Source organism: Peromyscus maniculatus, chromosome 8, assembly GCF_049852395.1.
Source record: "Peromyscus maniculatus bairdii isolate BWxNUB_F1_BW_parent chromosome 8, HU_Pman_BW_mat_3.1, whole genome shotgun sequence".
Taxonomy (NCBI): Eukaryota; Metazoa; Chordata; class Mammalia; order Rodentia; family Cricetidae; genus Peromyscus; species Peromyscus maniculatus.
The window spans coordinates 51801626-51945804 of NC_134859.1; the positions used below are offsets into that span (position 1 = coordinate 51801626).

Sequence of the window (144179 nt, forward strand, 5' to 3'; positions counted from 1 at the left end):
ACAAGGAGTTGTATTTGACCAGGAATTGTCAGTTGATTTAAAAAAAATGTCAGTTAGTTTTGGCTTGAAACTTCATACTGGCTGTTAGTCTCAGGAGAGAAATTAGAAATGTGATGTTTTCTAAGAGGAGGCAGGAGAAAGAGAGAGATGTCGTAAGCCTAACACAGTAAGGGCCAATCTGGGATGCTGAAACCAGTGAAAACTCAGGGAAGTGCAGACTAATGTGACCACCAGGGAGTCTTATTAAAATCCAGGTACCTGGTTTTCTCAAGTAATCCTTTGGAGTTATTTTTGCTTGGATAACAGTGACAACTTGTGCAGAGTTTAAAAACTGACAGAAGGGACTTGGTTTTGCCCGGGAACAAGATAGTCTGTTGTTATTTACAGCTTTCCTTGTGCTAATATTTTATTAATATCCATCATGTTTATTTTTTCCTTTACTTACCTAATAGTTGCCAGTTAACTAGGAGTTTATATGTATTAAATATTCAACCTGAATTTAGATTTTCTTCTTACATACAAACAATAATTTTTATACTCAGTTTATTTTACACATAGTTTGTGATAGATAGAGGAAAATAGCTAAAAAAATTTTTTTGAGACAGAATCTATTACTTAGCTCTGGCTGTCCTGGAACTATGTAGACCAGGCTGATGTCAAAGAGTTTTGCCTGCCTCTGCCTCCCAAGTGCTGGGGTTAAAGGTGTGTGCCACCACACTCAGCAATATTTGGGTTTTTAAAAATAGATTCATTAACACAATAAGGTTAGAAAAACTATTTTCCATTTCTTTGTTTCACCACAATGTCAAACAAACAAACACATGGGACAGGGTAGGAAAAGGAAATGGGGTAAAAAACAAACAAACAAACAAAAACCGAAAAGCACAGAAACAAAGATTCTGAACACTCTTGTAGCCTGACAAGTGCAGTTGGATGGGTATCCATCCCTCCACATCTCTCGACTGTGGTTTACAATAGGGAAGGATGAACCAAAACTTAACGTCAGGAAAATTAAACGGCCCACACAGGGCTGTTAGGTACCCTTGTCTTCGCTTAGCTCCCCGGCACAGTCCACAGGAGGAAGAGGAGAGTGAGTAAGCAAAGCCTGTTAAAGTGAAACCCACGGGCCGGGGTGGTCATTCATGTCCATTTCTTCCCCTAGGTGCACCCATAGCCCGCAGCCATGAGTTCCGACGCCGAGATGGCCGTTTTCGGGGAGGCTGCTCCTTACCTCCGAAAGTCTGAAAAGGAGCGGATCGAGGCTCAGAACAAGCCTTTTGATGCCAAGTCGTCCGTGTTCGTGGTGGACCCTAAGGAGTCCTATGTGAAAGCCACGGTGCAGAGCAGGGAAGGGGGGAAGGTGACGGCCAAGACCGAAGGTGGAGCTGTGAGTCAAACCGAGAGGGTGACAGGTGGGGAAGCACAGACGATCTTTTTCTGCTTCTTAGTTGGTATTAACTGGATCCTTCCATTCTTAACAGACTGTCACAGTCAAGGAAGATCAAGTCTTCTCCATGAACCCTCCCAAGTACGACAAGATCGAGGACATGGCCATGATGACCCACCTGCACGAGCCCGCAGTGCTGTACAACCTCAAAGAGCGTTACGCAGCCTGGATGATCTACGTGAGTGCCCCCTGTCGTACGTCATCAAATCCGTGTACTTTCTGCTGTTGAAATGCCTCATTATGTCAGCACTGTAAACTATGGTGTCTTCGAAGATGCATGTGCAGAGAGAGCTCTCTGGTTAACTGCGTTAGCTGGCTATCCAGAGCATTGGTGCCGCATGGGCCAGCCCATGGGGAAAGAGCCAATGAATGAAACCTTCTGAGGACCAGCAGTTTCTTAGTTCCTCTCCCCTTGCTCACCCAGCATTATTTCTTAGCTGGAGTAATGACGTGATTGCTAATTGAGCAACTTTGTCTTTGCCCACAGACTTACTCGGGCCTCTTCTGTGTCACCGTCAACCCCTACAAGTGGCTGCCGGTGTACAACCCTGAGGTGGTGGCGGCCTACCGAGGCAAAAAGCGACAGGAGGCCCCGCCCCACATCTTCTCCATCTCTGACAACGCCTACCAGTTCATGCTGACGGGTGAGTGTCTCCATAATCACAGCCTCAACAAGTTCTAGAAAACACTTGAAGAGTCATAGCAGAGGCAACATATGGCCAGCACCTTGGGAATGAAATGTTTTGCATACATGTGATAATCGCAATGATAAAAGTAGAAAATTTGATTTAGACTATGATGCATCAATTCCAAAAGCATAGGGAAATTTGCTCATTTATCTATGCTAGAAATCTAAATTTGTTGATGCTAATTCCATTTCAAAGTTAATCAAAGCTAGGTATCAACTCTGCGTCTTAATTACACCTACTGTATCATCTCATTAAAAAAGTAAGCTTTGAAATTTCACAAGCGCTAGAGGAAATGCAGCCTGAACATTTACAACATGACAGGATTTTGAACTGTGAACCAGGTGAATGAAGGGGACATGAAACTGTGAAGCCACCTACTTCTTGACTGATTCTCATTGGTAAAAGAGCAAACTTGTGCATTCCATAATCCATAATCCTTCACATGAGTGATAACACCAGCGGGACACAAGTGTGATAATTAGCACACCTTTTACACTTAGTTCTTAAGACTTGTGAAAAGAAGAGCACAGATTTGGTAGTGTCTGAGCTTTTGTTTATTTGCCGTTGTCTGTGCTTTCTTCACAGATCGTGAGAACCAGTCCATCCTGATTACGTATGTAGATACCGTATCTTTCTTTCTGCTGAATTTTGATTGCTAGGCCAGTGCCTCCTGACTTACATTCTGATTTCTCATTTGGTCCTCATAGCGGAGAATCCGGGGCCGGGAAGACTGTGAACACGAAACGTGTCATCCAGTACTTTGCCACAATTGCAGTCACTGGGGACAAGAAAAAGGAGGAGGCGCCTTCTGGCAAAATGCAGGTGGGCATGACCGTCTGAGGGAGGATGGGGCTTTTTCAAGTGTGACAAAACCATAGCAACCAGACGCCCACAATGCTGGAGTTTAGAAAATAGACCTCGGAAGGGCTTTGTGAGGAGGAGATGAACAAGGTGATATGTTAGCAAGTTCTAGGCCTGAGTTCCCACAGCCATTTTTCAGAAGCGAACAGTGGGGCCCCCGAGAGGCACTGAAATCAAGCCATGTCACAGGCATGTCCCACTCGCCCATTTCGGGTTCCCTTCCTCTTTCTAAGGCCTTGCCTAGCTACAGGATGTGACCAAGGGAAAGAGAAGGACAGATAGGAAATTGTTTTAGTATGTACAACTCAGATAATCCAAGCTTTATCTTACTTTTCCATTTGTCTTAAGGGGACCCTTGAAGATCAAATCATCAGCGCCAACCCCCTGCTGGAGGCCTTTGGCAACGCCAAGACCGTGAGGAACGACAACTCCTCTCGCTTTGTGAGTCCCTTTGTCACCCTGCTCATGTGAGAACGACCTCCACACTTCCAAATACACTGTATTAATATATTTTCCACTTATTTGGTCCATGGTTAATGAAATGGTTTCCAGCTTTTAATCAACCCTCCTTTGCCTTTTTAAGGGTAAATTCATCCGGATCCATTTCGGCGCCACAGGCAAACTGGCTTCTGCAGATATTGAAACCTGTGAGTTAATAAACACTGGTGACTGAGCATCTTTTCTTTGGGGGCACACATATTGGAAAACCCTTGCTCTTATTTCTGTTGTGTGAATTTCAAAGCTTAATCTTCTACCTTTGGCCTTTTCATTAAAAAATGTGCTTAATATGCCTTTCCAGATCTGCTAGAGAAGTCTCGAGTCACCTTCCAGCTCAAGGCTGAAAGAAGTTACCACATCTTCTATCAAATCATGTCCAACAAGAAACCAGAACTTATTGGTAAGGAGCATCTTGACTTGTTTCCACCAAGCAAGACAACATCCTGCCTACTCTGTCCCTCTGAAATGTGGTGATGACCAAAGTAACTCTGTCTGCTCTTTCCTCCGTGTCCAGAGATGCTTCTGATCACCACCAACCCATACGACTTCACTTATGTCAGTCAAGGTGAAATCACAGTGCCCAGCATCGATGACCAGGAAGAGCTGATGGCCACAGATGTAAGTAATAGGGAAGAGGCGTGAGCTAACAAGGCCCCTTTCAGCACACAACACTCCCCTCGCTTCAGAGGAGAATGGACTGGCACAGGGAATGGATCAGACAATGCTATCTCTCAGGCTTTCTTACACCTGGGGGAAAAATCACAGAATATTGAAATGCCGTCCTACACATGTGTTTACATTTCAAATATCTGCAATAAATGGCAGGTACCTGGCATCCCTCACTGAGCTGGATCTTTTTTACTCATTATGGTGTTGGTCACTTTTCCCTCAATACTTGCACCCCTATATGATTTCTTTTTTACTTTATGTCAGCCCCTGTATCCAGGAATCTTAGAAAAACTATGATACTTTCCCACTTTCTGTAACAGAACATGAAATTTTCAAGTTCTTTATAGTTAGATATAAAGGAAAACTTTGTTTTGAATAAATGTCTACAGTAATGGGATAGCCCTGTCCTTATGAATCATTAGGAAAAAATGAATTGTCTACCTCCAAAATCAATCTTTTGGATATTCCATGAACTTTCATTCTTATTTCTGAAGCTATGGACTCTTCCCTTCTCCACCTCTTTCCTTTAAAGATGATCATATTTTGAGCTTGTTTTTTTACACATAAATTTGATATATAAATACATAAATTTGAATTTCTGCATAATCTTTAATTATTCTTAACTTTAATATTTTCAACACTGATAACTCAATCCCACCAAGAGAGAGTTGAAGGGTGCTTTAAAAATGTTAATAACCAAAAAAATGTTAATAACCTATGTGTGTGCCCTTGTATTATAGATATAGATTCTATTCACTGTAACATATTGTTATGCTCATATTCCAAAAACAACATGGAATTGAGACACATCCCATTGTCTAGTCTGGAAGGTTTTAAAAAAATGTAGCAACCTCATTCGAGGACCTTATTAATAATGTAGTTCCAGGACTGGGTAGCCCCATTGAGCTAGGACCAGAAGAAAGGAGGAAGTCTTAGGAGAGACACACTTTCGTGTGTCTACACTGATGCTTGGTCTCTTCCATAAGCCATGTCAATGTTTACCATGGGTAACTAAGAAAGTAACCAAAAATCCAATGAGGGGGTCAGAAAGCATTTCAACAAAATAGGAAATTTATCTTCATAAATGTCTCTTCCCTGAATGACTAGTGAATGGTCAGTAAAGTTCATGCCCAGGCACCCCAAGGCCAGCCAAGCTGTGACCTGATATCAGAGAAACAGTGGGAGCCATTGCTGCTCTTATAAGTCTTCCCACTGGACTGTCCATGTCATCTGAGTTGGGAGGGTAATCTGGAGCTGTGCATTAAATTAGGACAACATAGGAAGAGAAGAAATGATCTGGGAGACTAGAGACAAGAAAGTGTATGGATGACTCACATGCTGTCCTTAGTGCCCATACTCCTGAAATGATGTTTCTATGTGGACCAGAGGGGAAGAACCCAACTCCTAAGCCATCAAGACATTAGTCAGATATATGACAGAGTGTGGTTGAGAAGCAGGGAGCCAGACCCCTACCGTCCGGAGTAAGCTGGCCACTGTGATAATTGTTACTAATTCAATTCTTTCAACAGACTGCTGTGGACATCCTGGGATTCAGTGCAGATGAAAAGGTGGCTATTTACAAGCTCACAGGCGCTGTGATGCATTATGGGAATATGAAATTCAAGCAAAAGCAAAGGGAAGAGCAAGCTGAGCCAGATGGCACGGAAGGTAAGACCCCTGTTGTCACCTTCCACCTGAGGAAACTGTTGACATGAGCCTTTGCAGAGGTGGGGACCTATTTGTATTGTCTTTCTAATGAAAGACAGAAGCTTCAGGGAGAGGAGATAACACGTTGATACACTGATATTTTACATAATTGAGCAAATTTATAGGAGCTTTATTATTTTTGCCCATTTCACTGTTCTGTTTTTCTCATGGTGTGTGTGTGTGTGTGTGTGTGTGTGTGTGTGTGTGTGTGTGTGTGTGTGTATGTGTGTGTGTGTGTTATGGTGCTGGGACTGAACCCAGGGCCTTGTCCTGCACGACATCTTCACCTGTCTTCATTCTTCATTCACATTTTATAAGAAAATACTTGCTTCTTGATAAAAGCACATTTTATTCTGGTGAATAATTTAGAATTCTCTTTCTACCACTGGGTTAGGGTTTCTCAAATTATCATCTGTGGTGTAAGTTTCCTGTATTTTAAGTATCACACAGAGCATGGGCTCCACCAAGCTCCAACTTATCATTCTAAGAACAAGTGTGAAGAGTGGCAGTGCTTTTCAAACATAAACAAGTCGAGAGAACTCACAACAGTTGTACTTGTTTGTGTAAAACCATTGCCACCAGCAGCATCATTTGCAATGAAGTTGTGTAAGTCACTGCTGGTTCTTGCTTCTTTCTCGAAGTTGCTGACAAGGCGGCCTATCTGACAAGTCTGAACTCTGCTGACCTGCTCAAAGCCCTCTGCTACCCCAGGGTCAAGGTCGGCAATGAGTATGTCACCAAAGGCCAGACAGTGCAGCAGGTAAGTGTGACTTCAGCCCCCTGATTCACTTGAAGACTCAAAAGGTCATCACTGTATCCAACTCAAACAACTAAACCAACACTTTCCCTGAAGGTGTACAACTCCGTCGGCGCCCTGGCCAAGGCCATATATGAGAAGATGTTCCTGTGGATGGTCACCCGCATCAACCAGCAGCTGGACACCAAGCAGCCCAGGCAATACTTCATCGGTGTCTTGGATATCGCTGGCTTTGAGATTTTTGATGTGAGTAATGAACTGATTAGCAAACGCACATTGGCAGTCACTTGACTGATCTTGTTGGAGCCCTGGAAATACTCTTCCCAAAATACAAAATGCTAGTTTTCAGGACTAGAGTCTCAAAGGTTGGCCATGAAAGCTTGTTCAAAACTGATCTTGGATTCAAGCACATGAGAATAGAAATGCATGCTTAGGTCACCCTCAATTGCTTTTCAAAGAACTCCTATTTAACAGCATTTTGCCCAATATGTAAGATTTCATGTAGTTCCTTGGAAAACATTTGAGGATTTAACTCCTGATTTAGAATTATAACACCCTTTAATAGATGATCTGAAGATCTAAATCTTCAATATAATAACCCAAAATATCTCAAAATTTGAAGAAAATATATTAACTATGTTATAGATACAAATACCGAATTTATGACCAATTTCCTATGTTTATTTCTTCCCATAGTTCAACACCTTGGAGCAGCTGTGTATCAACTTCACCAATGAGAAACTGCAACAGTTTTTCAACCACCACATGTTTGTGCTGGAGCAGGAGGAGTACAAGAAGGAAGGCATTGATTGGGAGTTCATTGACTTTGGGATGGACCTGGCTGCCTGCATTGAGCTCATTGAGAAGGTGTGTGTGACTTTTCAAACTTTAAAACAGGAACAACTTGTCCCTCTTCCTATGTTTACTTACAACCCCAGTTCTCAAAGAGTAATCAGTGATATGTCATGACATGCCTGTGTGCTCTGATTAGTTCTCAGGTATATCATAGATAATCTGTTACTAAGGAATAAAGAAGTAGTTGCTAGAAAATAGCTATAACACATACACATACAAAACACACAGAGTCACATCTCTCTCTCTCTCTCTTATTCTCTCTCTCTTATTCTCTCTCTCTCTCTCTCTCTCTCTCTCTCTCTCTCTCTCTCTCTCTCTCTCTTCCCTCTCTGTTTTTTCAATACAGGGTTTTTCTGTGTACTCCTGGCTGTCCTAGAACTCAGTCTGTAGACCAGGCTGGTATCTAACTCACAAAGATCTGCCTACCTCTGCCTTCTGAATGCTGGGATTAAAGGCATGCGCCATCACTGCCCAGCTGATTCACATTTTCAACTCTTATAATTTTATGCTTTCTCAGTTTTTTAAAGACATATGGTATCACAATGTAACCCTTGCTGGCTTTGGAACTCACTATGTAAAATTAGGCCAACCTTGAATTGACAGAGATTCTCCTCCTCGGTCTGTCTTCTGAGTGCTAGGATTAAAGGCATGTAGCATGGGCTTCTTTCTTCCTCATTTTTATTCCTATGTGATTTCATTGGAATGGAAGAAAGAGATGAAAGTACAGCTAGTCCTTTGAATAATCAATTAATCCTGGCGTGGCTATGATAGTACATTGCATATGCATCCTCTCTTGTGTACTGTATAACAAGGCAGTGCAAAGTATGATGCTCAAGATTGGACAGTTAATTGTTGAATTCATCAGTTTATTCCTTCTCATGATTACTACCAAGTAAATACCTAAGCTTCTATTTGACCTTACCCTGGGAATGAGCTCTGAATTCCCCCTTAGTAATTAAGGGAATTAGTAATTAAGGAAATCAATCTAATTATGTTAGAGCAACAGATGTATCATATTTAGATAGAAATCATTAAGCAATTTAAACATTCAAAACTGTTGGGATCTTGTGACTGGAGAGATGGCTCAGTGGTTAAGAGTGCTTGTTGCTTTATCATGAAGTCTGGAGTTTTGATCCCAGCACCTACATCAAGTGGCTCACAAACACCTGTAACCCTACCACCAAGGGATCCTACATCCTTTTCTGGCCTCCACAGGCCTCCAAACATATACAAGCATGTGCATATTCTCTCTCTCTCTCTCTCTCTCTCTCTCTCTCTCTCTCTCTCTCTCTCTCTGTCTCCTCTCTTTCTCTCACACACACTTGGATCTTGTCATGGTACCAAGAAAGAACCTAGAGCCAGGTGGTGGTGGTGGTGGTGCACGCCTTTAATCCCAGCACTCGGTAGGCAGAGGCAGGCAGATCTCTGTGAGTTTGAGGCCAGCTTGGGCTACAGAGTGAGTTCCAGGAAAGGTGCAAAGCTACACAGAGTAACTCCGTCTCAAAAAAAAAAAAAAAAAAAAAAAAAAAAAAAAAAGAACAAGAAGAAGAAGAAAAGAAAAAAAAAAAAGAAAGAACCTATGTGAAATCTCCTGAAGCAATGATAAAGTAGAAATAAAATGCAATTGCCAGCTGGGAAAATTTGAAATACTCAGATCAAAATTCACAAAAATATGAAAAAAAGAACAGAATATGTTATTTTGGTGATGTAATAGTTACACTGTTTATCAAAACTATATAGTCCCTAGAAAAAGTATTTATTTCCTTCACTAATATTTCAACTTCTGGATTATCAAAATGACTTTTGAGCATGAATTTGTGAATTTGTATAATCACCAAGCTGAATTTGCTTTCAATCTTTCATATCAAATTTGTCTCAGAAAAGTCAAACTGCTTCATGAGCAAAACCAATGGATTACCAGTGCTTAACTCCATAGAGATGGGGATGGGGAAGCCGGGCTGAAAGTACAAAGAGTTTCATGAGACAACAGGAGATGCGCTTTCCTCTTGATGAAGTTTCATTTTTGGTCATAGGAATATAGTCTCTCCTTTTCACATCTTTTCCATGTCTAGAGTTGTGGTGAAGGATGTTACACTGTGAGAAAGAAGTATTCAGAGCATATATGAGTATATATAGTCATAGGGTAAAAATTGAGCTTTGAGGTGGTAATTTTAGAATTTAATTTTACTCACTGAACACAACATTTGCCAGATGGTACAGATGAACTTTTAAACTAAGTCTTTCAGCAACATATACCCTATGGAGTCTTCAGATGATGACTGCTGTATTCTGTCAGAAGAGGGGAGTACTAATGTAGGCTCTCATCTGTTTAATGCATACTTCCAAGTTCTTCTTTCGGAATGCCTTCTTTTCAGGTTTGCACTAATCACACAAACTACGGGGGCACAGTTTTCTAAAGGACTCATCACTATCTTCTCCCTTTTTTAATACTTAGCCAATGGGCATCTTCTCCATCCTGGAAGAGGAGTGCATGTTCCCCAAGGCAACAGACACCTCCTTCAAGAACAAGCTCTATGAACAGCATCTTGGAAAGTCCAACAACTTCCAGAAGCCCAAGCCCGCCAAAGGCAAGGCCGAGGCCCATTTCTCGCTGGTGCATTATGCAGGCACTGTAGACTACAACATTATTGGCTGGCTGGACAAGAACAAGGATCCCCTGAATGAGACCGTGGTGGGGCTGTACCAGAAATCTGGCTTGAAGACTCTGGCATTCCTCTTTTCTGGGGGACAGGCTGCTGAAGCAGGTAATTTTAATGGTATCAATTTGTTCTAAGAATCACACCATAGAAATATACCATCTGTCAGAGACAATAAAGATCAGTGGTTCTCACCCTGTGGGTTAAAACCCCTTGGCGAGGGGGTGGGGGGTATGGGGGGCTTAAATGAACATTTCACATGGGTCACTTAAGACCATCACAGAATACATATATTTACACTACAATGTACAAAAGTAGAAAATATTCAGCTATGAAGTAGCAACGAAAATTATTTTATGGTTGGGAGTCAACAAAACACAAGGAACTGTATTAAAGGGTCAAAGTATTAAGAAATTGAAAAGTACCGATGTAAGTGTTGCAAAATCTACTGTGAGAGTTCAGGATAATGTGAATGAAATGAAAGAAAATGTATTAACAACTGTGGTACACAAGCATCAGGAATCGTTCAGTCCATAGCCTTGTTTATCAATGGAAAAGTAAATTTAGAAGGTTCAGTGATATGCTGATGATTGTACCAGCCACTTTTCCACATCAATAATACTGCTTCCATCAAGGGTCTCAGAGATAAGAAAACCCTTCACTAGGGCCACAGCACTAGGGTAACTGAATGAGATTGTATTTCCTTCCTAAGTATCTGAAGTCCAGATGTACAAGTAACAACATGGGGACATAGGGAAATAGATATTCCAAGTCCTTGCTGATGAGCCAAGCTCAACTACCTAGAAGCAAGCATGCAACTCCGCCTGTTCTAGGGGATGTGTGCACTGGCAGGACCTTACTCCTCTGTCTTCTGGGTGGAATCTGCAGGAAGCAGACACTGCTGATCTGGATGGAGTCAGGGAGTCCTATCACCCACCCATATCTTCCAGCTTCTGCACACTTCTTTGCTCTTCCCTGGGCATCTATAACCATGGAGGGACTACTGTATCTTCATCTAGAATTGAGATAGATGAGCTATGGAAGGAAGAAAGGGAAGGAGTGCCACGGGCTCTTGAGGAAACGAGGCCATCCTGATGCTGGTGCACACAAGAAGACTCAAAGGCTGCAGCTAGTCATCCCCTCTCCCTTTTTCCTTTCTGTTTTTCAGAGGGTGGCGGTGGTGGAAAGAAAGGTGGCAAGAAGAAGGGTTCATCTTTCCAGACGGTGTCAGCTCTCTTCAGGGTACAGTATATATAATCCTACACTTAGAAGACAATTAAACTGTCCTTAACGAGAGGTTTTAAAGGATGCTTATGGTAAATGTGAAAAAAGTAGTATTGTATTTTTTTAAATCTGAAAAATGCTTCAGGAAATTTTAACAAAAAGAAGGCACACCACATCTCCTTTACAGCAAAGCCTATTATTATAAATGAGGCATTTCCCCAAGCTTCACATACAAGAGATCTGGTAGAAGAGAGATTTTTACATAAAATCAAGCCCTCTTTAAAAATCACCCACTGTGTTCAATGACATCAATTCCATATGATCAAAGTCTCAAGACAAAACTTTTCTGATGGGCACGGTTTGAGAAAAACAAACTGAAATGGACTACTTTTGTATGATCAGGAATGTTCTAGAAACCCACTTTTCAGACCTAGGATTTCTCTTGGTCATCATGGTTTGAGACAGCTCATTAGAATGTGAGAGAGGAAAGCTACAGCTACAAGTTATTCTAAATCTCTCCATACGGTTTTATAGGAGAATTTAAATAAGCTGATGACCAACTTGAAGAGCACCCACCCCCACTTTGTCCGCTGCCTCATTCCCAATGAGACTAAGACTCCTGGTAAGACACTTCTCATGTACAGAGCAACCTCAATGTGGCTTCTCTTTAGATGGCTGTAAGATGTGTTCCCCTTTCCAGGTGCCATGGAGCACGAACTGGTCCTGCACCAGCTGAGGTGTAACGGGGTGCTGGAGGGCATCCGCATCTGCCGGAAGGGCTTCCCCAGCAGGATCCTCTATGCAGACTTCAAGCAGAGGTTTGTCTCACATCTTCCAATGTTTTATGTAGAGCAGTGTTAAATTTTAATTGCCATTGTTTGATTGATCCATTTTTTTCAATAGTAGCTATTACTGTTCTTACTTTTATATCTCGATGAAAAAAAATCATGTTTTAAATATGCTTTTCATTTCGACAGATACAAAGTTCTGAATGCAAGTGCTATCCCAGAAGGTCAATTCATTGACAGCAAGAAGGCCTCTGAGAAGCTCCTGGGCTCTATTGACATCGACCACACCCAGTACAAATTTGGTCACACTAAGGTACCGCCAAGTCTAAATCGCTGACATGAATTTAGCACTTTTAGAGTTTCTGCTTGAGTGGAAATAACACATCTCACTGTCCTCTGCCAAGGTTTTCTTTAAAGCTGGCCTGTTGGGAACTCTAGAGGAGATGCGAGATGACAAGTTGGCTCAGCTCATCACCCGCACTCAAGCCATGTGCAGAGGGTATTTGATGAGGGTGGAGTTCAAGAAGATGATGGAGAGGAGGTGAGGAGCAAAGCGTGTTTGCCTTTTCCACCACCATCATCACTGAACTCAGTGCAATTGTGATGGCCACTTTACACATTTTCGCCCATTTGTATCTATTTCTCTCCTTCCGCAGAGAGTCCATCTTCTGCATCCAGTACAACGTGCGCGCCTTCATGAATGTGAAACACTGGCCCTGGATGAAGCTGTATTTCAAGATCAAGCCTCTCCTGAAGAGTGCAGAGACAGAGAAGGAGATGGCCAACATGAAGGAAGATTTTGAGAAGGCCAAGGAGGATCTGGCTAAGTCAGAGGCAAAAAGGAAAGAGCTAGAAGAAAAGATGGTAGCTCTGATGCAAGAAAAAAATGACCTGCAGCTCCAGGTTCAAGCTGTGAGTGCCATGCATTGCACAGAGCTCTTTCATATTACCTAATCAGGATGTGACTGGAATTCCAGGCTTCAGAGTGAACAATTTATATGCAGGAATCTGCTGTGGTTTCCTGCCTTTCAAAAACACTAAGATTCAGACCCAAAGAAACAACAGCTGCAAAGCCACACCCATGATGCTTATATTCATGTGTGCATCCTACCCATATATCCATGATGCTCATGTTTGTATGTGCATCCTACGCACACACACACATCCATGATGCTTAAGTTCATATGTGTGTCCTACACACACACACACACACACACACACACACAATATGCTTATGTTCATACGTGTATCCTACACACACATTCATGATGCTTATGTTCATATGTGCTTTATACACAGGCTGGTCACTAGTAAATAAAGTCATGAAAATATCTCTAGGCATTTTCCTTTCTGTATGGAGCACCCTCTTATATTAGAATATTCTCTTTCATAAATATTGTTAAAATTTAACTAGAAAGTACATTGTTTTTATCAGATCAGAAAAAAGGCTAATTTAAGCCTTTAATTGAATGTGGTGAAAAAACTGAACCCAAGAATTAGTAAATTGCTTTTCCAAAAGGACTGAGGGCTAGTAGATCATATATTTTTGCAACAAAGCTATCTTTTCCTGATTTTATCTTCCACACATGGATATTTAGAGGGAATGATACTCTACTTGATCAAAGGATTAAGATACTTGCATTTTGTCCATTTAATTCTTTAAAAGTTGGTAATTTAATGGCCTATCCATTGACCAAGTGGTGGTCATCCATTCCCAACTTTTAACACATGAGTGTGTATTTGCAGATAGAGCCCATACAAATGAAAATGCACTATTCCTCCCCTTAGGAAGCAGATGGCTTGGCCGATGCTGAGGAAAGGTGTGACCAGCTGATCAAAACCAAAATCCAGCTTGAAGCCAAAATCAAAGAGCTGACTGAGAGAGCTGAGGATGAAGAGGAAATCAATGCTGAACTGACAGCCAAGAAGAGGAAGCTGGAGGATGAGTGCTCAGAGCTGAAGAAAGACATCGACGACCTTGAGCTGACACTGGCCAAGGTTGAGAAGGAGAAGCACGCCACAGAGAACAAGGTACAATTACTATTCACTTTAGAGCATTTACAAGTGTTCATTTAGTGCTGAACCTTAAATCTTAAAAATTACTGAACATGAAAGGAAAAAGTCACAACCACGGCATCTGTTTGCTTTCACCTTAATTTCCCATTGTATTCAGCCACATGGCCTACCTTGGTTTCTGACTGCTGTCAGGATGATGTTGTCCTAAGACGTTGTATTATCATGCATTTTTGTCAAGATGGCACATTTTCCTCAGCCTTCCTACCATCTGTTCAAATCTAAAGGTGAAAAACCTCACAGAGGAGATGGCAGGCCTGGACGAAAATATCGCCAAGCTGACCAAGGAGAAGAAGGCCCTCCAAGAGGCCCACCAGCAGACCCTGGATGACCTGCAGGCAGAGGAGGACAAAGTCAACACCCTGACCAAAGCCAAAACCAAGCTTGAACAGCAAGTAGATGATGTGAGTATGAAAAATATCTTCTTCCTTAGAAGGAATGAAATAAACAATGGTGAAATGAGGCCATCAGTGTTGTCCATGAGCCTCGAAAGTCAGGCTTTGAGTCTTCATGCTGTTTGTTCTCTATAAGTTTTTCTTCTTTTTGAGTTTCTGGCTAACAACATATGGTTCAACACTTGAGAACCTAAACAAAATCCATTATAATTTAGCTTGAAGGATCACTGGAACAGGAAAAGAAACTTCGGATGGACTTAGAAAGAGCCAAGAGGAAACTGGAGGGGGACCTCAAATTGGCCCAAGAATCCACAATGGACATAGAAAATGACAAACAGCAACTTGATGAGAAACTCAAAAAGTAAGTGTGATGGGATTCAGCTCTGGCTTCTCACTGTGTGAGCACAGATAAAGCACAATGTGTCCCAATTATTACCTCATGACACGGGGTAAAATAAACAATGACAACTTTGATTTTTTTTTATTTAATTCGAATGGCACATTGTGGATTGTAAAACATGTACTGCTCTCTTTTTTAAGGCTGTCAGTATGAAAAAGTTCACTTATACATAGATGGGGCTGTGGGAAGAATTGACCATACGCTAATGTGTTGCTGTTAAACTAGGAAAGAGTTTGAAATGAGCAATCTGCAGAGCAAGATTGAGGATGAGCAGGCCCTTGGCATGCAGCTGCAGAAGAAAATCAAGGAGCTGCAAGTAAGTAAATGGCTTCCATCAGTCTAACTCATCAGGAAAAAAAAGGACTGACCCAAGAAGCTGAGTCTGTACTTCCACCACCCCCAGGCCCGAATTGAGGAGCTGGAGGAGGAAATCGAGGCAGAGAGGGCCTCCAGAGCCAAAGCAGAGAAGCAGCGCTCTGACCTCTCCCGGGAACTGGAGGAGATCAGTGAGAGGCTGGAAGAAGCCGGTGGGGCCACTTCAGCCCAGATCGAGATGAACAAGAAGAGAGAGGCTGAGTTCCAGAAGATGCGCAGGGACCTGGAGGAGGCCACCCTGCAGCATGAAGCCACAGCAGCTGCTCTTCGGAAGAAGCACGCGGACAGTGTGGCTGAACTTGGGGAGCAGATTGACAACCTTCAGCGTGTCAAGCAGAAGCTGGAGAAGGAGAAGAGCGAGCTGAAGATGGAGATCGATGACCTCGCCAGTAACATGGAGACTGTCTCCAAAGCCAAGGTCTTTCCTAACTTCTTATCTTTATCTGAAATACTTGAAAGTGACTATATAATGTATGTGACTCTAGCTAGTCACACTGCATGCCATCTGAGATTTTTTGATTGACATCACTGTATTGAAGAGAATCCCTCAAGTTTACACATCTTATTTTTTAAAATCATCTTAAACTTCGTTGCTATGGCCACCACAGTAGTAATGCAATGACAGGGTAGAGTCCCCTCTCCATGATGTGGGCCATAAATGATGCTCATGTTTCCCCACAGAGAAGAATTCCACATTCATTCAATCAGTCACCTATGCGCCTCTACTGCTTCCCAAGCACCGTGCGAGGCTTTGACAGCAGCACAAATACTACTCTGTGCCTGTCATACATAGTTACAGATCTTTAAATCTCAGCCTTCTGAGTAGAAATGTGTCATCTTATCTTATTTTCTACTTCCCACCCCAGGGAAACCTTGAGAAGATGTGCCGCACCCTGGAGGATCAGCTGAGTGAAGTGAAGACGAAGGAAGAGGAACAGCAGCGCCTGATCAATGAGCTGTCGACCCAGAAGGCACGCTTGCACACAGAGTCAGGTCAGTCCGTGAGCATCACTACCTTCAGAACAGCAAAGCATGGAAGGTCGGGATCATCTGTGAAGCATGGGTCACACCTTGTCCAGCATGTGCACATTTATGATTTCTTACTTCTTCACCTTTAGAGTATAAGATCGTTACAAAGCAATGACTCTAAGCTATCCCTGAGGGCAGGGGGGAATTAATATCTTGGGTTTAGAAGAGTTTTGTTACCTCAATCCTAAAATACCAAAAGAAAGCAGTGCGCTAACACTCTGGGGACACCGTTTGCATTATATGAAATAGGAGGGTCCAATGCTATTCCACTTCACTCTTTGCCAAGACAAAAGAATCCAATCATTCATGTTTTCTCTCTCAGGTGAGTATTCCCGACAGCTGGATGAGAAAGATGCTATGGTGTCTCAGCTCTCCCGAGGCAAACAAGCATTTACACAACAAATTGAGGAACTAAAGAGGCAGCTAGAAGAGGAGTCAAAGGTGAGAATCCTCAGCTGATACTTTCATTCACGAAACTGGGCAACCTGACACACTACTGAACTTCACAAAGAGACTATCAGTGATCAGAATGCAAATTCACACCATATAATTTTGGGTTATTTAGGCTAAGAATGCACTGGCTCACGCCCTGCAGTCAGCTCGCCATGACTGTGACCTGCTGCGGGAACAGTATGAGGAGGAGCAGGAAGCTAAGGCCGAGCTGCAGAGGGCCATGTCCAAAGCCAACAGTGAGGTGGCCCAGTGGAGGACAAAATATGAGACGGACGCCATCCAGCGTACAGAGGAGCTGGAGGAGGCCAAGTATGGGTTTCAATGAATTAAACAGAAAGAAACCAAAAAGAAGGGAAACTAGGAAAGAATATTCATGCCACGATGAATCATCAAATAATTTCACAACTTCCATATCTATACAGTTAAGAGGACCATCTGCACAATGTCTAGGATCCCATTCAATTGTAACATTATTGAGGAAATGTATCCTCTATTGAGTTGTCTGGGTTAACTCAGCTTCAGAGTCCTCCCCTTTCCTCCTTCTCTCTGGTTTTGTAGATATGTTTGATAACATTTGAAATGAAGAAGAACTCACCAGGGAAATCAGAACTCAGAAAGAGATAAAATGGGCTCTAAGAAGTAATTCTGGGAAAACCTGTGGGCATACAGAAATAAAAGATCTCAGGGGAAAATAGACTTTCCTTGTCAGCAGCTAGGCAGAGTTCATTGTGGTAATTGGTTCTTCTCTTGGTCACTCACACTGACCAACTCCTCAGGAAGAAGCTGGCTCAGCGTCTGCAGGATGCAGAGGAACATGTAGAAGCTGTGAATTCCAAATGTGCTTCTCTTGAAAAGACGAAGCAGCGGCTCCAGAATGAAGTGGAGGACCTCATGATTGACGTGGAGAGGTCTAACGCTGCCTGCGCGGCACTTGATAAGAAGCAAAGGAACTTTGATAAGGTAGTCCACGTGATCCGTGAAGTGTCCCTCTTGGGAGAAAGAGGTATTATACCCGGGTGCAGAGTTTAACTAGTGATGTCCTTCCAGGTTCTAGCAGAATGGAAACAGAAATATGAGGAAACTCAAGCTGAGCTTGAAGCCTCCCAGAAGGAGTCCCGTTCTCTCAGCACCGAGCTGTTCAAGGTCAAGAACGCCTACGAGGAGTCTCTGGATCAACTCGAGACTCTGAAGAGAGAAAACAAGAATCTGCAGCGTGAGTCCCGACCTTCTCGATCCTACTCAGCACTGGCTGGACCCTCCCATGTTGCCACCGTTCCAACCACTTCCTCTAATCTCTTCTTCCACAGAGGAGATTTCTGACCTGACTGAACAGATCGCAGAGGGAGGGAAGCATATCCATGAACTGGAGAAAATAAAGAAACAAATTGATCAGGAAAAGAGTGAATTACAGGCATCCCTAGAGGAAGCAGAGGTACATATGTTTTTTGGGCAGCTGTCTATTATAAACAAACTGAAAAGAGAATGGCAACTGAGATCTACCATTTTGTAAGCTTTAAGGGGGCAATGCACGCCATCAAGGGAAAACCTGACATGAATGTCTCGCAAATGCAGAATCAATGATCTAAGTTGAGATATGTGAAAGTTTGGGGAGGAGGGCTAAATGCCTCCTTGAGAAATCGCCATAGTGAGGTCACTAAAATGTCGCTTCTATTAAGGCATCTCTTGAACATGAAGAGGGCAAAATTCTACGCATCCAGCTTGAGTTGAATCAGGTGAAATCTGAGATTGACCGCAAAATTGCTGAAAAAGATGAAGAAATAGATCAGCTGAAGAGAAACCACCTCAGAGTCGTGGAGTCCATGCAGAGCACACTGGACGCGGAGATCAGGAGCAGGAATGATGCCCTGAGGATTAAGAAGAAGATGGAGGGAGACCTCAATGAGATGGAAATCCAGTTGAACCACGCCAACCGCCAGGCTGCGGAGGCGATCAGGAACCTCCGGAACACACAAGGAATGCTGAAGGTACCTTGGGGTGAACACATGCTCTGTCAGCAGGCCATGTGTTACTGTAGAGCTCAAGTGTTAAAATTTTAGGAAAATTACGGGCCATAAATCGTCAAAGGAATGTGGTAGCAAGATTTTTTTTTTAAATGTATCCTGAAAGGGAGCTAAGTTTCATCTGAAAGGTCCAAGAGAGAATTTGCTTTGTCATCTCAGACAAAATGAGTGGTAAATAAGTGAAGACAGAGTGATGAAAGAGTTCAGCCTTCCAAGTGCGAAGACTGTAGGCTTGACCTACCAAATCCAGATCCTGGATTTCCCTTCCTAAATATGTAAAATAATATAATCAGGTTAGCTGATTTTTAAGGATTCTTGACACAGAGTTTCATAGATTTACCCACAATTGTTTTTATGATTTGGGATCTGAAATAAAACATTATGTGCTTTTACATTGCACCAGGGTTCCAAGACTATGTCCTTACTGGCACTTGTAGATGCTCCTGTTTAATCAGACTCTGAGTTCGTAAGACCCAGGTGTGAGCCTGATGGTAAATCTGAATCCACATTCACTGTGATACAAGTAAGAGTTTCTCTGATTTCTGTGCAGGACACTCAACTGCACCTGGATGATGCTCTCCGAGGCCAGGATGACCTTAAAGAGCAGCTGGCCATGGTGGAGCGCAGAGCGAACTTGATGCAGGCTGAGATCGAGGAGCTGCGGGCATCCCTGGAACAGACAGAGAGGAGCAGGAGAGTGGCAGAGCAAGAGCTGCTGGATGCCAGTGAGCGCGTGCAGCTCCTGCACACCCAGGTGAGGTTCAGGACCAGGCTTATCAAAGGCACTCCCTGAAGCTAAGGGCAGCCTGAGGGGATGTTCACAAGATGCACACTTGTTTATTAAGTTTATTAAGGTACACAATATTTTAGGGAACACAATACCACCACATTTCCTCTCTTTTTGTCTAAAATTAAAGAAAGCTTATAACTAATACAAGAAAGACTATCCAATAAGTATATACAATATATACAGCCAAAAATTACATTAATGATGTCTAGTCCATTAACATTTGACAGATTCAGATTAAAAACTCCATTATATATATTAACAATGTCCAGTCCAGTAATATTGGCAGGGAAACCTTCCCAGGGCTTGGGGAAATGCACAGAAGGGTCTAAGTATGTACCGAGACATGGACAGTTTACAAGTCCACTTATGGGCTGGTGCAGTTGTGGACGAGAAATGATCTGGAGTTTAAAACTTATATAAAGAAGCACAGAAGACTACCTATGAGGAGATATGTATACAACACTGGTGGCCATCTTGTCTTTTGAAACTCTACACAGCAAATAAATACGCAAAAAAAAGTAAAAATAACAAGTCATCATGATATTTATTATCATGTGTGAACCTAAAATTAACCTCGCGGAATACATAAAGAGCTCTTGGGTTCAAATCCACGGAGCCATCATCAGTGCACTTGTGTTCTGCACTGCATTTGTGGAGTAAATGGTGGAATGTCCTCGCAATGATCATATGAAACACTCACTGCCTCAGAAAGACAGTCACAAAACAGTAAAAGAATAAGGCAAATTAAGGTGAGGGATCTCCTAGCTTTTTTCTGTAAAAAAAAGTATTCAAGAAACATTCAAAAGCATAAGCAAAAGTGTTATTAATGGTTGTATCTGGTTACTGAGCATGTATTATATTTTTGTCTTATGCTAATTTGCATGCCCTCCACTTATTTTTTTCTGGAGCTGAGGACTGAACCCAGGGCCTTGCGCTTGCTAGGCAAGTGCTCTACCACTGAGCTAAATCCCCAGTCCTCTACTTTTTAAATAATAAACCTATGTAACATAATATTTTGTACATTGTAATATATAAAATCAGCAATTATGGAAATGTTCAAATCAATATTGTAATTTTAAAATCAAATTTATTAATATATAACACTTTTCTTACTAATTATGAATATCTAGAATTGATTGACTATTTCAAATATTGTTAACTTTCTAAAAACATGGGGATTCATTCTTGGTCAATTGTTTGTACTAATAAAGATGCTATTTATGAACTTATAACACAGAGGCAACCAATAAGGATGAACAGCTAAAACTAATGAGCTATTTTTCATCAGCTGTGTGGTACACAGCATTCTAAAGCGGGATGGTTTTACTTTGTGTTTACAAGCATCCACGGATAACAAGTAAATACCTTTGGCACTAGAGATTAAATTTTACATCGAATCATTTATGTTTTATGACCAAGGATATAGGTAGAAAAAGCCACAAGCTTGGAAATAATTTCTGATTTTATTTTTATTCTGAACATTTTTAATTATCAACAATTTGGGACTTAATGGACTAGTTATAAATGTAATTAAATGTAGTTTTCTTATTTTTTTTAATTTGCAACAGAACACCAGCCTCATCAACACCAAGAAGAAGCTGGAGACAGACATTTCCCAGATCCAGGGAGAGATGGAGGACATCGTCCAAGAAGCCCGCAATGCAGAAGAGAAGGCCAAGAAAGCCATCACTGATGTGAGCAGAGGGCAAGATGCAGATGGCAAATCTGAATCCTGCTGGGCCTTGCCAGCCCTTAACCAACTCTGTCTTATCACTCACCAGGCTGCCATGATGGCAGAGGAGCTGAAGAAGGAGCAGGACACCAGCGCTCACCTGGAGCGGATGAAGAAGAACATGGAGCAGACAGTGAAGGACCTGCAACACCGTCTAGACGAGGCCGAGCAGCTGGCGCTGAAGGGCGGCAAGAAGCAGATCCAGAAACTGGAGGCCAGGGTGGGTGTCCCCATGTTCCTTCAGCTCCTGGCCTGCGTGTGTGAATAGTCACAGGCAAACTGTTAACTGCGCTTTTCTCTTCCAGGTGAGGGAGCTCGAAAATGAGGTTGAAAATGAACAGAAGCGCAACATTGAAGCAGTCAAGGGTCTTCGCAAGCACGAGAGGAGAGTTAAGGAACTCACTTACCAGGTGACTGGCCTGCCCTTCCCCACCAGGCCTCCAACCTTTGAGAAAATAGAGTAGGGTAGTGCCAGCTAACGATGCCCTCTGCTTGCTGCGTCTTTCAGACCGAGGAGGACCGCAAGAATGTGCTCAGGCTGCAGGACTTGGTGGACAAACTGCAGACTAAAGTGAAAGCCTACAAGAGACAAGCTGAGGAGGCCGTGAGTATCTTCTCAGAAAAAGGATGCTCCAGGACCATGTCCGGTTCTGTGAAGCACTGAAGTCCCTCACATCCAAGGGGCTTTTTTCTAAGGCAATGATCAAACCAGGAGCCCAGACTTAGGTGGGAAAATGAGTATTTACTTGGAAAACTAAAATTTTGCTACAAATTATTGGAGCTTTAGACATTCTAGCTGATTTCTCAGAGACACTGCATCAAATAACGTTTCAAATGAGTTAATACAGAAATGCTTCTCCGCTGCACTACACTTATTATCTAGAACATTCCAAATTCTCAGCAAATGGACTATGCAAATGAGGGTCTGAATTATTCTAAGCCTTACTTAACATTATGATTAAATACAGTTCTGAACTTCAAAAAAATTAAACTTTCTCATTCTGAAAGTTCTGAACTCTTCCTTGGGGCTCTCTGTCCGCAATATCACTACTGTGTCTTCTCTTTAAAGTTTGTTTTGCAGAAACAAGATTAACTCCGATCCCTGCTTCTTTGGCCTTGGGTAGTCACTATAGCATCCTCAGTTTGCAGGGAAAAGAGTCAAGTGAAAGAGACTGAAGGAGGGGGTGTACAAGAACACTCATTCATGTAGTCAGATCCGTGGCATGGTCTGCCCCCAAATAAGAATGCCACCAATTGACAGGACCCTTTACTTTCTCATTCATGAAGCAAATCCTGTAGCTTCTTTTAGCAACAAAGGCAATTAGCAAGCAGGAAATGTCAAATCTTGTTCTCTCCAATGCGTTCCCGTTCACAGGAGGAACAATCCAATGTCAACCTGGCCAAGTTCCGCAAGATCCAGCATGAGCTGGAGGAAGCCGAGGAGCGGGCTGACATCGCCGAGTCCCAGGTCAACAAGCTGCGGGTGAAGAGCCGGGAGGTTCACACCAAAGTCATAAGTGAAGAATAATTCGTTCTTCTGTTGAAAGGTGACAGAAGAAATCACAAAATGTGACGTTCTTTGTCACTATCCTGTATATCAACTAAATAAAATCTGCAGATAATTTTGCAAACTAAAAGCTCATTTGTCTTTTAATTAGAAGATTCATGATGCTTTGGGGACCAATTCATTTCTTAAACATTGGTTGAATGTTGCTAGAGTTTTCCTGCCTTGCCCACAGTCAGGACAAATCTCTATCACCCGCCAGTCCCACAGCCGCTCAGACCCAACCAAGTAAACACAGAGACTTATATTGCATACAAACTGTATGGCCGTGGCAGGCTTCTTGCTAACTGTTCTTATATCTTAAATTAACCCATTTCTATAAATCTATACCTTGCCACGTGGCTGGTGGCTTAACGGAGTCTTTACATGCTGCTTGTCCTGGCGGTGGCTACAGTGTCTCTCCCTCCTTCTTCCTGTTTCCCCAATTCTCCTCTCTCTTTGTCCCGCCTATACTTCCTGCCTGGTCACTGGCCATCAGTGTTTTATTTATATAGAGTGTTATCCACAGCACTTCCCCTTTTCTTCTTTTTTTAAAAAGGAAGGTTTTAACTTTAAGATAGTAAAATTACATATAACAAAACAATTATCAAGCAAGAATTACAGTTGCAATATTAAAGAAATGTCCTATCTTATATTTGTGAGTTTAAGGTTTTATATCTAACTTATCTTTTATCATAACTGAGAAAATTACAGCCATCTAGTTTTCAACCACATCAAAAACCTGAGAAGGAACATAATGGTATCTGAGAAATGGTAGATGGATGCTAGCAATTTTCGGGAATCTTGCAAGAGTAGACCAAGACAGCTGGCAGCCTGGACAGTCACCTAATGTTTTTTAGCATTGTTGGTGTATTCAAATTGGCTACAGGCCTAGAGTATCTGACAGACCATTTTCAGAAGCAGGATTTCTGAAAGACCATCTTACCCTGTCTTGGCAGAGTACAGTGGTCACTTTCCTTGTGTCCCGCTTGTCCAGGAAGGACAGCATTGCATTCATACTGTCAGCTGTCAAGGCAAGGGCAGTTCTTTGCCCAGTAGGCCATTTTGTGCCAAAAAGACAAACTTACAAATGGAAATGTCTTAGAAGCCCAACATTCTTTCGGGATCAAATTGGTGCAGCCAGGAGCAATTGTGTCTCATGTCAACAGAATTCTAAGTTATTTAAATGCCATATTCTCTAGGTCTATGAAGTGTTTGAAGATTACCTATCTGAAATATATCTATGTATACCTAGAAGACTTAACTAACATGGCTACAAATATGATTATCATAAATGACTAATTATTAATCTATTTTTAATTATCCATTACAATTTTAAATGAGTTACATAAACAGAATGCCTCAAACAAGAATAGAAATATATATAGTATAACAAAATTAACTTCAAGTTTATATCAATAAACTAAAATTTATACCAATATAAAACATTTTAAACATAAACTAAAATCTATACCAATGTAAAACATTTTAAACAAGTTGTTCTTTAAAAGTAGGTTGATTAATCTATCCTTTTATCTTATCATCTCTATATCCTCCTATATATCTATATCATATCCCCTTTTCTTTTTTAGAAAGAGATCACATTTATAATCAACCTGTTTTAAATAAAAATAATGGTTTTTCTCTGTCCCACACCAGAGGGCTCTTCTGATTTGGGACACAAGAATCTCTTAACCATTTTTTTTTAAAGCAATATGTCTGGGCTTAGAGGGGGAGTGAGCCAATTCCACCTTTAAAGCCAGCTTGGTATATTTGGGAATTTGGGCGTAGCATCTCTTACTACTTCCTGCTGGAGGGGGGCGCTGTATCTTATGGGGACACAAAGAAAATTTTAGGCCTATGGGGTAGTCCTTGGGGCTGCATTGTGGGAGCCAGTTGCCTTGAAACCGTTTTGGATGTTGGATCATCTTGGCCATGGTGTCATCGGAGATCTTTCAGGGGGTCTTGGCTGGTCAAACCTGATGTATCTTAATCTGGAACAAATCCATAGCCCCTGGCTTTCTGTGGAAACAAAAGCAGAACCTCTTTTCCAAAGTAACATATCCTTATATCCAAATTTTCAATTCAAGGTACCTTTAAAATTTACATTTTGGCATAAGTGAACAGCTTTTATAATCAAACGTTTTTCTTTAGTTAGGAATATCAAAGACAACTTAATCCAGATTTTATGTGTGATAGCCATCTTTAGGTGGCTTATTACATTTACTGTTTTTTTTTAAACACTTTATTTTTAGATACTATTTGTTTATATAACAGTATATTTTTTTTTCTTTTAAGCCTACATACATTTTTACATGCATTATAAACTATTTCATCTGAATCAGTCTTATTGGGAACTTATTGATTTAAACTGTAGCCTTTTAAGCCTGAAGCAGCACTGTGGCTGCTGGCTCCGCCCACTTTAGCTTCCTAACATGGCAGTGGTACGTTTTCCGCCAGCTCTGGGAGCCATCAATTCTCAGAAATAGTGGATCTATGCTTCTTATCAAAGCAGCGTGTAGCCAAGAAACCTCTTTTTTTTTTTTTTTTAAATACTAGTAAAGACTAAATCTACCACACAGCATAATGTGCCGCTGGCAGACGCCTCATTTCCACCATACTGCTGTTCAAATGCACACACCAGGAACCCGCCAGTGTTCAAACCTGCATTTTGTGGCGTCTAGCTGCCCGTATGAGACAAGAAGCAGGAACCTGGTTTTGGCTCTGTTTAGAATCGGTTATTAAATATTGTCAGGTTTAAGATGGAAACTCGAACCGTTGGACGCCATTTGTTGCTAGAGTTTTCCTGCCTTGCCCACAGTCAGGACAAATCTTTGTTACCTGCCAGTCCCACAGCCGCTCAGACCCAACCAAGTAAACACAGAGACTTATATTGCATACAAACTGTATGGCCGTGGCAGGCTTCTTGCTAACTGTTCTTATATCTTAAATTAACCCATTTTTATAAATCTATACCTTGCCACGTGGCTGGTGGCTTAACGGAGTCTTTACATGCTGCTTGTCCTGGCGGTGGCTACAGTGTCTCTCCCTCCTTCTTCCTGTTTCCCCAATTCTCCTCTCTCTTTGTCCCGCCTATACTTCCTGCCTGGTCACTGGCCATCAGTGTTTTATTTATATAGAGTGATATCCACAGCAGTTGAGTACCTACAATGTGCAGGGACATCACTAGCACTCAACTAGCTTTACATGAGTACATGTCTGGTACTAAAATGGTCACCAAGGAAATGTTATCCCTGTCTTTAAGGAACTCAGTTGAGGGGGTGGGGGACAAAGACCTCAGACAGATGTGGAAGGGTGCACATACTCTGACCGAAGACTAAAGATAATGCATGGCAAGGATATAAAGTGATACCTAAGGGTCCAGAGAGACTTCTCAAAGGAGACTGTGAACTCCTTCCTCAGAGACGAGCAGCCAGTTAACAGGTAATAGGGAAAAAGAGATGGCCACAGTGAGAGAAAGCAAGTATGAGATTCCACAGTCATTTTACCACAGACATCATGAGCAAAAGGCAGCAGATGAAACCAGACACAAGAAGGGAGAACCTGACAGTGAAGGGTATATATGGTCCCTCACATAGTACTGAAGGACTAGGGCATGCATCAGTCTGCTCTGATTTCACAAGGAAGACAGTTAGCCAACTCTGGTAAGGGTGCAGGGGGAGGAATGAGTAGGCTACGAAAGATGGGAGCCTGTGAAGGCTGTTCAGGAGGCATGGTCCTGACTCAAAGCAGTGGTGGTGGGATGAACAAGAAAGCAGAGTGAATGCAGGGTTCTCATGCTGGTGCAGATGAAGTAGGGAAGCATGGAAGAGGTCATCAGTGTCGTGATGTTCAAGAAAGCAGACGGAATGCAGGATTCTCATGCTGGCACCGATGAAGTACGGAAGCATGGAAGAGGTCATCAATGTCATGACGTTCAAAACATCAGGTTACTTTTTGGTTATCCATTTTCTTTCATTTCAGGAGAAATCCTTTTCCTTGGAACCCCTTCCCCTTCCAAGAAGAACGGCTAGAACACTTAGAAGAATTCTTGTGGCCTTTCTACAGAACTTGACTTTCCTTAGTAGTTTATACATTTTAAGGAGGAAGGAGAAAGGGAATTTATTTTATAATGTCAAAAAAAGAACATTTTATCATAGCTGTTGTTTGAGTGATTTTTTTCATTAATTCTTTCTTGTAACTTCAAATTTTGATTTTATTGGGTGGATGTTGAAAAAAGGAGGCAGTAAAGGTCAATTTCTCTTTTTCCTAGTGGCAGATATCCCTTTCTAATGAGGAGGCCACTTTGAGAAACTGTCTTCCCTTGCCTGAGAAAACTAATTAGTAATGAGGAGCTTGCTTCAGCAGCAGAGAATTTTAAAAGGCAAGAAAATAATTATGAGGAATATCTCACCTCAGCTGTGATGAAGACTAATGAAGTATCCTGCATAGAGGAGGCATTTATTATCAAATTTTAATTAAGCTCTATAGAGTTAACCTATTGACCCCCACAGCACTAGGCAACTAGGCCATATTATTCTGTCTCCCAACTACGTGATTGCTTAAGTAGAGTTAAGAGTGGGTTCTGTTATATGTAGGTCAATTTTTCTGCCTCATCTTAAAAGCAGGAAGATTAGAGATCACAGTTATTCTGGTTAACATTCTTCCTCATTTTCTTCACGGATTAGGTGGGTTTCAGCCTCCATTCTGTATCTACTAGAATAAAGCCACACCTTATCATCTCAGACCGTTCACACAATACTCTTCTCCTTTTCGTTCATTGCTCTGGGGCATTATGCGCTATCTACACCTTCCTGAACCAAGACAGGGTGCAGGCAAAGAGCAGGCTGCATTGAAATTTCAATGTATACAAATGTTCTCATTACAACTGACACTTCATCTGAAGTAGCTGGCTAACCAACTAAGAAGATCCTGGGGCTGGATAGATGCTCAGAGCATGCACACTGCTCATGCAGAGGACCTGAGTTCAGTTCCCTGCTCACAATGGCCTGCAACTCCAGGAGAATCTGGTGCCTCTGCCTTGACTTCCATACTTCTTATCTCCTTGATTTGCTTTATTTCTGTCGTGCTACAAGATCAATTGCTCATCTGTCTCCTGCTAAAATATAAGCTCTACAATGACAGACAAAGCATTTGGCTTATTGTTGAGTATGTGGTAAGCCAGGCGTTGTCTGGCCCATAATAAATGTTTAAGAAATGCTTACAGAAGGAATGAAATAGTTTAGTAAAAATTTTCTCTGTCTAGTGTGCAGTGCTAAATTATACATGTACCGACTACAAATGAACCTAAAAGCAGTGGATATTTTAACTCTCTCCCATACTTTTAGTAAGGAAGACTTTCCCTTCTGAGGAGATGGAATCGTTTGTTTCTTTACCTTTTTTCCCAATAAGTACAACTAACACCCCCAGACACTTCACTTCACACTATCATAGGATACTCTGCCAGACAGAGTGAAGATGGAGTATGAAAGTCCTTAGGCTCTCGGACTGGCACACTGGTGAGGTCTATGACTTTTTGGCATTTTATCAGACACCTGGACTTGGTGTCAAGGGAGCAGACAACCAATGGGTACTGAAAAAAGAAGGTAAAGGAAGAAAAGGGGGGAATAAAGCTCAACAGAAGCCATTTTCTCTAGGTAGAGAACAAAGAAATGGGCAGCCTAGCAAAGCAAAAACCTTTTTAGCCAAGAACTGTTCTACACAAACCAAACGAAACAAAAGCACGCTTCCACCCATTCCCAGCAAAAGTTCAATGCAAAGCCTGTATTTCACCTGTTTTGGGATTAGAACAAGGTACTTTTATACCAGTGTAGTGCTGTCAAAGGAGGCCAATGGGGAAGATGGGATTCATCCCGGCTAGTTAGCAACAGGTCACATGACCTCACTAGCAACAGCACTGTCACTCTTCCTGCCCACCACCTGAGAGCAACAAGCTCCTGACCTCCTGTTGGAGTACTATTATGACTATTGTTTTAGCCTCTCCCCAGCAGTATGAAAACTACCCATGTCCAAAGGAAGCGGGTGGACCCTCTGTGTCAACAGAAGGGAATGAGGACTGGTACCTCCACCCTGGGAGCAGCCAGTGGCATGGCCCTCCTTCTTTCATAACAGAAATGTTGCAAAGATCTAGCGTAAGGTTGAAATAAGATCCAGGGTCCAAGAGCATGATGGAAAAGTCCTCAGTTTCAACAGGAGTCAACCACCGTACCAGGAAAATCTCACACTGAAGAGAGAAAAGGTAACTCACGCTTGCAAAATAAAGACTGCCTAAGGGCTAAGGGAGCCGACTCATGGAGAAAAGGGCACTTGCTGAGGAAGTTCAAATCCCCGGCACCCGTGTAAAAAGTATGCCTGTGTATGCCTGTCACCTCAGCGCTGTGTGGGTCGGAGCTCACAGAGGCTTCCTGGCCCCCAGTCTACTCCAGATTCAGTGAGATACTCTGTTTCTAAAGAATAAGGCAGAAATTGACAAAGCAGGCATAGTCCTCTGACCTCCATAAGTGTGAATATCCCCACCTCACATTTTCCCTCCTATATCCACATCAAAAGACTATATGGATACTTACTTCCTCTTCTTACCTAATTAAAAAAATGTAATAGAATATGCATGTAATGTATTATTAGGCCTGCAATAATAAATGGATATCATAAACACATGCAACATAAATAAACGTAATGCACTCGGCAATACAGCACAAAAGAGGCTTATGGGAGCAAAACTGTGTTGAGCCAGGAAATGAATGCAGAGAGTAAAATAATAATTCTAACAATGCATTTTTGAGTTTGTAACATTAAGAGATATATTACGTATAAAATAAAATGACAAACTAGAGGAAAGGGAATAGAGCAGTATGAGTAAATACTCTTAAATATCATTATAAGAACTGAACTAATAAAAACCTAAAGCCGGTCAGTTAAGGCACATATGATGAACCATAGAGCAATCGTTAACATATAACTCAAAGAATAAAAAAAGTCATTAAATAAGTTAAAGTATTATATTACAAACTATAGATGTAGCTCGGTGATAGAGTACTTTCCTCCATGGGCAGAATCCTTGTTTAATCCACAACATCATTCGAAAATTATATTAGAAAACAGTGCAAGAGAAAGCAAAAAACAGTGCAAGAGAAAGCAAAAGAAAAGAGAAGAACAAAGTGTCATGAAGCACTCGAGAAAAAAGCATCTAAATAACACATTAAATGTGGATGAATTAAACAATCAATTAAAAGATAGAGGTTGTCTGACTGGATTTAAAAATCATGATCCAAACAAAGGTTCTTTGTATTTGCCAAAATACAAGCAATTGAACATAAAAGAATGGGGAAATATACATATTATAAACAATGGCCACACGATAAATGAAAAATAGCTCTGTGTATAGATGACAAAATAGCCCTTAAAAATTATCTACTATAAGAAATAAAGATGGAAATAAAAAAGAAAGAAAGATGGACATTTTGTAATAACATGATAAATTTGTCACTGCACATCAAGGCACATACTGACAGAAATAAACACTAAAAAATAAACGCAACAAAATACAGAGCTTGGAAATATGTCTGATACTAATATAGTCAAATGAAAATGACATTTTACTAAATTTCTAATTCAACTCACTCTAGAAGGAAAAAAATACTTAATCAATTATATATGTATGTGGGAAAATAAATATAATTGACTATTTCAAGACAAATAGTAGGTTTCATAAAAATCTTAAAAAGACAAACCTCCTATAAGAATCACAAATACACATCTCTGTGATGACAGGCAAAAGCTCCAAAATAACACACTGTACACAAATATGAAATATAAAAATATGACTAATTAAAGCTATCACTGGGCTGGAGCTCAGTGTTGGAGCGCTTTCCCAGTGTGTGCTCATCCAGGCACTGTTGGGAGAACAAAAATGGCAGGCTACAGGCTGGGAGAAAATATATGCTGTACATGCATTCAACCAATGACTGGCAGAGAAAGAACCCATAGAAAACAACTAAAAGAACACAATCCAACAAAACTGAGCAAAAGAGACAATTCATGAAGAAGATATTGTAAGGTCTAATAACTAAATTATAAGACATTCAGTATCATCAGTCCAGGGAAACAAAATCCCAAGTAGATTCCATCAGGAACCTGTAGGAATGACTAATTTACAAAGACTAACCCTGGCAGATGCTGGACTGGCTTCTGAGCTTCTACACCCCACAGACATTGCTTGTTAGGAGAGTGGAAAACTTCATTTTCAAAAAAGAAAGTTTGCTTATTTCTTACAAATGCACTCCTAGCTCTTCTATCTATAGATTCCACTTTTTTTTATTTAAGCAACAGAAATGAAAGATAACTTCACAGAAAGGTAATAGAAATATTCATCAGCAAGGGGATGTATGAACAAGCTCATCATGGTGGTACATGCACATGGTCCCAGCTACTGGGGAGATTAAGATCACTTAAGTCCACAGTTCCTGTGTCCTTAATTCAGGTCTATCACAGGCAACACAGTCAGACTGTCTCACAACTAAAACAAAACAAGCCAACAACAAATTTAAAGTGAGACAGAAGAGGTGACAAGATATTGTATACCCTCACAGTGGAATACTACTCACCACCACCAACAAAAAAAACCAATTATACATTCAAGAACACAGATATATCTAAGTAACACCTGTGCCAAAGAGGCATTTGAAAAGCCAGTTGTTTCCTTTAGTTGAAGACAAGATAATTTCCCATTTCTACCTCAGAACACGTACAGATGTCTGAAGTGGTTGTAAGCCCTCTACTTTTACTCACTGGATGGAGAAAAACAGAGGAACTCTTGGGGCAGAGGGAATCTTAGGAATTGCAAGCTGATGTCTGGTAGTGCCTCTCAAAGCCTCAGGATCATTAGAGACAGTAACTTGACGCTTACCCTGGGCTTAATTGTAAGTGGATACTAGCAAGAATAGCAGGGACAGGGATGTGCGCCAGACCTTGGAAGAGTTTCTAACTTAAAATAAAAGAGCTGCCACACAGGACCCATGTAGAAGTTATTTGTGTATTGGCGATGGGCTAGGAAGACAACAACAATTATTCGGTAACAAAACACATCTCGGCATGTTGTTTTCTTGTGGAGACCCATTAGAACTCCTTCATGGTTTAGGACTATTTACAAGGCTTTTAGCTTTCAGTATTGTAGCTCAGAGAATCAGTGGAAAATGTGTTGTGACGGTCCAAATCTCAGATTAAAATGAGTGTCAAGTTCCAACCACTGACCACATCATCAGCGCCATCACTTAACAGGTGGTCACCTAATTAAACTTACAAAGTCACTGAAGAGATATTTGTCTCCCAAAGTTTGTTGTTTAGAAGAAACGCTAAGTGTACTGCCTTAATCACAATGTCCTTTCATGGGAGAGAATGAGAAATAAAATTATGTAACTTTTAGATTTCAAAGATGCAATTGCCCTGGAAGTCTTATTCCACCTTTATTTCCAGCAGATGAGAACTTCCACCCCTTCACATGCCACCATTTGCTACTTTTGGTTTGTTTTTTTTTCTTTTGTTTTGTCAACCTGATTGGTAAAACACACTCATGCTCTAGCATTCAATTTTTCATGACTTGAGGTTGAGTATGTTTTAATTTCCCAGTCATTAGCTTCTCCTGTTCAGAAAGCCATCATTTCTACCCTATACCTCTGCTCCCTATTTACATGGGTCTCCCTTTCTTCTTGACTTGTTTCCGAATGTGAGTGCACACACATTCTGTTAGGTAAACATCACCAATAGTTTCCCCCAGGATGCCATTTATCTTTCAATTGGTTGATGGCCTTTTTTTTACTCAGTGAAAAGTTTTAGTTTTTGAGAGTGTCAGTTTCATAGAAGCTACTTTTGCCCTATTAAAGACCTTGCTGAGCTGAGTATATAGCACAGTGTCTACAGCTTGCCTATCATGTGAAAAGATGTAGTTGCATCCTTAGCCCTGAAGGAAAGGCTGTCTCTCCTCTCAAGACATAAGCTACATCTCCTCATCTGCTCTGACCATTTTTCTCTTTGTTTTCAGGTCTAAGAGTTAAAACCCTTTGTAACTGACTTTTAGAAATAGTAACAAGCAAGGAAGAAACTATTTTCCTTTAAATGGTAAATCTCAACCTTGCTTACTAAATTGTCCCTCTTTTCCACCAGTGACACAAATGGCCACTTTTGTCACGTACTAACTTATCATACATACAAGAAACCAAGTTCTAATTATCAACCTGCCTTCATGGTAACTTCATACTGTTTAAAACCCACATTTAAAAAGAAATCTGTTTTGCCACAGCAAAATCTTATTCTTGGAAACTTGTTTTCTTATTGGGAAGTTCACCATTGCAATTTTCCATTCAGAAAAATCTCTACTTTTTGTCTATTACTTCCAGGTCTGTTCTCTTTCCATGGGAAGTATTTCCTTTGACCCAAGGAAATGTCTTTTATCTTCAAGCAGAACCAATTCAAGTGTTTTCTGAAAATCTAGAACTATTTTTGTTTCTCTAGCAGAGAGGTCAATCAAGTCTACAACCTAAATATTGCACCTCTCTCTTCTTGCCCCCCAGAATCTGATGGCTTAGCTTGGGTCCTCAGCTCATTTCCTAAAATAGCACAGCTGCTTAAGTGGGTCCTCCATCTCTGTTTCAGTCCTCTGATCCGTCCTCCGTGCTGCTAGCATGGCTGTGCTTAAAACAAATCTTAAGTCAGTTCTTTATTTAAAACACGGCACCAATAACCCATCGCCCACAGGACACAGCCCCTCCTTTACATGATTCTAAACACACTACTTAGTAAGTACACTCAACACTGCCAAGTACTATTTAAAGTACTTTGTATGTGTGACTAAATAAATTAATAATGAAATGGGGTAGAAAAACAAAACAAATCCTTCTTTAAAAGATAAACAGGCTCAGGTTTAGAGACGTTAGGCAACCTGAATAACATCATAGAAAATGATACCTGTTCAGTTACATTGATTTTTAACCAACCACTGGACATAGCATAAAAGGCACACAAGCCAACTTGATTTCCAAAACTTACCTACTACTGGGATCTCACAATAGATTTTCCAAGTCACAGCTTGGTTATTTCATCTATTTATTTTTGAGATAGGGTCTCACTGTGTAGCCCTGGGTGACTTGGAACTCTCCATGTAGATCAGGCTTGCCTCAAACTCATGGATATCCACCTGGCTCTGCCTCCCAAGTGCTGGGATTAGAGGGGAGTGTCACCATACCCAGCAGTTTTTATTTTTGTCATCACATATTAATTATGCAAAGTTAGACATTTTGTTATGATCCAACCATACTGGCTGGTTGGAGTCTTAAAAGTTAGATTCAAGATAAAGTAACTCGGAAAGGTTGAAAATACAGGTAAAAAGAAAAAAAACAGTTTGTATATGTGCTATCCAAGTGTGAAGGCAAAGAAAGCACTATTGACACCAGAGGAAATAGAAATCAAGGCAAAACAAGTACAAAGCAAATACAGTCCATACTTGAGTTGTAAACGACTCAATCTACCAGGCAGAGATAATAAGCAGAAATTTCTACAAGGTTAACATATCTTTGAACTAAACAAACCAATCTAATATCTGACAATAACATGGAGGATTTTAAACTGGTGCCCACTAGAAAATAACAGACCAGCTACCCCCAAATTAAGACATGTATACTTTCAGTAACACAAGTAACAATTTAAAAAGTAAATTTGGGGACTTGAGAGGTGGTTCAGCTGTTAAGCATACTTGTTGCTCTTCCCTAGGACAAGAGTTCAGATCTCCAGAAATCATGTCAGGCAGCTGGCTCTCATCCGCCTGCAACTGCCTCTTTGGGGGACACCAACGCCCTCTACTGAACGCCACAGGCACCCTCACATACTTGTGCAGACTCTCACACACATAGAATAAATCTTTTCAAAAGGTAAATATAAAACTTCATAGCACTAATAAGGGAAACTAAATGCTCTCTACATATCTACACATATAATTTCACTGGGAATGATGCTGACCCTATGAAAGGATGTGAGAATTAGTTCTTGAAAGAATAAAAATAATCTCAGATATTATAATAATTGGTCTTATCCCCTATTCCCAAAGCTCAACTAACTGGAAAATTTTATTAGTTAGCATTTAATTTCTCTCTATGAGGATAATTTAAATTTAAATGAATATAATTAAATCTTAACCCTTAGTATTTCATTTATTTTTGTAGACAGAAATTAAACTTAATTAAAGCTAATTAGATTTTAATTATTTTTTGTTAATTTAATTAGGTTATTTCCTCCTCAGTGGATAATAATGAAAAAAATTAAAGCACCATCTAAAGTTCTCACAAAATATTATTCATATGCCTGCATTGTGGGAGGAGAATATGTGTGTTGTTTATTTACCTACAACACTTCTTGAAAGACTCAAGATCTGATACCCATCCTGTACTTCTGAGGACTGAGTACCGGGAAAGCTCAAGGCTAGTGTCCACTGTGTATTCTGTACTTCTGGAATTTTAAAATATATACATATATTCACACAGATCATGAGGACCATGTAGTTGGCTCAGTGGTTAAAGTACTGTGAACTTACTTTCTTTTATTCTCAGCACCCACAGAGTGGCTCAGAACCACATGAAATGCCAGTTCCAGGGGACCGGGCACACACATGGTGCACAGACATACATGCAGGCAAATCAGATGCATAAAATAAAATAAACAAACCTAGAAAATTAAAGAAGCATATCATTTCTATCTTGAAACAAGAAAACACAATCCAACACTTCAGCAGTTACCAAGACACATCAGCTGATGGAGGAGGACCATTTCAACCACTAGAGATCACAAGTGAAATAGACTAAGCTGTCAGCCCAGAAGCAGAAATTAACTCGAAAGAGGATGCAGTTACAAGTGAAAAAACTTTAAGTATAAAAAAACTGGAAGAAAGACCTTTATGACTTTACATTACACAAATTTGGAAGAGCTAACTCCAGAAATATGGCACATAAAAGTAAATATTGAGAAGTTGAGCTTCTTTGAAAAACTGTCATTATTAACTTGGAAACTGAAAGATTTGCAGATAGGAAAGAAATAGTCATTAATCATCTGTCTGGCAAATGACTCATAGATAAAGCACATCTAAAGGACTAACAATTGATATAATAAGAACATGACAGGCTAAATATTTAGAGATTGCAAATGCGTATATATGTATAATAGGTAAATGGGAGCATGATAAAAACATTCAAACCAGGGTCCATTCAGAAAATGCAGATCTGAACCACAGTGAGAGAGCACTTTACATCCACTAGGTTGGACACAATCAAAGGAAGCAAAACAGAAGAAGTGACAGGAAATGAAATCGGAACCCTTGTTCACTGCTGATCCCCTGGAACTGACATGTCAGGTGGTTCTGAGCCACCACCTGAGGGCTAAGTATTGAACAGGGTCCTCCACTAGAGCAGTCAGTACTTTAACCACTGAGCCAACTCCCTAGTCCTAATGATCTGGGAGTTGTCGATAACCCTTGACAAAGCTACAGCCACTGCGGGAAGAGAAATGGAAGCAAATGTCCACCCAGCAGTTTGTAGTGTATTCACAGTGGTGGGAAGAGTCCACACAGGGCGAGGTGTGGCTCTTCTATACAGCGGCCTACTATCCAGCAACAAAGAGAGATGTTCTGTGAGTACATGGAAGAGCATGGACAGAAGAGCCAGACACAAACAGCTCCACTGCAGAATCCCATTTATGTGAAATTTCCAGAAAAGGCCAAACAGTACTGACAAAGAGTTGATTAAGGGTTGAAGATCTCAAATTAGCATTGGGAACTTCTAAAGGACAGTGCTTTAAGACTGTTGCCGGAGAGGGGTACAATTGTGTTGAGTCTACCAAATTCTGTGTATTCTTACAACAGATCATTTTCAATGCATGCAAAAATTCACTAAGGACATTAAGGAGGTGGATCTCAACTAATTCTAAACATCACACAAATGGCAGTCGCTATTTGTAACATAAAAATAAAAGCAAACAAATTAAATAAAACTGAAGTTCTAGCAAAAAATACCCTAATAACTAAAAATGTATTCATAGTTGAATGAATAATAATCGTATTTATCATATAATACTGTAGAGCAATAAAAGCAAAATATAGTTACGTTTAAATTTATGGGAAAATCTTACAATAATTATTTGAGGCAAAATAATAAAGAGAAGCTGGAGAGATGGCTCAGCAGCTAAGAGCACTTCATGCCTTTCCAGAGGACCTGGGTTCAGTTCCTAGAACTCACACTGGCAGGCTCACCACTGCCTGTAACTCTGGCTCCAGGAAATCAACACCTTCTAGTCTCCACAGGCATTTCACTTCCATGGTGCACATTCATACAGACACACACTGATACATATAAATAAAAACACCTTTTTAAAAAGGTATAAAGACAGTAGTATTCCTATGCTACATTTTATGTGAATAAAATCATTAAATATGAGAACTTGGTGTCTAACTCTGTTCACTTATTGTAGGACCTTTGAGGTTCATCTACATTCCAGCACCTACTGTTACTCCATCCCTTTCTACAAAGCTAACATCCCATCAAACACACACACCAGAACTTGCTTATGTACCTGCTAGGTGATGGGCATTTGATCAATTCTGCTGTGGGCCATGATAGTGTTTTTATGGTCTTCAGTCACAAACTTTTGTATGAACTTGTATTCAAGGGCAGAAGAGATGGCTCAGAAGTACTTCTCTTAAGGAGTAACTAAGTTTGGTTCCCCAAAACAATATTGGGCAACTCATAACTGTCTGTAATTTCCAGGTCCAGGACAGCCAACATCTTCTTCTGGCTCCCTTGGGTACCCTGTACTCACATGCTCATATAGATACAGACACAGATACAGACACATATACACGTATTATTTAAAATAAAATAAATATTTAAAAACATTTGTCTAATTTTCTTGGATGAATACCTAGAAGTAGAATTATTAATTTATTTTGTTATTAAAATTATTATCAAACTAAATATAAAATATACAACAAATATTACACTAGATAAGATCAAAGATGCTATAAATAAAATATATATTTATCAAGATACATTATTTCACATGAAAATTTACAACTATTATTATGTCGATCAAAAATAAAACTTGTAAAATAAAATATTTTATGAAAATGAAGGAAGAGCAGTATATGTCACAAGTTTGAAGAATAGACAATATAATAATACCATATTACTACAACAATATATTTTAATAATACTCAACATTTTTCTTAATGTCACAATAAGAGAAAGGGCAAAATAACATAAATTAAGAGAGGAAGAAAACACAAAATTGTGGTGATTTGTACAGGATGCACCAATATTCCAAAAGAATAATTTTTTAAAAATGTTATAACTGATTAAAGAGCAAAGCCAGACTTGTACTCATAATCCCAGCACTCAGGAGGTGGAGGCAGGAGGATTCAAGACCAGCCTTGGCTACAATCAAGTCTGAGGATAGCTTGGTCCACACGCGATCCTGTCATAAAACCAACCAATCAAACAAAGAAGCCATAAGGGGATTCAGCAAGGGGTATAAAAGATACAGAAGCATGACAGAAGGAATTAATGGACTTTCTGGAACAGTCCAGCTCAGGAACATCAAGGTTAAGCTCTCTGAAATTCTCTCGATCCTTCTTTCAGTACTATCTCCACACATTCACCCGTGCTCTATGCAGGGATCGGGAGGACAGGAAAGGAAAAGGTGCCACGTGGAGTACGCCCTCTTTTTATATAAAGCCATTGCGGAAGCCCCACACAGCAACTTCTGTTGGCATCTTATTACCCCAAACAGTGTCACCTGCCTCCCTGTGTGCAAAGGATTCTGAAACACATACTTTAGTTGGGCAAACTGCTCCCATAAATGAAACTCTAGTTCCAAATGTGCAAACATGTCTGACACACGTTAGTTAGTAATCAACAAGCAAAAAGTATACTAGGAAAAATAGACCTAGTCAACAATAACAACAACAACAAAAATATCAAAAATATCTAAGACCTGGAAAAGAACTAGAGGAGAGATGTAGAATTTTTTGAGAGAAGAGTTCACTACTTTAGCAATTCTTGCCCAATGAACTTACTAAATCAACTTAATCCAAATCAAAATCCAACAGGATTTTTTCACATCTGAAAAATTGATTCTAAAGCTCATATATAGACTTTAAAAGCCACCAAAATGCCACTGAAATAAGTAAAGAAGAAGAAAAAATTGTCCCAATAGACGTCAAAATATGTGCTATTTGCATGGGAATATGGGGGAAAGTATGGAATCCCTCATACTTGTGAGTACACACACACACACACACACACACACACACACACACACACACACACTACAAAATTGAGATTTTTCTTAATATCATTAGTTTGAAAATATAAAATAATGTATGTATGATCCTGAGTCCCAGAGTTTTAGAAATTCTTTTACAATACACACAGAAGAGCAAAGACATAAAGGAAATATTTTTCTGACTTTGCCTAAAAATTTAGGACTTCTGGAAGACCTAAATACTAGAAGTTAGAGATGTTCCAGCAGAGTTAAGACCATTATTAGACCACAAGAAATTGTCCATGTCTTGAAAAAGCAAACTGTATCTCAAGCATATGAAATCCCACCCTGATTTTACAGTAAGTAACATCAAAATAATCTAGTAATAAGGGGGTGGATGATGCTACAAATGAAATAGGGTGGACCATGAACTACCAATCAGAAATACCACGGGTTCGTTAGACTAACATACTTCTGTATATTATTTCCATATTGTTTATGTACTAATGAGAGAAATGAACCAAGATCAGAAAAAAAAGCAAGCTGGCAACTATATAGGCTGTGATGTTAACTAAAGTTCATTTTAAACATTTATAGTACCCATTTTTCTATGAGCCTATTTTCTTACACCAATTTTACTAATTTATTTTTTCCCAGAAATCCATAAGAAAATATACCCCCAAAAGTCTGGGCTATTACAAACCAAACTAGAATTGAGAGAAGGGAATTATCAAAAGGGAAATTTTGCCTAGTCTATAAGATGCTGATTTTCACGTCATTAAGATACAACGAGGCTACAGAATTGCACACACATAGCAAAGCTCTTGGAACCTAAGCTCTGCCACATCCTGTCCTTCATGGTGGTTAGGTGAAGATGTGCATGCATAAATATGACAAAGAAAGTGAACTCTGTTGTGAAGCTTAAAAAATCGTAATTATCACCTATAAAGGGTAAGCTAGACCATATGTAAATTATATCTTAATACAGAAGACTTCAAAAGGAAAGACTTTAATTTTAAAAGCATAGCCACAAAATAATTTCTTTTAAAAATAAGGATGTGAATTATATGAATAGCATGAAAATCAGCTACACTAATGTTAAGGCAGGTCGTAGAAAATAATTGTATATAAAATATGGCCCCACTTACATTCCCCCATCTTATCTCTGCAGACGGGAGTCTAGCTGCATTTTCTCTTTTCTTTCCTATATTTTTCCCTACGATGAAGGCATTAACTTCTAATAATAGTTCCTCTGCATGCTGGCTGGGTGGGCATTGGCCCAATGGTGGAGACTCAGCATAAAGGCTCTTCTTGATTTGGCTCTGCTGCCCAAGTCAGACTCCAAGGATGAGCCCTGGCGATGACCCAAGGGAATGCTGTGTGGGGGCTCCTGTGGGAACAAATAAGGAAAGTGCGTTGCTGGGCATCTGATCGTTTGGCAGCACCGGACGGGCGTGCATGACAGTTTGCCAAATTGAATATAACTCTTAAGAACGAACTTATGAGATGTCCCACCAGGCACTGTCAAAGATTCCCCTCCCAGCACACTAGAAAGCATTCTCAGAGGGCAGAATGGTCCTTGTCAAATTATTTATAGGAGATTGGTTCACATACTCTGAATGATATGAATACTTCTAATTATATCCGAACATGCCAAATGTCGCTACAAACTACGCCGAGGGTTCCTGTTGCCAAATGCCTTGTCCTGACAAAGGGGAGGTAGCTGCAGCATCAGCACTTTAGTTCCTATATAAGCAGGGCTGCCCCTCAAGCCCTATCTCCGCCAAGAGCCCAGAGGTAAGTGATGGGAGACTTGGGACACTAAGGACCCTGGGGGCAAACAGCAAGGACCTGTGGCTTGGGACACTAAGGACCCTGGGGGCAAACAGCAAGGACCCTGTGGCTGTTTGAGCATGAACCAGTTCCTCTTAGGCTTGAAGTTTCAGGGCAGGGGAACTTTTCATTCTGTACTCTAGGCCAGGATTGCTGAGCGTCACTGACAGGAAACTTCATGTCTTACAGTGTGGGACAGTTGTGACCCTGCATTTTCATCCAAAACCCTAGAGGTAAGACTTGGATTTCTTCTTTTATTGATGACAAAGGGGATTTAACCTAAGGGAACTGTGAATAGTTCTTAATTATCCACCATTTCCATGTTTTTAGAGCAGAAAGCATTTGGGGATGACTGGTTATACGTGTTGGAAATCATCTTTCCACAAGGCCTTATTCTCAGAGACAACTTAGCCTCACTGAAGCCCAAAATAAAGGGACATTTGGGACAGGATGAGTTTTGACAGTGAGTTAGCTGCTATAACTGTCCAGTGGCAATAAACTACTGTGTGCCAAGGCCTCTACTGCAAAGCGTTGGACGGACACACTCCAGAGAGTCTTACTTGACACTGGAAACATAAACATCTTGTTAAAACCATATTTGAGTTACTTTGTAAGGATTCACTTAGTTTTAGTGAGAAACAAAAACACTGTCCTTCTTTTGTAAAGCTGCAGGTATTCCAGCCTTGGAGTGCTAAATACCATGCATAATTTAGGAGCCGTTCTGCTGTGCCCTAAGGAAGTTAGTACCTGAGAGTAAAGCAAAAAGTCTGCCAGTGTAACATGCCTCCACAGCAGAGGCTCACTGATCCATCCTAAGTCAATAACCTTTGCGCGTGTGACAAACTCTTAATGCTTTTCTTTCCCTGAGCGGAAAGAAAAGAACCCTACGGAATTTTTGTGGGAAGAAAAGCCTCCATATGGAAGCACTCATTGCTCTGTGGTTAAATCAGCTAAACTGAAAGCTGAAATCTCTCACATCAAAAGAGATTTAGGGGACAGGACAGTGCTAAGTCTCATGCTCCCAAGCCAAAGGACGAAAATCCAGAACAAGAACTGGTTAGGAACTTCTAACAGTCCACCAAGAGATGTAACACCAAATGCCAAGGGAATGAAAACTCATTTGGTTTTGAGCAACAGTGATCATCTAAAAAAAATCAGAAAGTGTCTCTGGTAGCTTTGAAAATACCCACTTCCATGTGCACAAAGCAACATTTCCTTCCTAACTAGGTGGCTGTCCTAGCTTGTGGCAGATGCAGACATTCTGCAGGAGACAAGGGGATTAAGTAATGACAGTTGCTGTAAAACAATCCCTCAACAGCTTTAATGACTGAGATCGCTCTAGTTCAGAAGGGGAGAGCGGGGTGAAAAGGTTTTCATGGCAATTGAAGATGTAGGTACCTACTCCTGGGAGTCAAGATTCTGGAAAGGACACTTGCCAAGTTCTAAAACTGAGTCCTCGAATTACATTTTTTACTCCTAACTAGCCCTCCACACAGTGTTAGAACGCGAGCCAAGATGCCAGATTGAAGGGAGGGTCTCAGCCTGAGCTGAAGACCACACTTCAAATCCTCATCCACACGTCTGACTTCTGCCTTCTATTTCTCTCTCTCCCCCTGTTCCCCAAGGCAGATACCTCAGCTAAATAAGTAGCAGCCATGAGTACGGGTTCGGATGCGGAGATGGCTATTTTTGGAGAAGCTGCTCCTTACCTTCGAAAATCGGAGAAGGAGCGGATTGAGGCCCAAAACAAGCCTTTTGATGCCAAGACGTCTGTCTTTGTGGCGGAGCCCAAGGAATCCTACGTGAAAAGCGTCATACAGAGCAAGGATGGAGGCAAAGTGACCGTGAAGACAGAGAGTGGGGCAGTAAGTGAGAATGCTCTGGGCTCATTTCCCCGGCTCAATCCAGAGTCCAGCTCTCCCTTGCTAGGGCTGCCTGAGCCCACAGCCACTGTAAGAGTCTCCTCCCGGTGTGTGGTCCTAAGATCTGGGAGCTAAAGGAATTCAGACTCCAGCATCTCCCCCTTCCCAAGTTCCCTCAGGATCCAGCCCATTACGGCCTCCACCATCTCCCTTCAGTCCCCTACTTCCAGGTCTAAATCTCTAAGCCTGAAAAATAAAATAAAATAACCACCCCCTTCTGTCACAAAAATTCCTGGGTTACTTATTTAGTTCATAAAATATTGGCGTAGTTAAAGAAGTTTCTTGTGATGGGTGGGATGTGAAAAAATTAAAAGTGCTTGGCCTAGCAAAATGAGTATAAAAGGAAAGGAAAAAAAAATCTTGTTTAAAACATGAGTAGTGTTGCAATAACCAGGGGTCTCTGGACCTCTCTTCTGTATGCTGATTTCATTTCCTCTGGCTATACAACCAGGGAAGTAATGGTAGCTGGATCACGGAGGGATAGGTGGATTCCATCAACCCATGCTTCATGAGTGTATGAAGAGCAATCATGCTAAACCTTCTGAATTTATACAATTTAAATATGCTCACAAAAGTACAAATCCCTACATTATAACAGGAAACAGTCTTTCTTGGCATCAGACCTGAAAAACAAATATGCTCATGCCTTTAAAAGGCATTGAATAATTATATAATGGAAAGCGTGTTCAATCGTAGCAGACTTAACCCTATCTCTGACTGGCCTGCTTCCTTGCCAGACTCTCACTGTCAAGGAGGATCAAGTCTTCCCAATGAACCCACCCAAATATGACAAGATCGAGGATATGGCCATGATGACCCACCTCCATGAGCCCGGAGTGCTGTACAACCTCAAAGAGCGTTATGCAGCCTGGATGATCTACGTGAGAGCCCTTTTTAGACCATTTATTTCTCTTAAAAAACAAAGCAAGAGGCACTATATTGAATTTTCTGATTTCTTCACCAGACTTACTCAGGCCTCTTCTGTGTCACCGTCAACCCCTACAAGTGGCTGCCGGTGTACAACCCTGAGGTGGTGGCGGCCTACCGAGGCAAGAAGCGCCAGGAGGCCCCGCCCCACATCTTCTCCATCTCTGACAACGCCTACCAGTTCATGCTGACGGGTGAGTGAAGCATCTGTTTATAGGAATGTGCACACACACAATTGGGATGGACAAACGGAGCTCACCCCAGTCTTATTATAAGACACCCCTGCCTCATGGGACTTGCCATTTCCAAAGAACAACTACAGCCGTGACCTTTACTCTTTCCGGCAGTCATCTCCACTTTAGGATGTGAACAGTGACACTCTGGAATTCACTGGCCTGCCCAAGCCAACAGGGTGAGCACATGCAAGCTCAGATGAAGCAAGGAGCAGGTCTCTGAAGACAAATTAGTTGTTTCCCATATTGTCTTCTGATTTAGATACAAAAGTTCAAATAGATCTTTTTTTTTTTTTTTTTTTTTTTTTTTTTGGTTTTTCGAGACAGGGTTTCTCTGCGTAGCTTTGCGCCTTTCCTGGAGCTCACTTGGTAGCCCAGGCTGGCCTCGAACTCACAGAGATCCGCCTGGCTCTGCCTCCCGAGTGCTGGGATTAAAGGCGCGCGCCACCACCGCCCGGCCAAATAGATCTTAAAACAAACAAACAAACAACAACAACAAAAACCATTTACCTCCTCACCAGTCCAAGGAATGAGTTCTCAGCCATATCTAGAGAACTCTGAATTCTTCTGTGGATGTTGCCAGCCTTGGGGACTGGGCATGAGTAAATTGGAGGTGCAGTGTGGATAAAGAGAGACCCATAAAATTTCTCCCACAGACGGTGAAACATTCTCCTATCAAAGTCTGTTAGTCCACCTTATCAAAGCATGCTCATGAGAGGTCCCAGTAGAGCACTAAAAGCTTTTATCTCCACACACCAAATGTTCTCCCTCTGAACATAGTCTTAATTCCCCAATTCCCTGTTCTGTGGAGTTTGGGTTGCGGGGGGACTTTTTTTTTCCCTCCCATTTGTTTTGCTGCACTTGTTCGTAAGTTGTCTTTTAAAATGGGGAAGAGGGGAAAGGGACGCAGCAGGGACCCCCTATGACAAATTGGCCTGGACTTTCACAAGGATTCTGTGCCCAAAGGCAATATTCTGGTTGTCTGCAGAAAGTAGCCACCTCCCCCTGCCCCGGGAGGCTGGCTCCACTCAGAGGCTTCAATACTCAGCAGCTGTGATGTACGCCACCACTCCTAAATGACTCTCCAGGCTTTGCGACTACCCTAAATCTAAAGTCACCTAGGCTCCCAAACATGTGTTTCATACAAAGATGTACAGAACCATGGCATTGGCCTGCTTAGTGTTATTTGAACATCACCCGGAAGACCAGGAGACGGTTTCCTTGTCTGTTCTCCTACAAGAAGCAATATGGCTGTCCATGATTTTATTCATATTAGGAAAAAATCTTATTAATATTATTTCATACATATTCCCTTGAACAGAAGCCTGAGATTTTTTTTAAGTCAAAGTTTGTATAAACATCTAAATAACATCTAGACTTGTATTGATTTTCTCTGGATATACTTTTAAACTTAGAATTCTCAAAAATTGACACTCTAGCAATACAAGATTGCAGAGGTAATAAACTAGGAAATTGGTATGAATATATTATTAATATATAGACAAACATCTATAATATTAAGAGGAAAATCAAAAATAAATAGAAACAAACATGTACCACTTCAGACCATCTCTTATTTGGCATCCATCACCAGCAGTCAGATGAGTGACAGCAAAAGCCGGACAGAGAGCAAGGAGTTGAAAGATACACAAACTGGAAGCCCAAAGACCTGATTATCTGCAGCCTTGTCTAAGTCTGTAATTCATGTTTAAAAGGCCATTTCCTCCTCTCTGTGTCTCAGCTTCCCTCTCCGATAAACAGACTTCATCTGAGCAACATCTCAGGTCTCTAATGACCTAACAATCCTGTGATTCACAACAATCCTATTCCTCACAACAAAAAAACCTCCTGATGCCTGAGGGTTTCTTCAGAATAATCCAGTAAAATTAAAAGAGCATAGAGATGACATGAAACTGGCCGAGTATTTAGGACTATTTCTCTATAAGACGGGCATCCGGGGTCTCATTAGTATAGTCTCTATTCTTATGTGTACTTAAATTTTCTAATAACACAACTTATAATAATAATAATAATAATAATAATAATAATAATAATAATAATAAAACATGCCCCCCTCACATCTGAATGGCTATGATGAAAAAAGAAACGAAAATAGAAAGTATTAGAAAGTATGTGGAGAAATGAGGAGACCGTACCCTGTGGTGGGAATGGAAAATGGCACAATTGCTACAGAAGAGAGTAAAAGAGGTTCTCAAGCAACTGGAATAGAATTAGGATCTGATCCATGGTCCCTGCTTCTGGGAAGAGAGCCAAAAGAACTGAAGCAGGCGATCGAAGAGCTCTTTGTAGGCCATGATTGCAGCAGCATCATTTACAACAGCGAACATAGGCGAGGTACCCACACACCCACTAGCAGATGGGTCGTTAAGCCAAGGGTGGTATAGTCATACAATGGAATATTACTCTTCCTTTAAAAAGAGTCAATTCTGACAGTGCCACAACACAGACGAACTTGAGGACACATTAAGGGGAAAAAATCACAAACACTGTGTGATTCGGCTCGTGGGAGGGCTTGATAGTAGTAGTCAAATTCATCAACAGAGAGCTGACGAGTGGTTGCCAGGCCCTGAGCAATGGGATAAACAAAGGAACCATTGTGGACTGGATACAGAGGGTAGGCTTTACAAGATGAAAAGAGTCTGGAAGTGGAAGGTATTGATGGATGCACATGAGGGAACGTAATACCACAGAACTATACACTTAAAATGGTGTGAATCTAACCAGGGAGACAGCTCCATGAGTAAAGTGCTTGCCACATAGAGGAACAGAATATGGATGCCTAGCACCCAAGCAAATGCAGCCTGGGCCCGGGCCTGCTTGTAATCACAGTGCTGGGGAGCCATGGGTGAAAATTCCCTCAAACAAGCTGGCTAGCTAGACTAGCTGTATCTGTGAGCTTTAAGTTTAACTGAGAGACCTTGCCTCAATAAAGTGCAGAGCCATGGAGGAAGACTCCCTGCACCAGTCTCGGGACTCTGTGTGTACACACACACACACACACACACACACACACACACACACACACACAGGTTTACATGCACTTATATAATAAAGTGAGAAAAAGGAAGTAGATGATTCCTTCCCTCTCATTTTCACAGATTTTACTCTACTAAACCCAAAGCTGAAATCACGGGTGCCATCTTTGAAGAGGCCAAGTCTGAGTTCACCTGACTCCATTGCTTTCTGTTGAATATACATTGCGTTGTTTTGTTTTAACTGGTGGTCTTTATTCCTTTCACAGATCGCGAGAATCAGTCCATCCTGATCACGTATGTGACTTTTTTCTTCTTCCTGGTAGGCAGTGACTGTCTTAACCGTTGCCCCGATGTGCCATGGTTCTGATCTCCTTTCCCTTGTGTTTGGCAGCGGAGAATCCGGGGCTGGGAAGACCGTGAACACCAAGCGTGTCATCCAGTACTTTGCGACAATCGCAGTCACTGGGGACAAGAAGAAGGAGGAGTCTGGCAAAATGCAGGTGGGCCTGGTAGCCAGAACAAGGATTCAGACTCAGTTAGAGTGCCTAGGAGTCTGGATCCCCAGATGTGAGGATTCCTCTTTCCCATGCAGGGGACTCTGGAAGATCAAATCATCAGTGCCAACCCCCTGCTAGAGGCCTTTGGCAACGCCAAGACAGTGAGGAACGACAACTCCTCTCGATTTGTGAGTCTCTTGGTCACAAAGGGACCCTTTCTGCCCTTACATGCTAGGGTCATTGTATCTGAATATTTCAGGTTCTTATCTCTGTGTGCTTGAGGGTTTAATACTAAACACATCATTATCTTTTCCAGGGCAAATTCATTAGAATCCACTTTGGTACCACAGGGAAGCTGGCATCAGCTGATATTGAAACATGTGAGTAACTAAACTGTGGGAAAATCTAAATTTGGAAGCAAGCCAATTTGGTTGCAGGGACGTTCTGCAACATGTTCTGTGTAAGGAGCCTGCAGAGAAGCAGTCTACCACCAGAGCTGTCTATGAGCTAATGCCAGACTCACCCATAGTTCACTATCTGTACCCCAAATCTCAATCTAAGGCTGATGATCCCCTCTCACATGTCAGAGGACTTCCAAACCTCAGAAGCAAGTCTAATCTTCACCCCATGCTTATCTAGGGGTTAGCTCTGATTTGGTAAAGGTATCCATCCTTCCAAGGTAGATTTTTACCACAGATCATGTGAGCTGATCCAAGGGCACTAGAAATCAGCTAACACACAGAGGTCATGGATTCCACATTTGAAACTTGTCCCAGGGAAGGATACTTCAGTGGCTGCACCTACATGGAAAGACACATGGCAGCTACCATGTGCATTTTGGTTCTAATATGTAACCACAGGATGAGAATCCTGACGACACTTCAGTGGAATCAAATGTAGTGTCCCCAGTTTTGGCCAAAGACACAAACATTTACAATATGTCAATAGAGTGGACAGTTTTTCTAGTTCAATATCTTTCTTTCCAGATCTTCTGGAGAAGTCCCGGGTCACTTTCCAGCTAAAAGCTGAAAGAAGCTACCACATTTTCTATCAGATCACTTCCAATAAGAAGCCAGAACTAATTGGTAAAAAAGAACTTAAATTTGTGGGTGGAAGTTAAATTTTATATTAACAATATCTCATGTTAAAACAAGAATTCTGTGTACCCAGAAATGCTCCTGATCACTACCAACCCATATGACTACGCCTTTGTCAGTCAGGGGGAGATCACAGTGCCCAGCATTGATGACCAAGAAGAGCTAATGGCCACAGATGTAAGTCATAAGATTTACACACACTTTTTCAAAAGCCCATTATGTGTGGGAATGGCAGCAGCAAACCCCACACAGGTGTGGTCACCTTGGTGTAGTTATAAATTCTCATAAATAGCATCTTCTACCCTAACCTCTGCCCTTTCATCTTTCCTGGTAGAGTGCCATTGACATCTTGGGCTTCTCACCTGAAGAGAAAGTGTCCATCTATAAGCTCACAGGGGCCGTGATGCATTATGGGAACATGAAGTTCAAGCAGAAGCAGCGAGAGGAGCAGGCTGAGCCGGATGGCACCGAAGGTACCCAAAGACCCTCTAGCTCAGTTTAAAAAGCAGAATCTTCTAACTGAAACACTTTCCACCCTAAACTCACATCTTCTTGTGTCTGCACTTCTGAAGACGAAAGCCTAGTTGTATACACATATCCCTTCCTCACCACCCTCATTTCTCATATCTCCATCACTTCATCATCACTACCAGTTCAAATAAGCTAGAACAAACCCCAAAGCCACATAAAAGCTCAACTGAGGGCCAGAGAGCTATAGAGATGTAGACAGAATGAGGTGGAATAATATTCCTACTTTGTCTTGGCAAAGGTTACATGATAAGGTTACATATTGTTTTAGCATTAGCTAGGAAAGCCTAGGACCTAGCACTAGAGGATCTTTGCATAGGGTGAGAGGTGAAGGGTATTCCTAGGCACATCTGTATGTGTGCATGTGCTGTCTCTATATAAACCTCTCAAAGGCAGTGAGCAAGTAAGATACAAAAAGAACTGACAAAGAAAAATCACGTGCTCTGCATATGAAAAAGCATTCAGTACATAGGAACCACTACCCAGTTATTCCCCTTCCCCAAACCCTTCCCCAACAACCTAGTCTGACAATCTTCTCCCTCTCCCTTTCTCCCTCAATCTTCTCCAGATGTTATCTTGAGACTGACATATAGCATTACACATACTTTTAGAAAGGATCACCCAGTTTAATTAACCCCTACTTTTTCAGATAAACAAGTAAGACCTTTGATCCAGTCAGGTTAAATCCAGGGAGGTGAAAGTTGCATAAGAGTCCCCATATTCAGCCTTTTACCCTCCCTGACAATGAGTGCTATGGTGAATTTATCTTACTCTTCTGGCAACACCTGAAGTCTTAAAGGGGGAGCAGGGCTATGTCTCAAACCTTGAACAGAATGTCACAATAAACACTGTTTACATTTTTATGGTTAATGAAGGTGTTCTCAAATCCTACTTGCAACAAGTCACTAAAAGCCGGGATAAATGATAAACCATTCTGTGGCAAACAGGTGCCTCAGTATACATACAAAGAATCTTATTTGACTTTCTCTGAAATTATTTAAAGTTTTTTTTAACCTTTTTGTTACCAATAACAGAGTAATTAGATAGGAGAAAGACAAAGTGATGAGGACAAATATTAAATGCTAATCATTTTTTGATTTGTGTCACCACAGTGGCTGACAAGGCTGCCTATCTCCAGTGTCTGAACTCTGCTGACCTGCTCAAAGCCTTGTGCTACCCCAGGGTCAAGGTCGGCAATGAGTACGTCACCAAAGGCCAGACTGTGCAACAAGTAAGTGCATGTCCTCCATGAATCACACACACACACACACACACACACACACACACACACACACACACACACACCAAGTCCTCCATGACATGGCTTAATAACACTAACAAATATTACTATATCTGCAAAGGTGTACAATGCGGTGGGCGCCCTGGCCAAAGCTGTCTATGAGAAGATGTTCCTGTGGATGGTCACCCGCATCAACCAGCAGTTGGACACCAAGCAGCCCCGGCAGTACTTCATCGGGGTCTTGGACATCGCTGGCTTTGAGATCTTTGATGTGAGTTATCTTCCCATTAATAAAAAGTGAGGGACATAATTTTGAACTTCAATGTACTAAGTGACAATCATTTATATTGTGCATATTATTTGCTCCAACATTGTACCTAGTACAAGAGTTAGCCCCCAAATATCTAAGAGATGATAGAAAATAGTAACAATAATGGCTTAATTTATTGAACAGTCAGTATATTTTTGATACTATTCTAGAGACCTCAAAATGTTGACTTGTTTAACTTTCAATACAGAGAAGTTAATGTTACCATTATTATTACAACAGAAATTAGATATGGAAGGAAAATCAGACGTCTGCTAAAGATTCCATGGGCATGTAACACAAAGCCAAGAGAGGATCTATCGGCAGCAATTGGTTGGTGCCTCTGCAAGGCATCTTGCATCGATACCTGGGCATGGCAGGGAGAAAGTCCAGAGGTAGAAGCCCAGCCATAGGTGCTGGCCTCCTGTCTTCCAGGTTTACCTTATAAACTTCCAGGCTTTGGCTTTATCCTGGGTAAAGTAAGAGAGTATGTGATCGCAAAGACTCTCAGATCTCCAACTTCTATACTGCACCAGATCTCTACTTTCATAGATCAGACAAGGGGTTATTTGTTGTCAACATAGGAGAAATTGAACTGTCTATTTCATTTAGACAACTGAATGTCTTAACATAGCCTTCCCTTAATAACATGATGACCAAAGGTAAGAGTGCGAACTCTCTTAGAATTAGAGACTAGAGGCTTCCACCTCTATTAGTGAGCTTTTCTAATAACCCACTTCCCCCTTCTCTCTCACATCAGAGTCATAAAGCTGTAAAAGTCAAACAGGGTCATGGCTATATCTTGATATACATTCTTTTCTTTGCATTCTCACAGGTGAAAAGAAAGTGAATTCCATTAGAACTGTATTGTGATAGGTAGGTAGGTAGGTAGGTAGATGATAGATAGATAGATAGATAGATAGATAGATAGATAGATAGATAGATAGATAGATAGGAAAATAAAACGTGGAAGATGGATTTTCCAGGCATGGTGGTACACACCTGTAATCCCAGCACTCAGGAGACAGAAACAGACAGGGAGGTCTCTGTGAATTCCAGGCCAGCTTGGTTTATATAGTGAGTTGAAGGACAGCCAGAGTTACTTGGTGAGACTCTGTCTCAAAAAAAAAAAAAGGAAGGAGAAAGAGATTCAGGGAGGGAGGGAGGGAGGAAAGGAGAGAAGAATGGAAGGAAGGGGAAGGAAGGATGGAAGAATGGAAGGAAGGAAGGAAGGAAGGAAGGAAGGAAGGAAGGAAGGAAGGAAGGAAGGAAGGAAGGAAGGAAGGAAGGAAGGAAGGAAAAATTATGTAATTGATACCCGAGTACCTAAAGACTGCCCAGAACTCATGAGAAAAGCATGTATTCCTGGATAATGAACAAACAGCAATCAGCTTAAATACCTAAGTTTAATCTCATCACTCTATTCAGATTATTTCCCATAAAGAATATTTCCACTAACAGAATTTGCTCCTATAAATACCCACTTAACCTGGGAAATCTCTACTGCTCTGTGTAGTTCAACAGCCTGGAGCAGCTGTGCATCAACTTCACCAACGAGAAACTGCAACAGTTTTTCAACCACCACATGTTCGTGCTGGAGCAGGAGGAGTACAAGAAGGAAGGCATCGAGTGGACGTTCATTGACTTCGGGATGGACCTGGCTGCCTGCATCGAGCTCATCGAGAAGGTTTGTATGAATTTCATGGAAGGGTCTGTCTATGAGGATGACTCTTCAGATGTCTTAAAAAATTCTACAGAGTATTATTGTCCTTCCCGTTGCTTGAGATCTGAACAAATTGGAAGAGCACTATTTAGAAATCACTTCCTCTTTACAGCTTTTACATGAGACGGGTCTGGAAGGGGTTAGCTTCATTTAGTTCCTCCCCATTGTATTCTAATACCGATTCCTATCCAGTTTAGAGGCAGTTGTGAGCACTCCATCATGACAGTCAGCTTCGCTAGAACCACTCTCGCCAGCTCTAATCTGCCTCCATTATAGTCCAGGATGTCATCAATAGAAATAAACACTTTTCTAAATGAAAACTGATGCGCAGACGATACAGCCAGTATACCAGAAATCAAGAAGGCAAATTGCTTGTACTACTTAAGAATCTATATTTAAGGAGATTAAACATCTAAAATATCTTAAGTAATATTTAGGTTATTTATATTATTTTTTTCTTCCTGTGCATGGAGTCAAATATTATTCTCAGCCAAGAGTGTGTGTGTGTGTGTGTGTATGTACTCAAACATGTGCAGGTACATCTTCTGTGCACATGTGAATACCAGAGAAGGACGCTAGGTGTCTTACTCTATCACATTTTGCCATATTCTCTTGAGACGGGGCCTCCACTAGGTTGGTGACCTCTTACCTGCCCCACACAATGGGGTTACAGGTAGGCATGTAACCATGCCTAGCCTTTATGTGGGTTCTTGCACAGCAAGCATTCTTACCCACTGAGTTATTTTCCCAGTTCCAGTACATTTTTTGGAGGAAAATAAAACTTTGACAACAAATTTATTCGTTGAACAGTGTTGGGGAGGGGAAGTATGGCAATAAAAAATATTTTCAAAATTACCTGCAAATTCCTTGGGATTCGTGTCCAGCTATTCTTTTAACTGACCCTAATGTTACAGATTGAATAATGGATGAGATGGTAGGAAAGTCCTTCTAGGGATAACAAAGGGACTTTTGAGCACAGAGCCTGACTTCTGTGTTTATATTTAATTGGGGGTGCTCATAATTCAAACGACAGCCATCGGGTCTACATTCACCGAAGAAAGTGAAGTTAACATAGGTCTCCTTTTCTGAATTCAGCCACTGGGCATCTTCTCCATCCTGGAAGAGGAGTGCATGTTCCCCAAGGCGACAGACACCTCCTTCAAGAACAAGCTGTATGACCAACACCTGGGAAAGTCCAACAACTTCCAGAAGCCCAAGCCTGCCAAAGGCAAGGCTGAGGCCCACTTCTCACTGGTGCATTACGCGGGGACCGTGGACTACAACATCGCCGGCTGGCTGGACAAGAACAAGGACCCCCTGAACGACACCGTGGTGGGGCTGTACCAGAAGTCCGCAATGAAAACTCTGGCCAGCCTCTTTTCCACATATGCCAGTGCTGAAGCAGGTACTTTCTATGTCCTTCGTCTAAATCAAACTATCCCCTCCAAATGTTCCTGCACCACTCCGTCCTCTGGGAGTCGACTCTACTGATGGGTTTTTTCCTTTTATCTCAGATGGCGGTGCGAAGAAAGGAGCAAAGAAGAAGGGCTCCTCTTTCCAGACCGTGTCGGCCCTCTTCAGGGTAAAGTATAGATTTAAACTGCAAAAATACATTCAGATTCTAGGCATTTAGAATAGGATTTAGAATAAATCAGGAGGGAATGGAATGGCGACAGGAATCACTTTAGATATTGACTCTCATCAGGATGGATCTAAATCAATACTTGGGTAAGATGCTTTCTTCTTTATTTCTTATTATGATTACCTGAAGCATCCAGGATTGTCAACATGTCCTTAGAAGCTTCTTGGGCACCACACACAGAGAGAGAGAGAGAGAGAGAGAGAGAGAGAGAGAGAGAGAGAGAGAGAGAGAGAGAGAGAGAGAGAGAGAGAGAGAGTAAATATCCATAATAAGGATGCTTTTTAAAGAAGCACTTCTGATCCTCAATGTTCTCCCTGTGACAGCTGTATTCTTATCTCACTAATAGTATTCTTTAAGAATGTTCTTGAGTTTCCCTTTGTTTTCTTTGGGACAGGATCTTCCTATGTAGGCTAAACTGACCTTGAACTTGTGAAATTAGTACCTCAGGCTCTTGAGTGCTGGATTCCAGGCATGTGCTACCTTGCCAGGATTTAAGTTTTCTTTGAGAATGAAAATGAGATGCATTCTTTAGAACATTCTCCCACCAAAACATGTTTCCCCCTGAGATGGATTTGACATTTTTAGAAAAGATGAAAGCCACCTAAAACTGAGCCTAGTGATCTGAATGGACAGTTAGCTACAAAAGAATAATACTTCTATTTACAAAATAGTGTAGCTTTTCCATTATATACTTGCACATTTCCATAATGCAAGTATAATTCTTCCATGGCAAGGCTGTTCTTGAGGGATGCATGTAAGATGTCTACTCTGAGGACTGTTTGTGAGGATTTTTATGCCTCATTGCTTTCAAAACTAAAAATGCAGGTGTGATCTATGACCTTTGACCTACCCCAGAAATTTGTTCTTACTCTTTTCCCATCTTAATATAATCTGCATCAGCCAACAAAACAGACGGTTGCTTTGTAAACTTGTCTGTAAAGGTATTTTCAGGCTTAGATAGTCATGTTATTTGTTTTGATTTCCTAGTGGCTGAGATGTAAAAAAAGCATATGTAAGAGATATTTGCATGTGTGTTCTCTATGGCTGAGTGAAACATTCTCCGTCATAATCAATTACTTCATTTGTTTAGAATAACTCCCCCATATACTTGAGATGGAAAATGTTTTCAGGCACCCAAGATCCACCCACACAAAATTATATTGTCTCACACTTTTACACTCTTTAAAAAACAAAACAAGAAATTAGAAGATGCTGTGAATGATTTAAAAAGAAGAAGAAGAACAGCAAAAATTGGAATGATTGCTAAACCAGGTTTTCACTGAGAATTGCTAACTACTGTGAACATTGTGAGTACTGAAAAATGGAAGAGGCCACAGAGACCATCATCAGATGAGGCCCAGGGAGACATGGACTGGTGTAGGGTCAGCTGACTCCCTAGTGGTAGAGAGAGCCTGTAGTCTTTGTTTTCTGGTGCTGCCTGAGAATTCTGCCTGTGTATGGAGGCTACTGACTTTGCTATCTGGACCTAGGTGTTACAGTGGATACCTTGGTAATCTGAACTTCTTTCTAGTACTTTGGCCTTCTGGCCATTTAGCAGGTTAAATACTGAAGCCTTCAAAATAAACAGCAGTTAAAGTCTCATAAGCTTATGTCCAGTAGCTAAGAGTGTGCTGTATAATTTTTACCACCATCACCACCCCCCAAAAAAGAAAAAGAAACTCAAAGTGCAACCTTCTAAAGACCCTTCTATCTCACTTTCTAGGAGAACTTAAATAAACTGATGACCAACCTGAGGAGTACACACCCTCACTTCGTACGGTGCATTATCCCCAATGAAACTAAAACTCCCGGTAAGACACAAAGCATTGACAACAAACTAGGCCCCATCTGAAAATTCAGTGCCTGGGACTTAACTCCTTCTTTCTCTTTGCAGGTGCCATGGAGCACGAACTGGTCCTGCACCAGCTCAGGTGTAACGGGGTGCTGGAAGGCATCCGCATCTGCCGGAAGGGCTTCCCCAGCAGGATCCTGTATGGGGACTTTAAACAGAGGTCAGTCCTCTTTGCTGAATGCTCTTATTCATACAGCATTAGCTGTATGACGCTGAATGCTATCAGTATTTGTCATCTTAGTTGTACTTTGCCCATCATATTTCAGGTCTCCTACTTAGCATAATTACACAAATAAAAAAATCAAATAATTCAGTCCTGTAACAGAGGATAGAATAATAGGCTAGGTCACAATCTGATCTTAGAGAATTGTCCAATCTCTACTTCCGTTTTTATTCTGGGATTTGAACAGGTACTTCTTTTTGGTGCCAGCTGGGTAAGGGATTACACCTTTCTGACCATTCCTTTTGTGTTTAACTGAACAGATACAAAGTTTTAAATGCAAGTGCTATTCCGGAGGGACAGTTCATTGACAGCAAGAAGGCCTCAGAGAAGCTCCTGGGCTCTATTGACATTGACCACACCCAGTATAAATTTGGGCACACCAAGGTATGGCTGTGACTCCCGTACACCCGACCCATGTACTCACAGCCATTTCTGTGTCTTGCTGAAGTGTGGGGATGACGGGTGACTTTCTGCTCCTGCAGGTTTTCTTCAAAGCTGGCCTCCTGGGTCTCTTGGAAGAAATGAGAGATGAAAAGTTGGCCCAGATTATAACAAGAACACAAGCGGTCTGTAGGGGATACCTAATGAGAGTGGAGTATCAGAAGATGCTGCAGAGGAGGTAACAGCTATGCACATCAGCAGGATCACAAGGGTCCCCAAGGACTCTCCATCCACCGTCCTCATGCACTGATACTTTCATTCTTTGATTAGCATGAGCGTTCACCCCTATAACACGTCAACCTTAGTGTCTTCAGGCTAGACTTCCCCGAACTTCTCTCCTGCCCCACCCCCCATCTATCTCACACACAGAAACAGTCTGCAGCAAGCGGTTTTCATCACCCCACATCTCTGTTCCCAGCTCCCCATTGTATCCCACAACAAACCCAAGCTGCTTTGCTTGGCTGTCAAGGCCTTCTATTCCCCATTATATCTTTCATACCTAACCACACAGCCTTTCCCAGCCTCACTAAACAACTCACTTACCTCCTATTCTCATGTCTGTATCCACCCTGTCACCTCACCCATATCTACCTCGTCACAAGTCCCTTTTCTTCTTTCCCAAATTTTCTTCACATAACTTATTTACACAACATTTTTACACATTGCTCATTGCTCTAGTCACTAGCTACACACACATTCTGCTCATTTGGTTCATCTGCATTTTTTTAGGTTGGCATTACAAGAGTTTTGTTTTTGTTTTTGTTTTTTAATCCATCTGTATCATAGCTTGTGTCATGGTATCTGCCTTTTCAGAGTCAGAATGCCTAGCAACTGAACCAATAGAAATGGAATAACACCTGCATGCTAATAAACTTAAAGATGCCTACATGTTGCTATAAGCCAGCCGAACCTTGCCAGCTCCTTGCTACCACTTAAAGAACTATACCAATATTACCATTTCAATCTTCGAATGTGAATAAAACAATTTTGGAGTTTAATCATTGCTAAAAAGGCCTTCCAATGTTAATGGACTTATTGAGTCGACAGGACTGAGTCACTCAAAGCATTTAGAAAATCCAGTTTATTGTCTGAAGACACTGAGAAGAGGAGAGTGGCAAATTCAGTGGCCATCAAAAAGGAAAGAAAGGTTTCAAGGAAAGAGCAGTTGAGCTGGGGTGAGGCAAATCAGTCAGCGTATGGCCCCTCACCTTGCCGCTCACAGCTAAGTGGCAACAACAGGTCAGCAGAATCCAATTACAATGGCCACGCTCTCCCCACCGCGACTCTCCGAGGAGGGTGCTCTTTCTGTGGCAGGGGTCACTCAGACAACACAGTCTGCACCCTCCACACTCAGCCTGTCTTTGCCAGATCACCGGGGATTGAGAACTCTCAATTGTTCCATAGGAATAGCACTCATATTAGCCAAGTAGCAATACTGAGGACTCCATCACTCTGGTTGTGAGAATGAACATGTGTCGGTACAGGAAAAGCCTGTTGTCTGCCATAAATGTCAACCACATGGCTGCCAATGGAATGATGACACCATCTTTCCCCACATTCCAGGGAAGCCCTGTTCTGCATCCAGTACAACGTCCGTGCTTTCATGAATGTCAAGCACTGGCCCTGGATGAAGCTCTTCTTCAAGATCAAGCCTCTGCTGAAGAGCGCAGAGACGGAGAAGGAGATGGCCACCATGAAGGAAGAGTTCCAGAAAACCAAAGATGAGCTCGCCAAGTCGGAGGCAAAGAGGAAGGAGCTGGAGGAAAAAATGGTCACTCTCCTCAAAGAGAAAAATGACCTGCAACTCCAAGTTCAATCTGTGAGTGCTCTGATGCGCACGCATCACATTGCCATGCTACAGGGGCTCTGGCTGGCCTTCCAGAGACTATCTCTTACAACATGGGGCTTTCCTTGAGGAAAAAAAGGTCTTTGGGGAGATGGGGTGGCTTTATTTTGTTAGTAGCTTGCTTACCTTTCAATATGGCGTTGAGGAGGAAAGCTACAATTACTTCCACATTACACAGGGAAAGGGAAGATTCAATAACATCACAAAATTTAACGACTTTGAAGAAAGTAGTTCAAAGCTAAATCCCCAAGTCTTACTTAAATGTTTTTCATCTTTGACTTAGCTGCACTGTCCCAGCCCTAAAAATATAATTCTGAGCTAAGCCTGCTAGTACAGGCCATTAATGTCAGCTACTCCAAAGGCTGAGCCAGGAGGATCCCAAGTTCAGGGCCTGCCTGGGCTATAATAAGTTCAAAGCCAGCCTCAGCGATAAAATAGAAAAAGAGGCTAGAGATACAGCCCACTGGTACAACTGCACTTTCCCATCTGCTCAAAATTCTGGGCTTAGTCCCTCCCATGACACAAGACAGCAAAACAAACAAAAACAACAATAAAATCTGCCAGGATGGTTCTTTTTAAAAATCCAAGTGCAGCTGGGGGGGGGTGGGGTGGTGGTGGTGGTGGTGGTGGTGGTGGTGGTGGTGGTGGTGGTGGTGCACGCCTTTAATCCCAGCCCTTGGGAGGCAGAGGCAGGCAGATCTCTGTGAGTTCAAGGCCAGCCGGGGCTACAGAGTGAGTTCCAGGGAAGGCACAAAGCTACAAAGAGAAACCCTGTCTCGAATAAATAAATAAATAAATAAATAAATAAATAAATAAATAAATAAATAAATAAATAAATAAATAATCCAAGTGCTTAAGACTGTCTTTTAAGTCAAGATAATCAGCACTTTGGAAGAAGAGGCAGGTGGACCTCTAGGAGTTCAAGGCCAGTGGGTCTACATAGTGAGTTCCAGGATAGGCAGGGCTACATAGAGAGACCCTGTCTCAAAAAGCCAAAAAAAGAAGAAATCAAGATAACCATCCCTCCTTTCCTCAACCCTTGAGATTTAACTTAATAAATATACATATTTACATCTCCTGGAGCTGAACTACTACTACCCTGGAAGACAGCGCAGGGCATCCTCCCCAACTCTTCCATAGTGTGAAGGAGTCTCTGAAGGGCACTGCTGGTGAGTCCAGGAGGAAGCAGGAGTCCAGGTGGGAAGAGAATTTAGCAACAGCACTTCAGCCCTGACATAACCCCCTATTTCCTTGCTCAACAAGCCCAACAATGTCAGAAATTGTGAGGATAGTTTCAATGCTTAAGACTGGATCCTCTCTGTCTCTCTTCATGGTGGTGCAGTAAGAGTAAACACTAACAAGTGTATCACTATTAAAGATAAAAACAAGAACCTAAGACATCCTCGGGCTCAGCTGCTTCAAATACTCAGCTAAAACAAACACTGAAGGAGGCAGAGAAAGCCCCAGGGCAGGGGAATCTAGCAGATTCCTGGCTGAGTTTTTGGGTCCTTTAATTAGTTACTTATAAAATTTTATGGAGCGGTATAATTTCCCAGAATTACTTGTTCTTATATACTCTGAAATTCATTTTGAGGATAATAGGTAATTCTTCAAATAGAAATGGAAACTTCAAACCACTGTAGTATTGTTACGGACCATCATAAACGTGTGAATGGACTAAAAATGCTGCTGCATGAAAATGTATTTAATATACTTTTTATTTTTATTATCATTTTTAATTCTATTTGACAATTAGTACTTTGAAAAAGAAATGATTGAGATCAAAACTAGCCAATGTCACTAAATCAACATCTTACTCTAACAACTAAATAGCTCTCAGAAATGATTTATTAGAAGCTCCTTATTTACATATGAAAAACTGGGGGAGAGCAACCTGCCCAAGACAACACCGGTGGGTGTTTGGAGACAAGAATCCAGGCTTCTCACTGCCCTGTCTGCCGATCTTCCTCCTGTTCTGCACACAATTCTACAGTCATACCTTCCCCGGCCCAGTGATTGTATATGCTCCTTTGCTTCTAAACATCCAGGCTCACTTTTTAATTAGTTGCATGGCTCTAAGTCAGATTAAAAACATTCAATTGAAGGTGCTCTCATAGTCATGCTGAGAAATTCAATAGAATTCAGATGAATACTAAACACCTTGTGCAAAAAGGCAAGTTTCAAAATAAGGAACAGACTAAGTGTCTTAATGAATCCACAGGAAGCAGACAGCTTGGCGGACGCCGAGGAAAGGTGTGAACAGCTGATCAAAAACAAAATCCAGCTGGAGGCCAAAATCAAGGAGGTGACAGAGAGAGCTGAGGATGAAGAGGAGATCAACGCTGAGCTGACCGCCAAGAAGAGGAAGCTGGAGGATGAGTGCTCAGAGCTGAAGAAAGACATCGACGACCTGGAGCTGACTCTGGCCAAGGTTGAGAAGGAGAAGCATGCCACAGAGAACAAGGTATGGGATATATACATGGAAAGTTTATGACCCTTTTAAATTATGAAGTAAACCATAAGAGCCAGTCTATTAAAACATAACATGTAATGCAAAGCATGTTTGCTTCCGAAGGTGAAAAACCTCACAGAGGAGATGGCAGGCCTGGACGAAACCATCGCCAAGCTGACCAAGGAGAAGAAGGCCCTCCAAGAGGCCCACCAGCAGACCCTGGATGACCTGCAGGCAGAGGAGGACAAAGTCAACACTCTGAGCAAAGCCAAAAGCAAGCTTGAACAGCAAGTGGATGATGTAAGCACATTTTCAATGTCCTTTTGAAGTATTTCTTTAAATGCATTTCAATTGTAATGGATTTCTCTTCCCCATCAGCTTGAAGGGTCGCTAGAGCAAGAAAAGAAACTGAGGATGGACCTGGAAAGAGCCAAGAGGAAACTGGAGGGGGACCTCAAACTGGCCCAAGAATCCACAATGGACATAGAAAATGACAAACAGCAGCTTGATGAGAAGCTTAAAAAGTAGGGGCTCCATAAAGACTTCTATGTGATGCCATCTTTCAAATAATTTAAATATTAATATGTCTGCTATTCTGTCTAAAGGAAGGAGTTTGAAATCAGCAATTTGATAAGCAAAATTGAAGATGAGCAAGCGGTAGAAATCCAGCTGCAGAAGAAGATCAAAGAGTTGCAGGTGAATTATCTCACTGTGTGTGTGTGTGTGTGTGTGTGTGTGTGTGTGTGTGTGTGTGTGTGTGTGTGTGTGTGTGTGTGTGTTGTAAAAGGGCCACACTATGTAGTCCAGGTTGACCTCAAACTCACAAGCCTCCTGCCTCAGCATCCTGAGTTCTGGGACAGAAGGCATGGAGTACCATGCCCAGCCCCTCATCTTTTTGTTTTTCTGCACATCAAAAAACACTAAAATTGAAATGAATTTGAGATGTGTTAGTGTACTTGCTTGATTTTCAGGCCCGCATTGAGGAGCTGGAGGAGGAAATTGAGGCAGAGAGAGCCTCCAGGGCCAAAGCAGAGAAGCAGCGCTCTGACCTCTCCCGGGAACTGGAAGAGATCAGTGAGAGGCTGGAAGAAGCCGGCGGGGCCACATCGGCTCAGGTGGAGGTAAACAAGAAGCGGGAAACTGAGTTCCAGAAACTTCGCAGGGACCTGGAGGAGGCCACCCTGCAGCATGAAGCCACATCAGCTGCTCTTCGGAAGAAGCACGCAGACAGTATGGCTGAGCTTGGGGAGCAGATCGACAACCTGCAGCGTGTCAAGCAGAAGCTGGAGAAGGAGAAGAGTGAGCTGAAGATGGAGATCGATGACCTTAGCAGTAATGCAGAGGCGATCGCCAAAGCCAAGGTACCCAACACCATCTCTAGATAAGGGCAATGAGCCAGAAAAACAGCATCCATTGTTCTTGGCATCAAACATGGTTTGCAGGCATTTTATAGTATTTGTTCAAATATTTTCCATCCTAATATATTCCTGTAGTTTTGTTTTCTGAAAGTACTGACTATAACCCACTAAGATGACTTCAAAATCCACTTAAGTGAGTGTCAACATCATTGGGATATATGGGTAGCTTCCAACAATGAATGTGACATGTATGTTGAGTTCTGGCACATGCCAAAGCACCAGTGTCATAACTTTCTACTCATATCTCATCTATTTTTGAAACATATTTTATTCTTTTAATATTAAAACATTTTAAATACTTTTAAGAATTGTGGCTTATCTTTTTTTTCTGCCGATATTCAATGTTTGATTCTTCCTTGTCACGTGATCCTTAGGGAAATCTTGAAAAGATGTGCCGTACTCTGGAGGACCAGGTGAGTGAGCTGAAGAGCAAGGAGGAGGAACAGCAGCGGCTGATCAATGAGCTGACAGCGCAGAGAGCCCGCCTGCAGACAGAAGCAGGTAGAGATACCTTCTCTGGCTCCCCACATCCTGCACTGTGTGAAAGGGGTTCTTACTATGCAGCAAAACCCTCATTTTTAGAGGGAAATCAACAAACTACCAGAATTTTTCAAGGCAGTCAGTCCGCAAAGGTGCAGGGAGGCAAAAATAAGAAGACAGGTTTGTTATGCTCCTGTGGCAATCGGGCTTACAAATCTGCATTTTGACTTTTATTTTTTGCTAATTTCCATTTCCGTATCAATATTTAGAAGTGAAATATATATATATATGTATATATATATATATATATATATATATATATATATACATACACACATACACACGGTTCATTGTTATACCATGAGTTCTCCCGATTCTACTGTTCTTAGGTGAATATTCCCGACAGTTAGATGAGAAAGACGCCTTAGTCTCTCAGCTGTCAAGAAGCAAGCAGGCATCTACCCAGCAGATCGAGGAGCTGAAGCGTCAGCTTGAGGAAGAAACCAAGGTGACTTTGACCAGAGATTTTTCTTGACAAACCAAACCCGAGAATGCCCAGTTATATTCTACTTGAGGTGTGTAAGTATCACAGGATCTATGAATTGAAATCACTGGTTCCATCCCTTCTGCAGGCCAAGAACGCGCTGGCCCACGCCCTGCAGTCCTCCCGCCACGACTGTGACCTGCTGCGGGAACAGTATGAGGAGGAGCAGGAAGGCAAGGCTGAGCTGCAGAGGGCGCTGTCCAAGGCCAACAGTGAGGTGGCCCAGTGGAGGACCAAATATGAGACGGACGCCATCCAGCGCACGGAGGAGCTGGAGGAGGCCAAGTATGTGGTGTGCACTTAAGTTTTGCCTTTCCTAGTGGTCTCCATTCCTGTGTCACGTGCTTCACATCCATTTAGCTGTCATAGCAATGTTAATCACTGCCACTATTTATCTAAAGAGATTTATTTAGAGAGACAGCTGGTGTTGGAACCAGATGTTCTGATTCCAGAGGTCATCTTCTTAAGCTCTGAGTGGACAGACATCCCTCTTAAAACTTACAGTCTAAAGTTTCTAAACTGTACAAAATGTCTAGGATTGGTCTAATGCACCTTCTTGGGGGTCAAGTTTAAAGGAGTTTTCTGTGTCTTAAGGATGTGGCCTTGGCACACCACTGGGAATGAAGCAAGAACGTAGATCATTCAAATGAAAGTCAAACTTGCCTTTGCTTCTGCTGCATGAATTGTCCAGATTATCTACCAACTGTGTTCTCTCTTTAGACTGTCCAAACATACACGATTTAAAAAAATTAGCTATTCTCTGGGGACAGGGATCGTGAAAGGAATCAGAAGGTCACTGAATGTACGAAGGCATCCAGCGCTGATAGCAGCCTGTGGGACTCCAGTAACATTCCCAGAACTTCATGGAGTCCAAATATCTACCATTTTGGACTTCTATCAGTTTGTTACTCATGAATAGGAGTCTGGTGACCATTCCTTTGGAAAGCAGATGGTTTTGCCGATACAGGACAGGACAGTAAGAAGGAACCATAGCAGTTATCATTTTGTTCCTGGCTTTGGCCAGATCCTGACAGTCTGGCTAATTTCTCAGGAAGAAGCTGGCTCAGCGTCTGCAGGCGGCTGAGGAGCACGTGGAAGCCGTGAACGCCAAGTGTGCTTCCCTGGAGAAGACGAAGCAGCGACTGCAGAACGAGGTGGAGGACCTCATGCTGGATGTGGAAAGGACCAACGCGGCCTGCGCCGCCCTGGACAAGAAGCAGAGAAACTTCGACAAGGTAGTCTAGCCTGCTTAAATTTTACAAAAAACTTGATGTGGCCTTTCTTCTCCCTGTCCTGGCTGACAATCTGTGGCTTTTCAGGTTCTGTCAGAATGGAGACAGAAGTATGAGGAAACTCAGGCTGAGCTTGAGTCCTGCCAGAAAGAGTCCCGCTCCCTCAGCACCGAGCTGTTCAAGGTGAAGAACGCCTACGAGGAGTCTCTGGATCAACTCGAGACTCTGAAGAGAGAAAACAAGAATCTGCAGCGTGAGTCCCGACCTTCTCGATCCTACTCAGCCCTGGCTGCACCCTCCCATGTTGCCACCGTTCCAACCACTTCCTCTCATCTCTTCTTCCACAGAGGAGATTTCTGACCTGACTGAGCAGATCGCAGAGGGAGGGAAGCATATCCATGAGCTGGAGAAAATAAAGAAACAAGTAGAACAAGAGAAATGTGAGATCCAGGCTGCCTTAGAGGAAGCAGAGGTACATGGTACTCTGTTATGGGGGGGAATCAAAGACAAACACTACAAAAATATCAAGCTGAGTAATGGTACCATGAACTGAATACGTTGCTATAGAGCAGAGACAATTTAAATGTGGGACCTTTGTTTACAGGGCAATTCGGTGATTAATAATGCTAACACTGGGGCTGGAGAGCTGTCTCAGCTGGTAAGAGCTCTTACTGCTGCTCTTCCAGAGGACCTGAGTACAGTTCCCAGGACCCACATCTGTGGCTCACAACCACCTGCAACTCCAGCTCCAGAGGACCAGACACCCTCTTCTGGCCTCCAGGAGCTCCTACACACACATGTCATACATCCACACAAACATGTATGCAAAAAATAAATTTGAGAAAAACACAAATTCTCTAACCCATCAACTCAGTTTCTTAGAATTTACCACAAGAAGCTCATATTAAAAAGAGATAAAACTTGAAGGCAAAGAGTCCGATACAAAAGTAAGCAAAATGTAGAACAATAGATTTCCAAATAAAAATTAAGTATGGCTAGTAGGCCAGGAGGGGTTACACATACCTGAAATCCCAGCACGTGGGGGTAGAGGCAGGAGGATTATCAAAGCCAGCTTGATCTATACATAGTAAGGCCCAGTCCAGCCAAAGCTTTATAGCAAAATCTCACCCTAAAAGACCAAAAGAGCCCAGCAAAATGGCTCCGTGGGTTACGGCACTTTCCACCAAAACTTATACCCTCTGTTCAGTCTCCAGAACCCACATGGTAGGAGGAGAGGAGCAAACTCCCACAGATTTATCTCTGACCTTTGTGTTCTCTCTCACCCTCTCTGAATTATTGATCAAATGAATAAGTGAAACGATTCCAAAAGTAGTATTAATGTGGGGAAGGATTTGTGATAGACACAAATATTTGCTTTTAAAAAGCAAGAACTATATTTGCATATGCAACTTCAATTAGATAGAAATAGGGGGTCAGAAGGATCATGAATGAGCCCAAGGCCAGCCTGAACCACAAAGCAAGACAGCCTGTCTAAAAAAATTAGTATAAAAAATGTACCTCATTAAAATAGTTGTCTCTCCGTGAGTAACAAAGGGAAACTGTTTTTATACATTGTCCCCACATTGTACAATGAGTATGCAATATATAATCAGAAAAAAACCCTATTTTTAAAACTTATAGTTTCTATGATAGATTAGTGTTTTTACACATGAAGATTGTAGTTTATGAATCATTATGTATATTACATATAAAATTAATCAGATAACTCTGTTAGTACTGTCATGAATCTTTAGATCGTGCAAAGTATTTTATTACAGAGCTGACCTATATAATCTGTGACCAGATAAACAAAAAAATTATAAGTTCTTAGGACAACTACATTAACTTTAAAATTCAACCAGAGTACAGCAATAAGAGGCTGCCTCACAAACTCAGAGTAGACGCCAACCACTCGAGTTCTCTTCCACTCAGTGCTGACTGATCACTGTTTCCTTAAGGCATCTCTGGAACATGAAGAGGGAAAGATCCTGCGCATCCAGCTGGAGCTGAACCAAGTCAAGTCTGAGATCGACAGGAAGATTGCTGAGAAGGATGAGGAGATCGACCAGCTGAAAAGAAATCACATTAGAGTTGTGGAGACGATGCAGAGCACGCTGGACGCGGAGATCAGGAGCAGGAACGATGCTCTGAGAGTCAAGAAGAAGATGGAGGGGGATCTGAATGAAATGGAAATCCAGCTGAACCACGCCAACCGATTGGCTGCTGAGAGCCTGAGGAACTACAGGAATACTCAGGGCATCCTGAAGGTAGACATCCGTTGGCTGCTCAGCTGAGTCACAGAACACACCTGTCTGCCGTTCTCACAGTTAACTTCTTAAGTAATCTGTTTTAGCTACTTCTACTGCTGTGATGAAACACCCTGGCAAAAAGCAACTTAAGAGGAGAAAGTGTTTCATTCCAGCTTTCAGGTCATTGGTCCAGTCCGTCATGGCAGGGGAGTCAAGGCAGGGGGAGCCTGAAGTCGCTGGACACATTGACCCACAATCAGGAACAGAGAGAAATGAACTCACACAAGTGCTCAGCTGGCCTTCTCCATTTTATACAGTCTAAGATCCCTGACCAGGGAATGGGCATGCCCACAATTACAATGGGTCTTCCTACATCAATTAACATAATCATGATAATCCTCCTGTGGCATGCCCATTGTCCTCTCCCAGGTAATTCTATATTCTGTCAAGTTGACAATTAACACTGACTATCATAGCCACGTCCTCCCAGTTACCAAATTATACAGTTGAATGCACCAAGAATGCCAATTAAAAAGTGTCTAAAACATAATAGTTTCCAGAAATTATGTATAGACGAACAAACAGGAGTTGAAAGATGGAGATATGGCGAGATAGAAAATACACAGGCTTTCCACAAAACAGGCCTGAGGGTGAATCTTAGTTTTGTTGCTCTCTGACTTCGGGCAAGTTACTTGCACATAATAAGAGTAAGTTTCCCACCTCAAGGATGGCAGTGGGGACCAAATGAAATAGCAGATATCAAGTACTATGTGGGGTATACAGAAAATGCTCTATAAGTGACATGTATGTGACAGTCAACAAGATAAAGGTAGAGACAGAGCGAGAATCTGTCTCTTGACAATTTGCTCACACACCAAACAAATGCCACCATTATCCTTAAGCTCATACAAATGACAGGCAAGTCACCTCCTGCTCCTGGCACGGATACACCGTGGGAGCTCATTTCCTAGGTGTTCATCTCCTCTTCAGAATAGTCAAGATATTTTTCAACTTATAGGACACCCAGCTGCACCTGGATGATGCTCTCCGGGGCCAGGAGGACCTGAAGGAACAGCTGGCGATCGTGGAGCGCAGAGCCAACCTGCTGCAGGCTGAGATTGAGGAGCTGCGGGCCACGCTGGAGCAGACAGAGAGGAGCAGGAAGATTGCAGAGCAGGAGCTGCTGGATGCCAGTGAGCGCGTGCAGCTCCTGCACACCCAGGTGAGCAAATGCTGGCGCTCTGCTAAGGGAGGAGTCTAGAGCATAGGTATGTGCATAGAACCAGGGATGGGGCTGCATCTAAACCACCACTGCAGTTATGACAGGCCAATAGGTGGCTTTGTTGTGCATTTCTAGTTCTTGTCTAGACTCTCTATCAAAAAAGGTTTATAAATTTAGAAATAAGTTTAGACTTTGGGGGTTAATTGAAATCATGAAGAATAACACTGAGAAAACATGTCTTTGACTCCAAACTGAAACACATTTCATGAAGCACTTATCAGGGGCACATTGGAGTTCAGCTGCTCTGTGTTTACTGTTCTCACGCCTCACAGGGCACTTAGCATCCCTTCTTGCTCAGGCACTAAATGTAGTAGCAGCCCCTCGTAAGATCTCTGTGACACCAAAATAACCACACTCCAGCCTTTCCAAGTACTCTCCTTCGAGAATACTGGGTTGAAATTTAAAAAAAAAAAAAATGTTTTCATAATACAAATTCAAAATCCCCCCAAAGGACAAGATTCTCCCTGCCCCCATACACACACACACATACACACACACACACACTTCTTTTGATAGACTTCCAGTGCCATGCACTCACACACACACACACAAAAACTATTATTCCCAACCTTTAAAACAGAATTCTCTAAATCAAAGAAAAGAAAGAACAAATAACAAATGACTACTAATACCAGCATTCATTGTTGTTGTCTTGATATAGGGTCTTCCTATACAATACAGGCTGGCCCTAAATTCATGATCCACATGCCTTAGCCTCCAGACTGCTGGTATTACAAGCATGTATCATTACAGGCACTCCTAAAACTTCACAGGTCCTCCCATAGAAGTCAGATAGGCAGTAAAGGACTGAGTATAGGGAGGGAGGTTCCAGCCATGCAAATGATTACAAGTTTGCACCAAACAGAATACTTCCCGTTAGTTGGCATCGGGTCTCCTGGGTTAGACAAAAATAGAACATTTGTAAATCTCAGCTGGGAAACTTGAAAATCGTATTAATTTCCACTGTCTTTTAACAGAACACAAGCCTCATCAACACCAAAAAGAAGTTGGAAAATGATGTTTCACAACTCCAGGGCGAAGTAGAAGAAGTGATTCAAGAGTCACGCAATGCAGAAGAGAAGGCCAAGAAAGCCATTACTGATGTGAGTGCCATGCAGGTATTCTCCTCACACCTGTGTTCCCTGCCACCACCAGGGCTCATTATTTTCTTGATTTACTTGCTTTTCAGGCCGCCATGATGGCGGAGGAGCTGAAGAAGGAGCAGGACACCAGTGCCCACCTGGAGCGGATGAAGAAGAACCTGGAGCAGACGGTGAAGGACCTGCAGCACCGTCTAGACGAGGCCGAGCAGCTGGCGCTGAAGGGCGGCAAGAAGCAGATCCAGAAACTGGAGGCTAGGGTGGGTGTCTTCATCCCTAATTCTGGGAAGGGCAAAAGGGGCACACTCTTATCATCATGGGGTCAAGAACACCCTGGCCACACCTGCAGTAGACCCTAGGCTAATTAACAACCCCAGCACTGACTGGAGAGGAGGAGATACAGCTTTCTTTCTTGGTTACAGGTCCGTGAACTTGAAGGAGAGGTTGAAAATGAACAGAAACGTAATGCCGAGGCTGTTAAAGGGTTACGGAAACATGAGAGAAGAGTAAAGGAACTTACCTATCAGGTAAAAGGAATAGTTTTCTAGAATGTACAGGCATCGTGCCCAAAGGGAAAGGGGGACCCTGGTGACTCCTCCGGGGGCACTCTCAGATGTGCGTGTTAACTGCACGTGTGTAAAGAATAAAGGCAGAGTTGCTCATCACAGGCAGACACCAAGCTAGGACGGTGAGGGGAACCTTTACAAAACAACACAGGACAGGGCCTGCAGGTCAGTGGTAGACTATACAGATTTCACACGGGCTTGATCCCCAGTAAGAGGAAGGAAGGGGGGAGGGAGGAGGAGGGGGGAAGTGGCGTAAGAGAGAAAAGAATAAAAGCACTAAAGCCAAGTACACTAGATGTCAGTCCTATGGCTTCTCCCAGAACAGCAGGGCAAGGATTCGAGATGATGTATAGAATTCTTTAGTACAGAGACCAACTAGACACAGCACACATTTAACAAATGTGACCACTGTTCATAGCATAGGTTGGTCAAGTTCATCCTCAGGTCCCCCTGCCGGCATATAGGACCCCCTTCTGGCATATCAGCGACTTATTTGGGCACCAGGTAAACATATTTCTTTGGGCTGAGTGTGTATCTTTTTTTCAAATGTTCAGACCGAGGAGGACCGCAAGAATGTGCTCAGGCTGCAGGACTTGGTGGACAAATTACAGGCGAAGGTGAAATCCTACAAGAGACAAGCGGAGGAGGCTGTAAGTGTCTTTGAGGTTTGGAGAAAGAAGCAGACTTCTGTCAGGGAGAAACATGTTTTAAAACAAAAAAACAAAAAAAAAAAAACATGTATTGGTGAGGAAGAAAGGCACACACTAAGAATCCACCATTCATGTGTTCTCCAAAGGCTGCAACCTTACAAATATATATGTACACACGCCCATCTTAATTGTAGACTCGGCCTCAAGAGGAGATGTGTATTGTTAGGCAGAAAGGCTGGGGAAGGAGAAAGCTCCAGATACCCAGCCTTAACCGGTAGCAACAAACACACAACAGAATCACTAACTTCGGGATGAACAATTCCTGTCCCTCCACATGCACAAACTCAAGTGTTCCCGACAGTGAAGTATTGACTTCCCCGCACCCAGCTGACTTGTGGACTCACTCCATAAGTCAGGCTCCCCCCCCCTCCCCCGCATCTACCCCAACAACCGGAAGAGCATGATGGAAGAGCTGGAGGCACAGCCAGTGGTGTGTGAGGCCCTGGCTTCTGTAGGACCAAACAACGAAGAAAGGATGCTGGAAGATTCTCCAGCTGCACTCCCCCCGCCCCCGGGCCCCGCCCCCACCCCACCCCCCGCCCCCCGCCCCCGGCCCCCAGCCCCCGGCCCCCGCCCCTGCGGTGCCCAGCCCCCACTCCTCCAGATGTATGTGACAGGAAGGAAGATAGGGCACAAATAGTAACAGCCACACAAAAAGAGGCAACTATTATCTTCGGCCCACTTTTCTCTCTCTTCTGTATCAGTCTTAAAACACGGGGGAAAGCCGTGGCTAGTGGGAATTCCAAAGCTCTTTGTTAGCATTTGCTTACTGAGGTCTCTGAGGGTACCTGGGTCTCTTCTACCTTTCCACCCAAGAGACACATCAAAAAAGGTAGGCAAGGAGATGGAGAGACGGCCCAGTTGTTAAGAGCACTGGCTGCTTTTTCAGAGAACCCGGGTTCAATTCCCAGCACACACATGGTGGCTCATAACCACATCTAACTACATTCCCAGAGGAGCCAATGTCCTCTTCCGGCCTCCCGGGGCACCGCATGACTATGTTGCACAGACACACATGCAGGCCAAACACCTACACACATAAAAGAAAAATAAATCATTAAAAAAACAACAGGGAGGTGTTAGGCAGGTTGACAAAAGTCTGGTCTCTTCCACTTGAAAACAATTTCTCCTTTCCTTCCTTTAAGTCAAAATTGTCACTGGAGTTACAGATTGGGCTGAGGTTGGAGGTCGGACACAGCCAACAGCACAGGAGAGGGGAATGTGATTGTAGCCGACCTGGCCTGGTGACATTATAGTGAGGCCCACGGCATCTAACTGCCGGGACGCTTGTCTGTTCTCAGGAGGAACAATCCAACGCGAACCTGGCCAAGTTCCGCAAGATCCAGCATGAGCTGGAGGAAGCCGAGGAGCGGGCTGACATCGCCGAGTCCCAGGTCAACAAGCTGCGGGTGAAGAGCCGGGAGGTTCACACCAAAATCAGTGCAGAGTAAGCGCCTCCTCCCGAGGCTGCCGCAGAGTGGCTGAAGAAATGCGCAGAATGCGCTGCTTCGGGTCACTCACTTCACTGTGTTGAGTTTTCACCTCCTGTTGACTAAATAAAAACTACAGCACATTTACAAATCAAACCAGACTTCCTTTTCATTTGCAAAATTGTTTACTGGCGAAGCCAGTTTTCACCTAGCTGCTGTTTGTTATTATTGTTGTTGTTGTTATTATCATTATTATTATTATATTGGTTGTGTGGAGCTGTCTTAGTTCACTTCCCGTTGCCATGATAAAACACAGCTTGGGGAAGAAAGGTTTGGCTTACAGTTCACAGTCCAACAGTGAGAGAAGCCAGAGCAGGAGGTCAAGGGAGGAATTGAAGCAGAGACCGTGGAGGAACCCTGCTTACTGGCTTGCTCCCCATGGTTTACTCTACCTACTTTCATAAACAACCCAGAACCACCCACAGACATGCCCTCAAGTCAATTGGATGAAGGTAATTCCTCAATTGAGGGTCCCTCTTCCCAGGTGATTCTGGTTCATGTCAAGTGGACCAGCACTAATGGGCACAAGAAGCTTTCTGCCACCCAGAAGCCTTTTCTGGACTTCGACCTCGGAAGCTCCCTCCCACACAGTATCAGTCCTGTGTGGCTTTTTGTTTGAGCCAGGGTCTCCCTATGCTGCACAGGCTGGATCCAAACTTAAGATCCCTTTGCCTGAGCCTCCCTCCTGCTGGGAGTACAAACTGCAGGACCATGCTTGGCCAGATCTTGTTTTAATAAGTATTTCTGGATTGCTACGAAGTATTAAGGAGATCCCTCTCTGAAGGCCCCTCTCTGAGGGTGGCTTTCCGGAAAGACTCACTGATATACTCACTCTCTAGATATCGAGCATCTATCCTATGCCAGGTACTGTCCTAAATTCTCTGGGTGTCTCAGAGAACAAAAAGTCCTCAGGGAATTTATACTCTATAAGGAAAGAAAGACAATAATAAACAAGTAACCGTGAAATGTATCAAGTCAGTGCAAGTGGAAAATCCAGACACTGAGGGAAACAGTTGCATTTTACTGAGACTAGTCATGGACTATCTCTCCATTTCGAATATATCCAAGCAAAGACCTGAAGGAACAAGAGAGCAAGGCATACTGAGTGTTTGGGGAGTGAGCCTTTCCAGAAAGAAAGAACAGAAAATGCCAAGACCCTATAATGGGGAATTGTAGCTGCTCCAGGCGTGGGGAAGTCAGCCTGGCTCTGGCTACAGGAGGAGAGAGGCAATATGAGAGGTCCAGGCGCTCATCATCCAGTGGCCCCAGAGGCCCTCAAGGCCTTCCTCCTGGCTTTACTCAGAGGCCAGTGGGAAAGCCTGAGAGCGTTTTAAGCAGTGAAGTGATATTAACATGCATTTTAAAGGGATCTCTTTATCTGGTGCATTGAAAAACAGCATGGAGGGAACACAGGTAGAAACCAGACCAGAGAGGAACCTCTCTGTGAAACCTAAGATTGTAAAATGGCCAGGGATTAAACCAGAGAAAAAGCACTGGGAGATAATTAAAACATCGATGCTATATTTACTGAAAGGACTTTCAGATGGGCTAGATGAGGGAGGGAGGGAGGGAGGGAGGGAGGGAGGGAGGGAGGGAGGGAGGACGAGGAAAGCAGGAAAAGAGCGAGAGAAGGAGCTATGAAGAGTGACAAAGGGAAGGTGACCAGGTGGAGTGCAGCCCGGGTTTGGCATCCAGACAGTGTGGAGGCAGCAGAGCAAAAAAAAAAAAAAGCAATTTAGACAAAGCTTGCCTTTCCCACAGCCCTCCTTCCACCTTCTAGCATCTACTCTGCCCAACCCCTCACCCCATCAGCGTCAATTTTTACAATACAAATGGCACGAGCCACAGTCTCAGGTCTGTCTACAGTAACAGCAACGGCTTAAAAGAAAAGGAGGAGAAAAAAATTACCGATCATTTTCTCAAGTACAAATTTGGATCACAGAGGAAATAAAGATCATCATCATACAAATGACCAACAGCAAAGGAGAGGAAATCGTCGTGATCTTGGCTTAGGCGAAGATATTTTTTTTTTTTCCAGCTCTAACACCAAAAGCATGAGCCACAAAGGGGAAGAAATGCGAACTGGACTTCAAACTGCAATGCCTCTGTCTTTGAAAGCCCGTTAGAGAGAAGGAGGAGAGAAGCCACACACTAAGACCATGTTTACGTAGACGCTCGAATAGGCGCTGGAAACAGCTCAGCAGCCTGGGCCCTAGGAAAAGCACAAAACCCAGGGATACCTCACGGCACAGCTGTTAAATGACTGCAAGTGTGTCCAGAGGTAGCAGCCGGACCTATCGTACCTGTTAGTCAGTGGGAAATGACCCAACAGTCGGGCGTTTTTTTTTTTCTTTTTTTAAGTTAGGAACTAACCCGGATAGCGCCACCATTCTACCACTAGCTGCTTACCCCAGAGAGACCAGAGTACCAGCCACACGAACGAAGCCTTGCACGGACATGCACACAGCACAAGTTGTAAAAGCTCAAAGCAGGAGAGAATCAAGATGTCCATCCCCAGGCAAATGGGTAGACACGCTGTGGAGTATCTTATCCCACAGTAAAGGATAGAGTGAAATGACAAAAGTAAGTCTCAAGACACCCGTGTTGACTCAGCCCTTATCACCCAAAGCACAGTTTCATTCATATGCATAGGTTCACATCACAAATATATAGTTTCCCAGAAAATCTAACCACTGTAGTAGAGAGCAGTGGTTTTCAATGCAGAGGGAGGGCTTGTGCAGTTCACAGACAGTGCAGTTCGTAAAGAGCGGCAGGAAACCTTAGGGATTAGCAAACATGCTCATTATCTTGATGGAGGTGATAGTTTCAGTTGTAGGAGTTTGAAGTTACACGTGAACGTGCAAGGTTTGGGGAGCAGCAAGATATAGCACCACAGAGTAAAGGTGCCTGCTGCTAAACTTGAAGACCTGAGTTCAATTTTCCAGATCCATGTGATAGAAGGAAAGAACAGATTTCTGCAAGGTGTCCTCTGAATGCCACTCCCATGCCTGACAAGCATGTGTGCCAAATTAAAAATAAAAACGGAGAAGTAACCCCCAAGAAAGGGGAATACTAGGTGATGAGGAAGAATGAAATGCAACAAGACACATGAGTCCTGAAAGAAAGTATTTTTGGTTGTGAGCCTAGCCTCTAGCAGCTGACCCATCTCTTCAGCCCATGAAAGAAAATACAATGCCGATTGGTCTTCTAGTTTCGACACTGTCATTGTTTTGTTTTTCTTTTTTGTGGTAGATAAGACCACAAAGATATACTTGACAGTGAAGGTGTAAAACCCTAACTCTATGGCTTCAGAATGGTTGTTGGAACTGTGCAGAAGTTCGCTGGGGTGCACACACTTGAGACAGGGATGCACACACCTGAGACTGGGATGCACACACCTGAGCAGGGATGCACACACCTGAGACTGGGATGCACACACCTGAGACAGGGATGCACACACCTGAGACTGGAATGCACACACCTGAGACTGGGATGCACACACCTGAGACAGGGATGCACACACCTGAGACAGGGATGCACACACCTGAGACAGGGATGCACACACCTGAGACTGGGATGCACACATCTGAGACTGGGATGCACACACCTGAGACTGGGATGCACACACCTGAGACTGGGATGCACACACCTGAGACTGGGATGCACACACCTGAGACTGGGATGCACACATCTGAGACTGGGATGCACACACCTGAGACTGGGATGCACACACCTGAGACTGGGATGCACACACCTGAGACTGGGATGCACACACTTGAGACTGGGATGCACACACCTGAAACTGGGATGCACATACCTGAGACTGGGATGCACACACTTGAGACTGGGCAAGTGTTTGTTTGAATGGCTTTATTAATCTGTGTGATGTTTTTATTTGGGAGTTCATAACAACAAAGTGATTTTAAAAAATAAATTAATGAATAAAAATAAATTCTTGACTAGGGAAATGCTGCAATTATAAGAACTTTGGGAAAATTCATAATAGGATAGTATACACTGAATGTGAAAACAAGGGAAAACTTTTTATAGGAACTACAACAAACCTACCAACTTGGTCGTATCTCCCAATTCATGGTTTCAGCCTATCTCCATTTATTTGGAGCTTTGATTTCTTCACCAGCATCCTGGAGCTTTTAGCATGCACATCTCCTTCACATACATGCCCCTGAGCAACTCTAAATGATGACATGCAGATTTCCCTCAGCTTGCAATTAGACTATGTCTCAGGAAACCCTATCATCAGCCAAAAATATTGCTAAAGTGAAAATACACTTGACACACCTAACCTATTAGAGAACTTCAGAGTACTGGTTATTTTCCACTGAGATTTTTGGGCCAACCAGGGTCATAAGTAGGCAATGTACCACACAGCAGTCCAGGAAATGATCAAAATTCAAAGTTCATTTTCAACTATATGTGCTTTGCTTTCACACTTTATTAAATTTTTATAAATTAAAATTTTAAAAGTATGACCATCACATGTCTGTGAGACATCTGTGATTGCTACCACAAGAAAGTTTCAAAACACGCTGAAAAGCAAAATCTAAAACCATGCTTACAGATCCATATCCGGATTATACATCTTTAGGGTGCATGCAAACATGGGAAGTAACAAAATTGAAACAGAGATAAAGACTTGTATCTTAAAATTTTAGGAGATTTCTGGGCAATTTTTGGTCAAAGGATACAAAATTAGAGCTAACAAGGAGAAATAAACTCAATAGACTTAACATAGAGTGTGCAGGTTAGGTTTCTGTCTACTTGACACAAGTTGCTCATCTGGGAAGAGCAATCTCAACTGAGAAAGGCCTCTGTAAACTGACCTGTAGGCAAGTCTGTGGGGGGCGTTTCCTTGATTAATGATGGATGCGGGAAGGCCCAGCCCCTTGCGGGAGGTCCCACCCCTGGGCAGGTGGCTTAGTGTTGTGTATAAAAGCAAGCTGAATGCCAGGCGGTGGTGGTGCACGCCTTTAATCCCAGCAGAGCCAGGCGGATCTCTGTGAGTTCAAGGCCAGCCTGGGCTACCAAGTGAGTCCCAGGAAAGGCGCAAAGCTACACAGAGAAACCCTGTCTCGAAAAAACCAAAGTAAATAAATAAATAAATAAATAAATAAATAAATAAATAAATAAATAATAAATAAATAAAAGCAAGCCGAGATAACCATGGAGAGCAAGTCACCAGTAGGCAGTATTCCTCTGCGGCCCCTGCTACTGATCCTGCCCTGCTTAAATTCCTGTCTTGGCTTCCCTCAGTAATGGACGGTGATAGGTACACAGAAAACAAGTCTTTTCCTGACCAAGTTGCTTTAGGCCATGATGTTTATCATAGCAACAGAAAGCAAAAGAGCACACTGCATGGTAAGTATGGCTAGTGACAATATCTATTATTCTTGAAAAACGCTAAATGGGTAGCAAGTGTTCTTACCCCAAAGTAACTATGGAAGTTAATGCATTTGTTAATTAGCTAGGTTTAAATACTCATGTATGTAAATATGTATACATACATGTTCACATATGCCTAAATATATACTTATATATATGCACACAAGTATGAATACATATATGCATACACATGCCTATGCATGTACATTAATGTGTGTGTGACGGTTGATTTTTATGTCAGCTTGGCACAGGCTTGTCATCAGAGAGGAAGGAGCCTCAATTGAGAAAATGCCTCCATAAGATGGCTGTAGGCACGCCTGTTAGGTATTTTCTTAATCAGTGATTGATGAGGGAGGGCAGTGCCACCCCTAGGCTGGAGGTCCTGGGTTCTATTTATAAGCAGGTTGAGCAGGTCATGAGGAGCAAAGTGGTAAGGAGCATCCCTCCATGGCCTCTGCATCAGTTCCTGCCTTCAGGTTCCTGCTGGTTTGAGTTCCTGCCTTGGTTTCCCTCAGTGGGCTGTGGCTCAGGATATATAAGCCAAATGAACTCTTTCCTCTCCAAGTTGATTTTGGTCATGGTGTTTCTTCACAGCGATAATAACCCTACCTAAGAGAATATGCATACATACATATATATGCATACACTTCAAAATACATCGTTCTTAATAAACACACACATATTTTGGTCGATTTTTAAATTAAACTTTTTATTTTTGAGTTAGTAAATTTTTGGGTGGTGTAGCTGAGTGTGGTGAACCATCCATCTTATTTTTGGGAGAAAGGACCTCACTGGCTTGGAACTCACTGACTGGCTAGGCCGGGATGCCCAGGGCATCATCTTTTCTCCACCTCCCCAGCAGTGAAATTGAAAGTCGCTGGGGCCAGCTCCAGCTTTTTCACGTGGGTTCTGAGGAAAACAGAATCAGGTCCTCACGCTTCCACAGCTAGCACTTTAGTGAGCCACCTCCCCAGCCCAACAAATATTATTGAATAAAGTTTCCCTTCAGCATGCTTGATCCTACTTTTCCAAGTGTGTATTACTTTGGAATTTTTTCCAAGGCTCATATTATTAAAATAAATAAAAATAACCTGCCTCTTAAGATTTTATATCCACTTCTCATCAAAGAGAGGGCCATGGTGGACAATAGAAAGGCTGAGGAGAGCGCCGTTTGATGGATGAGACCATTAGCACAGCTGCTAAAAGCTGTTGCCTTTCATGCAAGCTTTTCAGCGGGGGATTAAAATTCCAGAGCTAAGACCCAGCAGCTGTCAGGGGTAGAACTTACATTCTGACTCCTGGCTGAGGCAGAGGTTTGGGCACATGTTACCAGTATCAGTGTCCCCAACCACCCTCACTACAGACTTATCTGTCACTTTTTCCTAAGCGGGAAGCTGAAGAATCAGCCGGGGGCAGATCCTTAAGCCCTGCTTAAGAGTGGAATTTACCAGCTTGATTCCTCTCTCCTGGCTGCTGCAGTTCCCAAGATGCAGCTTCCTGAGGCTGCAAAGACAAATGAACGCCTCTGCTGCGTGATGAAGGAGAAAAACATCCCGCCTTAGGGATCACACCCAAAACAGGGCTTTTCTTAGATTCCGCCAGGCTGACCTTCACAAGCAGAGGGCAGGCTGTGTTCTGAAGGTTGTCACAGAAGCTATGGCTTGTGCCTTGGGGCACTCTTGGGGAACGTGGGACTTGGAGCAGTGTGAGCTTCAAATTATGAGAAATTCTGCTCGAAGGGTGGATAAGGACGACAGTGCTCTAGGCAAGGATTGCTGTGCCCCCCCCCACCACCACCACCACTATTCTAACAATTCAAATAATTCACAGATTTCAGTACCCAGGTCTAACTCGCTGTGACATTAAATATGGGTCTTTGTGTAAGTGACCAACATAAGGTGCCTGACATTTTTCAAATGGGGTTCTGGCGACAGTTTTGAAGCCCTGCTGAATGGTATGGCTGTAATGCCAGAATTTAGGAGGCTGAGGCAGAAGGATGGCTGGAGTGCAGCCTGGGCAGCCCAGTGGAAACTCATCTGAAAGCACAATACAACACCAGAATTTCCAAAATATTCCTTCCAGCCAGTCAGGCCTCCTACCCTGTCCTCAACAACTCTGTCCACACCAATTTCACACACTCCGCACCACACCCTCACTGGGTCTGAAACTGCCCAGTGGGAAGGATGAGGCCCACCCTGGTGCTCACTCACTGATCTCACATACAGGCCAGGCTGTCCTGACTCGGTAGACATCACTTCCTGCCCTTCCTCCCCTCAGTCTGACTCCTTCCCAGATGTTCTGGGAGGCACAGGAAGTGACTCCCTCCACCTTTGGCCCACTGGGATATGGTTTCTCTCTGGAGGCGTTGGGTGGTTCTCCCTCAAGCCCCCCCTCCCACCTTACCAAGCGTTTTGAGACCTGGCCCTGGCCAATTAGACCCTGAGAGGTTTCAAAGGACAACTTTTGATACCCAAAGCCCAGAAGACTGTTTTCAGTCACTTGTTAAACAAAATGGAGACATTCGATATAGTCTTTTTGTACGACAAAATGAAGCAATGCTGAACATAAAATAAACATAACCACAAGATTCTGGTACCATAGGGAGTTTTTAAGGTCTGGGTTTGTGGCTCAGCCCTTGCCTAGCATGCACAAAGCCTGATCGGATCTCAGCACATGCACACCTCCCAAAAAAGTGCTGTATGTATAGAAGTAGAGAGATGAGCAATATTTTCAAAGTGGAGGGACTAATGGTTACCAGAATGTGAGGGGAGGGGACGAGAAGAAAGGGAATGAGAGAGAAGAGGAAGGGATGAGAGAAGGGGAGGCGGGAGAGGAGAGGAGGGAAGTGTGGGAATGACAGGTGTAAAGTTACAAGAAGAAATCGATTCTGATGTTTTATTTCACAACAGACTGTGGTGAACTTTAAGACAGTGCATACTTCAGAATAGCTAGAAGATTTCAAACGGTCTCATCACAAATGAATAGTAAATGCTTGTGGTGATGGAGATGTTGACTGCTCTGACTTCTCCAGTATCCATATATCCATGCACCAAAACACCAAGCTACACTCCATAAACAGATACAACTCCAAAGGTTTAATAAAATAGGTAAATTAAAGGAGGGCAGGCACTAGAACCAATTCTCAAGGAGAATGAAATCAGCTTTATAATAATAACTGACGTCTAAAGCCAAGTCCTGTCACTAGTGGCTGATCAGTAATGAGATGTGGGCTCAGTACATGCAGGGCCCCAGGTTGGTCCCTAGCACCACAAAAAAATAATTAAGTGATGAATGAATTTGTTCAAAGCTCTCCTCTTCATTTTCAGGGCCATGGGCTGTTTGTCCTCTCCCCTTCATGGCCACCACTGGTTCTCTCTGTCCCTCTGGCCTTTAGTCTGTTCCCGTGCAGGCACGTTGTCTCCACCACCCTTGGCTCTTGCTTCCTCGGCCTGGAATCCTGTTCCCTTGAACAGTCATGTCACTAGGTGTCTGCTCAGATAACATCTCTGAGAGATTTTCGCTGCTCAATCTGTTTAAACACCATACATCTACTGTTTCCTCATCTTATTCCTCCCCAGAGTATTTATCACTAAGTGATATCACATGTCAGTGTATAGGCTGCCTCATGACAGATATTTGCTATAGTCATTTCCATGAGGACAGAGTCCTGTCCATAAGAATTCCCTATCACATAGTAGGTCCTCAATACACGGTGGATGAATAAATGATGGAATGAGTGCATGCTGTCATTATGTTGTTGGCTCTCCACCGAGCCATGTCACAACTTTGAAATTACTGTAGTAAATATTACAATCAACAGTTTCAGAAGCAATTTTTAAAATTCATCCTAGTGGGGGTGGAGGGAGTATCTTAAACTGGCCCATTAGAGCCCCATCTTTGAGGACTTCTCCATTATACTCCATCCACCTTTCAGGTACAATGCTGAGTTTATCCTGATTTTAAAATGTGTGCGTGTGCATGTGCTTGTGCATGTGCGTGTGCGTGTGCGTATGGGTGTGTTAGCTGCATGTGGGTGTCTGAGGAGGCCAGAAGAAGAAGTCAGATCCCCTGGAGTTGGAGTTACAGGTGCCTGTGAGCCACCTGACATGGCTATGGGAACAGAACTCAAGTCGTCTAGAAGAAAAGCAAGGGTTCTTAACCACTGAGCCACCTTCCTAGCCCTGGCCATCCTTACACTGGAAATCTCAAGAACTCCCTCCCTCAAACCGAGACGGGAGATCACCCTACTACCAGCATCAGCTCACAATCTTCCCCTCTCCTCTACTGTCGCAGAGAGTTGTACAGCAGATGAAAAATCTCCAGGGCTGTGGGAAGAGAATATTAGCTGTGTGCAGTGAGTAGGACTGGAGGACTGATAGACATGGACAGGCTGGGTCATCCGGTTGACCTCACCACACACCAGCAGGAAGGACATGAGCACAGACAATGCCGACCAGCTCCCAGAGGCCTCTGCCACTGGCGGTGGTTGGCCAGTTCTCCTGAAGCTCATCATTCCTAAACCCCAGATTCTTCTGTTGCCATGGCACCAACCCCTCTCCCTTTCCTAAACTATCTTTACTTCCAAATAATGCCCTACCATGCATTCATTAACTCGTTTAGTTGCCACAAGAACTCCACCATTTCAATGAGTACTCAACTAAGACTCAGAAAGGTTGTTACCGCTTAATCCTCATACCTTAAAGGGTGAGAATTTGATAGACTGGAATTTCACCTCTTAAGATTTACTCTTGGTTATTACATAATCATGTAGATTTTAATGCTGTAAATCCATATTTTGACTGTGTTCACCAAAGACCTAGCTTTTTAAAAAGGATACATTACACCCCCAGAGGTGGAAAATAATATCAATTTATTATGTTGACCTTGGTTCTGATGAGGCTTTAAACAGCCAAAGTACCAAATCATAGCTGATAGACAAACCAAAGGCAATGGAAGAAGATTCTAAAACTGACGGGTCTATGTCACAGGCTTGAGGCCATGCGGAAAGCCTCCAGTTTACAAAACAGACCTAGCTAGTTAGATTTCCTCTCTGGACAGAATGCTTCAAGCCACGGGATCTCCCTTATTATCTTCAGAGAAAGTTACCTGGTTTGCTTGTGATTCTGAAAAGTGTGTCTAATTCTGAAGCACCTGTGTATTAGAGGATCTTGCAGAAGCCAGAAGCAGTTACCTCGTAGTAAAAAAGGCAAAACAAACTTGGAGGCCAAGGAGAGCTGTTTACATCCTCACTCTGCCGCTCACTACCTATAAATGACCCCTAACCTCCCCAAGCCTGTTTCCCTCTTACAAAACTATGATGTCTTTGTGCCCAGCTGAGTTGGTAGTTCGGAACTCTACTCTCAGCATATGGGAGGCTGAGCAGCATTATCACCATGGGTTTAAAGCTGTTATGGACTGCAGTGTGAGGTCTTGGCTCAGAAAAAGAAAGGTACAGGGAGGAAAGAAAAAAAAGAATGAAAGAAAAGAAGGAAAATAAATTTTCTGTCTTGCAAATTTTCAGTAAGTAAATGGCTGCACAGTTGCAGTGAGGAAGGCTATGTGTTACGTTTCAAAGTTCTGATCTTTGTGTTCTTGGATTTCAGTAGCGTGAAGAGGCGTGAGGTTTTTACCTTTAGCACGAATTGGGTGACCTACACAGATCCTCAGCTTCTGATTCTGTAAGGTGAGAGATAGAAGAGAAAATGTTCCAGGCTCCCTTTACTATCCAATAGTGTTATTCAGTTCTTCCATTGGGCAATTCGAATATGAAGTAGTGTTGTTCACTAACTTACCTGTCCTAAGGCATTCATCCAGAAACTTCTGTTCCTGCTTGAGAAACTCCCTGCCGCTCTTTGAAATTCCATCTGACACATAAGCTCTTAGACAGCCTGAGTTGTGAGGAGTGAGGCATGATCCCACTACCAGCACAACTAATTGCCCTTTCTTCTCAAGTATCCACGTAAGAGATGACCTTGACCACGCTTTCCCCCTAGTCCTCTCCCTCTGGCCTTGCTCCAGTCCTCCTGTCCTTCCCACTGCACTGTCTGGATCTCCATTTCCTCCAACTGCACCTTCCATTCTAAATGGCGCCTAGCTTCTCCTGGGAAAATCAGGGAAATGCTTTCTTCCTCCTCAACACCTGTTCACTCTTAAATCCCTAGCCTAAGCTGCCACCCTCAGCATCCTGCCAATGTCACTGTTGGGTCACCCTCCTCACCAATACAATGCCCTATCCCTGATCCTCTCTTTTTCAGCGTCTTTAAATAGTCTTTTTCACATACTCCCTCTTGAATATGTTACCGCCGTTGACTTCTTTGTTGGCTCCAATAATAAAGTTACCTACGCCACAGAGTGAGGAAAGATTTTGTAAGGAGACTAGACAAAATCTTCATTCCCAGAGCTCCTTTCAGATATGAGAGAGAAGAGGAGTGGCATGATGTGGAAGCTATAAACTAGAGATCATAGTGGTGGGATAAAGGTAAGACTTCCAACCCAATGAGACTCTTGGGGGTGATGGGTTTTTATTACCTCGGTGTGGCAATAGGATAGTAGCTGCATCTATAGATCCGACTCATCTGATTGTAGACATTAAGCATGCATGGGTTTTTATATGTTGACCAAATTCCAGTACAACTGTGGAAGGGAAGAAAGGAGAGGGGGGGGGGATGGAGAAAGAAAGACAAGGAAGTGGGAAAACACCCTTGTGATCTAATCCTCTCCTGGGAGACCTAACTCACTCTGATAGACCAATATTAATCCCTTCACAAAGGTGGCCATGACCCAATTATCGCCCAGTAGGCTCACTTCTTAAAGACCCTCCACCTTTCAGTACTGATACACTTGGACCACACCTCCAACACATGAAACTTGGAGGCACAAACCACAGCAGATGAAGACTCACTTGGGTCCTCTGACTCCAACGAAGGGAAACTACTTTTCATGTTGGTATTTGCTTCTTTGTAGAGCGATCTTGCTTTGTATTTCTTCCTCTCCCCTGTTTTGTTCTTTTTCTTCTTCCCACATCCTCAACACAGTCTCCCCATGAGTGTGCATCCTCTTTAACAGTTTCAGCCAGCACCTCCATGCTAATGATACTACCTCACACAGGCCCTGCATCTTCAGCCTCTACCTGTTTAAATGTCTGACCCTGTCTCGATCTGCCAGCTGTGTTTTAAATCTAAACTTATTTCCCCACCTACAGCTTCTCCTCTAGGCTGATGTCAGGGACCTAGATTATCAGGCCAAAAGGAGGGCTATGTGAAAAGCAGCATTCTTTGATTCTTCTTCCTGCTTCCAAGCCTGCAGTTATCAAAGTCCTGTGAGTCCTGCCTTCTGGGTAGCCCTCTGATGTTCTCTTTCCTTTTCAACCTCTTAATCAAGGCCCTCTTCATTTTACAGCATGATTTTTGTACTCAGTGCAAGTAACATATACGACACAGACTTTAATATATTGACATAATGAAGGTAAAGCTTCAAAACATAAGCCTAAAGTTCATAAGGAACTTAATTATTCTCAAACATACTTCAGTCATCGCATGGCTGCCTGTTGGGATTCGGTTCTCTTTTCTTTTCTTTTTTTTTTTTTTTCTCTTTTCTTAGTAAGTCTAAGTAGAATGCCATGGCAACCACAACCTATGATGATACATAATGCTCTTCTCTTTGAATCTGCAGCTGAACTTGGGGCCACTAAGGACACAAAGACTATGAAGGCCACCCTGCTGCTCTGGAAATGTTTAACCCAGATCTGAACTCCTTGGGGAATCTAGGGCTCTCAGGTTCTTCTTTTCCCATTATATTCTATCACCAGTTCTAGAGTCATCTTCAAAAAAGATATATAACATCTGTTGTGTATATAATATATGAATTCTGCTCAGAACGTTCCCCTATGATCTCACAACAGTGGCTCCATTGCTGGGTATTAGAAGTCCATTGAAAGCCAGCCCAGCCTTTATCTCCAGTGTCCACCTGCGTGTTAACCCTGTCCACTCCATCCTGCACTTCATCCAGCCTCACCTGGTTGGCCTGCTAAAATACATCCTGGGAGGTCTGATTCTAAGCCGTGATTCTTCAGCTCTCCCATGCCTGGCCTCATCCTCATTCTTCTAACCTGGATAAAGCCTACCTCCTATGGACTGGAATGTGGCTTAATGATAGAGCACTTGCTCCAAATCCACAAGGACCTGAATTTAATCCATGACACTGAGAGGATGATAAAGTCATCTCCTTTGGAGGGAAGGTAGAGGACAGAATAAAAAGTGTCACTTTGGGATCAGAAACTCTAGATCTCCACTGTCTATCAACAAGTACTTGCCCCCTTAGGCCTCATTTTCCCCCATTTGAACAAGGATGTTCATGAGAATATAAATAAGAATATAAGCAGTATAATTCTCTTATGATAGCAAAACATAACAAAACAGACATTTTATGTGAATGACAAAAAGATCATTACCCATCCACAGTCACCACTACTCCACTCTTATAATTAGTAGTGTGTGTGTGTGTGTGTGTGTGTGTGTGTGTGTGTGTGTGTGTGTGTGTGTTTGTGTGTGTACCATGAGTTGATAATCAGGTAGCTTGATCAATTGCTTTCTACATTGTATTGATTGTGGTGTTGTTGCTGCTGTTGGAGACAGGGTCTCTCACTGAACCTGGTGCTTGCTCTTGCAGCCAGGTTGTCCAGCCTGCAATCTCCTGAGATCCTTTGTCTCTGCCTCCCCAGTACTAGGACAACAGGTGTGCAATCCTGTGCCCAACCTCCAGCCTCCTTTATTTTTTTTTTACAAGGGTGCTGGAGATTAAATTCAGGTCTTCATGTTTGCATGCCAAGCACTTTACTGAGTCATTTCTCCAGCTCCATTAATAAGAATTCTGACAGTTTGATAGTATATATGTGTGTATATATATATATATATATATGTATATATATATATATATATGCATGTGTGTATTTATAATATAGATGAGACACTTCATGGTTTTCAGATGCTTACAAATAAATCTGATCCACTTTGCGTCCTACTCATTGGGTGCTTAATCTTTGGAGAATGACTTAAGCTGTCTGTCTATGTACCCTGCTCTCATTTCCACTGTCACCTACTTTAGGACAGTGACCCTACCTCATACCCCTCTTGCCCATCCCAGCACAGAGCCCCATGTCGCATGAGCACTTAGCAGTGCCTTGCTTCCACGTCAAGAGTTTAGAAGCATGGGTTCTAGATCCAGAGAGGATTTGAAAACCATTCCTGTTGCTTACTAGTTCTGTGGCCTTGGAGGAGCTACTTCAACTCTCAGAGACCGGGTTTCCTTCATTCTGAAATAGAGATGATGCAAGCACATACCTAATAGAACAGCTATGAAGTTCCCAAGAGCCAGAGTGGAGAAAGCCTGGAAAGTGGTAAATCTTTAATAACTATGAACTAAATGGAGCTGGGGATCTAATCCTTTTTTTTTTCCTTTATCTTTCTGCCTTATCACTTCAAGTCTCTTTCAGCCTACATTCTCTTATCAGTCACCTTCGTTTGTTCATTCACAGAACATTCACTGAGCTAACCCAGAACATGGTAGCTTGAATAAAAGCAGTTGCAAAAGCCAGCTCCTTCTCCACTGCTTGGTGCTGGGCCAGTATTTCTGTAAGGGTTGTGTCCCTCGGCATTTTTATCTTGTTTCATAAAACAGGGAGCAAATAAGATGCTGTCCCGACATTAAGTCACTGTAACCAGTGCCAAGTCCCTCAGAAAGCTAGTCAGGGCTAGGCTTGTAGTTTAGCAGTAGAGTGTTTACCTAGTCTATACGAGCCCCTGGGTTCTGGGCACAGGAAACCAAAATAAAATGCAAAGGTGTTTACATCTCTTTACTGAAAGCCTTCAGGGATCCGTAACAGACTGGAATGCATTTGTCTGATGGGAGTGAGTAGAGTTTGCCACATCTCAATAGCCGTTTGCCTGTGGAATGGTTGATTTCTCTTACCCTTGTTCTGTCAGATCTACGTGGGAAAACATTGTGTAGTTTTGCTATTCCCTCCTACTACTCCTCTGCTCACGAATATGTTCTAGAATGTAACTTACCCTGTACCCTGTCCTCTACAGGTGGCTTACCTAAGCATCTGGAGGCATTGATACTGAATCTTCCATGCATCAGTAAACATTGGTTCTAACCAGACTGTACTGCTGGGAAGGACTCTAACTGCTGCACATATTCAAAATCACTTACACTTTACCACCATCCTCCAAAAAATTCTCGAGCGACCATAGGACTTATCATATATTCTCATTGGAACCTACAACATCACCCAAAATTCTTTCATTCCTGTTTTAACTTGATGCTAGTTTTGGAATCCATTTCTCAATCTATAGCAGATTTTAAAGAGCAAAACAAAAATTAAAAAAAAAAAGAGGCAAACTTAAAATTATACATGAGAAGCTGGTTGTGAAGGTCACCCTGTATCATGTTAGCTAAATGAGGTATGGTTATTGCCCATGCTATTGATGATGTATGGCACAACAAATGACCAGGAGAAGCTTTCTGCCCTTCCCTGACCTTCTTAGCACACTCTGCTCCAGTTCCACTCAGCCCCTAGGACTCTCTAAGTCTCCAAGATCTGTGTCCAACGTCAAAATCCCTATGCAGCTGACTTGGCATAATAAAGCCTCCGCTGGTCATTTATCCAAGTAATTCAACAAGAGTGAGAGATCAGGACTACGACGCATTTACATCTAATGAGTAAATGGTGATCCCCCAAATAGAGCCAAGTTAGAATGCTAGGCTGGCAAATTTGGGAGTATAAAGAAAGCTGGGGGCCACACTCCTGAAATTGCTCCGACCGCAGCATCTAAGGTAAGCACTCAGAAGTGCCCACTTTTTTTTTCCCACATAGTGATGATTAACCTGGTTGGGTTACCAGTCAAGGGCAATACAATTGCCCTTATTAATGAGATCAGCGACATGGCCAAAGTCCTTGTACTTCTAGAATATCTTACAAGGGGAAAAGAAACAAAATTTCATACAATTAGGAGACAAAAAAAAGAAAACTCACCTGCAGAATAAAGCTGATTTTCTAGGTAGATGCCGCATCATTCAATTAATAGATTAACAACATGTTGATGTGTGGTAACCTTTGTGATTAACTTGAACAATTTGGAGGTTTTATGATTATTTAAATCTCAGATTGCAGGGCAAAAATTCCCATAGTACTGTTTGACGTTTAACCCATATTGAGATGCATCCTAACCTGGTTATTACTGACTGGTTTGTGTGTTGGTCTTGCGTGGGGAACCTTGTGGATTTTCACTGGGTCTAGTCTGACAGTGCAGTGGCAGCCGTGATGCCGTGATGGCGACTCTAGCTTTTGGAGCCTCATGACGCTTTGATTTCAGGCTATCTATCGTCTCTACCTGAGAACTTTCTGTCTTGGACTCATAGGGCTGAAAGGAATCCTGAGGCTTTTCTGGTACACCTGTATCATTTTATAGAAAGGAGTGGAAATCCAAAGAATTTTCAGTAGCTACTTAACAGAACCGGCTTTGCTTCTGCATCTTACATCTCTTGAGCCAAGGATTCTGCATATGAGTTAATGCTTCTGAAAACTTTCTGTGAACTTGGAGATATAACTAAGGCTTATTAAAGACTTGAAAATAAAGGAAGCAACCAGCATATCAAAACCTGACTGCTTCTGCAACGAGCCATTTCATGACATTTTCTCTGGCTCCATTTAAGCAGCATTCAGTAACTGGGAAGTTTGTTGAAATCAGGTTTGATATTTAAAATTTTGCAGAGAACTCCTTGAAAATGGTAATGTTCTTCATAAACTCAGGATTCTCTGGCCTTAGATGACGTTTTGGAAGTCCCATCTCCACTTTCCCCAGGAGACTTGAGAGTGTGCACAAGCTCCCTACTGAGATGGCTTCAACCATCCAGTTTACAATATTTGATCATTCCCCAGAGGACATAGCCCCCTCGCCAAATACAAGTTTCTGGGACAGTTTACCTAGACTCATGGAATTGTCTCTTACTCTTCCTGGTTCAAGATTTATTTCACCATTTTTCTTGACCTTCACTGAATTTTGAACTCTCGTATGTCAGAGACATTCTATCTTTGTTAAACTTCCTAAGGAACTTACATGCCACTTTCCACATCCATACGTTTCTTTCCTAAATAAATAAAAATAAATAAATAAATAAATAAATAAATAAGTGGTATGATGAGTTAACCCAAAATCAAAATATACAAACTAGAAAATTTCTTTTCATCCTACACTCTCCAATGTGTGTCCATATACATGAACACAAATCAGAATAAACATATTTTCTATATTTTTAAAATATTCTTGTAGTCATATTTTTTGTCTGTTTGTTTTGGCTCTATTGAATCAGCCGCAGGAGGACATCCCATTCCCGAAGGACACTGAGAGTCACTCTGTGAACCAAGAAGGTAAGGGTTACTTTTGGTTTGGTCATAACCGCGGTCATTGAGTTTAGCAAACACCATGTTACACATTTTCAACATTGGCACATATGTAAGAAGCTGAAATCAGTGAGCTGAGACTGATTTCTGAAAGGTGACATTATGAAATCACAGCTTTGACTGAAGGAAGAAGAGCTTCCCGTGTTTGTACTGTGCTCAGAAACGCCTTGAACACAAGAACAGAGTTTCGGTATGCAAGTTCTAGGTCTATATACCTTGTAGACCGAGAACATGATACCCAAGACTCACTCTTTACATGACTGATTAATTGTGACTGACCCTTAGGCACAGTCTTAACCCTTGAATCCACACAGCCATGCCTCTGTCACAAACAGTAAGGGAAGAACAAGGAGAGTTCATTCAAACCTACTCAAAGGTGGTAATGAAACCCTTCTCACTCCAAACTGTGTTTATTAGAGATAATTCTAGATGCATTTGGAGCAAAACAGCCAAGGGTCACTGAGTTATGACCACTCAACAAGAACAGGCTGAGAAATTTCTAGAAGAGGGATAAGTCAAGGGCAATGACAGAGTACACCCAAAGCAAACAGAGGAGCACTCGGGGGTAGTGATGGAGATTGGATGGGAGGGCAAACATCTCAATTAGAAGGTCCTTGGAGACAGGAACAGAGCGGGTAGCTGAAAGGGCACAGCTATGCAGTGTGGGAGCTGGACATGCTGGAAGAACAGAAAAAGGCTAATTAAGGGACCCTGTGAGAGGAGAGCTCGGGGCCCACTGTGAGTCATGTACCAAGAGAATTTGGTCAGATCTGAGGAGGTAACATTCACCAGGCAAGAATGAATGGTTTTACACTTGGGGCTCAGCCCTCGGTTGCATAAATATGGGGAGAAGATTTGACTTAGCAACCGCATGCCTGGGGAGGATTGAGGGACTTTGCTGTGCAGTGAATGGTGAGTCAGCGGAGTGACCTGGCTGCCAATGAACAGTCACCGCCTCAGCCGTTACACCTAGGTCAAGAGAGGTGAGGGCGCTCTGGAGGAGGAAGAGGAGGAGGACACGTGGTTTGGATATCACACTTGATGAGATTAACAGGAGTCCACTTGGGTACAGAGACTAGGACAGTAAAGGAGATACAGAAGTACATTATGGAAGAAGCAGAAGAAGATGTAACTGGGTCCACTTAGCACAGAGACGGTAAAGCTACGAAGAGCACAGAACAGCCAGGGACAGGGGCAGAGTCATCTTACAGAAGAAGCTGGAGTTTTCTTTCCTTTATCAAGAGCTGGGATGGCAATCGATCATCCTAAAGTTATAGAAGGACTTTAGGTTAAGTACCTTTGGTCTATCAAATCTGTCAGAAATGGGGAAAGTTGTACGTGAAGGTGTGTGACCACATCTGTAAAAGAATATTGCTGAGTCAAGTCATTTCGCCCAGGTGATACAATGAGGGGACACAGGACTGGAGCTACAGTTGGACTACAGCCGGTAGAAGGGGTGGGCTACAGAGTCTTTATCTGAAAACTGGTAAGGATTTGAGGCCTAGAAGGGAAAGTCTAGTGTTTCTAGAAAGACTAAGTATAATTCAGTGTTCAGGTATTGTTAACTTTTCCCACCTGCACCCAGGTGGCAGAAATGAGAAACCTGCAACGTCGATTAAATAGAACTTAAGGGCAGGAGAGGTTGTTTGGTGGTGAAGCACTTTGCCACACAGGCATGAGGCTAGCCTGGGTTACTCTGGCTCAAAACAAAGTAAAAAATGAAAGTGCAAGCTAGACCAGTGTGATCTAATGTAATCAAATGAAAATATTGATGTTTTCAGGTTCCACGTTGCAAGACGCCTGTGAGACTCGACCACTTGTCAAGTTTAAAACAGTAAGTGTCGAAGAATAATAACTACGTTATCTGAAAAGATAATTAAAAGATAGTTTGACAGGCCCAAATGTGTGTTGTTCCTCTCCTTCTTTAAATTATACTATGATGTAAGGAGCTGCTCTTAAAAACTTATATTTACTTTAACCAATCCGACAACAGACGTGACAATTAAGCAGACATTGATGGGATTGCAAAAGTGGAAGAGAGTGCTGTTCTTCTCTGTAATTTCTTGGTTTTGAAAAATATCATTTTCAAAAATACGTTATTTATAAGGGATTTGATAGTACCTCTTAAAGAATTTGTACTTTTTCTCAATTCTCATTTCTCATCTGGTGCACATTGGAAATACCACCTCCTTGCACTTTTCATTTTAAGAGTATGTAGGGGTCCTAAGACCACTAAGTTGGAAAACTGCTGCCGTAATGCAACTCACTTAAGCCACAACTGTGGAGGCTCCCTTCGGGGATATGGAAGGAAAAATTATGATTCTTTTTATTCTCCAGGAAATAACCAAGTCGTTTTAAAGCAGCATGATGGCTGGGAGCCTGGGAGTCCTCTTTGTGGATATTATATTAAATCCCAGGTTTTTTTCCCATTAAATCTTAACCACGAGCCACAGCTAGCTTAAGGGAGCCACTGGCCAAAATAAAACTAAAGCGAAACTTCATCAGAATAAGGCCCAGAGCTAAGCAAATCCTTCACCCGGTAGAAGGCGGCATCTGCAGAATCACAGAAAGGATATTTCAACAGTGACTAATGAAGTGTAGTTCCCAAAAGGCGGAACGGGGAGAGAGAACTGGAATGGACTTGTCCTCCCTTTCAACATAGAGTGGAAAAGATATTAAAACATTAGCTGTTTAAGAGACATACAGGAAGATGCATACGGGTGCTGTGTGTGTACCTTAATTCCATTTTATTTTAATTATATTTTATTTCTGTCACAGGAGAATGAGATGGGAAGGAAAAGAGGAGGGAGAAAGGAAAGGAAGGCTGATGTGTGTGTGTGTGTGTGTGTGTGTGTGTGTGTGTGTGTGTGTGTGTGTGTGTGTGTTGGGGGAACTCGAGGAGATGAGAGAAAAGATACAGAGGAATGAAGTGGACAGGAGGAAAGGGGGTCGTGGGTCCATGCTACACCTGGATGTGATAGACAGGAGTTGCTTCTTCATTTTAAATAGGATGAGGCAGGAGCCCAGAGAACTTAAGTGGCTTGAACAAGGTCACGGCTCAGACATTAAAGTGAGTTTTCTAGTTTGAAAGAAGAGAGAAAATACACACATAGAGATAAGGGCCAAAGAAGTGAGAAAAGCGTGACATGGGGGATGGGGGGACCTCATATGTACCCCCCACATTATGCAGTGGGTTCCAAGACGAGTATTAATTAAACATTTTCCCAATCTGATAGTGCTATACACAAGTGGACTTTAAATAGTTGTTCTAGGCCCGGTCTTCTTCTCTCTGTAAGCATAGAACTCCCCAGAGAAGCCTCATATAATTCAGGCTCTGCCTGGGTTATCTCAATTGACTCGGAGATTCTCTATTTTCTGAAAAACCCCTGGTGTGATAGCTTGAGGGCTTAAACCAGGAAGACCACGTGGCAACGCCTCTCAGAGAGAGCTTTCCAAACTAACAGCAGCCACATGACCTAGAAACCTGCAAGAAATGTCTATTTTCAGTCCATTAAATCCTACAGTAGATAGTGGGGGCCCAGCTCTCTACTTTAACTGGTTCCTAGAGGGTTCTGACACATGTTGAAGTCTGGATTGCTTGCACTGGGCCAGCGTTCCTTCCGTTAATTACCTTGTTACCTAAACAAGTGAAATGAATCTTTATATTCAAATCAGTGTGTTAGCACCGAGCTGTAAGAATTCTCTATTAGGAATCACTGCCATTCCAAACACTGTTCCCATGTTTACAAAGGGCATGGCACTCAGGTCACAGGGCTCAAGCAGGATGAATCATTTAGGAGGTGCTTGCTGGAGCCTTCTCTATTGAACATGTGGCTGCCTTGAGCTTGCCCATTTGATGCCCTCCCTGGGCTTGGCTGTACATCTCTCAAAAGATAGAGTTGTTCCATGAGCCCCTGAACCTGCCCCCCACACCCTGACTGAATAGCAATAATGGGGCAGAGGAGGGTGGAGTACTTACCCAAGCCTCACCAGTCCCCCTGTCTTCTCAGCCCCCAGCAGTCATGAGTTCAGACGCTGAGATGGCCATTTTTGGAGAAGCTGCTCCCTACCTCCGAAAGCCAGAGAAGGAGAGGATCGAGGCTCAGAATCGCCCTTTCGACTCTAAGAAAGCCTGCTTTGCTGTGGATGATAAAGAAATGTATGTGAAAGGCATGATCCAGAGCAGGGAAAATGACAAAGTCATTGTCAAGACCTTAGATGACCGGGTAAGTGTTGGTCTTTAATAATGGTCCTTGCTTTCCTTTGGAGTGAACTTCTAGAGATTGCATGCTGGGCCATAACCATCTGATGCTGCCTGTTGCCTGATGGGTCAATTCAGTACAAGCTCTAGATTGTGGGGCTTTTACAGAGCAAGCTCCGGGGCCCCCATTGGTTTGAAGTGGATAATCACAGTGCACACTTCAGTTCAGATCTCTGCTGCCATGTCGTGGTCCCTGCTTCCTCAAAGTTTGCCATCTAGTGTAAGGGCTGTGTCAGGAATGAATACCAGTTCAAACGCAGGCACCGCAAACAGATCTTGTTTACATGTCTTATCATTGAACTAAACCTCTGACTCTAGCTCCTTTTCACTGAAATAGAGAAAATAAAAACCAATCTTCAGCCAGTCTTGGGGTCTCCCCACCTTCAGAGCTGTGCCCCATTTTCACAATCTTACAGAGTCCACCTGGACCCACTGCCTTTCTGGTGGATCTAAGAAGTGAGTGCCAGTCCCTAAACTGTCAGGATGCAGAGACCTTCTCTCTCCCTGTGGGCTATCTTGGGGGTCTCTTTATAGGCTCAGATATTGGGATGGAAGGCCTTCCTTCCTCGTGAACTTCAGCCCACATCAGCGAGTCTCCTTCCGCTAACCCCAAAGCTCCTCTAAGAACTTCAGTTTTAGGAGAATAAAAGCCAGCAAACCTTCTTGGCTCTCTCTCTCTCTCTTCTGCCCTACTTTCTGTGTCTCCCGAGAATGAAGCGCAGAGCCAATTATATGCTTGAGTAGGAAGCAAAGGTGGGAGCAACCTAGAGAGGTGAAATTCAATAATTATCTCCAAATACTGTTCAACCACGAACCATCATACCTGTCCAAATGTTTAACTATGACAGCAGAGATACAAGCACTTATCAGAGCTTTGAAGAAACAGGTGAAAAGAAATGGGGCATGAGAGGGGGCACCTGGGCAGGGCTCTGGGGGTTTCTTTCTAGAGACAACACTAATGAAGATATTGCAAAGACGCCCACAGAAGCAGGGTATTGAGGAAGGGAAGCACAGAGCCCATGAGAAAAGTTCTTCCCAACCTTTGTCTCATTACAGCACTCAGAGCAACAGGTCATATCAAGGCAACTGGCCTTGCCTCTGACTGCCTTAAGCCCCATCTGGCAACTCTGAGGGCCAAACTTCTCTTTAGCTTTACACACCTGATGCCCTTTCCTGGCACACACAATGCCAGGATGCCTAGGAGCACCAGACCAGAATCAGGTTAATCAAGGAAAGATAGTACCAGGCTATCTCTGGGTATGGAAAGGATCCACCAAGTTGTTGTGGTAATGCCGTGACCACACTGCAGTATCCCAGCATGCCACCTGCCCCCAGGAGAGCACAGGTCATTGGCTCTGCACCCATCACTTGCCTTTCCTTGTTCCACCCAGGAGCTCACTCTGAACAGTGACCAGGTTTTCCCCATGAACCCCCCTAAGTTCGACAAGATCGAGGACATGGCCATGATGACCCACCTGCACGAGCCTGCCGTTCTGTACAACCTCAAAGAGCGTTACGCAGCCTGGATGATCTACGTGAGAGCCTTTTGACCTCTTTCTATTTCACTTAGCTCTCTGAGGGAAAACAAGATCCATAATCTTTTAAATTTCCCACAGACCTACTCGGGCCTCTTCTGTGTCACCGTCAACCCCTACAAGTGGCTGCCGGTGTACAACCCTGAGGTGGTGGCGGCCTACCGAGGCAAGAAGCGCCAGGAGGCCCCGCCCCACATCTTCTCCATCTCTGACAACGCCTACCAGTTCATGCTGACGGGTGAGTGAGCCCTTCCTTGCTTTCATGTGATCGTAAGTCATTTATTGGCTAAGTACTTGGGCCCTTTGGAGACCTCACTCTTCTGAACAGCACAGTGGTCAGTGTGGACTTGGGAGCATCAAATGACTTGGGGGTGAATGACCAAGGCTGCAGTATCTTTCATTACAGTAGTCATGGTCCAGGGCAAAGCCAGGGCTCCTAGCTGAGGTACTCCAAACTTGTACTTACTCAGGGGGATTGTGGAAGACAAGGACTCTGCTTTTCCATACCCCCAATTCACCCCACTAAGGGTACACTTAAGACACACTAACTTCCAATCACTTAAGGAATGCAAAGTTCAAGGGGTATAGCACACTCCTCTGATCATTCCCAAGACATAGATACATGCTAACACTGTGCCTGCGGTCACTTGTCCACTCAACTTTCACCTGATTTGACTTCCCACAGACATAGGAAGTGAGCAGCCATGATCAGAAAACCCGTTAAAAATCAAACAAACCTCTATAATCCTCACCAACTCTTCAATTTCTTCCCTATATATTAACCAAATTGACATGTTTTAAAGGGAAGAGTCACATCACTATTTGTATTAGCTTGCCATGGCCACTGTGACATAATGCCACAAGCTGGGCATCTTAATGAGAAATATATAAGGATCATGAGAGAGAATGTGTTCAAGGGTGCTCACCCAGCTTCCGTGGTTTGTAGGTGATCTTCCATGTTACTTGGCTTAGAGGACCTTCCTCTCTGCCTTTGTCTTCCCCCGGTGTTCTTTCCATGTGCATATGTCTTCATCTGTTCCTACACTACCGGGACACAGTGATGTGGATCAAACCTCAGCCTATTCCAGTCTGACCACACCTTTAATAATATCCGAGTCTCATTTACATTTTAATTCCAAATGAGGTCACATTCTGAGGTTCTAAGGGTTAGGACTTCGATATAGGAATTTTAGAGTGCTACAATTCTCTTCACACACTTCATAAATGGAAAATCAGTCTTACTTTGTGCAAGTAGAAAATCAAGACCAAGAAATTGAAATGACATCCAATCAGCTAAAAGTTATGGCCTCCCAACAGCTCAGGACCCAAGGCTCGTTTCCCTTATTAAAAGAAATGTAAGATCATGCCAGCAAGGAGCTCAGATTTACAGACACAGACACCCTTCACACTGCGGGGCTCACTGCTCCAGCATCCCACTTTCAGAGAAGCTGCATAAATTCTCCCACAATGATTGGACAGGCCTACAGCACACCCCTAGCAAATGGCAAAGCCAGAGCTGTGTTCTCAGATTCCTCGCAGGGCTGCTCATTTTTAAACCCACCTATTACTTATGAGTTTGGTTTTGCTTGTTTCTGTGTTTCCAGATCGAGACAACCAGTCCATCCTGATCACGTGAGTAGCCCACGTTTGCATCACGATGGCTTCGAAGTCGACACCTTCTCTTCTGCTTTCCTTTATCCCATTTACTTTTTAATTGACAGCGGAGAATCTGGGGCCGGAAAGACTGTGAACACCAAGCGTGTCATCCAGTACTTTGCCACAATCGCAGTCACGGGAGATAAGAAGAAAGAGCAGCAGCCAGGCAAAATGCAGGTGAGGGGTATTGTGCACCAAAGGCTTGTTGGAATAAATATACCTCCAATAGTAAGTGAATGCCAAGGGTATGAAGGAAGTACACTCAGCAGAGATAGCCCAATGGGGTGGGCTTTTTTTGTCCCTTTGATTCTTATATAGAAAATTTCTCATACCAAAAGTATAGACATTTTTCTATCACCGAAGTATTCTCCAGTTCAATGCGAAGGCCCATCAGGATCTTACAGCTCAATTTAATTCTGACACTAGCCTGGAGGACATAGCATCATACCCCATAAGTTAATGGTTCAGGCTCACAAGCTCCGGTCCACACTACCTGTATGTACACTGAACCAACTTCCTATAAGTAAAGAGTCCCTGCTGTCTCTTCTGCTGCTGGAGTGGCTCGCAGAACTCAAGAACTATATCCCTCAAATGTATTGACTGAGGGGGAAGAGACGCACGAATACTGTATGGGTAGAGGAATGTGGAGTCTCTGCGCCCTTTCTGAACATGCCACCTCCCAGCACCTGGGCTCACCAATCTGGAAGCTTTCCAAATTCCTTTGGTTAGGGGACCCTTACCATTAGTCCTTTCCATTAGTCAGCCATCAGTGACCAGCTCAACTCTCTAACCATACAAAACCCTTGCCCTGAGGCTTCAGCTCTCAGCCACCACACACACCAGACCACATCACACCATACCACACCACACAACATCACACCACATCACATCACCTCAGAGACCTCGAGGCTTTTAGAAAGTTTGTACCAGGAAACTGGATGAAGTTCAAGGTACATGTCTCTGCCTGAATCACAGTCACGCTCGGACACAACTGGGGTTGGCACTGTCGTTGTAGACCTGGAGGTCTGCCTAGCACCAGCTCCATCAGCAACAGCGATCTTGACCAACTTCACACCCCCTTTAGAGGAAGATTAGGAGTACTAGGGGTTTTCAAGAGGGAACACACTTCAGAACTACCAAGATAATTTCTTAAGAAGGCTGGTGAGGCTCTAAGCATAGAATTTCCAAGTGACTAGGTCTCAGGTGGGCTCCTCTTGCTGAAGTGCGTATTCAAAAGGCCTACCGTTTGTAATGAAGCATCAGTAGAAAAGAAAGCATGTTGAAATGGAGGGGAAGTAGATTCCAGTCTGGAATCTGCCAAAGCCAGGTCACCTAATGCTACCCTAAAAAAAGCCTCTCCAGAAGGGAACCCTGAGACTCCCCCAGGAGGGCTGTCCACACAGCAGCCCTGACCACTGGTCAGGGGTGACATCCCTCCCAGGACTCTGCCCAGACACCCACAGTTTCCAGTCACCAAACGCCCATCCCAGAAGAAAGTCTGAAGTTCTTGACTTTCCTCTCTTTGCTTGTTACTAGGGAACACTGGAGGATCAGATCATCCAAGCCAACCCCCTGCTGGAGGCCTTTGGAAATGCCAAGACCGTGAGGAACGACAACTCCTCCAGATTCGTAAGAGCAGATCAGTTTTCAACTCCCCACCCAATTACACACATCCCTGAAATCCTAGACAGGAAAATTTGCTAGATACACTGAGCCTTCGTCCTACAATTCAGATCAACAGGGCTAAGTGGAATTAATTAGGAAGGTGTTGGCCTATTCCTGGCAAAGGGACGGTTTCACTGTCTGTCCTTAACCATCGAAGACCCCTTCACAGTATGCTGAGTCACAGGGACTCATATTCCACAGCTTAGGAGGAATCATTAAGGCCAAAGTGGTCTCTGTAGGTGGAAGAACTTACTTAATTTCTCTGTGTGTGCCCATATGCATATTTGAGAAGGCTATAGCAGGGTATTATCTTCTTTTTTTTTTATTGCCTCGAAATAGGGTCTCTGACTGAAGCAGAAGCTTTCCATTTTTGCTAGGCTCCTGGCCAGCAACCTCTCAGGCCCAGCCTGTCTCTGACCCTCAGTGCTGGGGTAGTAGGCAAGCAGAGTCATGCCTAGTGCTTAGAAGTACTTTTAAATGCAAAAATTGATTTACTTAGCCACAGAAACCTTAATATAGTCTAAATTAGCAAACCTGGCCTCTTCCAAGTCAGGAGGCCCTGGGAGGAGGGCCGGCCAGCGAAGGCAGGAGAGATTAGAACTGAGAGTGGCTTGGTATTGTCAATACTGAAGGATATATTCCATCTTCCAGAATTTTACTAAGATTAGCTCCACCTGCCGGGCAGTGGTGGTGCACGCCTTTAATCCCAGCACTCGGGAGGCAGAGCCAGGCGGATCTCTGTGAGTTCGAGGCCAGCCTGGGCTACCAAGTGAGTTCCAGGAAAAGGCGCAAAGCTACACAGAGAAACCCTGTCTCGAAAAACCAAAAAAAAAAAAAAAAAAAAGATTAGCTCCACCAAAGTGGTGTTTACTTCCATGCTAACGAGAAAGTAAACATTTATTCCTCCATTTAGCTTCCTCGCCCAGGGGAACAAGTGCTCAGAGGTGAAGTTTTACCAAAGGCTCCCAGTTACGAAAGTGCGTGAGCATTCCACACATTTCCCTAGCTGGGTAACTTCAGCATCCCATAGTCTTCCCACAGAGACCAAATGGGTACTGAGTAGAAAGCGGGTACATCTCTCAGAGACTGTGGCACTGAGCCCTGACTATTCCTTCCTTGGCTATGCCCCTTGAACTCAGCTCACTGCCCCATGCATACCTGCCTTCCTGGTTACACAGCTAAGCATGAGGGTGTCTGTTACATGTGTTATACACATCTGGATGGAGCTGGTTATTGTGTTGACCTTAAGAGGAGGCAATGCCTTTGGGAACTCTGAATTGGTACACCCACTTAGTTGTGATGTCTCCTTAACTTGGTCCTGATTCAAACTCACAATCACATCTGTCGACTTTCTACCATCCAGACATTCATGGGCTAAGGGGTGACTTATATTGTCTTCCATTAAGTTAAATACTGAAGAGTTATCTAACGTTTCATAGACTAGTCATAACATTTTGAGAAACTTTTGAGGACTGAACACGTTCCAGACAGTATAAGGAAACAAATATGCCATGACTTTTGCCTTCAAATTCACTCACAGTGTGGTAGAGGATCAGCTAAGTAGATAATGTAAGAAAGGAGTAAATATATTGTGTGTGCATGCTGTTATTGTAAATTATACATAGATGCAAGTTCATAAATTTGTCATATAAATAATACACAATGTTTTGTTTATTTTACATCTGATATATAGTGTTTTGTGTGTGTGTGTGTGTGTGTGTGTGTGTGTGTGTGTGAGAGAGAGAGAGAGAGAGAGAGAGAGAGAGAGAGAGAGAGAGAGAGAGAGAGAGAGAGAGAGATCAAAAAAGGGGAATTACACAGACCCTGAGTTGTTCATTTGGGAGCCAGGGAGGCTGGCCTGAGGCTGGGCCTGAAAGGTGTGGATTTGCTGTTAGGAAACAGCAAGAAAAACTGAGGTGAAAAATCTTGGAAGTAGCCCCCAGAGGCAAAACAGAAATCAGACAGACAGCTACAAAGTCTAAGGTGTTAGGAAAAGTGTGAGAAGCCAGGTATGATAACAAGGAGGCAATCAAGACCAATGTGGTTCTAAGCAGATAAGTCAGAAAATGAGCCTGTGGGCTTCCCCAGAGATGCAGGAACAGGGTCAGCACTTTGGGCAGCATTCTCATAGCCTTGAATGACCCAGCCTGGGGACATGGGTGTCGGGGACACAGACAGGAAGGAAGTGTTTGTGCTTCTGATGTCACTCCCAGCCACACACCTCTACCCACTTCCTACCCACCTCTCGGAGAATCAGAGGCAGCATCAATAAAATAACGTGTTTGTCAACCTGCTGTTGGACAGGGGAAGTTCATTCGGATACACTTTGGAGCCACAGGGAAGCTCGCATCAGCGGACATTGAAACCTGTGAGTCCACACAACGCACAGAAATAATGCTCAGCTAAAGGCATCACGCAGGAACCTGCAAGCTCATGATTTTTGTTGTTATTGCTGTCACTGTTGTTACTTTAGATCTCCTGGAAAAATCCAGAGTGACATTCCAGTTATCCAGTGAACGAAGCTACCACATTTTTTACCAAATCATGTCAAACAAGAAGCCAGAACTAATTGGTAAGCTCCGGGGATGCTGTCCTTAGCTTCTGGATCAGCAGTGGGAACAGTACTGAGACTGAGTGCTGTCTGAGGCATTCAAGCATCTTCCTCTTTCATAGACTTGCTTCTGATTTCAACCAATCCCTTCGACTTCCCCTTCGTGAGCCAAGGAGAGGTCACGGTAGCCAGCATTGATGACAGCGAGGAGCTGCTGGCAACTGATGTAAGCATGTGCTTATTTGTTTGCGTAGAGCTTTACAGAGTATATGAGCTTAGAGGTATCTTAATATGCTCATGGGGAAATGGGGATCCAGAGATACTGCTTACTTCTTCACCCATAAGTCTGTATATCTACAAGGCACATGAACATGAAGGATGTACACACACACACACACACACACACACACACACACACACACACACGGAGTACTTACATAAAAACATCTATAAATCTACAAGGTATTATGTGGACTTAATAAGATAACATATGGATAGCATCTTATCCAAATATCTTAAATAAAAGGGGATCTCTACAAAAATCTGTCCTTTGCTCGTCTGAAAATTGGTAATACCTCTGCTGACCTTCCCTCCCAGGTCTAATTTCTGGAGTGTATTTACTAAATGACAGACGACACTGGGATTCCCGTGTTACAACGACAAACTGAGACTTTGGGGAGCTATTTCTCCATCACTGTCTATGCAATGGTCTTCTTCCCATACCATACAGTGGTTTCCAATCCACTCATTCAGAAAATAACCCATCTACATGGAGTGGGAAAGGTTGTTGCAAGTTCTTATCTTATCTGATGAGAAAAAATAAGCACCTTGTTTTCTTCCCATAATCTCCATTCACCTAAACAAACATACTTAAAACTGGATTTTAGCCTTTAACTTGACACATCCCTCATCCATCCGCTGATGTGAGCAAATGCTGTTTCATATGATACACAAAGAGGATCCCTGAGTTCCTTTTCTTCCTTCTAGAATGCCATTGACATCCTGGGTTTCAGCCCAGAGGAGAAAGTTGGGATCTACAAGCTGACGGGGGCCGTGATGCATTATGGGAACATGAAGTTCAAACAGAAGCAGAGAGAGGAGCAGGCAGAGCCGGATGGCACCGAAGGTAACTGGACCCGAGGAGGTGGGTGGGAGTTGATTCCCCTCCTATGTTTATATGTGGTCTGAGCTTATGTGAGATAAACTCTTTTGCTCTTCCAAAATTACACACCCTGAATTTGAGTTGTTCAAGGATCAGGGTTCATGTCCTTAAAGAATCCACTCATTTCTTTAAGACTTATAATGTCAAATCGTCATCAGCTCTCACCATTGAAGTTTGCTCCATTTTTAAGGTGGACTTGAATGAGTGACCTATTAGACCATTGCTAAGTGAACATCACTTTCTCTTGATGCGTACTAACACGAATGCCCAGGACACTGTCCTGATAATTTGGACCTAATGTGAAAAACCTCTGATAAAAATGGTGTCAAGTTTTCTTCCTCCGGGCCCTCCCACTCTGACATCTACTAAACTTGACCCTGAACCAAAAACTGCCAAATGACACTTCCTCTGCATAATTCTCACCTGGCTGATGGAAGCTGCTCTGTGCCTTACCCATAGAAATCCTAGAAGTGAAGCTGAAGGAAATGGGAAGAGAGGACAGGCTAGAGAGCTCACACCACCCCGTGTGGCCTATTCTTCAGCCCTTTTTTCCTCTCATGTGCATTCTAAAAATTCCTTGAATAAAGGGGTGAATGGTTTTGGGTCACCCCTAATAATCCTACCTGTTGATTCCATCCCCACAGTGTGTGAATTGGGTTGGTTAAACCTGGAGGCATCACGAAAGCTCTGTAGACATGGCTTGAAGGTTAGGAAGATCTAAATGACCTGATCAGTGTGCGGTTAAGGCTCACCTGATTTGTTTCTCTCTGCCTGCATTAATCTCCCTTTTGTCAACTTAAACCATCTGATCAGTAGCATTACTGTGGGTATGACAGCCCGCCATGTTCATAGATCCCCGCCACACAAAGGGAAGCTTATACAAGGTGTACACCAGGGGCAGGAAGTCCAAGGGTCTTAGAAGCCATCTTAGATGCCTGCCTACCTCAGTGGTATACGGTGGGAAGAGAAACAGAATTCAGAACAGGAAACATTTCGCCCAGGATAACTGGGGAAGGCTTCTTGGAGTCAAGGACAGTGAATTGGACTGTGAAGGGTGGTTAGGATTCCGAAAGATGGGGGGAGAGGCAGACACACTGTGGTAAGCACGGATACAAGAGAGATAATGCAGTGAGAACTGAGGAAGAGATGTGATCCACTCTGGCTACAGAAAAAAAGAATGTGTGGCAGATGTACGTTTGGGGAGTGACATAAACCAACGATACTCCAAGTAGCAGGGGCATAAATCAGTTAGCAGTCAGCCTAACTTCAAGCATGGAACCTTGGAGAAAAGGCACCAGGATCCTCAACAAGTGTGCATTGTACAGAAACATGTCTTGGTAGAGTCCCTGGACCTCTTCCTGCTCCGGCAATCATGTGCCTTGTGTTTACAGCAGAAAGAACCCCGACAAAAAAGACAGTGGGGGAACAATAGTCAGGCACGACACCTATAATGATGATTCCAATCTGTGTATCAAAAGTAGTCATCCACCAGAGGCTCACCAAACACCAGGCATGCCCTCCTGATAACCCTAGAACTCCAACACTGTCACTAGCCCCCAGTCTTGCAAATGGCAAACCTAAAGCATGGAGAAGCAAAAGCAAAATCTGGAGGCCGGCAGTCCAGTCTGAAGCCAGGCAATCTGATCCTGGAGGCCAGACTCGGCTGCTTGTACTGCTCCACAGTTGCCGGAAACAAGGCAGAGGCCAGCGATTTGAGGGCGTGAAGTGAACATGGGTTTATCAAGGACAAGAGTGACAACAGTGAATAACTGCTCCCATCCACGTAAGTGGACACAGCAAGAAGAGGCGACAGTTTGAGCAGAATAAGGCATGCATGTGGCTGTTGATAAAGTACTTCTCAAAGACTGCCCTGGAATTTAATAAACCATAACCAGCTAACAAGAGGAGAGTCCCAGCCAGGGAAGGGTCTGCCTAGGAAGAAGCATTTCTCTGCCTCCTTGACGGGCTCAGCTGCTGTCGGTCCATGTCCACTGATGACATGAACATATCATCGTCATTTGGCATTTTCCAGGCTTAGGTATCAAGGACTGACTGCCTACAACTACCAGGCCCTAGTTCACTCTCTGTTGCTGTGATAAAAGCCATGACCAAAAGCAATTCAAGGGAGAAAAGGGTTTATCCGGCTTACACGTTGGTCCACCACTAATCGACGCCAAAGCAGGGAGTCAAGGCAGGAACCTGGAGGCAGGAACTAAAGCAGAGATCATGGGGATAAGCCACTTCCTGGTGTTCTTCCAGACTCAGGTTTAGCTACCTTTCTTAGACAACCCAGGATCACCTGTACAGCAGTGGCGCCCCCTGTAGTAAGTTCTGCCCACTTCATCAATTTGCAATCAAGAAAATGATTGCCCAGAAGACGTGCCCGCAGACCAATCCGATGATGGCAAAGCCTCATTTGTCACTGCTTCCAAGGTGTCTCTAGTTTGTGTCAAGTGGACAGAAATTAACCAGCATACACTAAAGCCCTCTGCAGCTGGACTCCCCTATGTAAACTGTGGTGGTATTTGTGTACAACTGATGCACACTCTCCAATGTACTCTGAATGATCTCTAGATAACTTTCACATCTGGTACAGTGTAAACAGTCATGCTATATTGATCAGTACAGATGCAATTTTTTGTTTGTTTGTTTGTTTGTTCTGTTTTTGTTTTTGTTGTTGTTTTTGTTTTGAGACAGGACAGGCTAGCCTGAAATTCATAGAGCTCCACCTGACTGCCTCCTGGGCACTGGGATTAAAGGGGTGAGCCACCGTGACTGGCAATGAAGTTTTTTTTTTTTTTTTTTTTTTTTAAAGTTCTACCTTTTGGGGGTGTATGGGAGAGTTGCACATCAGAGTCTGTGTGTTGATGTCTGAGAACAACTTGAAGGACTCAGTTCTCGCCTTTTGTTGTGTGAGTCCTAGAGACCAATCTCAGGTCACTAGGCCTGGAAGAAGGCATCTTATTTGCTGAGCAATCTAACCCGCCCAAATGTAACTCTTTTTCTTAGTATTTTCAACTCACAGTTGCTGGGACCCACAGGTGTTGCTATGTAACTAACATACTTTTTGATCTGGGAGTTTTTTGTAGCTTCAATTGTTGTTGTTGCTTTGAGACAGGATCTCTTTATGTAGTCCTGACAGTCCTGGAACTTGTATATAGACCAGACTGGCCTCAAATTCACAGAGATCTGTCTGTCTCTGACTCTCCAGTACAGGTATTAAAGGAGTATGCCACCATGCCCAGCTGACTAACATGTTAATGAAGCTGAACTATTTGTAGGTCAAAAATAAGTCAAGAAACATATTGTCTGGCCTGTGCTCAGTAGAAGAGCACTTGCAATCCCAAAGCCCTGGATGATATCCTCAATACCTAGAAAAAGGAAGAGAAACATAAGCTTACTATTTGTAAAGCTTGCATCTAGGGGACAGATTGGGAGTTCTTGAGAACAAAAGACCACTGGGCTATGGGTTGAAGCTTTACAGGCAAGTCCAGGCCTGGTAACACAAGAGAATATAGAGACATCACAAAGGACCATGAGGCATATTTCTGGGAAGAGCCTGGGCTAACCCGAGAGCCCGGAGGCTCCGACTTCTGTCCAGCAACCATGTCTCCTCTTCCTTCAGTGGCTGACAAAGCCGGATACCTGATGGGACTGAATTCTGCGGAGATGCTGAAAGGCCTGTGTTGTCCAAGAGTGAAGGTCGGCAACGAGTATGTCACCAAAGGGCAGAACGTCCAACAGGTAACAGAGATCCCCAGAATCCGCTTGACTCAGAGGGCCTGCTCTCTCAACCATGTCTGCAGCATCCTTCTAGTTACATTTGGAAGGTTGTGCGAAACTGACTTCAACATCAAGGTGGGAATTATCCTTAGATCTCAGGGGTGACCCAAGGGATGCCAATGCAGGCATGCCCACTAGGTGAGGGCTGGTACCCAGAAAATGAAGGCTGGGCGGCCTCTCTCTGACACTTCCTTTGGGGGGTTCCACATGCTATATCATCTCTCTCCTTTATTGTGTCTTTGCTGGATAAGCTCCCCCCAGCCCTCCCGCCTGAGATGTCCCTCAGTCCCTTTCCAACTTACACCTCCATGTTTTCACTTTCAACCTGAGATTCAGACCACTGTCTTTTGATCCCAATTCCAAATTCTATCAAGAAACATTAACTCTGATTGAATGAAGGATGGCCAGGGCTGTCATGTGTCTTAACCATGGAGGTTAAGAAACCATGTTTTTAGTGGAATTGTTCTTAGAGAAAGGAGAATATCATGAGCTAGACAGATGTCTCAAGAAATATTTAATAAGATGCTAAATGATGTGAAATTGTCAACATGCAGCTACTTTGGACCATCATGATGTCAATTTCATGCTTCAACTTAATGCAACCAATGAGTGTGGAATAATGATCTAATATGAATATTAAGCTGGTGGTCTGTTCTTAAGGTGACCAACTCCGTGGGCGCCCTGGCCAAAGCTGTCTATGAGAAGATGTTCCTGTGGATGGTCACCCGCATCAACCAGCAGCTGGATACCAAGCAGCCCAGGCAGTACTTCATTGGGGTCTTGGACATCGCTGGCTTTGAGATCTTTGATGTGAGTTATTTGGGCAAATGACTGGCTTACTCTGCTTAGCTCTGTTTCCAAATTCACTCACAGGGATTTTTCAGACTTAAATTATTTTGTTTCTGTACCCAGTTCAACAGCCTGGAGCAGCTGTGCATCAACTTCACCAATGAGAAATTGCAACAGTTTTTCAACCACCACATGTTCGTGCTGGAGCAGGAGGAGTACAAGAAGGAGGGCATCGAGTGGGAGTTCATCGACTTTGGGATGGACCTGGCCGCCTGCATCGAGCTCATTGAGAAGGTAGGGATGTTTCTCCTTTCCTCCATGGTATGCACCCCCACTTCACTCCCCTACTTCTTATCTGCTCATAGATGGGCGTCTCTAATCCCTCTCCCCTTCAGATAGCATCCCCTTTGCGGAGAGGATAAGCCTGGAAAGAGGGAGACTCGGAAAACACTCAGAACTGTTGTCACACCTAAGGTGGTGCCTGAGTGGTTAAAATACAAGATGACAACCATGTCAGTGGAATCCCAGCATGCATAGTGTGACATGATCCAAAATTCAAAGAGGAGAGACCAGGGACAGTAGCGTTCTTAGTGGGAAGTTACTGTGAAAACAAGGGATGACATTAACTTTTAAAAAGGACTTCCATGCTGGGCATGCTGGTACATCCTGTTATCCCAACACCTGGGAATCTGAAACAGGGGCATCACTAGTTTTAGACTAATCTATCCAGCAAGATCCCATTCTTGGTATCGATCACCATTCTGTTACCGAATCAAATATACCAGGATCCTTGTTATCACAACTCACATGCCTGCGCTCTTAACACCATGGTGGTGGCACCAAAGGATTTCTCTTTGCTTTCTCCAATCATGGAGCTACTGGCATGGCCTCTTAACTGTAAAGACACCATCCCTGTCATCCTCCTTCTAGCCAATGGGTATCTTCTCCATCCTGGAAGAGGAGTGCATGTTCCCCAAGGCAACAGACACCTCCTTCAAGAACAAGCTGTATGACCAGCACCTGGGAAAGTCCAACAACTTCCAGAAGCCCAAGCCTGCCAAAGGCAAGGCCGAGGCCCACTTCTCGCTGGTGCATTACGCGGGGACCGTGGACTACAACATCGCCGGCTGGCTGGACAAGAACAAGGACCCCCTGAATGAGACCGTGGTGGGGCTGTACCAGAAGTCTTCCCTGAAGCTGTTGTCCTTCCTCTTTTCCAACTATGCTGGTGCAGAGGCAGGTGAGATGCTTTTTCCCACGTGGAAAGCTCTGTGTAATTACACCCTACAGCCGCTCATAGATAAAACAGCCCAACACGAGCTTCAGGCTCTCGCCTCCATTTTTCTTCCTCATATTCCCAATGTTCCTCTTAAAACAGTGAGCTCCATGGAGATAAACTGGACTCTAAACTGGGTAAACTGGACAAGGTAGTCAATACTTTATTGTTTAATGGTTTTTTTAAACCTAAGATATAGTAGAAATACAATAAAATTAGTACTTAAAAAGTTCAGTGGGTTTTTTTGAATGTTTATAATATTGAGCAATCATCACTACTATCTAGTTTAAATATATCTTAATCACCCCTATAATCCATATGCAATCTCTCACCATTCCTGTCCCTAAGTCCTGGTTACCTCTGATCTACCCTCTGTGTCTATGGATTATCTGCTCAAAGTTGGCCAGGGTATCTGTCACCTCACTTAGGGATAATACCAAGACTTTAATTTAAGTTCCCAAGTGGTTAGGGCTTGGGGAATTCCCTACATAGCTGGGGCTGGCTTGAACCTGGTTTGGCCTTTTCTGGAAATTTCAGAAGAATGGAATCAGATGTGATAAGGTCCTTCACTCAGGCTTGATGTTTTTAAGGTTTGTGCATGCTGCAGCAAGTATTACTTCTGGATTCCTTTCTACAAACAATAATATCTCACTGCAGGGATAGTCTTCACTTTGTCTCTGCCTTCTCAGTGGGTATTTGGGCCATCTCCATTTTCTGGCTGGGGCTCCAGTAAATGTGCATATGCAGATTTCTATGTTATCTGTTGTCATCTCCATGAATATACACCTAGGAATGACAATGCAGGGTCACAAGTGTCTTAGCGTCTTTCTAGTTGGTGCCATAGACATGCAGTAGCCATGCTTGTTTGAGACAGGGTCTCACTTTGTAGTTCAAGGTAGCCTAGGATTCAGTATGTGGCCCAGAACACCCCAAACTTGCAATCCTCCTGCCTCAAACTCCCAAGTACTAGGATGCCGGAATGTGCTGTCACAGACAGCCCCTATGTGTAATCGTTTGGGCTACATATCCAAACGATTACACATAGGGGCTGTTGTCCCCAAAGTAGCCACACAACAGATGGCACCAATTCCCAAGGTTCCCAATCCATTCACACTCAGTATACTGATAGGTGTGGCACATTAAACAATTGCCCCAGATACAATTTTAAAGTATTGACTATTTAAGTGCATACATTTATTATTTAGTTTCTTTGATTTTAAAATGCATGCAGGATTCAGTAGACAATGACATAATTTTAAAAAGTCAATGTCTAGTTACACTTTGGGCAGAGAATTATAATAAATGAGCAGAGGTTAAACTCGAATGATGGAATGATTTTCTTTGACTCTGACCAGGGTGCCTCTGTCTCCTAAGGTAGCCTCCCTTAGAGACAACGTGAAGACGTTATTAAAGAAGCTGTGGGTGGATATGTGTCTGAGAAAAGGCTTTCTGCCCTTTCCTCCCTGACCCAAATATACATTCCCGCCAGCCCCTGGGGACAGGAGAATGAGGAAAAGAGAGAGAATACCCCCCCCCCGAGGTGAATCATGATTAAATTTCAGAGGCTAAATAGAAAACAGAGCCGTGCTGTAGAACTGGACCAAACAGCACTGACTTCAAACTGAGACAAGTACTGGCTTGTTTCTCCCAGAAAACAAAAGGAAAACGAAAACAGACTATAGGATTTTCTTGAAAAAAAAATATATATATAGTTTTGTTACTTTCAGTTTCTTCCTCATGAAGGCAGATGCCAGGATACTGAGGCCTATTCCTATGATCCCAGCCCTGGGGGAGTGGAGGCAGAAGGATTGCTGCAAGTTCAAAGCCAGCAAGACGTGGTCTCAAAATAGCAAGACGCGGTCTCGAAAATCCAAAAATAATTAACTGATAATAAAAGGAGTGAGCATGAGAGAGACGCCAATCATGGAGAAGGAATGTCTCAACCCATTTGATTAGATGTCAATTCAAGTCCCGCAGGGAAGGATTGTCCTTCTACACTAAGAGTGTGTATTATGCTACCAGCTACATGTCACCGCATCCCACCCCAGCCCATTAGCACGGCGATAAAGCTGAGTGTCCCCAAATCTGAGTGGCTTAGGCATATGCTGAGAACAGTCCAACAGAACTTGGGCTCTTTGGGCCAATGCAGCCAACACTCCTGTCTCGGGGCTGGAGATGCAGTCACAGCCGCCTCTCTGGGCCCCCTGCGCTGCACCTGACCCCGGCTCTGTGTATCACTCTGCAGGTGACTCTGCAGGAGGCAAGAAGGCTGGGAAGAAGAAGGGCTCCTCTTTCCAGACTGTGTCAGCTGTGTTCAGGGTATGTGGTTTCTGTCTTGGGACTTTCCTCGGGCGCTTGTTTCTCTGCCCAGTGAAATGGCGTGTGCTAAGAGAAATGTGCTCGCTTTGGTCTGCGTTCCAGGAAAATTTAAACAAACTGATGACCAACTTAAGGAGCACCCACCCTCACTTTGTACGATGCCTGATTCCCAACGAGACCAAGACTCCTGGTGAGTAACAACCCTGGCTAGCCATTATTTGAAGAGAGCAGGACTCTCATGGAGTTACAGCTGTGACCTAACTTGGGCCTGACGGGCTCCGTACCCCATGCTAGGGTTTTGATCCTGTTACTTGCTTCACTCAATTGTACATTTTGTGAAGTAGAAGTGACTGTTTTCTATATTTTTACAAATAAAGAAATGGAGGCATGTTAGGTCTCAAGAAATTCCTTTTCCCAGCCGGGCGGTGGTGGCGCACGCCTTTAATCCCAGCACTCGGGAGGCAGAGCCAGGCGGATCTCTGTGAGTTCGAGGTCAGCCTGGGCTACCAAGTGAGCTCCAGGAAAGGCGCAAAGCTACACAGAGAAACCCTGTCTCAAAAAAAAAAAAAAAAAAAAAAAAGAAAGAAAGAAATTCCTTCTCCCAAAGTCTAGCCTTTAGACAAAGGCCAGCATTCCCTGGCTTGCTAAAAGGAGTCATTCTCTTTATCTCTGGCCAAAGGGACCTATGGCTCTTCCATTAACCTATGCCCCAGGTGCCTATTTAACATATCAAAGTGGACAGCTGGCTACCAGTCTCTCCCAGGGGCGCTGGCCAATACCTGTTACAGAGAGTCCTGGCTCCTCTCAGCACTTCTCACCCCGCCCACTACCCTTAACTTCTCCAGCACCTGAACCTCACCCCCCCCTTCAGCTTTTAGGGCGCCTATAGAACCCAGCCAATGGGCCACCTGTCCTCTTGGTCTCTTGTGTTCCCAGGTATTTTCTTCTCCCCACACTCTCTTTTCTTCCTTCCTCTCTCGGTCTTGCCCTCTCCTCTCCTGGCCTGGTGCAGTCTGCCAGCCATGTTCAGTTCGGACCACTCCAGATGCCTGAGGCTATTCCCTCCCCATTCCAGATGCCTGAGGCTATGCTCTCCCTCTTATCTACAATAAATCTCCTCAACTCACACCTGGGAGCATTGTGTCCTCAGTTTTTCACTTTTCAAGGTACAGGAGGTCCCCCTTTCATGCAGTTGGTAAAAAACACCGTTGGTTTTTGAACCAGTAGGAATCACATTCATGGACTGAAATATCTTGTGCCTCATTAATATGCATAATCATAATGTTTTGTAGATCTGCTAAAATTAAAAATCAGTGGCTACACTAAGAAGAAATGTGAAAAATGAAAAATATAAACCAAAAATAATGCATGTTATAAAATCAAGAGAAATGAATACCAATAAGTTTTTTAAAGAAATAAGAAAGTTTATTTGTATATTTAAATTTTTTCTGTAATATAGCCATGAAGTAGAAATGTCAGGAGTTTTCCAAAAGGAGTATTTCATTTTGTGACAAAGCTGGAAGAGAAACTCTAACAGCATCCTTGGATCATGAGCGTCTTAAGAGTCATTGAAATGGATTTTCTATTCAAAATATCAGTAAAATAGAGCCATTACCATCAAAAAGGAAAAAAAAAAAGTGTGGGAAGAGGGAGAGGACCAGACAAATGTCTAAGGTTTCCTTCCAAGATCCTTCTGGAATACTAATAGATATATTTCCTCCTTGGTCTTAACCAATCTTTCTGCAGGGAATCCCCATCCGGTGGACCTTTGGGCCGCCATGGCAGTTTTCTGTGTCCACACTGTCTGGTGTCGTAGCTGCCAGCAGCACAGAGTTTGGCTTAAGGCAACTAAGATGAATCCTTGTTGTTAATCAATGTCGCACGTCGATGATAATCGTTGTAGTGGGAGGGGCTACAGCGCCAGTCAAGTTGTGAAAACTGTTATAAGGATCTCTCTTTGGAGCAAGCAGGAAAGCCTGTAGGGACTCTAGAAATTTCTATAAGACAGCCTTAGCTGTACCCTCTCTAGCAACTTAGGGTGCTTACAGTGAGAAATCACCACAGCCATTGTATCTCTCCTTTAACCCTCTGGCCAGGCTGGTTACCAAGAGTGGCCAATGGCATCTCTGCCATAGGCCTCTCTTGTCCCACTGGCCCCACACTTTCTACCCAGCCCCTGCTTCCTGAGGCAGGTGCTGAGCAAATGGCCACCAGCCCCCACACTGAGCCTCCCACCCTACTGTGGATTTTGTTTCTTATCTGGCTCCTCAGGCTCTGCACATTTGACATTTTCACCTCAGCAGAGATGGGAAAGAAGACTCTTCAGGTTGTCTAACAAGAAGCCCCAGGGCCTTTCCACACACCCCTGCCTTTTCTTTGGAGCCTAGTTAAGACAGGGCCTCTGGCAGAATAAAGATCTCCTTCCTATGGCCTTGGGGTGCTGGAGTCTCCCAGAAGACTGGGCCATCTCCTCTGTGATGCTTACACAAGTCGTAGTCATCCCGCTTAGTGCTGATCTCAGCACACTCAAGTCTAAGTTCATGGTGCCTTAGGTCACCAAAGACAAATCATGAAAAGCCACCCACGTCCCACCCCTCCCCGTGCTTTCCCCCCCCCAGGTGTGATGGACCACTACTTGGTCATGCATCAGCTGCGCTGTAACGGGGTCCTGGAGGGCATTCGGATCTGCAGAAAAGGATTCCCCAGCCGGATCCTCTATGCCGACTTCAAACAGCGGTAGGTCACCTCTTCCGTGTGTTTATCTTCTCTAAGGACAACTTTCGCACACACACCCCATCCAAAGCACCCTTGGCCTCAACAGTTGGTACACTAACAAGCCTCTCGGGCTTTCTGGACTTCATTGTGCCAGAAGGATCCCCCTACGTCCACAGTGAGTCTTGGAATGGACCCTAACTGATCTATCAGTCGTAGTCAGACCTAGCCGGACTGTCACTCTAAAGAAGGATGTCTCATTGTGGTGGACATCTGGAATTAGATGGTCCTTTGTATAGAGATTCTCTGTACATTAGAGGATCCTAGCCACATCTCTGGCCTCTACCCAAAGATGTTCACAGCAAGCCACACACCACATTCCTGTGTTGTGACCATCGTAAATACTAGGCACTACCTGGTGTTCCCTAGAAGCCAAATCTTCCAGTGGAGATCCACTGTACTAGAACACCTCTTTCCTTCTAGAAGTCCAGACCCCTTGAGAGGTAGGAGGAATGAGGTCTCTGAGCTGCAGCTAAATCCAAAGCTCTTCCAGGTCAGATAAGAACCATTTCCTCTGAAGGCAAATTTTCTGAGAAGTGTGCTCAGCCCATCTCCCTTCCTCCATGCTCTCTCCCTCCACCACACCCTAGAGCCCACCCCTGGACTTCTCTCCCCCGCCCCCCAGACTAGCAGCACGGTACTCACCATCTTAAGACTTGAGCAGAAGGTTCTAGAAGGTCTGGTCTCAGGTACAAGGCCATTATGAGGGATCAAAACCATTGTCTCTTCTCCCCAGGTACCGGATCCTTAACGCCAGTGCCATCCCAGAAGGGCAGTTCATTGACAGCAAGAATGCCTCTGAGAAGCTCCTCAACTCCATCGATGTGGACCGGGAGCAGTTCCGGTTCGGCCATACCAAGGTGAGAACAGACGGCCTGGAGACTCCCTCAACCCTGGCAGCTAGTCAGCCAATCAGAGGGAAGGGTCTTGTGTCTGGTCAACTTGACCAACCTTGTCTCACAGCCCAGGCAGACTGTGGACAGCCCTGGGACTGTGGCTGGGGGCTCTGGCTCTGTGCTGATGTTGAAGAGGCAAGAATCCTATGTTAGAAAATGAAGCAGCAAGCAGGGGACTCTGGTGTCCTAGACAGGGGGAAAAAGAGGCTCAGAGTACATAGAATGTAGGGCAGACTCCAGGGTCTTGACTTGAGAAGGGTAATTCCAATCAATGGAAGGACTTCTAGTCAGTGTGTGTGTGTGTCCTGTGCACAGCCATCCAGACAAATTTCACTGACTCATCACAATAACTGATGTGGGAGTTGATAAGGAGGAATGCGTAATTCATTGAGTCCTTGGGAGGCCAAAGAAGCAAAGGTCCCAGGAGGCCAAGGGCACACTAAATCCTCAAGGCCACTTGGACAGATAAATCGGCTGAGAAGTAGGGAATGCCAAAGGCTAGTTTCCATCTTAGCCTGACTCTGAAGCCAGGCTCCTGAGAAAGAAGAGCCTGGGCTCCTAGCTGCTCCAGAGGGAGCTCCTGCTGGGGACAGTGGGACACTGGGGGCAACAGGTCTGAGGGTGTGACAGAGCCCAGGAGGTGGGAGACAGATCCATCTGTGACTATCTCTGAATCTGGGCACAATTGTGCCCCATGGTTACTTTCCCGGCTTGTCTTGACTGCCATGACGCAGAACTAGTTCAGGTGGTTGATTGACCTATGTGAGAGCACACTACAGTAGCCCAAGAGGTGCAGATGCAGAGACCTAAGCCCCTGGAAAGTGAGGCCTGGAAGCACTCCGGGCTGGAGCTGGGAAGAAACAGGTTCCATCAGGAGGCTGATGGAACGCCGCTGAGGAGGACGCCGCCTGGTCTCTCCTTTCACACAGGTGTTCTTCAAAGCGGGGCTCCTGGGGCTTCTGGAGGAGATGAGAGATGAGAAGCTGGTGACCCTGATGACGCGCACGCAGGCCGTGTGCAGGGGCTACCTGATGAGGGTGGAGTTCAAGAAGATGATGGAGAGAAGGTAAGGCGGAGTCTCACCTCCCTCACCCCACCCCTCCGACCCACCAGCCCGTCATCACTTCCTGCTCTGGGTCTTTGAATATTCATGTACTCTTTCTGAACACTCGTTTACTCCTTCTGAATGTTCTTGCGCTCCTTCGTTCGCTCATGCAATCAGTCATTCGTCCAGCATTGATTGAGCAGCCGCCCCGTGCCCTGGGGATAACGGAAACAAACCCAGGAGTTCACAGAGGCACGGGAGAGCAGACACATGCGTGGAACACTCCAATACTCAGACAAGGGGATTGTTAGAATTATAGGCAGGCAAAGAAGGACCTGGTACAAATAAGCCTGGTTGAGATATTGGAGTTGGCACGAAGGGTTCAGCCTTCTTTCCTCCCAACCTTTTCATGCTGTGTCCTGTGCCCCTCATTCACAGGCCTACTCTGGTTCCAGGTCTGCAAAGCTTAGGCATACCCCCTTCTCCCCAGCTGAGAAAGATGGAGACTCTAGAACCTGTGGGGGGTGGGTGTGGGGGTTTAAGTGAAAAATGAGCTGGAAAACGCTGTGGGTAACTAATCCGAGTTCTGTGGGTGCACAGGGAGTCCATCTTCTGCATCCAGTACAACGTCCGCTCCTTCATGAACGTCAAGCACTGGCCCTGGATGAACCTGTTCTTCAAGATCAAGCCCCTACTGAAGAGCGCGGAGGCTGAGAAGGAGATGGCCACCATGAAGGAGGACTTTGAACGGGCCAAGGAAGAACTGGCTAGATCTGAGGCTCGCCGGAAGGAGCTGGAGGAGAAAATGGTCTCCCTGCTGCAGGAAAAAAATGACCTCCAGTTGCAAGTCCAGTCTGTAAGTTTTCTTCTACCTGAGAGAGCAAAACAAGACTCCCAGGACAGTGAAGGAGCAGGGAGGGAGGGCCCCATGAGCTGTCTATTTAAGAGGCAGTGGTGCCACCCAGTGGTCACACAGAGTATTGCAGGACTACCCTGTCAGAAGTAGGGCTGGCCCTGGCTTCCCCAGAAAACAGGTTGGCAGAGTAAACTTCTCCAGTCTCTTCTCTGCTTTCCACAGCATATTTTGCCATGAGCATGAAGGATAAGAGTGTGTAATTATAATGAAAATTTGTCAGAAGCAGGGTATGATGTATCTCATGCCTACTCAGAAGTCTAAGGCAGGAGGATTGCCATGAGTTCAAGTCTAACCTGGGCTACATAGTGAGATCTAAGATGCCTAGGCAATGATGTCAGATCCTGTCTTAACAAAATACAAAAAAAGGCCTGTCAAAAGTGCACATCTTAGGCTGGAGGTGGTGGCACATGCCTTTAATCCCAATACTCGGGAGGCAGAAGCAAGCAAATCTTTAAGTTCGAGGCCAGCCTGGTCTACAGAGTGAGTTCCAGGAGAGCCAGGGCTACACAGAGAAACCCTGTCTTGGGAAAAAAAGTGCAGGCCTTGGGGCTGGAAGGGTGGCTCAGTGGATACAAACATTTATTGTTCTTACAGAAGACCAGGGTTCTGTTCCCCGCACCCTCATGGTGGATCACAACCACCTATAACTCCAGTTCTAGGGGATCCAGCTACTTCTGACCTCCTTGTACACTAGGTACACACGAGGTGCACATACATACATGCATGCAGGTAAAACATTCACTCATACACATAGAATATTTTTTAAAAGTTTAAAATGCACACTTTTAAAAAAAGTACAAGTAAAAATAAATCATTAAAATTAAATAACCCAATTGGAAACAGAAAGTAATTTTCCACATATGATTTTCAATAATATGATTATGCTCTGAAAAGTGCTTTAGAGAATTCATTTTTTATCAAAGAAATGGGGGGAAACGGAGCCACATTTGCAGGTCACAATATTCTGGTATCATACTTGTCTCCTTTCCACAAAATTTATACTTTTTCTCTTAATAAATCCTCAGAGACGGTGTGTCTCACCTCACATGGACAGAGTTTCGTGCTCTCACTTACACTTGCCCCATGGATAGAGTGCTCTTCAGAGAGCATCACCTCCCAGGCTCAGAGGACAGGAGGTCCAAGAACCTGCTGGGTTGACCTCTCAGATGCCCCCACTTGTTAGCAGTGTGCCCTCAATCCAGTTCATTCTCTTTCTGTCTTCATTTTCCCATCAGTAAATGAACATCATAACAGCACTCACGGTGGATGGTTGTCAGGGAGTCAGGGGCTTGACGCCATGTCAAGTGCCCAGCATGTGCTTGGGTGTAGAGAGGCTCAGAAAGCATCAGCATGGACTCCTCCTGGTCTCTTTCCATCCACTTCCCTGTACTGTGTGTCTAGTGCTTAAATACTCTACAAGGGGAAGGTGGCAGCTGATTTAGCTCGAGAACATAATTAGCCAATCTCATCCACATCCACAATACTTGCTACAGTCTTCCAGGCCATGGACTTACTCAGTCACCTATTCGTGTGTGTTTCTAATTTCCTATTCTGTGGCTTGAGGAAGCACAGCTGAGATCAGGTGGACAGGCCCCTTCTATTGAAAGTTAACATGTAGTAGAGTTTTGAGAACATGAATCCGCTTTGTGTAGCCGGGAGTACATGGGTCACATGGTTTTTGACTGGTGGAACAAAGAAATGCTCCGATACCACATCCATCAACAGTTAGAGGCCTTCTTGTTTACGACGAGCCTGTGACTCCATGAGAGCCTTTGTGTCAAACGATAGCCTCAGTGGTTAAGAACACATAAGTGACACACGTGTCAATGCCTGTGTGCACGGGCACCCACCCGAACCACTCTTTGGCTCAGCTGCGGTGCGGGCTTTTAGAGGGTCAGACCCTTTCTTCCCAGGGTTTACAAAGCGACTGACCAGAGCTTCCGGTGAACCGGCTCTTGCAGGAAACAGAAAATCTGATGGATGCCGAGGAACGGTGTGAGGGTCTCATCAAAAGCAAGATCCAGCTGGAGGCGAAGGTCAAGGAGCTGAATGAGAGGCTGGAGGAGGAGGAGGAGACGAATTCGGAACTGGTTGCCAAGAAGAGGAATCTGGAAGACAAGTGCTCCTCCCTCAAAAGAGACATCGACGACCTGGAGTTGACCCTGACCAAGGTTGAGAAGGAAAAGCACGCCACAGAGAACAAGGTGAGTGCGCGGAATGCTCTTCACAGGCTCTCAGCCAGTCCTCACTCATCGTCTACATGTGAGAGGCAGGAACTGGGGCCAGCCTGGTCTACATAACAAGCAGCTGGCCCCTTTGGTCCCTCTTCCTTGACCTCTACTCCACAGGCTCTCCTCAGCTCTTCCTGGGAGTGTTGCTAACTTGTATATTCCTTGACAACAAGGATGTCATGCTAGTCTTTGTCTCTCATGTACCAAGTGCAGGGAAAGCCACCAAAAATGCCAACAAGTCAGGCGGATGATGAAGGAGGCAGAAAACTGGATATCAGCGAGAGTTGAACGAAAGTGGGATACAGGGATCCTCATGTGTTATTGGAAGGATGTAGAGGAAGCCAGTTGGCATTACCTAGTCCCATTAAGAATCTAGTGGCTGAAGAGACAGTTTAGTAGTTAAGAGCAGTGGCTGCTCTTCCAAAGGTGGTTTACAAGTCTGTGACTCCAGTCCTGGGGGATTTGATGCCCCTTTTCTTGACTCTGTGGGCATTGCACACACATGGTATACACAGATGCATACATGCAGGCAGAAACACCCATACATACAAAACAAAACTTTCCAGGAGTGGTGGTGCACACCCTTTAATCCCAGGACTCAGAAGGCTGAGGCAGGGGGATTTCTGTGAGTCTGGGACCAGCCTGGTCTACATAATAAGTTCCAGGAGAGCCAGAGCTACATCAAAACCCTGCATTAAAAAAAAAAAAAAGGGAAAGAAGGAAGCAGGGAGGAAGGAGAAGGAGGAGAAGGAAGGAAGGAAGGAAGGAAGGAATTTACATACCCTATGAGCCCATGATTCTGTTCTGGATGTAAAACCAAAGACATCTCCCATCATGACTTGGAGAACACACAAAAAGGTGCTTGCATATATAGGGACAATTGGAGAAGCTCTGCTTGGGACAGAGCTGGGGACCACATCCTAGGATGGAGAGGCAGAATGCAGTTGAGTCACACAGAGAGCACAGTCCACCATTGGGGGAGGGCACCAGGCTGGGTGAATCTGGCAACCAAGATGAATATGAAACACCCAGTGCTCAGTGGAGAGACGTGTAAGTAAGGGATGTGAGCAGTGTGATAACATTTACACATAGGGAAAGTACATGCACACAGCACAAAAATGTATGCTTGACAAGGGTCCTTAAAAGCTTGGCGTGATTCATTTAATAAGGGCTACCCATGAGGGGAGAGAAAGGCAGAAGTCTGCTGGGTGTGAGAGGACAATGACAGCTGACACTCAGAGTCAGTGATGGATTAACAATAGTAATGGAAACAGACAATAGGGAGGGTGGAGACTGTGGCCAATGCTGTCCACAGGCTGCCCATCTCACGGGTGGCAGCCATGACTCAGCCCCAGCACATGGTTGTCAGGTGGGAAGGTGAAGTCAGTGCTGCTGGAGGTTTGGCTTTCCACAAGAAGCCAAAAATCCAGATTTTATGTAGACTCTTATTTTCCAATGTTGATAAGGTTTCCAAAAAATAAAATGATAAATGAAATATATGTGAGGTTGGATTCAGGTCACAGGTGGGAGTTAGCAACCTCTCATCTGGAAGATGAGTCCAAGGGAGTTTCTGTTTGGTGCCTGAAGCTCTGTGCAAGGTGCCCAGGCCCCATGCTGCCAGCACATCTGGATTTTCTTGCCTCACACCTCAGGCCTCTCCCTCTCTTTCCTGCTTCGTCCTGAACCCCCCATCAGCCCGCCTGATAAATGCTTGGAGGTGTGTGATGAGTAAACACAGATTGATGTGTTGCCCTTCACACCGAGTGGATTTGCATTTTGATGGTGTCCTTCCTAGTGAAATATAGTGCACTCTGAAAGGAACAGTCCCACTGGAAGAAACTGGGACGCCGTGATAGGCCAGGGAGGAAGACGAGGGGACATGGAGAGCCTGGGCTGTAGTTCACTGGGCGGAGTAGTGCCCAGCAATGACAAGGCCCTGCACGTGATCCCAGAACCACGTATAACCAAACATGGCGGCTCATGCCTGCATCTCGGTATTCGGAAGGTAGAAGCGGGAAGGTGGGAAGTTTGAGATCACCCTGACTGACATCAAGTTTTGATGTCGTCACTTTAGGCCACTTGAGACCCTATCTCATAAAAACCTGCAAGGCTGCCGGTATGGTAGTGGTACGTGCCTTGTCTCGGCTGCTCAGCTACTTCAGAGGCCGAAGCAAGAAAATATCTTAAGCCTGGGAGTTTGGAACCAGCCTAGGAACTGTACAATTCCCAAAAATAAGATGAAATAAAATTAAAATAATTAAAAAAAAAAGACATTAAGAAAAGAACTGAGAAGCTACCTGTCCCTGAATGATATGGAGCTACAGAGACAGGAGGCCACCACAGTGCTTGTTGTTGGGATTAATTGTTTCAATATTAAATTAGTTGTTAATTTGCTCCCAGGTGAAGAATCTCTCTGAAGAAATGACAGCGCTTGAGGAAAACATTTCCAAACTGACGAAAGAAAAGAAATCTCTCCAGGAAGCCCATCAGCAGACGCTGGACGACCTGCAGGTTGAAGAAGATAAAGTCAACGGTCTCATCAAGATCAATGTCAAGCTGGAACAGCAGACTGATGACGTGAGAGCACGTGACCTCTGTGCTTTGCAAAGAAATGGGGGGGCAGGGGGCTGAGCAGGAACCAGCCTAGAGAGCTCAGACGCTGCAGTCAGAGCCTGAGTCCGGATTCCAGCTGTGCCCTGACCCTAGATACAAACATCTGAGGTGACAAGCGGGTCACATGACCTTGTGAGGCCTCAGTTCCCACTTATGAATTAGGGAGCAATACACATGGTTAGACTTCAGAGGACATCTAAGGAAAATGTTCAACATAATATTTTCAGAAAACCATAAACCGCTGCTGTCATGAGCATCCACTTGTAGACAGCTCAGGTTCAGAAACTTCTAATTCTTCTCTACAATGCTTAAAGCCTTGTTCTCAGGCAGGGGTGTAGCTCAGTGGTACAGCATGCATGAGGTCCTGACTTCCACCTGCAACACCTCAAAAACTACCATCACCGCGCCCCCAAAACTTCCATTTATGGCCAGGGAAAGGAACCTTCTTTTCTCCTTCATGATGAACTACTGTTCATGATGTAAGACCCAGGTTTCAAGTTAGCCATGTTTAGTCCCTATGGTAGCTAGACCTTTCGTAGGTCTCTAACAAGGCTAACACACAAGCAGGTGTGTTCCTTACTACATCCTTCTTTTCCTGAGCCCAGTCCTACACACACACTTGAGTTCCTTGCCTGACTGCCTTCAGGGCTGGGTGGTGTAGTTGGGGTGAGGCGTGACAAGCCTCCACAGCATCTGTCACAGAGTGTCCCCTTCTTCCTTTGGGAGATATGGCCTGGAACAAGCCAAGTGGGAATGGTCTGAAAAGAGGTACCAGAAGGTACCCCCACGATACTCACCCCCTAAGATAGAGAACAGAGAAGTGGAGGATGGAAGGCTGGCTCCCTTCCTCCCAGGGCTGGAGGCCACAGGGCATGGGGTGTGACTGATGGTGCCGGCTGATGTGGGTAAGCCTGCTTCCTCGGCCTTGTCCCAGCCAGCCTCTCCACCTGTGTCTTCCCAGCTCGAGGGCAGTTTGGAGCAGGAGAGGAAACTGAGGGCCGACCTGGAGAGGGTGAAGAGGAAGCTGGAAGGAGACCTGAAAATGGCCCAGGAGTCCATCATGGATCTGGAGAACGACAAGCAGCAAGTCGAAGAGAAACTGAAGAAGTAGGTGATGATTCCTGCTCTCTCCCCTCCGCTTGAGACCGAAAGCCGAGTGTGTCCCCCCCCCCCCCCCAAACAGCCCTTGTCTCACACTGTCTTGTTTCTTGGCTCTGTCTGCTTGCAGGAAGGAGTTTGAAATGAGTCAGTTACAAACCCGAATCGACGACGAGCAGGTCCTCAGTCTGCAGCTGCAGAAGAAGATTAAAGAACTGCAGGTGAAGACCTCGGGTCCCTCCTGGCCACAGAGGCTCCCTGCAAATGCCCCGTGTGCTCATCCGCGCTTGTCTCTTCTTGTTGACCGGAGCTGTTCTTCCTTTTTATCTTTTCTTTCCACTCCCCGCCTCAGCAGCATGCCACCACAGTGGGCCTTTCTCTGTAGTTTCTGAAATAAATATTTCAAATTTCCTAAGTGGCATTTAAGTATATATTCCCTTAAAAAGAATCAGAATGTGATCGAGAGGGCCAGTTATTGCTGGTCAAAGTGCACTGACCCCTGTCTTTAAGCCTAGGGCCCTCCCAGTCTTCTGAGAAGGAACTGGCAGTTTCAGGTGTTTATGGATCATTCAGGATCCCTTTGTTATGTGTTTAAGGATATACTGAAGTCCCAGAGAAAAGATATGGTATATATGCAAAAAAATTATCCACATTTCTTCATATTTTCACCATAAATCTTTTCATCCTAAATACAGAATGCAACTTATTCCTTTTAAATATCAGCATGTTCTGCAGGGCTTTCCATGGCAGACTTGCTACAGCATTGAGTTGCTGCTTAGCATCAGGACAAGCCCTCATTACAACTGATTGATCATTCCCCTGCTGACAGACACTTAGGCTGTTTCCAAATAACTGCTGATGGCCTTTTGTCCTCTGCTAAATCAGAACATATTCTCAACTTTGTGCTGCCTATCCCCATTCCTTTAGCACCTAGCCGCTCCTGGATTGTTCTCTACCCTGACAACCTTCAATTATGCCGACCCTTTCAGGCCCGGACAGAAGAGCTGGAGGAAGAAATTGAAGCAGAGCACACAGTCAGAGCCAAAATTGAGAAGCAGCGTTCAGACCTAGCCAGGGAACTGGAGGAGATCAGCGAGAGGCTGGAAGAAGCCAGTGGGGCCACTTCAGCCCAGATCGAGATGAACAAGAAGAGAGAGACTGAGTTCCAGAAGCTTCGCAGGGACCTGGAGGAGGCCACCCTGCAGCATGAAGCCACAGCAGCCACCCTGAGGAAAAAGCATGCGGACACCGTGGCGGAGCTTGGGGAGCAGATCGACAACCTGCAGCGGGTCAAGCAGAAGCTGGAGAAGGAGAAGAGCGAGCTGAAGATGGAGATTGACGACATGGCCAGCAACATTGAAACAGTCTCCAAGTCAAAGGTATGACTAACCCTTGTGGTCTGGGCAGTCACATCTTCCCACCCTGTGAGCAAGTGGAATTCGATGCACCAGACTCACTGCGTGTTCTAAACTGTTAGCTTTTCCCCTACTGACTTTTCCAACTCCTCAACTTCATTCAAGCTACAAGTCCTAATACCTGAGGCTATGGCAGCAAACTACCTTAGACTGGGTGATTTTATAAACAACAGAAGTGTTGCTTATGGTTTGGGAGCTGGGAAGTCTGAGATCAAGTGGCCAGCAGACTCAGTGTCTGGCCAGGGCTCACTTTCTGCTTCAAAGATGGTGCCTTCTCTCTACATCCTCCCATGTCAGAAGGAGCAAGGGAGCTAGCTCTCACCTCTTCATTTGTTTATTAGAGGCAGGGTATAACCGTGCAGCCCTGGGTAGCCTGGAACACTATGTAGACCAGGCTAGCTTCAAACTCAGAGATCTGCCTGGCTGTACCTTCAGAATGCCGGGGTTAAAGGTATATGCAAACACACCCATCTTCTCACCTCTTTTATAAAGACTCTCACCCCCTACGAAGGTGGGGACCTAATTGCTACTCACCCCCAGAGGCTAAGCTTACCTCTGGATTTATGGAGATTTAGTTTCAACTTATGAATCTGGGGGAAACACACACACACACACACACACAAAAAATACAGAGCAAAGTTGTTCCAACTTGGTTGAGTGGTCTGACACCAGTCAAGGTCATAGTATCCTTCCTGACTCTTCCCGTCCATCGGGTGTGTCCTAGAACTGAATCTATGGCTTAGTTAACACCCAGGCCTTGTGGTCATGGTTTCCCCATGCCCCCTTCCTACCCCACAGTGTTTATCACTGGGAGATACAGTCAATGTGAAACTAGCATTTGGGGTCACAGGCAGATGCAGGCCCTTGAGACAGATGAAAGAGTAGAACTGGAGGTCTTGAAGATAAAACACCAAGAGGCAAGAGGCGGGACAGATGGCTCAGAGGCTAAGAGTACGTGCTGCTTTTGCAGAGGATCCGAGTTCATTTCCCAGCACCCAAGTCTGGTGGCTCACAATTGCATACAAGCCCAGCTCCAGGAAGGCCTCCAATGGCATCTACACATATGTGCCCATATCCCGCACCGACACACAAATACACAAATAAAAATAAAATAAAATAATATTCCCACAGGGAAAGAAAGCAAGCACAAGTCAGACATGGTGGCGCATACCTGTAACCCCAGCGTTTGAGAGGCTGAGGCAGGGTCAAGAGTTCAAAGTCAGACTGTCATGGCAGTGTATTACTCTCATAACTTAAGAGGCAGAGGCAGGTGGATCTCTGTGAGTTGGAGGCTAGCCTGGTCTACATTGTGAGTTCCAGGACAACCAGAGCTGCATGGGCCAACCTGGGCTATATGAAACCTTGTCTCAAATAAAAATAAATAAATAAATAAATAAATAAATAAATAAATAAATAAATAAATAAATAAATAAGGAGGAGAGTAAGAGAGGGAAGGAGAGGATAGGAAGGAATAGTCACCCCTTAGTATATGCAGTGGATTGGCTCCAATACTTCCATGGATACCAAATCCATGGTGCAGGACCCCAATAGGATGGTATGAGAATATGGACCCATTCTCTCCCATTCACACCCTCCCATTTAAATCTTTTCCAACTCACACCTCCTCAGATAATGTAAATTCCCTGTAAATCATTATGTTCTGTTGATCCGGGAATAATGCCTGGAAGGAAAAGTCTGGGGTGTGGTCCCCTGCCATCCCACCACTTGGGAGACAGAGAAGGAAGGCTGCCATAAGTTCAAGGTCAGCCTTCGTCATAGTGAGTTCTAGGCCAGCCAGCTCTACACAGGGAGACCCTGTCTCAGAAAACCATAAACCTGAACCAAACTAAAGCCAAAACCATCTGCACATGCCAAGCACAGGTCATTTTGCTTTAGTATTTTCATTCCTTTGGATTTTTAAAAACGAGTTTTTTTTCCTAGGCAGCCCAGGTTGGCCCTGAGTCTCCTGCCTCAGCTCCCAAGTGCAAGTGCTAGGATTCATAGGCATGCACCACCACACACAGCTGTTTCCGTTGTTTAGATCTGCTGTGAGTTCAAGTGAAAGATGTGGTACCCAGAAGACTACGTGTACACAAAATTAGAGAAATGAAGCATCAAATGAACATTTATTTAGTTGCTTGTTTCTTTTTTGTTTGCTTTGAGATGATGGGGGACAAGCCTAGAACCTCACACATGCGGGGCCCAGATCCCTAGCCAGCACATTAATACAGATGTAAAAATAAGCAAGAAAAGGCACAGATTACTGAAGCCCGGAACACATGGCCTCCCCTCCCTACCTACATGGAACTTTCTAGGGCTCCTCACTCTCCCTGGGGCTCATACAAATGAAGGTGCTGACCCTTAAACCAAGCGGCCTCCCTGTGACTTCACACAAAATTCCCCTCAGAGAGCAGTCATGGCCTCCTTGATCTAAGAGCTGCCTTTGTCGAAGGATGCTCCAGGATGCACTTGGAACAGTTTGGATGGCTGGGCTCAGAGAAGGACCACTGACCCCAGTGAGGATGTGAGCCTCTCAAGGGGATCCCTAGAAGGTCAGGGGGTGTACCAGAGAGGAACAGGCAGTGAAGTCAGGGAAAAATGGGTCCTGTGGAACGCCATGTGTGTGTGTGTGTGTGTGTGTGTGTGTGTGTGTGTGTGTGTGTGTGTATTGCTTGAATTGAACACAGAGTCTTGCACACACTAGGCAAGTGTTCTGCCCCTGAGCTACCACCACAGTTCCCTTTGCCGTCTATTTTCTGGGTCTATTTCACGCAGGATTGATGTCTTTCTTCTGTGTTTTAAGACTTACTTTATTGGGGAGGGCATGTGTGTGCAGGTGCCCACAGAGACCAGAAAAGAGCACTGGACCCCCTGGAGCTGTCCTTCCAAGGGATTCTGAGCTGCCTGACAGGGGTGCCGGGAATCAAACTCCGGTCATTCTCTTAGTTCATTTTCTATTGCTGTAGTAAAACACCTGAGGCTTGGTACATTATAAAGAAAAGAGGTTTATTTAGCCCATAGTTCTGAAGATGTGACAGCATCTGTTTAGCTCAAGTAAGGACCTCATAGTAGATGATGGCACAGTGGTAGGAGCATTTGTTAGAGGAACTTAGACACCAGCCTATTTTACATCAGCTCATTTTCATGCTAACTAATCTAGTCTTTGGAGACCAGCATTAATCCCTTCAGAGACAACCCCAATGACCTAATTACCTCTCACTAGGCCCCACCTTTGAAAAACCTTCACCACCTCTTGATACCACCACACCACAGAGGCCACATCTCACCTCAGAGCCTCCTACTTCTGGAATGACTTTATGCTACTCTGTGCTCTCAGTTTCCAAGTCCAGCACTTGTACTTGCCTTATTTTTTTTAAGTTATTGTATCCTTTGAGTTTTCTATTTGAGAGTTGTCTTCCCTCTCAGATCCCGCCCCTGCTGGAATTCTTCCTTGTGCATCATCCTCAGATAGGTCCTGAGCTCCTTGAGGATCATCTTTGATCTAACACCTCTGCTTCTGCTGCTTCTGTCTCACACCTTCTGGTCTGAGGGAACGCATATGCTCACCTTATTCTATATTTCCTGGGGAGGGAAGAGAAGCGAGGTCTGAAATATGCACAGAGGTTTTGAACAAAGCGCATAACTACAGGCAGACCAGAGGCTGGAGTCACGACCCCCTCATCTCAAGAGCCACACCCCCAGGAACCACTGTAGTGTTGAAAGAAACACTGAAACATGAACATGGGGTTTGGGAATAGCGTCCATCTGGCATAGGCTTGCTTCTCCTCTACCGTGATCCCGGGGTTCCTGTGAGTGGCATCACATCAGAAACTGGTTTACTAATCACTAGATACATACCTAGCAGAGCTGACATTGCGAATTATTGTCCATTGAAGAGCAATCACACACAAAAATAAAGTCAATCCGAAATGATGATGACTCCTAAAGCCAAGCTCTATATGCTCGGTGTTTTCCTTTGGCCCAACAAGAAGCCAGACTATCAAAGCGTCCAGTTCCGGTACTGGACACCCGGCACCCACTCCTGCTTTCCCACTGACCTTTTCGTTTTTCAGAGTAACATAGAAAGGATGTGCCGGTCTGTCGAAGACCAATTTAATGAAATCAAAGCCAAGGATGACCAACAGACCCAGTTAATCCACGATCTGAACATGCAGAAGGCAAGGCTGCAGACCCAGAATGGTGAGGATGGCACACCTCCAGGGAGGGGCCAGTGGGGACGTGGGGGTTGGCAGCCAGGGACACTCACGTAGAGACACATCTGTTTGGCAGGGGAGCTGAGCCACCAGGTAGAAGAGAAGGAGTCTCTGGTTTCACAGCTAACCAAAAGCAAACAGGCCCTGACCCAGCAGCTGGAGGAGTTTAAGAGGCAGCTGGAGGAAGAGACCAAGGTAAGGTAGACTCTTTGGGGAACAGCTGCAGGATAGAACCTGCGAAGCCAAGTAATGTGACCCTCAGGTGAGGTTGACGGGAGGTGGGTTACAACCCTCAAGTGAGGCTGACAGAAGGTAGGCTGTGACCCTCAGATGAACCTAACGGGAGGTGGGCTGCGACCCTCAGGGGAAGCTGACAGGAGGTGGGCTGTGACTCTCAGGTGAGGCTGACAGGAGGTGGGTTCCTTATGGAGAACACTGGCTTGGGGAGAAGTACAGTATCAGGGATGATTCATCTCTCTGTCTTGGAGTGTTGTAATAACCTGTCCCCGAATGATAGAGGACCTTGGCATTGGATCTCTTCCCTCAGGACCACCTCCATCTCCCATAGTGTGACTTAATGAACTTCCTCTCCAGCCAGGAGTACCCCTTCCCACTACCACACTAGTTAGACCATCTCATACAGAAATTCACCCCAGCTGTTTAAAAGGCCTTCCTCTTTGTGGGCCACCTCCTGTAACATCTGTTCTTAAGTACCCTTTGTCCCAAAAGACTACATGGCTTAGGGAGAACTTTTGGGTGTTTCAACACAAACATCATCATAATGCTAACTTCAACATCTACATATAGTCTATAATGCATATAATAAAGTCTACCCACTGACCTATAAACAGATAGGAATGACCCCCCCACTGTAGTCATGGACAGTAAATAAAATCTCAGTAGAACAGTGCACACAGTAAGCACTACTGATGTTAGTGTCTCAAGCCTTAAAATACAGGAATCTAGACATTCGAAAAACCCACGTGAAAGAAACTTACTTTGATCTGGTTACGATTGCTGTGATCTGAGGGAGATTTACAAGGCGATCTTTTGAAATTCTCTTCATCTTTCATTTCTGGCAAAGAATAGTGCCGCACTTATCTCAAGTCTTTCTACTCTGAGGGAAGGCTTTTGGTAGGAGCGAGGGAGGAGTGGTGAGAACCGGAGACTGAACAAGCAGAACAGGTCACTGGGGGCCAGAGGCCACCCTTTCTTGTCTCTCACTGCAGCTGTGAGACTCCTTCCTTAGGCAAAGCTCTGCCTGGTCTTGTCCTTTCTAAAAGTGATGAAAATGCCAAAGTCATTGTCCTGGGTCAATAGAACTTTTTTTTTTCCTTTGGTGGTGGCACCCAAGGATGTGTTGCAACTGTTAAAACTAGAGGTAAACATTTATCCTGTCCAGAGGGTTGTGAGGCAGGGAGGAGGCTCTAGGCATCAGGTCACACCAGTGGTCCCCAATGTGGGGATCCTGGTCTCTGGGGACACCAAAGATGCTGTAACTGTTCCGTGGTCACAGCATCCCATCATGCTGCATGAAGTAGGAGGGAGGTGGTTTCCTTTTCAATTCTGTTTTAATTCTTGCCATTACAGCCACGGGGAGGTCTCAGTGTGGACAAGGGCCCTTCAGCAGTTGCTATTACTTTATTAAGAAACAGAGGGCAAGCCTCAAGCACATAGCCACAACATGCAAGCTGTCTAGATAAATGCTGATGATATTGCTTTATATCCATGGTATATATTTCTAGTGTTTCTTATGTCAGTTTGGGAGGGGATTGAGAGAGAATTTTACTTTTTAGCTCAGGGTGTCCTAGAACTCACCATGTGGATCAGACAGCCCTTGAATTCCCCATCCTTCTGCTTCATCTTCATAAGTAATGGGATTATAGATATGTGCTACCACGCATGGCTGGCTAAATATTGACTTTCTCTTTTATGGTATAATACTTGCTTTAAAAAGTAAATATAATTATGGAGAGACTTTTTTTTTTAAATCAAACATTAGGTACGCTGATATTCCTAAATTGGTGAAGCAATGTGGAAATGGTTCAAATTCGGAACAGCTATTTAAATGAACATACTTTCACTGGGAAGAGGGCCATGTGGTTTTAAAATTGGTTACCGCTGTAATCCTCAGGCCAAGAACGCGCTGGCCCACGCCCTGCAGTCAGCCCGCCATGACTGTGACCTGCTGCGGGAACAGTATGAGGAGGAGCAGGAAGGCAAGGCTGAGCTGCAGAGGGCGCTGTCCAAGGCCAACAGTGAGGTGGCCCAGTGGAGGACAAAATATGAGACGGACGCCATCCAGCGCACGGAGGAGCTGGAGGAGGCCAAGTATGACCCAAGTTCCCCATGGGAGAGAAGGCCCTAGAAAAAAGGCTCAGAAGGAAAGCAGTCCCCCCACCTGGAGAGAATCTCTTTCTTTCCTTTACAGGGTCTTAAGATTTCAGAGTGTCCCCCACTCTCCTAGGGACTGTCCTTCCACCTGGCTCAATTGGTGACTCTTTATAGACAGGCTTTGCCACCAAGCATTTCAGGATTATTCTGGTGACATAGACATCCAGCTTGGCAATGGGGATGTGTTCTGAGAAATGTGTCATTAGGGATTTTACCATCATGAGAATCTTCTAGATTGAGTCTGCAAACCTAAATGGTGTGAAAGCCGATCCTCCATATGGCCTCTTGATGACATCAGGAGACTCAGTATTCCTGACATGTGTGAGCTGCTGCCGGCCTAACAAAGGATGGCATTATTATAGTAAACTTCTCTTTCATAAATAGGACAAAAACTGTGGCACAGCAAATACATAACCCAGTGACACAGCTGTTTGCTGTCACTATGAAGGAGGAAGCACCTGTACAATGTTGCCCATGCTGTGCTTTCTGATGACCAGCAGTGCAGTGGCTTTGCCTATTCCAGCATCCCACACACAAATAATATATTGTACTTCAATGTTACAATGGCTGCCACATTGCTAGGTGATGGGAGTTTTTCAATTCTTTCACAGTCTTATGGTACCATCGTTGGTTATATAGTTCATGGCACATCATTATGTAGCAAGTACCAGTCTCAGTCAGTCTCTTTCAGACTGTCCATTCTCCTTCAATGTGATGGTTACTTGCTAAAATATCCCATTTGGTGGAGACAAAACAATGTCTGGTTCTCCTAGGAAAAAGCTGGCTCAGAGGCTCCAGGAGGCGGAGGAAAACACCGAGGCAGCCAACTCCAAGTGCGCCTCCTTGGAGAAGACCAAGCAGAGGCTTCAGGGAGAAGTGGATGACCTGATGCTGGACTTGGAGAGAGCCAACACAGCCTGCGCCACCCTGGACAAGAAGCAGAGGAACTTTGACAAGGTCTCTCCCCAACTGCTTCACGGACGTGGCGGTCTCAGTGCTAGCCTTTCACACAAGCGTTTGATGAGCCTCAGTCCCTGGTTGGAAGATCCTTAGGGGACTTTCTTTACTTCTCTAATGGTTCCTCTGAGGGAAATTTACTTTCAGTCCAAGCTAAATCAAATTCCAATGAGTGGGTCATGTAGACTGAATACCTTTAATCCCCCAAATCCCAAGTCTGACATTTTTGAGCACCATGATACTACAAAGGGAAGAAAATTCCATGTCTGACTTCATGTGACAAGTGGTAGTTAAAATGTGAAAATGCTTAGTTGGGGAATTGGCTCAGTGGTTAAAGATACTTGTCATCCAAGCATGAGAATCTGAGTTCAAGTCCCCAGAACTCACATAAAAGCTGTATACAAACCATGAGCATCTATGATCCCCCCACTCCTACCAGAGGATGGGAGACAGAGACAGGGGAATCCCCAGAAGCCCATGGGCCAGCTAGTCTGGCACACTCAGCATCTTCCCTCAAGGTGGAAGGTAAATACCAATATCTGAAGTTGTCCCCTGACCTTCACAAGCACATCATGACATGCTCACACTTACATTCACACACAAATTCTCTCACACACATGTTGTACATGCACAAATATCATGTATACACCCATGTGTATCATACACTCATATACACAAGCATGCTAAAAGTACTGTACAAAATTCCTTATGTCTATAACGTGGCAAATGAAACATATTTGCAAGGAACTTGGGTCTCATCTCCAAAGTATCTCATGTCTATGCAAATACTCCAAATCCTGGGGGAAATATTCTGAAATCTGAAAAACTACCTGTCAGCTCAGTGATACTCAGAGGCCTGTATTTTAAGAATCCAGCAGGGCGTGTGTTGAGACATCAGACTTTGGAGACCCTAGTCTAAAGTAGGGCCCACCTTCTTCCTTTGGTCCCCAATGATAAAAGGATAAAGCCTTGGCACCACTCACAGCCCTTGTTTGAATGGTCTCTCTCTCAAGTCCCCTGGGTCTGTCTGTTTCTCATGTTTCCAATTCCCTCATCACAGGTCCTTGCAGAATGGAAGCAAAAACTGGATGAAAGTCAAGCTGAGCTAGAGGCTGCCCAGAAAGAGTCCAGGTCTCTCAGTACTGAAATCTTCAAGATGAGGAACGCCTATGAGGAGGTGGTGGATCAGTTAGAGACCCTGAAGCGGGAGAATAAAAACCTGCAAGGTGAGCTCCCCGCCCTCCTCCCCCACCCCCACCCCACCCCGGGAGCTCAGCTGGGTCATACTGCCCTTCTACTAACTCTAGCCCCATTTAGCCACAACTTCCTCCTCCCTATGACCCTACAACATCCTTATCCATGAAACCTCACGTTTACTAGTGTTCCCCAAGGTTCAAACCCTTTCCCTTAAAGGTGCAATGGCAGCTGATTCTCAGTTTAAGGACTGGAGATACCCAGTGAGTTGCTAAGCACATTGCTGTTAGAAAACAAGAGACTTCAGGGATTCTAGTGTTCAAGTGGCCTCACATCCTTGTGCCTGTGGCTAAAGCTCTTAGTGACTTCAGACTTCTGCTATAAAGTTAGACAGCATCCATATTTCTCCATGCTCTGCTGGTTCTGGAAGACTGAGAGTCTAAGGTTTCTGGTCCTTCATGGTGATTCTGTATACTTTGGATCAAAAAGAATCCTCTTCTTGTCCCTCATTTGTAGGTGGACTTTTCTGTCTCATCAGCCTGCTCCCAGATAACTGACATGGAGACTTAACATTAAGTATAAATGTCCGGCCAATAGCTCAGGCTTGTTACTAGCTAACTCTTACAACTTAAAATAATCCATTTATATTAATCTATATTCTGCCACACGGCATCACCTCTCCTTCATCATGGCATGTTCATCTTGCTTCTCTTTGTCTGCTCCTCAGACTCCATCCTTCTTCTTCCCAGCGTCCTCCTAGTCTGGCTCTCCCACCCAGTCTCTTCCTGCCCAGCTATAGGCCAATCAGCTCTTTATTAACCAATGAGAGTAATACATATTCACAGTGTACAAAGATTGTTCCACAACACTCATTCTCCACGCAGCTCAGGTGAGGCAACAGTGCATCAGAATAGCTTCCCGTATACTCTCTTATGTAAACGCCATGAATGAACCGACATCCTGTAACTTGCCTGGCAAACACCTCCGCTGTGAGCTGGAGCCTATTGAAAGCCTAAACCAAGCCTGTCTCTTGCAGAAGAGATTTCTGACTTAACCGAGCAGATTGCCGAAAGGGGCAAAAACCTCCAGGAAGTGGAAAAGACGAAGAAGCAAGTGGAGCAGGAGAAGTCCGAGCTCCAGGCTGCCTTAGAAGAGGTGGAGGTAAGTGTCTTGTCCGGAATCAGATAGGAAAAGGGAAGAAACCGTGCCCATCCACCCACATGAAGCCCTGCCTGCCAGGGGCATGGAACCTCACTGGGAAGAGCCAGCCCTGGATCTGAAAAGTCTGAGCTGAGCTACTTTATCCCCTGGTGTCATTTATCTTGTGTCCCCCTTTGAGAATAAATAAATGTGTTCTTTATGTCCTCGATATCTTCCTCTCGGGGAGGAAACTGTCAATCACCAAGCATCCCCAGAGCCAGCTCAGAATCCCTCGGTGCCTGTTTCATACAGAGTCATACAGCATCTTTGGCTTCAGGGAATCCTGTGTCATCAAAATAGACCCAGAATCTCACAGTGTCATGATCAGCGGTGGTCCGTACAGAACAACCAGCCGAGCTGTTTCTAGAATTTGGCTCATGCATGATTAACAGGAGAGCAGCTGTCCTGTCACTGCAGAGACTAGAACACTATTATAGTCACTATTGTGTACATTATATTATAATCACTATTAAATACACCGTTTATACAATATTTACCAGCTCAAAAGATGTTCTACCCATTTCAAGATGTAAGATTGTTTGTTAATAGCAGATACAAAGTTTTCATCTGACTTTCATTACTCTTAGGGTCGTTCAGGAGCCCAACAAATGCTCAAGCCTCAGAGCATTGTTCCCATGTGTACAAAGTGAGCATCATTGTGCCATATTTATCATAGTTTGAAGGAAAAAAATGCTCATTTAAGGTGATGCCACTAGGTATAATGACCTACACCTGTAATCCCAGCATCCAGGAAGGTCATGAGTTTAAGAACAGCCTAGGTCACATAGTGAGTTCCAGGCTAGCCTGGGCTATATGACCCTATCAGGAAAAAAAAAGAAAGAGAAAGAAAGAAAGAGAGAGAGAGAGAGGGAGGGAGGGAGGGAGGGAGGGAGGGAGGAAGGAAGGAAGGAAGGAAGGAAGGAAGGAAGGAAGGAAGGAAGGAAGGAAGGAAGGAAGGAAGGAAGGAAGAAAGAGATAGAAAGAAAGATACTCACAAAATTCTCGTTGCTCCTTAGGGTTCCCTGGAACATGAGGAGAGCAAGATCTTGCGTGTCCAGCTAGAGTTAAGCCAGGTAAAAGCTGAGCTTGACCGCAAGGTCACAGAAAAGGATGAGGAAATTGAACAAATAAAAAGAAACAGCCAGCGTGCTGTGGAGGCCATGCAGAGTGTGTTAGATGCAGAAATCCGCAGCCGCAATGACGCCCTGAGGCTGAAGAAGAAGATGGAGGGTGATCTCAATGAAATGGAGATTCAGCTGAGTCATGCCAACCGCCAGGTGGCGGAGACCCAGAAACACTTGCGCACGGTCCAGGGCCAGCTTAAGGTGAGCTCGGGCTGGTTTGGCAGACCTGTGGACCCAGAGCCCACCCGCCCTGAAGCTCTGCCCTCACTCCTGCTTTCCCTTGAAGGATTCCCAGCTGCACCTGGACGATGCCCTCAGAAACAACGAGGACTTCAAGGAGCAGCTGGCCATCGTGGAGCGCAGGAATGGCCTCCTGCAGGAGGAGCTAGAGGAGATGAAGGTGGCCCTGGAACAGACTGAGCGGACCCGCAGGCTGTCGGAGCAGGAGCTGCTGGACTCCAGCGACCGTGTCCAGCTGCTACACTCCCAGGTACGCTGTCTCTCCTCAACTCCGGTCCACCCTGGGCAGTAGGGCAGTGGCTCTGCCAGATGCTTCCTCTCCTCCTCCATCTCCCACCTCATGATCCACCTGGGGCACCGAGCACGCCAAGTATCTTGGCAAGGAGCTTCCCATTTCTCCCAGACTAGCAGTCAAGACCAAGCCAGGAAAGCGCTGTCTCTGATTGATGGAGCTCTGAGATCTGTTTGACCAGAAATAAAGATGAAAGATCTTGCAGGCTGCATGCAGTAGGACTGGAGCAAGGAAGTAGGGAGGATTCACAGAGGAAATGAGGGTTTAAAACCCCTTATCCAAAATACACATGGCAGGTATTGACTTGGGGCCAGCAGTGTTTTCTGTTCCGGAAGATGTGCATGTGTGAATATTTGCACATACGTAATGAGAGATACTGGGGTTGAATACAAGCCTAAACCTGAAACTCCTTTCTTTATCCACATACCCTGGAGATGATTTTGACTGGGGCTCATTGCATGAGGTGGATGTAGAATTTTGCGCTTAGGCTATCATGTTGCTAACTCAATGTTTTGGATTTTGGATCTTATCTAAATTTCAGGAGTTCAAATAAGAGTGAATGTTCAACCCATAATTTAAGCTGAAATCTTAGGATATTGAAATTTCCCCTCCCCCCCAAAAAACCCATATTTTTTATTAATTTTACAATAATTTAAAGATATTTTATCTAAAGCATATAAATCATAAGCAAGCACATAGAAGAAAAAAATCAATCAAATGGTTAACATGTTATATTCTCTCATTGTTGGGTCTTTGTAAATTATATAAATATTACACTTTTGTAAAACTTTGACCAATGTTTTGCTGCTTCTAACTTTCATTTAACAATGTGTCCAGAATGTATTTCTAACTCTTTAAATAGTTTTCAATGCTGTGGGTTTCAACAGCAAGAAAAAAAAAAAGGCAGGCTATGAAAGTTGAATATTATGACTGCACTCAGTCCTCTATGGCTGGCTATTTTAGATTGTTACCAATAAAATTCTTTATGATTATAAAGGCTAATTAATATTGTCATAACTAACTTTTTGCATTCATCTGTGATTACTATTGTCAATATATCTGGAAGAAAATAAATTCAGGGCCAAAACAGTAAAGACATTTGTATACAACACATGTAAATTTCTACTTAACACGGCTGTCTCAAGTTTTATTCCCATTTATTACCATGTGAGGACTCTTCCACAAATTCCAAAAGACCCTAGCTGTTAAATCTTCACCAACTTTATTGTTCAAACATATGTCATTGGTTTATTACTATTATTATTAGTTTTTACTAAGGATGAGGTAGAACATTTCATCACTTGGGTATCCATCATATTTCTTATGTGTTTTAACTATTCATACTTCTTGCCCCTTTTTCTTATTAACATATCTTATTTATATGAGGACAGGAGTGTTTTTCATATATAGATAATGTTTTCTGGTTTGTCATTACCGTTCCAGTTTCAATTCCATGCATGGCATATTTTAATTAGTAGAAATATTTTTCATTTTATGTAGATGTGTCTATCAATCATGTTCTTGTTCCAATGCCTTTTACTGAAAAATCTATCCATCCTCAAATGTTTGAAATTCTCCCTTTATCATTTACTCAATTTTCTGATGTACAGCTCTTGGCTCTGTTTCAGAACTTTCTGTTCAGTCAAGAATGATATTGTACCCAGCAGACCACTCATGTGGAAAATAAGAAGCAGAACATGACTATGATTCACTTCCCTTCCCACCCACTGCCCTCCCTTCCCATTGTTTTAAGTGCCCATATGAAACCTTCACCCTCAAATCTAATTTTTCTTGCAGAACACAAGCCTGATAAATACCAAGAAAAAACTAGAGGCTGACTTGGCTCAGTGCCAGGCAGAGGTTGAAAACTCCATCCAGGAGTCCAGAAATGCAGAAGAGAAGGCCAAGAAGGCCATCACTGATGTGAGCATCTTTCTCTGCTGAGATGATAGTAGGAGATGAGAAAGGGAGATTTCAGATCCAGGGCATGGCAAAGGGGGTATCGTCTCCTCTGAGCATAGCCAGTCTGTGATGGCTTCCTGGAGAGATGCCAGGAGAGAGGGTCATTGGAGAGGCAAAGTGGGGCATGATAACTGTGAGGGGAGGCACAAGATTATGGCATTTTCTGTGTGCTGGGTGATGCTGGGTGGGTAACCCACAGATGTGTTCTGTGAACTGCTCCAGGCCGCCATGATGGCAGAAGAGCTGAAGAAGGAGCAGGACACCAGCGCCCACCTGGAGCGGATGAAGAAGAACCTGGAGCAGACGGTGAAGGACCTGCAACACCGTCTAGACGAGGCCGAGCAGCTGGCGCTGAAGGGCGGCAAGAAGCAGATCCAGAAACTGGAGGCCAGGGTGGGTGTCTGGGGAAGGCACTGGCTTTCCAAAGTGACTTTTTTCAGCCATCTTGGGCAGAACCCACTAACCAGAAATTTAGATTTAGGTGGTGGGAAAGCACCCACCCACACACACCGATAGGTTCTCACCATGTAGAACTCACTATGTAGTGTAGCCGGAAGGTTTCTCCAGTCCTGCCTGGCCTCAGGGTCCCACAGCCACTTATAAAATAATCATTCAGAAGCTTAATATTATTTACAAACTGTATGGCCTATGGCAGGCCTCTGCTAGCTAGCTCTTATTGTTTAATTCAACCCATAACTATTAGTCTATGTATCACCACGTGTTTCATGGCCTTACCTGCATCCCATTACATGTTGTTCCTAGGAAGGCAGTCTGGTGTCTCCTCTATTCTGCCTTTCTCTCTCCTGTCTCTCTCCTTGGATTTCCTGCCTGCCTCTAAGCTGCCTCGTCATAGGCCAAAGCAACTTATTTATTAACCGATAGGAGCAACATATATTCATGGCGTACAGAAAGATATCCCCCAGCAACGTAGACCAGGCTAGCCTCTAACTCACAGAGCTCTGCCTGCTTCTGTCTCCCAAGTGCTGGGATTAACAGTATACACCAACATACTTGGCAAAGATGACATCTTTTACGGTTCGCTTCCTGTTACCCATGTAGAGTCACAGTTATGCACATATATGGGGGAAGCACTCTATGATCACGAAACTCCACACTTTGGCGTGGTATCTCTCTCAGACCAGGCTTCGCTTTGATGAGCAATGCTCCTTCTGTATAACGCCTCTGGCCCCCTGTCTCCTGCTCTCCGGTTATCCTCTTTCCAGCTTTTCTAATCTCTATATGCAGCTGCAGTTTTAGGGTGCATCCTGTCCCATCCCCAAAGGAGCTTGATTGGTGCTTCTTCCTCCAAATTAATACACCAGAGACACTTCATCTTCCCGGTACCAGGAGTCCCGTACTCACTCCCGGGGCGCATTTCACAGTCACTCATTTCCTTTGCTGATCTGTGCTTTGTTTCCTTGGCCTCTTGATTTTTCCCTTCAGATCTGTGTTGGATTATTTCAATCATTTTTGCGATGGGCTGCATGAACAATTGACATTTCAGAGACGGGCTGCATGGAGGAGGTTATTAGAATATCTCTTTTGTCCCAGGAAGAGAGAAAATGGAAGAGTGGGCAGGAGTGAGGAGGAGGAGGAGGGAAGAGGAGAGAATTTTCCCAACAGGAAGCCCCCAGTACAATTGTTCTTTATCCAAGCCTCCCTAGAACGTGGTCGCTAGGCACATGGTTCCTTTTAAATATGCAAAGGTTTTTATTTTTTGCCTCCCTGCTCTAAATAAAAAATTCTTCCCTTCCTTTCCCATGCATGAAAAGGAGCATAAGCCCATCCTTCTCATGGACCCCTTCCAGAAGGAAAGGACCAAGTCACACGATACCTTCTGGTTTTTCCTAGCTTGGCCAGGAGCCAGCGGTCACCTCACCCTGCACAGTCAGCCACTTTAACTGTTGTCTGATCCCGGCTGCCCAGTTTCACACATCTGATAAAGCTTACAGAGGCTTGGAGAGCAAGCCTCGGGGTAGGGGGATTTGTTATAAGACCTGATGAAAGAAAGTGGGACTCCATTTGAAATAGAGCCCAAAGGAAGCCTGCTTCCCCCGGGAGCTTTCAAAGTGGACAAAATGAGTCTCCTAGCATAAGCTGTGTTCTCTTTCTGATGCTGCTGGAGTCCCCAGGGAGAGGGCCAGGTGCTTGGTTGGATCTCTCTGGTTGTGGCATTTGTGGTATGGGTACCACAGTTGATGGTCTGCCATCTCAGTGACTTCTCTCTTCCCTCAAGAAAGCTATGGCATTGAGGTGATTCTTCACCTGCTTTCCCATACTTGATCTCATTCCACCCACCTTTGAGGTGGGCTGGGCAGCACTGATGGCAGCCATGTTCAATGATAGCAACTGTCCTGTTTTAGATCTGTCAAATGGCCTTAGGTTTGCATATACCTTGGTCTGCCCATGTCTACTGCCTTGTCTAATTAGAACTAAGCCATCCATAGAGTCCAGCAGATTTTACCTATGAGGACAAACAGGGCAGACTCCCAACCTGTGGTGCCCTTGTCAAAGTACACAGCCCCAGAGGAAGGGGCCTCTTTGCCAAGCCTGACCCAGGAGCCAAGTGCTATGCATCAGCGGCTGCCTCTACCCTGCAATAATTTGTACAAAGCTACGACATGGACTGGGCCTGGGAGAAGATGCCTCTGTAAAACACAGCAAGGTCTTGAGGTCACTTTAGGATGACTAGCATGTGAGTCTGCTAGAGAATGCTAGTAGCCTTGACCTCATTCTGTATGCTCTTTACTCCACACAGGTGCGGGAGCTGGAAAGTGAGCTGGATGCTGAGCAGAAGAGAGGGGCTGATGCTCTGAAGGGGGCCCACAAATATGAACGCAAAGTCAAAGAGATGACTTACCAGGTAGCAAGCTGCAAACCCTCGGGCACGGTTATGTGGAGCAGATCCCAGCAAAGGGAGTCAGGGCCTGTAGGTCCCAGCTATGGATGTTCTGTTTGCAGGCCGAGGAGGACCGCAAGAACATCCTCCGCCTCCAGGACCTGGTGGACAAGCTGCAGGCCAAAGTGAAGTCCTACAAGAGGCAGGCAGAGGAGGCTGTGAGTACTGGAGGTCCCTGTGCATCTTGTCACCCGCCAGGAGGTCCTCATGAAGCCTCAGTGGGAACCAGGGCCTGATCAGAATCATTCAGAGAGTCCCAGGCCTGACTTTGCACCTGCATGTCACACACAGACACACCGACCCTACATGCTCCCTTGGTCTCTGTTTGCTGAATCTTCTGCCTCCGGACTTCCTGTGCCCTCATAGCTCCCCAACTTCTCCCAGCCACCTCTATCCCAAACCTACATCTCTTTATCCCATTCCAGCCTGCTTCATTCTATCTACCCAGAGCGTCTTAGTTCACTCTGCTGGCCTTGCATCATCCCAAATCTCCCTAACCAGACCAGACCACTACCAGCACCAGCTCCTGCCCTCTTGTCCTCCTGTCCTGAATACCTTGTCCTGATGTTGTCATCCTACCACACTCTACTCTCCTGGCCTCCCATTCCCAGACTTCTATAGCAACACCCCCACACTCCTTTCCTTCCCTGGTTAACTGCCTCCTGATCAAACAGGTAAAATCAACAGGAAAGACAGTAGATGGGCCAAAACCAGTGCTTTGAAAGATGTTTTCCAGGGGCTTTGGGTCTGAGGGCAACAAATAGCAAAATGTTGGGGTCAAGATGGGAGGTAGCCTTTTCTTCATAGAAAATCAATTATACAGGGTATTGACACTGGCCTGTGATCTCTAGTACTCCAAAAATGGAACAGGAAGGTTGCAAGTCTGAGACCAGTCTGCACTACATGGAGATACCGTCTTTAAAAATATAATGAAAAAAAAATCAGTCTAATAAGGTTAAACTTGTTGCCTTCAAAGATTTCTGATATTATAGCTAATATGTAATTAACTCTCCAAAGTAAAGGGTCCTCTAGAACAGAGCCTTTCCTGCACTTCCTTAGCTTTGGGACCATATTCTTGCCTGCAGAGCATCTTTCAAGACCAATGTCTCAAGGAAGAAATGACTTGTGTATGGCCTCTTCCCTTTGCCCTTTTTCTTCCCTGCTCAGGAGCCTGGTCAGTTACCTTGAAGAAGAATACTGGAACCAGTCGAAAGTAGGGGGCTTGTGCATATCAGATTAGTACAGTCTCCACAAGACTATACAGAACCATATAATACTCTGTCCCAGATACATGGCAGTTATCAAAAGCATAAAACAAAAAGGACTTGGACCATTGGTCTGATACCTGCAGATGCCTTGAGAGAACTTTGGACCTGGGTCATCTCTGGGTTGTATAGGAGTTGTTTGGGAGAGCTATTGTAGAGAGAGAATTCAGAGAGATATGTAATGATCCTTGGGAGAAGAGCAAGAAGAGCTTGCAATGAGTCCCTAGTTAACATACCACCCTAGTTGTGGGCAGGACACCTTTCAACATTCTCAAGAGAACTCAGCTCATCTTCCCTCACTGCTGTCAGTGAATACAAGGCTCACATTTTCCTGGTTCCCCCAACTCCTCAGAGCCTCAGAATCACAGAGAGGTTCCATAACTGTGTGGCCTCTGTCTTCTTTCCATGCAGGAGGAGCAAGCCAACACACAGCTGTCCAGGTGCCGAAGGGTCCAGCATGAGCTGGAGGAGGCTGAGGAGAGGGCAGACATTGCAGAGTCTCAAGTCAACAAGCTAAGGGCCAAGAGCCGTGATGTGGGAGGCCAGGTAAGAGCAGATACCCAAGGACGGCGTCTTTCCAACAGGTTCTTCATACTGAAGGACCAACAGACCAACCAAGGAGAGCCTGGAGGATGCCTTTTGGTGTCTTCATCCTTGCCACTGGTCATACACCCACACATGCTTTTTTAGTATAGACTCCAATGTATCAGGCCCTAGCTAGAAGCACGGAGGACAGGCATGTCATCTCCCTCTCTCCCTATTGGTTGAGATGCAATCCAGCAAGCCCCTGCTTTTGAGGCGACTTGTCTTGTCCCCAGTAGCTTAACTGGTTCCTTTGTCAACACAAAGTGAGACAAGGCCATTCCGTAATGCCATTTTTCTGAAATTGCCCACTCTGCATCTGCTCCCCTTGAAGGGGGGGGATGCTGAACCTCCATGGCGTTTGACTCATTTCCTGTGTACAATTTCTTTTCTCCCACAGAAGATGGAAGAATGAGGCTCTCCTGAGGCTCGTTGCCATGGGCCACCTCCGGGAGAGAGGAGGTGGGAAAAATAAACTGTCCGCCACACTCAGAACCCAGGCTCTGCTGTGTTTGTTGTTGTGGGGTTGGGTTTTAGAATCTTGCCTGCTTTGCTGCAAATGGCAGGAAAGTCAGAAATGGGAAAATGTTTGCTCCTTGCCTCAAGCAGAAAAGGTGAAAACCCAGCCCGTCTCCAGGGAAACTGTCAGTTTCCACAAACATTTCCAAGTAAAGACCCGGCTGAGGGGTGTGGCTCGGTGGTAGAGTGTTTGAGTGACCCATGGGAGGCCCTGCTTTCCACCTTCAGCACCACACACAACAAAAGTAAACTGAAACCACAGACCCTGTATCAGCCCACACCTGATACCTGTTAGAACAGCTCTCACAGAAAGAGGAAGGCTAACAAGGGTTGGCGATGACAGAGAGAGAGACAGGAAGCCTTGTGCACTGTTGCTGAGAAGGTGAGTGGGTCCGCCATCATGGAAGACAGAAAACAAAAGCAATGCAGTGCTGTGACCCTGCAGTCTTCTGGGTGTGCTTGCAGAGGAAACAGGATCGGGATCTTGATAATGCTGTTGCACTTCTGTCCAATACAGAATTATGCACAATAGCCAAGATATGGAAACTTACCCTAAGTGTCTGTGCTGGGTGAATACATTTTAGAAATCTAGTATCCAAAACAATGGTGGCCAGGGCTGGGGAAATAGCTTGGTGGGTAAAGCATTGGCTGTGCAAGCGTGAGGACTGAGTCCAGATTCCACACTCACGTAGAAGTCCAGGAGGGGAGGTGTGCACCTGGAACCCCAGAGCTGAGAGGGAAGAGGCAGGAGGATCCCTGAGGCTTGTTAGTTAGCTAGTCTACCCTCAAGCCAACTGCTGTCCCCCGTGTTCAATGAGAGATCCTGTCTCAAAAAAAAAAAAAAAAGATGGAAGACAATAGAAGAGGATGTCAATATCTGTTCTCCACGTGGACACACACACATCACACAAATTCATACAAAAATGGTGTCTCATAGGCAACAGACTGTTCTTCAAGGCTTTAGGCAGAGGGAAATCCTGATGTGGCAACATGGATGAATTCAGAGGACACTGTGCTCAATGAAATAAGCCAGATATAGAAAGACAAGGGCTTGAGTGGTGTCATATGTGTGTGCAATTAATACAATCACTCATAGAGGCACAGCAGTAGTTGGAAAGGACTAGAACTTGGAAAAAAAATGAGAAAATGTTGGCCAAAAGAAAGTGAGCTTCAGGTGTACATGGTGAATAATTTCTGGAGATGTGGTGATGTGCACAGAAACTCCAGTCAATGTATCTGTGAGATGCTGTGTTCAAGCCCATTTAAAAAAAAAAAAAAAAGATTGTATAACTCAGCACTGTAAAACTCCTACTTGCCAATTATACCTCAATAAATGTGAAAAATAAACACTTCAAGAAGAGAAAGAAGGCTGGGTATGGTGGCA

General features: G+C 44.0%; 3 protein-coding genes across 4 annotated transcripts; all 3 read left to right on the forward strand.

Annotated features, from left to right (window-relative positions):
• The first annotated feature begins 1078 nt into the window (after positions 1-1078).
• Positions 1079-23057, forward strand: LOC121826775 (myosin-4). The gene is made up of 38 exons (XM_076542632.1): positions 1079-1387; positions 1482-1625; positions 1935-2091; positions 2722-2749; positions 2844-2958; positions 3346-3438; positions 3581-3644; positions 3797-3895; positions 4010-4113; positions 5694-5832; positions 6513-6631; positions 6725-6874; positions 7325-7495; positions 9939-10248; positions 11309-11382; positions 11899-11986; positions 12065-12182; positions 12342-12465; positions 12557-12693; positions 12809-13064; positions 13941-14183; positions 14453-14629; positions 14836-14981; positions 15246-15336; positions 15424-15813; positions 16262-16388; positions 16747-16865; positions 16990-17186; positions 17654-17837; positions 17925-18090; positions 18185-18309; positions 18554-18862; positions 19449-19652; positions 21257-21382; positions 21470-21640; positions 21726-21830; positions 21929-22024; positions 22796-23057. Exons 1-38 carry the CDS (start codon positions 1184-1186, stop codon positions 22946-22948), a joined length of 5823 nt encoding a protein of 1940 aa, XP_076398747.1. The 5' UTR covers positions 1079-1183; the 3' UTR covers positions 22949-23057.
• A 17947-nt stretch (positions 23058-41004) lies between these two features.
• On the forward strand, positions 41005-72205 carry LOC102912634 (myosin-8). 2 transcript variants are annotated; one of them, XM_076542631.1, is made up of 40 exons: positions 41005-41074; positions 41300-41343; positions 42736-42975; positions 43770-43913; positions 43997-44153; positions 47455-47482; positions 47580-47688; positions 47781-47873; positions 48002-48065; positions 48672-48770; positions 48856-48959; positions 49117-49255; positions 50423-50541; positions 50672-50821; positions 52374-52544; positions 53676-53985; positions 54095-54162; positions 55946-56033; positions 56117-56234; positions 56558-56681; positions 56780-56916; positions 58302-58557; positions 60806-61048; positions 61160-61336; positions 61415-61560; positions 61642-61732; positions 62008-62397; positions 62829-62955; positions 63324-63442; positions 63567-63763; positions 64530-64713; positions 64798-64963; positions 65058-65182; positions 66669-66977; positions 67978-68181; positions 69219-69344; positions 69431-69601; positions 69764-69868; positions 70462-70557; positions 71919-72205. In XM_076542631.1, the coding sequence occupies exons 3-40, from the start codon at positions 42766-42768 to the stop codon at positions 72066-72068; spliced, it is 5814 nt and encodes a 1937-aa protein (XP_076398746.1). In that variant the 5' UTR covers positions 41005-41074; positions 41300-41343; positions 42736-42765; the 3' UTR covers positions 72069-72205. The 2 variants fall into 2 exon arrangements, with proteins under 2 accessions (XP_076398746.1, XP_006973568.1); XM_006973506.3 differs by having other exon boundaries at positions 41060-41074; positions 42740-42975.
• A 21549-nt stretch (positions 72206-93754) lies between these two features.
• On the forward strand, positions 93755-142769 carry Myh13 (myosin heavy chain 13). The gene is made up of 39 exons (XM_006973508.4): positions 93755-94196; positions 95623-95766; positions 95848-96004; positions 97371-97398; positions 97488-97599; positions 98959-99051; positions 101392-101455; positions 101561-101659; positions 101761-101864; positions 102626-102764; positions 106426-106544; positions 107244-107393; positions 107496-107666; positions 108303-108612; positions 110894-110967; positions 111070-111157; positions 113586-113703; positions 114476-114599; positions 115565-115701; positions 116281-116536; positions 118558-118800; positions 121228-121404; positions 122402-122547; positions 122669-122759; positions 123528-123917; positions 128027-128153; positions 128244-128362; positions 130302-130498; positions 131335-131518; positions 132579-132744; positions 133749-133873; positions 134929-135237; positions 135323-135526; positions 137366-137491; positions 137753-137923; positions 140289-140393; positions 140492-140587; positions 142106-142240; positions 142677-142769. Exons 1-39 carry the CDS (start codon positions 93993-93995, stop codon positions 142689-142691), a joined length of 5817 nt encoding a protein of 1938 aa, XP_006973570.3. The 5' UTR covers positions 93755-93992; the 3' UTR covers positions 142692-142769.
• The last annotated feature ends 1410 nt before the right edge of the window (positions 142770-144179 follow it).

What these genes read in the sequence shown, in the direction of transcription:
- LOC121826775 (XM_076542632.1), top strand. Translation starts at nt 1,184, where the DNA reads ATGAGTTCCGACGCCGAGATGGCCGTTTTCGGGGAGGCTGCTCCTTAC. An exon ending in GGGACAGGCTGCTGAAGCAG is followed by an intron (nt 10,249 to 11,308) that starts GTAATTTTAATG and finishes TCTGTTTTTCAG; the next exon opens with AGGGTGGCGGTGGTGGAAAG. An exon ending in TGCAGCTCCTGCACACCCAG is followed by an intron (nt 19,653 to 21,256) that starts GTGAGGTTCAGG and finishes AATTTGCAACAG; the next exon opens with AACACCAGCCTCATCAACAC.
- LOC102912634 (XM_076542631.1), top strand. Translation starts at nt 42,766, where the DNA reads ATGAGTACGGGTTCGGATGCGGAGATGGCTATTTTTGGAGAAGCTGCT. An exon ending in CTACCAGTTCATGCTGACGG is followed by an intron (nt 44,154 to 47,454) that starts GTGAGTGAAGCA and finishes TTCCTTTCACAG; the next exon opens with ATCGCGAGAATCAGTCCATC. An exon ending in AGGCGATCGCCAAAGCCAAG is followed by an intron (nt 62,398 to 62,828) that starts GTACCCAACACC and finishes CGTGATCCTTAG; the next exon opens with GGAAATCTTGAAAAGATGTG.
- Myh13 (XM_006973508.4), top strand. Translation starts at nt 93,993, where the DNA reads ATGAGTTCAGACGCTGAGATGGCCATTTTTGGAGAAGCTGCTCCCTAC. An exon ending in TATGCCGACTTCAAACAGCG is followed by an intron (nt 113,704 to 114,475) that starts GTAGGTCACCTC and finishes TCTTCTCCCCAG; the next exon opens with GTACCGGATCCTTAACGCCA. An exon ending in TCCAGTTGCAAGTCCAGTCT is followed by an intron (nt 116,537 to 118,557) that starts GTAAGTTTTCTT and finishes CGGCTCTTGCAG; the next exon opens with GAAACAGAAAATCTGATGGA.